Source organism: Tenrec ecaudatus, chromosome 2 (genome assembly GCF_050624435.1).
Source record: "Tenrec ecaudatus isolate mTenEca1 chromosome 2, mTenEca1.hap1, whole genome shotgun sequence".
Lineage (NCBI taxonomy): Eukaryota > Metazoa > Chordata > Mammalia > Afrosoricida > Tenrecidae > Tenrec > Tenrec ecaudatus.
Window position 1 is genome coordinate 194,236,415 of NC_134531.1, and position 139,714 is coordinate 194,376,128.

At 41.0% G+C, this 139,714-nt stretch overlaps 5 protein-coding genes across 5 annotated transcripts; 2 read left to right on the plus strand and 3 right to left on the minus strand.

The window, feature by feature from the left end:
* Positions 1–1,499: 1,499 nt before the first annotated feature.
* On the minus strand, positions 1,500–2,543 carry LOC142440260 (olfactory receptor 2G3-like). Its single transcript, XM_075542744.1, has one exon. The coding sequence runs from the start codon at positions 2,541–2,543 to the stop codon at positions 1,500–1,502; it is 1,044 nt and encodes a 347-aa protein (XP_075398859.1).
* A 16,694-nt stretch (positions 2,544–19,237) lies between these two features.
* On the minus strand, positions 19,238–28,420 carry LOC142440261 (olfactory receptor 2Y1B-like). The gene is made up of 2 exons (XM_075542745.1): positions 28,408–28,420; positions 19,238–20,205 (listed from the first exon to the last, which is right to left on the minus strand). The coding sequence occupies exons 1-2, from the start codon at positions 28,418–28,420 to the stop codon at positions 19,238–19,240; spliced, it is 981 nt and encodes a 326-aa protein (XP_075398860.1).
* A 4,216-nt stretch (positions 28,421–32,636) lies between these two features.
* LOC142440262 (olfactory receptor 2Y1B-like) lies at positions 32,637–60,712 on the plus strand. Its single transcript, XM_075542746.1, has 2 exons — positions 32,637–32,652; positions 59,700–60,712. Exons 1-2 carry the CDS (start codon positions 32,637–32,639, stop codon positions 60,710–60,712), a joined length of 1,029 nt encoding a protein of 342 aa, XP_075398861.1.
* Positions 60,713–86,603: 25,891 nt separating this feature from the next.
* LOC142440263 (olfactory receptor 2G3-like) lies at positions 86,604–87,557 on the plus strand. Its single transcript, XM_075542747.1, has one exon. It carries the CDS (start codon positions 86,604–86,606, stop codon positions 87,555–87,557), a length of 954 nt encoding a protein of 317 aa, XP_075398862.1.
* A 42,662-nt stretch (positions 87,558–130,219) lies between these two features.
* LOC142440264 (olfactory receptor 2G3-like) lies at positions 130,220–131,263 on the minus strand. The gene has a single exon (XM_075542748.1). It carries the CDS (start codon positions 131,261–131,263, stop codon positions 130,220–130,222), a length of 1,044 nt encoding a protein of 347 aa, XP_075398863.1.
* Between the last annotated feature and the right edge of the window lie 8,451 nt (positions 131,264–139,714).

The window sequence follows — 139,714 nt, forward strand, 5'->3', positions numbered from 1 at the left end:
CCTCCTCCCTGGGGGACATACAATATAAAATTTGGGGAAGGGAGATGTGGGACAGAGCAAGATATGACAAGATGATAATTTATAAATTATCAAGGGTTCATGAGGGAGGGGGTTGTGGAGAGGGGGGCGGAAAATGAGGACCTGATGCCAGGGGCTTGAGTAGAGAGCAAATGTTTTGAGAATGATGAGAGCAATTAATGTACAAATGTGCTTTACCCAACTGATGTATTTATGGATTGTGATAAGAATTTTATGAGCCCCTAATAAAATGATTTTTTTTTAAGAAAAGAAAATAGAGGAAGCAATTGGAAGCATTGACACATGTCAATGAACAACAGAACCAGCAGAAGCTGGAAGGGACAAGGGAGGGTCTTCCTCCAGGGATTTCGAGGGAGCATTGCCCTACTGATGACTTGGTTTAAGACTCAGGGAGCTACAACACTTTAAAAGAAGGAACAGCCGATGTTCTGAGCCATGAAGCCCAAACTCAAGGCAAGCAAGTAGAAATGTCCCCCTTGGAGTTCCATTGTTGCAATCTATGGATGCCAACTGTTAAATCATTCTCCTACAGATCCACTGGCTGGTTAACACCACCAATCTTTTGATTGACAGCTGAACTCTTAACCTGTTTGATACCAGGTCTCCTCCATAAGTCACCTAGTTTGTGGTAATTTGTTACCCAAGACCTTTGAGACTACCTCAGTGTTGTACTTAGAAACTAAACAAGGAAAAAAAAATTGAAAAAGTTTATAATTTACTGCCAGCATAAAGCAATAATTTTTAAAAGAAATCTGGAGCTACTGCAATTTGCCAAGTAGCCAAATTTTAATGAGCATTCAGAGTCATAGTAATTCACAAAATATATGTATTGATCAAGACCAGTTTACACTGAAAGGATGGAGATATGGAGACTGTGTTAATGGGGTGGGGTTGGAACAGAGAACCTGTATTTCCATTTGTAATTGAGAGGATAATGCTTAAAATGGAAAATTTAAGCAATAGGTTATATGAATTGCTGAGATTCCCTAATAAATACAAAGAGAGTTATTACAAATTAAAAAGGCTGAAAGTTATTATTTTTGATGGAAAGGAATTGGATGGGAGGACTATCCTGTTCATTTTAGTGTGGTTTTTAGAACTATTTATCTCTAAAAATTCTTAGTAAGTGTAATATTGATAACAAAAATAAAGATTTTTCAGGTAGTTGATTCATATAAGGCATGAGAAAGAAACACATGGAGGGTTGATTAATGGAATGAAAACAGAATAAAGAAAAAAATGATACCGAAGAAGAAAAAATTGGACTAGAAGCAGAAAATATAAGAAGACAAACCTTAAGAAATTCACAATGTTAGGGGCCTTGTCTTGTTTGAATTTTTTAGTCACAAAAAGAAATTCTACACATAGATACTTGTTCCTCCAAATCACACGCATAACTATCAAAGTCACCATTAAAAGGCAGACAGGTACTCACAGAGAGACTGTGACAGATTGCAAAGTCATTGACAAGCCCAATACTCAATCCCAAATCCATAGCATCCTCCCAAATTTCCTGTGGAAATGTCTTCCTTTTCTGTAATATAGGGAAATCTATGAAAAGTCTGTGTCCTCCTTTTTTCTATCCTCATCACCAGCTTCCTTATTGCTTCCTTGACATCTCTGTTTCTCAAGGTATAGATTACTGGATTCATTACAGGTGGAGTCAAGTTGTACAGGAGTGCCACAAACTGGGTCACATCTTGAGAAAGCTTTGGCTTTGGGGCCATGTACATATAGATGAGAGTACTGTAGAAGATAGACACCACCATAAGATGGGAGCCACAGGTCCCAAAGGCCTTCTGTCGCCCCCCAGGTGTCTTCATCTTCAACACACTATGGGCAATTCGACTATAAGAGACTAAGATTAGTGAGAGAGGAAATACAAGGAAGACACTACTCAGCACTGTAATCTCCTTCCTGTAACTTGCGGTGTCCACACAGGCCAGCTGCAGCACTGGGGGCGTCTCACAATAAAAATGGTTTATCCGATGGTGGCCACATCGGGGAAAGGTCATTGTGATAGGGGTGTGTATCAATGAGTTACTGAAACCAACAACCCAGGATATGCTGGCCAATGTCCAGCACAGCTGTGGTGGCATGAGGGTGACATAGTGCAAGGGCTGACAGACAGCAACATAGCGATCATATGCCATCATGGCCAGAAGGATGCACTCCGTGCCCCCCAGACCCAGGGTGATGAGAAGCTGGACCACACAGCCTACAAAACTGATGGACTTGTCTGACCCCGCAAGGTTGAACAGCATCTGAGGACTGATGCAGGTCACATGTGTGAGGTCAATAAAGGAAAGGTGAGTGAGGAAAAAATACATAGGTGTGTGGAGCTGGGAGTCCAGGTGGGATACCAGGATAATGGTCCCATTACCCATGACTGTAAGAAGGTAAAATATCAAGATGAACACAAACAAGATCTTTTCTAGCCATGGCTGCTCCGAAAAGCCTACCAAGATGAAGTCTCCTCCAGAAGTAGAATTATCTCTTCCCATCACCTCCTGAGTGGCCTGTGAAGAAGAGAAAGAGGACATAATTTCAGCATTGTGTTCTGCCTTTCCTGGATGAGAATGTTCCCTCTAACTATTTTAAATGAAAATTCATGATTATGTCTTTTCTTTTGCCTAGCAGGAGACAGGTGACTACTTTAGGAATCTCATAAACTATAGAAAATGACAAAAGCAGAGGAGAAAGTGAACACACATCTGCAGGAATCACTATGGTCTCATGCCACAACTCTTCCTCCCCCCTTTTCTCTGTGTTCCTGTCTACAAACTGCTCAGAACCTTGTCCTTCATAGAAGCACTTTCAACCCATGTCCCATGCACTTTTATCCAATTGTCAATTGATCATCAAACAAATCATCAGAGCCTCCAATGAGGTCAAAGATGTAACTTTATCTAAAATATACTGAATAAGGTGACTTTATCCAGGTCCCAAATTTGGAGAACTCTGTGCTGATGAAATATAGATGCGGCTCAAAGAGGTAGCTGGAGAGGGAAAAGAAAATGACTGGTTTTGACAATTTTTCATCAATTTGACAATGTTGATCCCAATAACCTGCTGTGGAAAGAATAGATGAACCCTTCCTGCCCTGTCTGCAGCATGCCTTCACAGCTGTACTGATACTCACTTTATTATATCTATATAAAATACGTCAGTGGAAGACTGATAGTTATATTTCTGCAGAACCAACTAAATGAGTTGAGCAATTTCCGTGACTTGCAACCTTTAGTAGAAATGTTTATTTAAATTCTTAAGTTAATTTTTGATTACCTATTAAGCTATTCTCTTTCAAATCGATTCCCCTTTTACAGTAGAAAACAATATCTAAAAATATATAGCACCCTTTATTTCAGAATCTTCACATAACAAGTTCATTCAATCCCTACTAGGGCTTAATTTTTATCAAAAAACAAAACAAAAAAAAGCCCAAGTGAAGAAATGTAATGGCAGTGGTTCCAGCATGGACGCAACGGACTCATCAGAAGACCCTGTTAAAGCACGAATCACTGCGCCCTCCCTCCAATATTGCTGATGCAGTAATTGTGGTCTGCGACAGAGAATTTGCATTTTTAAACAAATGCGCAGGAGTAGTCTATGCTGCTTGCTGGATAATACAGGAGAAACCCAGTATTTGACCGCATCATAATTGGATTTCAACGCAAACGTGGAGAAAATTTTTCATCAGAGCTTGAACAAAACATCAGAATCCAACGCAATACATGTGATTTCTGTGCACACAGGCAGTTGTGTTTCTTTCACTATGTGTTAGTTGATGTTGCTAGCATGCATTGTTTAAACATTTTACGGTTATGTTATAAGCGCTTTGCTTTAATTTTCTTAGTTTTTGTGACTTTTTGTACTGTTTTTAGATAAAAAGACATGGGTCCTAAGGAAGAGTTTTTAGAAAGAATCATCATGATATGGAAATGGTTAACTGTGTTATCGATATTGCTGATGATAATTTAGTAAACCCTTTTAGAAAACAGTTAAGGAAATGCCAACAGCAGACCACATTAGACAGATTTTTTTTAAAGGGAGAGCCAGCCAGGTCCTAGTGAAGGAAAGTCAAAGAAGGAAAAAAATTTTTTAAAACTTCTGATAAGCAGTTGATTTTATGGCATAGGATTCTCTTTCCAAACAATGACTCTCTCTATATATCTCCTCTCCACATAGTGTCCATAGATACAGATCCTCATAAATCTCAATAATGGACCATACTTTAATTGTTAAAAACTTTTTAAATATTGTGTTTCTTATTTAAATTATATTATTTAATGCTGGACATAATTACTTTGAAATTTCTGTGTAATGTTTTATATCAAAGGAAAGGTTAGGGTAAACAATTGGTGGTCAAGAACAGATTAATCTGTTTTCAGTTATTTCTTGTGGGAAAAACTGATACGGAACTCGACTGCATCACATCTGGATGCCCCTTCTAGAACAAATTAGCATCAAGGTCCAATGATCTACTTACTGTACAATCTAAAATCCACTCTCTGACCTGCTTACTCCCCAGGAGTCTAAACGAGGAGTCATAGAACATGAGTCTGAGGGAAAAAAGAACAGCCATTTGTGTGTGTGTGTGTATGTGTGTGTGCACACGTTTACATGTGCACAGTTCTCTTTTGATATTTTGATCAACCACCAGTGGAGAGACATAGGATGTAAGAGATAGGAAATAATCCTATCTCTTTGAATTTACTCTGGATTTTTAAAAATTTGTTCACAATGTTCGCTTTTTAAACAATTCTTTCTTCAGACCTTTTGACTGAGTCACCTGTCTCTACAGGACCCATTGATTCTGACACCTCCAACAGTTGTGTCACTGTGTCTCAGAGACATAGACAACTTTAATTCTCACAGAGAAGCGAGACAGACTGGCACAAATAATGACTAAAAGAGCTTCCTGGAGCATAAAAATCAGAGGAACTACCAGAAAAGGAATTCAGAAAATTTTTCAGGTACCTTCCAGAAATTGATAAAAAATAGAGAGAACTACAGGAAAAATAAATGGAAATTTAGAAACCATACCAAAAAGATAAAGAGAGAAATGTAGACAATTATTAATAAAATAATAGAATTAAACAACACTTTAAAAATAGAGTAGTAGCATTGAAGCAAAGGAAGACTGAAATGATGAGCTGGAAGACAAATCTCTTGACTCTAATCTAGAAGAATAACAATCTACAAAAAGAGCAAAAGAAATTCTAAGAACTGTGTGAGACTATAACAATAACTTATGCCTCATTGGTGCTCCAGAATAGGAACAAACAAACAAAAAACTCACAGAAAACAATCCAAAGATTTCTGAAAGAAAACTTTCCTAACATCATTGAGATAGTTGGGCTAGCCTGGCCAATAAACACATGTGGGGTTAATTGAAGGCTGGAGAGATAAATAACTCAGTGAGCCTGGCCTTTCTAGTTCTTGGGTCTCTGGCTTTGTGATTGTCAGACCAGGGTGCAGCTTCCTTAGCCAGTTCCGTGCTTCAGCTGGCAATGTTCACTTCTGCAAGATATCCCTGAGGAGAGGCCACATGGACCTCCCCCGATGCAGCCCTGGGTGCTGGAGCATCTGTGTGGAGACCCCTGTTAGTGCTGAAATACTTACTCATTCACTGAGTCAGCTTTCCTCCTGCAGTCAGCGTCGTTGTGTGTGTTTTGTGGATTGGTGTTGAACATATGGGCTAATGTTGGACTTGTGGGCTTGGGCAACACTGGGTTGGGATGTTTTCTTGATGTGAACTTACCCTTTACATATAAACTCTCTCTTATACATATGAGTTTCTGTGGATTTGTTTCTCTAATGTACCCAGACTAACACAATCATAAAGAAAGAGAATGTAACTGTTTAAGAAACTGAAAGTGTAACAAGCAGGAGAGATTCCAAAAGAAAATCATCATAACATATCATAGTCAAACTTTCCAATATCAAGGACAAAGAAAGGATTCTGAGAGCACCTTGGGAAAGAAGAAAAGTTACTACAAAGGGAAACCAATGAGAACCTTGCGCTTTCAACAAAAATCATGTAGAAAGGAAGCCATTAGAATGACACATATAAAAATCTGAAAGAAAAATATTGAAAACCAGAATTTTATATCCCCCACAAATTATCCTTCAAATATGGGGGAGAGAAAATAGAAGGAAAAATTAAAGGAATTTATAAAAGTAAGAACAATCTTATAAAAAATATTAAGAAGAAATATTTTCACAGAAATTCAATAACAGAAGATATAAACCTGAGCTATACATACAAGACACCACATCCCCCAAATCAACCCATTTAAAGCAGTAGTCAAAAAAATATCACAAGATTTAAAACAGGGAACCAGCAATATAAATTCACAATGAAGACAATTACAAAAAAGACAGAGGGAAAGTGTAGATACAAAACAATCCAAGGGAAAGGAAGATGTGGAGTTCTCAATAGAGAACCAGTGGTTTTAAACTTCAGGAGAAAATCATAGGAAACAAGGAATATCAAAGAAAATGACAAAACCTCATAAAACTAAAAAACAAAATTACAAAATCTGGTAGAAAATAAAATAACAGCAAACAAAAGGGGAAAAGAAAACCTACAAATGGAACACAACACAGAAATTTATGAAGAACAAATAAACCAATAACACACTACACAGACACATACATGCACATGCACACAAACACGAAGAGCAAAATGAGAGCAACAAACTCACATCAATAAAGATACTGAAAGTAAATGGATTAAATGCACCCATCAAGAAACAGAGGTTAGCAAGACTAGCTGCTTGGGTAAGAAAACAGGGCCAATCAATATGCTGGTTACAAGAAACACACCTTAGACACAAAGATTAAAAATAGACTAAAAATCAAAGTACGTAGGTGGCTAATGAAAAAAATTAAATGCAGGAGTAGCAATATTAATCTATTGTAAAATGGACAATGAGGCGAAACCCATCATGAAAGACAAAGAAAGACACTGGATAATAATGAAAGGGACATAGAACAAGAAGACCTAACCATAATAAATACATATGGACCCAAAGAAGACCTTCCGAATATGTTCATCAAACTTACAAAATTGAAGAGAGGAATAGAAATAATAATAGGATACTTCAATGCAAGGAAGAATAGATCAGAACCAAGAAGAAAGGGGAAAAAATCAGTAAAGACACAGAAATAAACAACACAATTAATAAACTTCTTAGATGTGTGCAGAGCACTCAAATAGCTCAATACACATTCTTTTCTAGTGTTTATGGAGAAATCTCCAGAATGGACCATATGTTAGGTCACAAAACAAACATTAGTACATTTAAAGCATTGAGACACTACAAACCATTTTCTCAAACCACACCCATATAAATTAGAAAAGAAGAGTAGGAAAACCAAGGGAAAAAAGAATCAAATGCATGGAAACTGAACAACAGTCTGCTTAAAAATTACTGGGTAATTGAAGAAATTAGAAATGAACTTTCATATTTTCTTGATACAAAAAAAGAGACAAAACTACAATGTACCAAAAACTTTGGGACAGTAGAAACAGTATACGGAGGACAAGGTATAACAGTAAATGCACACACCAAAAACGAAGAGGGAACTAAATTCAACACCTTAGGCCAGAATCTTCAACAATTAAAACAAGAATAACAAAATAAGCCTTCATTCACCAGCAGACATCATAAAGATCAGAGCAGAAATAAATTAAACAAAAACAGAGTAGCAATAGAAAAAAAATCAACAAGACAAGAAGTTGGTTCTTTGAATGAATTTAAAAAATTTACAACCTATGGTCAGAACTTAACAAAGGAAAGGGAAACAAAGAATCAAATACATAGTATAGGAATCAAAAGGGGCAACATCACAACATAACTGAATGAAATAGAAAAGATAATAATTCTATGAAAGACTATACTCCATCAAAATTGAAAACTTAGTGGACAAATTTCTAGAAACACAGTATTACCTACAATAGCAGAGGGGGTTGTTGGTGATGGTGGAGGGGGTACCATATTGGGCTGGTAATGATAAGGCCAGTTCAATACCACGAGCAGCTCCAAAGGAGAAAGATGAGACTTTTACTCCCATAAACTGTTACTGTCTCAGAAATCCAGAGACAGTGCTTCTCTATCCTGTAACAAAAGAAGTAGATTAGTCATTAAAAAAACTTTTAAAAAAATCCAGCACCAGATGACTTACCACAAGAAATTCTCCCCAGAGTTCAGAGAGGAGTAGACACTAATTCTGTAGGTGTTATTCCATACTGTGGAAAACTCCACAGCTTGCTACACATACACAGAGGAATACTACGCATTGTTAAAGTATAGTGATGAAACTGTGAAACACCTTATGGCAGAGATTGATTGGGAGAACACACGGAGTGAAGTCAGTCAATTATAAAAAAGACAATTATTATATGATCCAAAATTATACTGAATAAAATTAAGACAAAGTTTTTTATACCATAATAAAGACTTAGATGGTTACCAGGAGGGGGAGGTAAGTAAGAGGGTGCATAGACTAGAGGGCAAACAGGTGTCAACTTGGGTGAAATTGAGGATAGTGTTCTACCAGAGGGAGAAAGGAAAATGAGGATGGGGGCAAGTTTTGGGGGTTTTGATAGCTAGTTTGAGTTGTTGAATACAAAGATGATTATCTGAAACTAACCCCCCACTTAATTCTCAATTAAGCTTTTAAAATATATTCAATTAAGATATTTCTCTATGAAGAAGTTTTCTCATGTACTGTTTCCTTTTCCAGGTGCATAGACATGGTGCCAATGAAAACAACATTGAAACACACTACCAAACATAATGGAAAACATGCAAAACAGAGGATATACTAAATAACTGGGACTTCCAAAAATTAATAATTAGTCCCTTTTGTATAGCAAAAGACTTCACCAGAACAGTAAAAGAAAAAAGCGCACAGATTAGAGGGGAAACTGGCAATGGCATAGCAAAGAAGGACTAATCCCTAAAATTTATAGAAAATTTCAACAACTCAGTATAAAAGACAAATAATACAATTTTTTTAATTGGCAGAGGACATGAACAGACACTTTACCAAAGAAGACATTCAGGGTCACAAGCATTAAACATTAACGCACTCGCATTCTGGCAGGTCTGACTCACAGAGACCCTATACAGAGTTTCTAAAGCTATAAATCTTTAGGGGGCAGATAGCCTCAACCTTCTCCCTTGCATTGGCTAGTGGATTTGAACTGCTGACCTTGGGTTTTGCTGGCCAACACATCCAAGAGCACCATCCATACTGACACACAGACACACAAAATGAGATACCATCTCACCCAGCATGAATAGCAAAGAACACAACAGATGCTGCTAGAGTGTGAAGAGACTGGAACCCTCCTACACTGAGAGTGGAACTGGAAAATGGTGCAACCTCTGTAGATAATTGAATGGTCATTCTTTACAAAGGTGGAAATAGAACGGCTATGTGGGCCAGAAATCCCTCTATTTGATATATATCCTAGAGAAATAAGAGCTGCAGCCAGAATAGATTCTGTAATCCCATGATCACTGCAGCATGACTCACAGTAACAAAAAGATGGAGACCATCGAAATGCTCATCACTGGAAGGACAGATAAACAAAGTATGGTACATCTGAACAATGGACTATGCTAAAGACTAGCGATGAGTCTAAAACACCTAATATAATGGATTAACCTGACGGACATTGTGAAATAAGCCAATCACAGATGGGTGACTATTCTGTGAGAGCACTGTTGTGAGAAAGGGGTCCTGTGGCATGGTGGTCACGAGTTGGGCTATAGTCTGCAAGGCGGTGGTTGGAAACCAGCACCCGCTCCGCAGGAGAAAGACCGGGCTCTCTACTACTGTAAACAGTCTGTGGTAGTTAGATGACGTTATATGAACTTCAAGATGTATGAAAGTGTAGGGGTGAATCCACCCTGTCACTCAGGTCACAGTGTGATGGCACCTCCTTGGGGATGTGGCCTTATAGAAAAGAGGACCCTGGGAGCTTCCTTCTTCTCTGCCTTTCTGCTCGCTGGGACTCTGTTGGCCATCCTGGGAGTTCCTGCTGCCCTGCCATGTTTCTACTGACCTTGGATTCTCACAACTCTTGCGCCACCAGCCTGAGATCGTCCTGCATTCTGCGTCATTGCATAGGATGTGTGAGTCTGAAGAGGAACTTAGGGACCAGTGTCAGATGCATGGGCTAGTACTGGACTTGAGTTGGACAGGGTTAGGACCCTTTCTTGTTTTACAATTACTTCTTGACATAAAACTCTTTCTTACATGAATGTTACCTGATTTGTTTCCCTATTAAACCTGGACTAACACAGGGAATATACCCATGTTTGTATCTATCTATCTATCTATCTATCTATCTATCTATCTATCTATCTATCTAACTATCTATATCTGTAGCTATATCTTTGATATAGAATATTTATACACATATCTGTCTTTCTGAAAATGCAATGTGTGATAGAGCACTCATGGTGCAGAATTATGAAAACTTCTTAAATGTAACAAACACCTTGCAAGAATAGAAAAACAGTTTAAAGCACAACATTACAAAACATTTCTAAAATAAAAGGTGTCGATTTAATAATTTAATCACTAGGTGGACTTAAGTAGCATGTCATATCCTAACAAAAACTGGCGCAGAGCTATTAACACTGTGATACTGCTTGGTAAATTTAACTGACGGATCAAACAGTTTTGCTAACCAAAAAGTTGGTGACTCTCGATACCCAGAGGTGCCTCAGAAGAAAGATTAATGATCCATTTCAGGAAAAGTCTTGCATTGAAATTCTACAGAGCACAGTTTTACTGTTACACACATGGGGCCACCATGAGTCACAATCCACACCACAGCAACTGGCTGACTTTGGCTTTGAGGTCTTTGAAGATACGTTGAACAGTTAGGTAAGGGGGTTAAGTGACTCATGATCAAAGACAGGACAGAACCTAAGCATCTACAAACACAATTGGCTGCTAAATAATTATTGAATTTGTAGACAAAATATCATCAATATGAAAAAAATGAACTGGAATGCTCTTCAATATACTAATGTGACAAAATTGCAGTACACTAGTAAATTATGTGTTATTAGAGAGGAAAATGCAAAAAAAGAAAGAGAATGTTTGGCCGGCAAATGTAAAAATGTTTCACAAGCTCATGGAAAATGGAATGAAAAGATAATAGAATTTTTCCAGAAGATTTTTAAAGCACTCATGTATCCATTTCAATATGTAAAAATTTCTGGAAATTTATCCAAAAGGTAACATTGACTGCCTGGGATGGGACTGGGGGACGAGAAAGAACCAAGAGGCTGGAGATCAGACAAAGAAGGAAATTTCTCGCTGTATATTCTTTTATGTAGATGAGGATTATTACATTTTTTTTAAGTGAAAGGAAAGATAGGCAGGACTTATCTTTTATTATAGTACTTGAAACTCCCCTTTCCCCCCACTACTTTAATCTGTAGAGGCATTTCTTACACCCTCTCCTTGCCAAACTACCTCAGTCATGATTGAATCTGTTTTCTGAGATAAGTCAATGGTGTGGGTGTCCACTTGGGTATCAGGGACTGCAGTGTTGGCAGATCAAAATAACATCTACAACATTAAGGGACAGTTGCTATTCAGAAGTTAAAATTGGAGATGGCTATGCATGGACTCAAGAATGGAGGGTGTTTTTTAATGTAATATACATGTTAGAATTAAGCAGTTGTTATTGCTGTGGATTCAATTGCTACTTATTGCAACTCCATTTGTACACAGTAGAACTGCTGTGACCTATCAGAAACCATTCTCCACTCTGGTCTTCCAAACCACCAAAAGTTGGATAATAGTCAAGTGCTTATCAGTTTCATCTACCCACAAATTCCAAATTAAGCATATTTTTAAAATTAAAATCTGGTAAACTGAAAGAGAGAAAGGAGCCATGATGGGACAAACGGTCAGCACTCAGCTGCCACCCAAAAAGTTGGCACTTCAACCCACCCAGCCACGCTGGAAGAGGAAGATCTGTCAGCTGGCTTCTGTTGAGATTACAAACAAAAAAATCCCATGGAGCAGTTACACCCTCTGAAATGAACCGTGGTGATGATTGCCCAAATCTTCTTACTGTGGCTGAAGGATTGAATTGTATGATAGGTGAAGTGTATGCCAATAAAACAATTTTTAAAAAGAATAAGAAGAAAGTCACCAGCGAAACAAATGTGAGATCCCCTCATGAAAGAGCATAGACAGCCACACACCGCTGCTTACAGGGCCCTCTGCCCTCCTCTCTGCGCAGATCTTTCCCAATAAGTGGTGCCAGAGCCCCCTGAGTGCCAGCTAGAGTTTATCTTAAAGCAGTTCTTCGAGAACTGCCATGCCCTTTGCCCTCACCTCCTGGGACAGGCCAGCCAGCCTGGGCGTGACAGCTGCAAGGTAGCTCCTGGCGGCAGCCGGCACTCCCTTGGCCCTGGTACTGGCCACAGCCCTCCCCACACAGACGGTTTTTTTGTGAGATTATATCTAACTTTGTATTATGCAGCTGTTTTTTTCCCCTCTAAATAAAAATGACTTTGTCTTGTCTCCAAAAAAAAAAAAAAAAAAAAGAGTATAGACAGCAGAGGGACCAGGAGCTGTACACTGAGACGGAGACAGACTGATGGGATTCTGGCTCATGGAATGGGTACATTTTACTGCTTCTGAGCACGAGGCAGGCTTGCGGAATGGGGTGTCCTTTGGGGCATTTATCAGCACTAGAAGAGAGGGGCAGAGAACAAAAGGCTTAGTGGCTGAAAGACTGAAGACCAGAGAGAAAGACGCCTAATGGCATGGCTGGGAAGAATAGCTGTAGACAAAAGAACTCTATTCTTATTATTTTTCAATCCTGATAAACCCATGATTGTGAGCAAAAAGAAGAAGGAGAAGTAGTAATACTCTGTGATGGGGTCAAAATGAATTGAAAATCACTTGATGGCATCTTGCAAAACAGTGAAGTAAAACTTTGGTTCACTAATTTAAAAGAAATGAAAGGTAATGGGACCTAGCCACGCCCTCAGGTAAAGGGTGAGTAAAATGTTTTACTTTAAATCCTCCATGTCATTCAAAGAAGCAATTAAGTAGTGTCAAGAATGCATGATAATAACATTTTAGCTATGTGGACAAGGGAACTGGTGAAGTGAGAATCAGGGATTAAGAGATAGACTATAGCCCAAGATGGAATCCTGAAAGGTGTTATACATTTGTACACATGAGATATGACTTCAGATCTTGGGATTTCGAGAGCCCAATATGGAGGGACACAATATTAACTTCATAAAGTACAGTGTCTGTGAGTTTTTTAAATAAAGGGGGAAAAATCAAAGTAGCTCAAAAGGTGCATGAATATTCTTGATAATAATACCAGAGAGAAAGATGTGTGACGGCTGTTCCTAACAGAGTCTCGGAGTCCTTACAGCAAGCAGAACCATACGTTTGATAGTTGTGTTTCTTTTAATATATGTTGATGGGAAACTGTCAAAACACAATCCAATTTCATAAAAGGATCAGCAAGGATCAAATGAAGCTGGCTTGACAGAAAAAGTAGAAAGAAATATTCCTCAGGTAATCCTGCATAAATTTTTCTCATGGAAGTTGTATAGAGTGCCCTGAGCTCAAATTTATAAAGATACACCCATACGTATTCTTCTGATGTTTCCAAATATCTTCTGATGCTCCCAGAATCAAGTGGGGAAGAGTGTTACATCTTTTTCTAAAAGCTGAGAAACCAAGGGACAACATCCCATGCTGAACATGAGACCTCCACTACCAAAAGTCGGTGACCAGTCAGCGCAATGAGGACAAAAGTTCCCTTAGTGCTCAATCTATTTCTTCCCTCCCAACCGTTTTCTTTCTTTCTTCCTCCCAACCTTCTTTACTTCCTTCTATCTTTTTTCCAATCTATTTCTATAGTGGCCCCAACAGAAGAATATAACCCTATGGCTAAGGGCATTCAGCTATAAGAACAGTGTTTGAGGAGACGTTTAGCATTTCCCCCCCCCCCCCCACATCTGAAAGGGTGAAGATTGCAGTGGAGAGAAGTGTTCCCCTGGGCCATGAAATTCATCTCCGGGTGAGTGTTACCTCAGGTCCTGATGGTCCTGATGTTCAGTCCGCTGAACAATGGATTTCTGAGAGATCACGTTTACGTCTATCTCCTATATGTGCACACTTAATCATCCCTCCTCTCCTCTTCTCTCTCTCTCTCTCTGTCTCTCTCTCTCTCTCTCTCTCACACACACACACACACACACACACACACACACACACACACACACAAACATACACCACTCACCATTATAACCATCGCCACCTCCTGGATGATTGATGTGTTCTCTTTTGTTACTGGTTCTGAGAGGAATATATCTGACTTGCCCTTTCATTAAATAACCCTTCCTTTGCAATTCCTATGATTTTAATTACCAGAGATACTAGTAAAATACAATAAAAACATTTTAAGATATAATAAGTAATAAATTAAGGAAGATTTTATATATATACATATATTAACTACGTTCTCTGGTAATCACTGAGATATTCCTAAAATCTCATTATGTCATCCTTTAATTTTTCTCTTGAGAGCCAAACTCACTCAACTTCCAGTTCTTTCTCTTTTTTCAATTGAAAAGTCCCAATTTTAAATCCTACCTGCACCATTATTCCTAGCTCAGTATCCCATTTAAATTTTATAATCTGAAAAATAAAAAGCAATACATTAGAAATAGCTAGCTTTTTTTTATAACTAAACTAGGTTCTTTACTCCAGTCAGGCCAATAACCTTAGAATTTCTCTCTCACATAATATCTTAATTACCTAGTAATACTATAGCAGAAATATCCCAAATGGATGGCTTTACCAGCACATTCATTTTCTCACACTTTATGAGGCTGCAAGTCCACAGTCCAGGCACCAGGTGTAGGGAAAGGTCCTTATCTCTTCAGCTTCTCCTTCTTGGTTCCTTGAAGACCTCATGTGTCTTGACATCTATCTTACCTCATCTCTCCTCTGTTTGCTTGTTTAATCTCTTATATATCAAGACAAACAGCCCTATTAGCACGGTAGTTAAGTGCTTGGTTATTGACTGAAGTGTCAGCAATTCACAAAAGGTCTGCTTTGGGTCGCCTACTCTTGTAAAGATCGCAGCCTCAGAAATCCCATGCAATAGTCCTGCTCTGTCCTATAGAGCTACCACGAGTCAGAATCGACTCCATAGCAATGGAAGTATCCTAAAAAATGGACTCAAGATACACTCTGCACTAATTCTGTCTCATTAACGTAACAAAGCCAACCCATTCCCACATGGAATTATAGCCACAGACATAGAGGTTGCAGTACATTTTTTTAGGGTAACTATAATTCAATCTATTACAGATGGGCAACTGAGTGAACACGGGGATCACTACTGGGCTCTGGAATGGCTGCAGGGACCCATGATCTCTGAGGATCAATTAGTGTCCGCCACAGATAAGAAGTTCCAAGGAGACCCAAGGGGTACAGATTCCCATAGAGATGGCATTGACTTCCCACAGGACCTGGCTTGCAAAAATGTAATGACTGATGTCCAAATGTGCCAGTGGCCTCTGAAAAATGTTTGCGTAGGAGATGTGCTTCCTTTCATAAAACTAAGTGGGCATAATCTCTGCAAGTCAAATGAAAGAATAACTCCTTAACCACAAAATAATTTGTTCAATTCTGTTCTTCCAGTCAAATAATTCTACCTTTCCCATTAGGTAAAAAATACCGATGCTGAAATTCAGAATCCCAATTTGAAATCCTACATAAACCATCATTTATAGCTCAGAACCCATGTGGTAGTTAGTTTATTGTGCCAACCTGGCCAATAAACACTTGTGGGGTTAATTGAAGGGCAGAGGGATAAATGGTTCAGCGAGCTTTGCCTTTCTAGTTCTCGGCTCTCTTGCTTTTGATGGTCCAACTGGGGTGCAGCTACCTTATGCAGTTCCCTGCTTTAGCTGGAAAGGATGACTTCCTGTAAGACATCCCTGAGGAGAAGTCACATGGACCTATCCTGATGCAGCCCTGCGTGCTGGAGCAGCTGTGTGGAGACTCCTGCCAGTGCTGAAATGCTTACACGTTCACTGACTTGGCTTTCCTCCTTCAGTCGGCATCATTGTGTCTGTTTTGTGAGATGCAGGAGGACTTTGTGGATTGGTGTTGGACATATGGGTTAATGTTGGACTTGTGGACTTGGGAAGCACTGGGTTGGGATGTTTTCTTGATGGGCACTTAATCTTTATACAAAATTCTCTCTTATACATGAGTTTCTGTGGATTTGTTTCTCTAAAGTACCCAGACTAACACAACCCAATTAGCAGGTTTGATACGCTCAGAACAAAAAGGCAACAAATAACGTATAGGGATCATTGTGTTTTATCCTTGTAAGAATATATTCTTAACATCATTCAGGAGGGGGGAGGGGGAGCCGGCTTCTTCCATTAAGACTTTATGATCTACCAGTTCTGTTAGTGCCTTAAAGAAATACATATGATAGGGGCTGCCTGGGGATTTGGAATAACACCGGCCAGACCCAACTCCTAGCCATCCAATAAGAGGACAAATCTTGAAACAAGCAATTCACAGTAATGATCAAATCTTTAGTGTTTGGTCAATAAAAATATTGGGGAGGAGACTAATACTTTTTTATGTTGTAACAATTAAGTGTGACGATGGAATATATCATACAGCATGGTGATTTGACTATAATATATCCATTGCAATGAATCAATTCCGACTCATGGTGATCCCATACATTGCAGAGTGCAACTGTACCATAGGGCTTTTGTGGGGGTATAATCTTTCTTCTTTTTTAAAAGTCAATTATTGGGAGCTCTTACAGACACCATAATATTCCATAGTTCAATTACATCAAACAGCATTATATAATTGCTACCACAAAGTTTCAAAATACATTTTTTCTTATTGAACTCAATAATACCAGCTTCCTTTTATCCCCTCGCTCCCCCATCCTATTCCCCAGGAATGCTTATTTATTTGCCATATCTGACACCATTCAATATATACATTCACATACACTTTTATTGTTTACTGAGTTTGAGTGGCATTATGCGGTCATCAATACTATCAGATTCCCCCTGTCTCTTTTTTAAATCATTTTACTGGGGCTTGAACAACTCTTATCACAACCATATATCAATCCATTGTGTCAAGAACATTTGTACATTTGTTGCCCTCATCATTACATTATCAAAGCTTTTGCTTTCTACTTGAGCTGTTGGTACCCTCATTTTCCCCTCCCTCCTCTCCCACCCCCATGAACCCTTGATAAGTTAACAATCATTATTATTTTTTCATGTCATACACTGTCCAACATCCTCCATCTCCCAGGAAAGGGGTTTTATGTCGATTCCTGTAACCGGTCCCCTTTTATACGCCACCTTTCCTCTACCCTGCCGGTATCGGCACTTTCACCACTGGTCCTAAAAGATTCATCTGTCATGGTTTCCTGGTGTTTCCAGTTCCTGTCTTTACCAGTGTACATCCTCTGGTCCAGCCAGATTTTTAACATAGAATTGGGATCATGACAGTGGAGGGGAGGAAGCATTGAAGAACTAGAGGAAAGTTGTATTTTCATTGTTCTTACACCGCACCCCGACTGGCTCATCTCCTCCCTACCCGACCCTTCTGTAACGGGATGGGCTTTGGGTACCCACTCCAAACTGCCCCTCATTCACAATGATATGATTTTTTGTTCTTTGATGCCTGATATCTAATACCTTCCACACGTCGTGATCACACAGGCTGAAGTGCTTCTACCATGTCGGCTTTGTTGCTTCTGAGGTAGATGGCCATTTATTTACCATCAGGCCTTTAAGACTCAAGATGCTATGTCTTTTGATAGTTGGGTATGATTAGCTTTCCTCACTGCATTTGCTTATGCACCCGCTTTGTCTTCAGGGATCATGTCAGGACGGTGAGCATCATGAAATGAGAGGTTAATAAAACAAAGTGTTCTTGCATTGAGGGAGTATTTGTGGGGGCCCAATGTCCCAATCCCGCTATCTTCCCATACCCTCAGGGAACCATTACTTCTGTTACTGTTTCTGAAGAGTTACCTATCGTCACTTCATATATCAAACAATCTTAATTATACACATGCAAGTCTAACATGATTAATGAGGTCAAACAAATAAAAAACATAATTGTAAGGGGGAAATATTAAAGAACTAGAGGGTAGTTATGTGTTTCATCAATACTATTCTGTACCTTGGATTTATCATGCCTTCCATGTGCCCCTTCTGAGAGGGTCCAATTATCTTACAATTGGGTTTTTGGGTCTCTACTACATCCATGCTCCTTCACATCAATTTGGCTGCTTGTTTTTGTACTTTTTATACTTATTTCCATCAACATCTCTTGATCACCGAGGCTGGTGTGCTTCTTCCATATGGGCTTTGTTGCTTCCTTGATAGATGGTCACTTATTTAATGACAAGCCTTTAAGACCCCAGGTGCTGTATCTCTTAAAATCCAGGTACCATCAGAATTTTTCATCACATTTGCTTATGTATCCATTTTGTCTTCAGCAATCGTGTCAGGAAGGTGAATATCATACAATGTCACATTAATAAAATAAATGGTTTTTGTACTTACGTAAGATTAAAGTAGAGGCCCAAAGTTCATTTTGAATTAAGGTCCAATTTGAATTGAGTTTTCTCTCACTCTCAGACTTGCTTACAAACCAAACCCTTCCCCAAAGTGACTAGTCTTCCATTTACAATTTCAATTCTTTGAAAACTTGTAATCAATACTTAACCTCCTCCAGAAAAAATGATCATAGATATTGAACTAAAAAATAGTCCCAAAGGATTTCCACTTCCAAGTCAAAAACAAGGAAGGTAACCTACTGAAACCTTGAGTTCCCCAACCATAAAATTATTTTCGTTGCTACTTCATAACTATAATTTTGAACTGTTATGAATAGCAATTTAAATATTTTATATGCAAGATGTATTTTCTTTGTTAAAATTTAAACATAATTAAAGCATATTGATTAATAAAAATAAATTTTAAAAGCCTTGAGGTCTACCAAGGGCAATGTTGTACTGATTACCTGCCCTTGCAGGAACACAATACGCTTCATGATCTGAGTTATTAAAGATGATTATATTGATCTTGCTTCCCCACTACTACCCCTACTCTCTTCCTTTCCACAGAACCTTCCTCAGAGCCCCTTTCACATCTTTGTTCCTTAGGGTATAAATCATAGGATTGAGCATAGGGGTAATTATAGTGTAAAAAAGGGCAACAAACTTTCCTTCACTCTGAGAATAACTACTCGTGGGCTGAAGGTATGTGTACATAGCTGAGCCATAAAAAAGGGAAACCACTAGGAGGTGGGATCCACAAGTCCCAAAAGCCTTCCTGCGTCCAGCAATGGAGTTAACTTTCAGAACTGCCCTAGCAATGTGTATGTAGGAGGTTAGAATTAGTGTTGCAGGAACCACCAAGATGATGACTCTGGCCACAAACATCTTCAACTCTGTCCCTTGTGTGTCCTCGCAAGCCAGCTTCAGAAGCACAGGCATCTCACGGAAGAAGTGGTCCAGCTGATGGAGGCCACAGAGAGGCATGGCCATCATGAGGCCTGTCTGAACCAGAGAGTTCATGAAGCCTCCTACCCAAGAGATGGCAGCCAGTGCCTGGCAAAGACGGGGATGCATAATGGTCATGTAGTGAAGGGGTCGACAGACAGCAGCATAGCGGTCAAAGGCCATCACTACCAGAAGCACAGACTCAGTGGATCCCAATGCGAGGGAGATGAAGAGCTGGGCCACACAACCTCTATAGGTGATAGTTCGATCAGGCCCATGAAGATTTTTCAGAAGCTGTGGCACAGTACTGGTGGTGTAGCAGAGATCCAGGAAGGAGAGGTGACACAGGAAAAAGTACATGGGTGTGTGCAACCGAATGTCCAGGCGGGAGAGGGCGATGATAGCGGAATTGCCAAAGAGAGTGAGGGAGTAGAAAATGGAAGTACAGACGAAAAGGACAAGTTCCAGTTGAGGCCAATCTGAGAAACCCACCAAAATGAAGCCTTCTCCAAAACTAGTGTTGAGCCTTCCCGTGGATCCTGGTGATGATAGATGGGCTTCTGATGAGGCTTTAAAAGAAAACCATAAACATGTAAATGCACAATGGAGGGAGTCTGATTCTTCTTTTTTTAAATCAGTGGCAAAAACCTTGTCTGAAATGTGTTCAGATCTGTGGGGGAAGCTAGAATGTGTAAGTGATGAAATAGGATATCTGGCTAAGGAAATTCCCAAGAAGATCTGAAAGGGGCCCCAGGTTTATCTGTGCTATTTCAGTGATGTACTAGAGGTCAGAGAGGGACTTTAAAGGAATTGTGAAAAATGAAAACAAAACCTGAAGGTTTGGAAGTATTCTGTTGTACAAACCAAGGACATAGGTCCTAGAATTTTCACCAAGGATGTGCCATCTGTTCTTGAATAGATTAAGTCTACGGCTGATGGATCTAAGCCACTCCCACAGCAGAACCCATCAGCTTCGACTGAAAGACGCAGGGAAGGTAGGAAGGACAAGGACCTGACTGCATCTTGGAGTTCTATAGGTAGGAAATCCGCCCCAAGAACCCCCATCTGTGGTCCTCCAAGGAAAGAAGAGGCCCACTCCTGGAGCAGGGGAAGATCAGCAGAGCAGCTGGAAGAAGCATCGTGAGCAAGGCCTTCCCGATTTCAAAGGGTGGGCCACAGCTTCCTCCATTTAAAAAAGCAGGGTCATTAACAAAATGCATCTGAAATGTAGGACCTCCATTAAGGTGTGGCAAGGCAATAGGTCCCTGAGGATACAACACTGTGGGAACAAGAAATCCATGCTCAAGGGTCAGGGGAATGGGGCCTACTAGGGCCAAAGGGTGTGGCCAAGTTATCTTCTAGTCAGATCAACTAGGAGAATGGCGCCACCGGAGTCAAGGGAGCAGAGTTGCTATCCCAGTAGATCTGGACGTAGGAGCTGAACACCAGAACTGAGGTGCCTCCACCCAGCATCCAGAAGGTGTAACCAACACTCAGCGCCTGGAGAGGAGGGACATTACCTAGATGGTCTCAAGGAACAAAGGACTACTCTCAAGCTAAAGTCGATTGTTCTGCTGGGGGTTTGACGTGGTGGGTGCCCATTCCTTCTTTTCCTCTAAGTTCTCCCATTAGTAATGGAGATGTCTGCAGCATGCCGACCACTGCACTATGGAAGCAGAGAACTTGAATGCTACATGTCATCAGGTCACAGAAAAGAGGAATCTCAACCAAGCATGAAATATGCCTAGAAACTGGCCTATAGTTGATTTAGGTGATTCAGAAAATGAAATTGTGGGCTTGTAGTTGATTTGATGAAGGACTTTGGGAATGATGGGATGCAATGAGTGTGTTGTACCTATGGCAAGACATGAATTTGGTGGACCTAACAGTTAAATGTTGTGGATTTAAATGTGCAACCCCAAAATATGTGCTATAAATCCTAACCCCTCATAAGCATATTTGGGACTGGGTTGACTTGTTTTGTTAATCAGGCAGGATTGGTGTAGGGTAGGTTTTGACTCTAACTCTTTGGGGATAAAAGAGATTAGACAGGCAAGTGAAGGAGGCAGAGATGAGAGGAGAGAGATGCTGCATTAAGATCCACCAGGAACAGAAGATGTAGAAAAAAAGAGTCTTTCTACAGAGCCGAGAAAGATAAAAAATCTTCCCCTGGAGCTCAAACCCTAAATTTGGATTTTTAGTCCACTAAGATGTGAGAAAATAAATTTCTGTTTGTTAAAGCCATTCACTTGTGGTATTTCTGTACAGCAGCATTATATAGCTAAGACACCCCCCATAACTTTCACTTGTCCAAACAGCAGGAAAAAAGGTAATGCTTCTTCTGAAGGAAATAGGCTTGTGTGGTGCAAACAATGAAGCACTCCACTACTAACTGAGGGGTGGAAGGTTCTAATCCACACAAAGTCACCTAGGAAGAAAGACCTACAAATGTACTTCTGAAAGGTCACAACTTTTGAAAACTCTACTCTAAAACACACGGGAGCCTCATAATTTGGAACTGATTCTATAGCAGTTGGTTTGGTCCGGTTGATGAAGGACGGAGACTTCTACATTATTTTGTAGTATTCACTTGCTGTTCAGTGCCATGAAGTCAGTTCCAATCCATAGTAACCCTGTGACCACAGACTGAAACAGTGTCCGGTCCTGCAGCGTCCTCAAAATTGTTCCTGTGTGTGAGCCCATTGTGGCCACCACTATTGACATTTGGTGCCCCTGCTGGCATTTGAAACACCAGTGACATCGCTTTCAGCAGCACAGCAACACACAGCCACCACAGTTCGACACACTGACGGACTCGGGGACAGTGTGCCCTAAACACTCCTAAATCAGGAACTGTATGATCCACTTTGTCCTGCTGTATTAATTTCTAGGGAGATCGCTGAATCGGGATAACATCCACGTGAACTCAATCTCTGTTGCCTGCATGTTATGCAGACCCTTCATGTCTTGGACCCGGTATTTCCTTGTCCTAAAGTAGAGATCATGTATTTTGGCAAGGGTCAAATGTAAGGATATGAGAGCTGCTGGTAAAAATGTAAGGTGTCAAACTGTAGCATTTGGACGCTGCGTTGTTCTCTGTTGCTTGGTCTCGCAGGTAGCATGCTCCACAGATTGGGATTCATGAACAGTGAAGATGAACTCTCAACTGTGAGCTCTGGGAGCTCATAGCTCACCATTCCTGGAAACCCAGCTCAAGGCTAGCTGAGAATTGTCACAGGGATTGAGAAGAGTGGAGACTCATCCATTTTTATCACGGTGGAGGCTATTGTGGGAGGGATTATAAAAAATATCCTAAATATCATAATTCACCATGTAGCTAATACACTCCACTTCCTATAAACTCAGTAATCCACCTTAGTTGTTCCCTCCTCCCAGCCCAATCCTTTTGTATATTTCTCTCTGTCATATGTAACATTTCATTAAAATTCCCTTTGTGTGCTTTTGTCCCTCTCTCATCTGTGCTCTCTTCAGATGTAGAGAGTATATAAAAACTCACTGCCATGAGTCAATGCTGACTCAATCAACCCCTGTGAGTTCCTGAGATGGAAGCTGGTTATGGGAGTAGAGAGCCCAGTCTCTCTCCCGAGGACCTGCTGATGCCTGACCGTAGCCCACCTCGTAACCACTCTACCACCATGCGCTAGAGAATACACAGAATACCAAAGCAAATATTAACAGCTTACCTTAAGGACACAAAAGAGAACAATGTGGACTACAACTGCAACTTAGATTTTTACAAACAGCCCTCATATTGTTACATTTGGCCTTTCCCACAACGAATCCTAAAAGTGAGGCAATATGTCATCTCTACTTTAGGACAAGGAAACACCTGGCACAAATATTAAGGTTTCTGGGTAAACTGATGGAACAAGCTGGTAACAACCAACCATGCCCAACCAAACCCACTGACATTGTGTTGATTCTAACTCATAGAAACCCTATAGGAAAGTATAGAACTACCCCCATAAGATTTTCCAGTCTATACGTCTTCATGGATGATGCCACATCGTTCTCCTACAGAACTGGTGGTGGGCTTGAACCACCAACCTTTTGGTACAGCCAAGCTCTTCAACCACTGTGACTCCTTATGGTACATCAGAGGTACTAAATTAGTTTTACTGTAGTCACAACATATAGTAAATGTTAAATAGATTTGAATACACAGCTATCACTCTCTTTTCAAATTTTATGGAACTTTATTTACACTGAGAAATATACAGATGAATTTCTAATATACTTTCACACACTATAGAAATGGAATATGCATAAAAATTGCTCTCCTTTGGCATTGATATTTCTTGGAGTATAAAAATTGTAAAAGGAACTGTAGAGTGTGCCAGCAAGAAAAACAAATGAAAACAGTGATTATAACCCTATATATTCAATTAAGGTAGTTTTGTCATCCTGCTTATTGTCATAGGAAATTTTGCAACAGAAATTGGTGAAGGTTATGTAACATAATTAATTAAATTAATGTTGCTACACATGAAAAATATTGAATTGATAAATGTTGTATTATATTGTATCTATATTTGTATATCATATCTCAAAATGTATATTATATCATCTAAGGTCCATGATGGATTAACTGAATCCAGAAGAGTATTTGGAAGCCACTCTGCATACCCTTGTGAAAACTTTGGATAAAATGTAATTTAATAACAATGGTTACATCTAATCTAATCAATACACTGAAGCTATTTTTAAAAAAGCCACCTTAGTAAAATACAACATCTAAGGAGTCTCTACATCAGAAACCCACAGACCTGCTCAGCTAGTGACCAACTATGACCCTTGGTACATTGCACCTTGTGTCAGGAAAATTCACTCAGTGATCCTTAATTTATCTAGTTGTTTCATCACATTTCAACAGGAATTAAATGGCATGATGCCTTGTGAGCTCCATCAAGGATATATAATACATTTTGAATACTGATCTGTCTGCATACAAGTATATATAGTTTTGCATATCATTGTGTCTTCATCTTTCAGTACAGTGCTATGTGAATAAAAGTTTCTCAATAAATATCTGAGTTGGCTTTATGCCATATATGCTCTAGATATTTTTGCAATAAAACCCTTGCTCCATTTCTGCATCTTTTAATCATCATTGTTTATTACCCCTTCATTTTCCTCCAATTTATTTGTCTTGAATTGCATTTTCATAGATAAGTTTATTTAAAGAGCTGATTGTGCTAACTGTTTCAAAATCTTCACCTGTCATTCACCCTCCAGTCTGCTGATATATGGACATTGTCCTCACAGTTGTTTCTGGAAACATCCAGGAGACATTTTTCAGCTTCATCTTTGTCACTGCATTTTGCCTGTTGCCTCTTTCTACGTAAGCCTCCTTCTCCCCCTTCCTGGGTCTCTTCTACTTCACTGGCCATTCCCAGGGTCTCTTTAACAGGCTCCCCTCTCTCTGTGAAGCCCTTACATGTGTGCTTCCTCCTCTGGGTTTCATCCCAGATACCCCTTCTGTTCTCTGCTCTTCCTGGAAAGTGTCCTCCACCCAAGTGCTTGAATCACAGGTCGCCGTACTGAGAACCTCAAACGGAATCTCTGCACCCAATATCTGTCTTCTGAACTTCAAACGTTTTATAACCCATCTTCTTAGCCCAGGACACTTCAAACTCAGCATGTCTACACTCATCATGTCAGCCCAACAGAACTGCTTCTCCCCTTATGTTTCCTCTCCAAGGGAACTGTCATCACACTGCACAGTTCTCCACACCAGAAAATGGATCATCAGTCTCTGCCCCTAGTGTGGATTCAGGTCACAGCTTTCATGTCATTTACACTAAGGTAGTGATTTGAAACTGGGCAAATTTTTGTTTCTCAGAAGACGTGTTGTCATGTGTGGTGTTGTTTTCGGTTTATACAACTACAGAGTATGAGGGGGGGGGCACCCAGCATCGAGAGAGTTGAACACAAGAGTGAGGCTAAGCACAGTATGGTGCATGGGCTATTATAGACACACACGCACCAATTAACTGGCCCAAAAGAAGTATTCCTCGATTTCACCATACTACATCTTTCAGAGTGCAAAGCTGCGTCTATCTACTTCATGATTGTGCTCCAGTGCTCTGGCACTGTGGCACCGTGGCACATGAAAGTGATAAGTAAGGAAGCCCCCGGCACCTGCACTAGCCTGTACCAGCTCTTTACCAGTCATGAGGAAGGCATGAAATCTGAGACCAATTTTGTTCTTATTCAGAAGTGGGGTATGGAGGTTGCCCTGTTTGGGGTCTGATGACTTTCATGTGACTTCTGCTGTGTCAGGAAAAGTATCAGTATCCACAAACTTCTGAGCTGTTTTTCTATCCTGTCATCCTATTGACTTTCTTCTCTCTAACCAAGGCCTGCCCTCTTGTGATAGGCCTTGTTGGGAGATATGTCCTGCTTCTTAATCCCCAGCCATTGGCCAGGGTCCTGGTGACAATGGGCTAATCTCCCAGGATCACATCACATCAGACCTGTCACCAGATCGGTGCCAATGGCGCCCTGTATTCAGCACAGCTTGCCACACTCTCCATTAATTGGCCCTTTACTGTCACTCATGACCAGTTGCTGCAGTTAGGATGGTTTTCCAATCCCTCACAGAGCTTTACTTTCTTCAGTCTTCCTGTGATATCCATTGCTAGGGTCTTCCTCGTGTGATATATGATTACCATAAAAAGAAATACTCATCTTAAATCCCTCCTCAACAGGAAACTCAGAAATTCCCTCAGAGCCCCTTCCAGCTTCACACAGCGGTTGCAAGTTAGAGCTCACATGGACCCAAAGACGGGTCTCTTGTAAAGCCCACACAGTGACTAGTCCTCAACCCTAGTGAGTCTGACCGTGAGACAAGTCCATCCTCGGTCTCATCGTCTCAGAAGCTGAGCAGCCGGTATCAGCGTCTGAAGCGTCCCCCTGCGTGCAGCTGAAGAGCCTTGAGGGGAGGGGTCTCCTTAGAGGAGCACAGAAGAAATGCCATCCGACGCCCATTCTCCACTGTCTGAAGGGAGCCCTCGTGACACGAACCATGCTGAACTTCATATATCCCAGTAAACTCACATGTCTATAATGTTTCACATGTTCCTAATCTATCGATCCAGTCAAAAACGAAAATGAGATTAGGTCTGCCTAATTTTTTTTTCCAACCCCCTCCCCAGATACTGACAAAGGATCCTTCTACCCTTAAATAACAATACAGTGTATTTTTTTGAGTATTTTGCAATTTTTTAGCATTCTGCAAGTTCTTGGCAGTAGACTGGAATAAAACCTTGAAAAATCCAGCCTCTAGGAAACAAAACCTGTATGGCATATGGAAATAGCTCACATGAGAAAGAGCTGTTTTCAAGATTGGAAATGAGGATTTTTGAAACCAAACACGATAGCTTTGTTGCTTATTTCAAGATCTTCCACATGCGAAAGCTGGTAAACTTGCTTTGTGCTCCTCCTAAGGCCTTAATTAGGAGCAGTTAATGGAAATGAAAAGATAGATGGTGGCTTGATATAATGAAAACATTAAAATAAAAACAAAAGTAGTCTAAAGATGGACTGACTGGTAATGTGGTGATATTCTCATGACTTGAAGACTTTCTGCTCACTCAGAGGTTGAAAGTTTATCTTTCATTTATTTTAAAATGTTCATGTATTAACTGTCAGGTTGAATGAGAGAGTTTTGAATATGTGATCCAATTTTGAGATTTTGTAATTTTCTGATATTAAAAAACTTTTTTTTTGCTTTTTAAAGATTAAGATATAACCTCTATTCCCAATCACCTTGGCACACACAAATCATTTGATACTTGCACAATAAGGACTGATTATTTTCTGCACTGCAAAGAACATTGTCCGTGTCTATCTCTATGTCTGTTTGCTTCTGTGTGGATGCATATCTATTTGTCTGTCTATGACCTCTATTAATTATAACCTTCTTGAGATCATAAATCACATTAAAAAAATCTTTCAACTAACTCCATGCCATTCCACTTATTTAATAATTTTTTCTGACACCAATCGACCCCCAATCACGTCAGAGAATGTAATTTGCTTCTGTAAAGATTTGCAGTCTTGGAATGACACAGGGGCAGTTTTCCTCTGTCCTGTAGGGATAGGTCAGTTCTCCTGTCCACTGTCCTACCCTCTCAAAGGGAAGCGACTTGAGGGATGGCAGTGGGTGTGGTTTCAGAGTCTGAGCAAAGGAGGAGATTCCACAAACTCCTTTCTGACCACCTAATTGTGAGAGCATCGTCTTTACATTTGAATCTAATTTCACTTCCTCCGTACAATGTCCCCTTATACAGATACCATCCTGACCCCAAGACTCCTTTTTACTTGCCCAACAATAATCCATCAGTTTCTGTTCTAAGACCAGAAAGCCACAATTTGAGTTCAGTCCAAAAGCTAAATTAGCAGATTGTTCGATCTCTGATTCGATACCCAGAACATTTTCTCCAAATAGGATGGATTCTTCCTGTTGTATACTCCTCCAAGAAGTCTTCTTTGATTTATCTTCAACAACTCTGATTGTGCCTCTTTTTTGTTTACTTTGCATATTAAAGCCATTGGAATCCAGAATTTGAATTTTAGAATGGATCTTAGCATTTACTTTAGTTAACTCTTACTCTTTAAATAACCAGAAAGTCCTATAATTGGTCAATGATTTCCCATGTTTATGCAGTTGCCTGACTGTGAAATCAAGGGAGTCCACTCAGTCTCTACTAACCCAAAAGTTCTAGGAAAGGACCTTACACACTTACCTCTCTCAAGCATACTGGCTTCAAATGTAGTTGGAGATTGATTGCGTCTAGAGAATCCTCAAGAAGGCAGTTCTTGATCCTGACTTCATCCGTAGGGTGGAGGGCTATGGTCCGAACTTCTTTCTTGAAAACTCATGATTGCATATGGTTTCCTACCCCAGTAGGAGAGACTAATGAGACCCATAATCCACAAGGTGGGATCATCCTTCCCACTACACCCGCATGCACCTACCCTAGGCAACTCTGACCAGGAGAGATCTAATCTATTATTAAACTACCTAATGACCCAGGGGCATTTCCAATGCCCCCTTTAGAGCAGTAGGAGAACTGTTTACCAAGGGAGGCCTTGGGGATTTCTGGGCCTTAACGTGGCAATTATAATCACCAATTGATTCTCTTAATTTTCTCTACTCCATTTACTCAAAGCTGTAACCAAATTGATCTATACAGTATTATAAAAATACACTATTTCACTTGGTTCATGCCACTCCCCAACCTGGAATTCCCTCGTTTCTACCTTGATCAAAACCATGCTCATGCTTCTATCCCATCCAATGTCTCCTTTGAAGTCTACCATGTTCTCCACACATGGCTAATAGCTTCCATTTCCGATCTCCTCATATCATTTTATTTATTTGTATCATTGATTCAATTATATAATTAATGTCCTGGATGACAAGCTTGATATTTTATATTTCTGTCTGTATCACAATCTTTACTATATTAATATTTTAAATTTCTTTATACTTTATTTTAACCTACATAGAATGTTAAAACGTTGCTCCATTTATCAATTCAACACAAATTATTTATTGAGCACTGATTAATTATTTTTTAAATTCCCGTGAAAAATTCAATAATCAAACTTTTATTTTGGATGTATAGCCATCTTTCCCTGGCGCGGGCACTCATCTCTGCCTCACTGACTCTTTCTGTACACTTTTCTGACGTCACCTCACCAGCTTCCAGAGACTGGGAAGCTCTGGCGGCTGGGTCAAACTTCCTCAGTGTCGGCCTTCAGCTACAAGGCGCACCGTTTGAAAAACGCCTGCTTCTGTAAGGGAGAGGCAACCTCCTTCCTCCTCTCAGATGCCACTGTGGGTTTTACAGGATTCCATCTTGCCTTTTGCAGCTGTTGCCATCTGAATGTATGGCTGTTGGAGCCCCTTCCCGTCCCCCTGCATATCTGCCTCTCTGCTCTCCTCTGCAATCCTTGCCTCCAGGTTTCCAGAAGCCCCCCTTCCCGTGATGTGGTCAGAAGACTGCAGCCTACACTCTTGGGAATTCTGGCTCCCAAACCCTTTTCGCTTTCCCGTGGTTCACTCTGTGTTCCTGCCAGCAAACTGCTGCACGAGTGAATCCCTTACTCTGCAGGATGCGTGTTCCCCCTGCTCTCTCCTGCAGGGGAGCTGAACATGTGACTTACCGACCTCACCAAGGTGGCACCCCCAGTGTCTGCCTTCTGTTTCAGGGCAACTGAGCACATAGTCTTCTAAGGATCTCATCAACATGGTGTCCAGTGCTCCAACCAAGTGGAAGGCAGGGGACTGCATGGCTAGCACCCCGACCCCCAGTTGCCACAGTTTTTTTTTTTGCCCTGGGTTTTCCCATGATGCCCCACTACTGATTTCTCCTGTTCACAAACAAGTAGCTTGGGCCTACTTTGTTGCATGACCTTGGTTGTCTACTATTTTGTTGTTTGGTTCTCCTACTGGTTGGTTTTCCCTTTGTCCAAGTCTTGACAAGAGGAGCTGAAAGCAAGGCCACCGAGTAACTGCTAACCCTGCTGTTTCCTCAAAGGCTTTTAAGCCCACCTGCGCCCCTGCCTTGGGCCTCTGGCCTCCCGGCCGTTTACATTCCTGGTACCCTTGCACCATGACATCATGTATCCTTCCAAGGATCCAAATCCGTCTAGAGTAGCTGAATGTACACTGAGCCAATTGACAGGTCTCTTGTCCCCTCCGAAAGTTTTGGAAAGGCCACTCATAAGCCAGTGGTGGCCTTGAAGACAATTTTAAGGTCACTCCAAGCAGTGGTCCCACTTTCGGAGGTTCTGGTGAATTACTCATGCCAGTAATTCTTCCATCAGCCCTGCAAGGTCACCCACTGTCAGCCCTGCAAGGTCACCCACTCTCAGCGCTGTAAGGTCACCCACTGTCAGTCCTGTAAGGTCACCCACTGTCAGCCCTGTAAGGTCATCCAAGCTGATGGCCTACAATGTCTTGCTTGCTGTCTAGAAAACAGTTTGTGCCCAGTTCACCAGCAGAGATGGGTTGCCTAAACCCCTTTCCATCGAACACGGTACCTGTCCACAGCTGAAGTTTCCCAATGCCTTAGGGTGTGGCCCGAGCTGGGACGTTAACTGATGACCCTGGAGCACCAGGCTCTCTAACTTTTCTGTTGTTTGCTTTCTAGATGGGCATTCAAGAGTCCCTTCTCAGAGGGAATGCTTTTGTGTGCCATAGCCATCCTTTGGTCCAGATCTGAGCCGCAGATATTCCCTGAGTCATGTAAAGTCACCCAAGTCAGTGGCACACAAATCCCTTGCATGCTGTCTAAAAAGATGGTTGGGGCCAGTTTGCCAGCAGAAACTGGGTCCCCTGACACACTCCTCAAACAGAGGCATCTGTTCCAGCTCACGTTTCATGGTGCCTTAGGTGCAGCGAGTGCTGGGATTTCAGATTATGGCCCTGGGCACTGGGGTTTTCCTGCGGTCTTGTTTGCTACATGGTAAAGGAAGGATCTGTCCCCAAGGGAGCAAATTGCCATAGATTTGACCCACAGACACTAGAGAAACGGAAGCTAATATCTTTCTGCAGTACCATCTGGCCTCAGTACATTCTAGGTAAGGGGGAATACTTGCTGGATAATGGTTCACTTTCCCTGCTGACCCTGATTCAGCTAGAACGTTTCTGCAAAGGGATGGGGAAGTGGGCAGAGTTCCCTGCATTGAAGCATTTTTCCTTTGGAGACGCAGTAGAGACCTTTGTTTCCAGTGTAGCAAGGACCCCGGAAGGGGCCCAGAAGCTGAAGGCTACTCTATCCCCAGCCCGGCCACACCACCCTCAGTCCCTGAACCTGCAGAAGCTGGGGGAAAGGTGGTCCTGTCAAAGTCCTACCCTTGATAGAGGCAGCTGGGGAATTTGATCCCCAGGTAAGTCACAAGCCTTTCACTTTAATTGAATTTAGGCAAATTAAGAGTGACCTAAGCAGTTATTCAGACAGTCCAGAACAGTGCATAGAGGCCTTTCAGCACCTCACTCTAGCCCATGACTAGGCTTGGAAGGATGTAAGGATCATTTTGGGACAGAGTATGACAGACTTTGAGAAAAAATGAGTGCTGAAGGTAGCTTGGAATTTTGCATATAGTTTTCATGTAATAACTGATAAATATCCAATAGGAGAACCAGCTGTGCCTCCAACTAACCCTCCCCTGGGATAATAATGATCCCATTGACAGGTGGGAATGGGAACATTTTCTAGTGTGTATCAAAAATAGACTGAATTCAGGGCGGCAAAGGCCATCAAGTGCACTAAAGTGACAGCTATTAGCCAAGAGCCTAATGAAAGGCCTGGAAGTTTCTTCGAATGACCGAGAGAACCCAGGAGAATCACAGCACGGTAAACCTAGGAACATGAAGGGGACGTCCTCCTCAGGGACAAATTCTGCACAAGGCCAGACCAGATATTCCGACAAAGCTTCAGAAGTTAGTGCAAAAACCTGAAGGTGTTCCCCTAGAAGAGATGGTGATTAGTGCCACCGCAACCTTCTACAACAGAGACGAAGAGTGGGGAGCCCAGGAGAAGAAGAGAAAGAAGAATGTTAGGCATGTGTGGGTACTGGCCACCATTGCTAACTTACGCCCATCGACTGCCTCCCAGATTTCCCAGACCCCTGAACAAGGCACCAGGTGTCAATTGTGCCATTGCCTGGATCACTGGACAAGGTATTGGCCTAATCAGAGTAGGTTTTCACAAGGGCTATACTACCACTGAAAAAAAACTGGCCATGGGCAGTACTCTGTCCTATGGTAAACACCCGAGAGGGTAGGCGCACCCAGTCTACTGTGTAGCCCAGATGGCAAGCAGCAGATGATGGCTGTTACTACTCTGGAGTGTAGGGTGAACATAAACATGGCAAGTAGGTCAGTACGTTTCCTCCCAGGTACTGGGACTGCCTACTCCGTCCTTACCTCTTCCCCGGAACCCTGGCCCCACACACTTGCACCATGATGGGAGTGTCAGGTAAGCCTGTACTCAAACATTTCATGGCAACCTTAAGGTGCCTCTGGGACAACTTTACCTCTCCCATAGCTGTCTAGTAGTCCCTGAATGTCCAACAACCCTTCTAGCCTGAGATGTATTGTCTAAACTACACCCTACATGGTCATGGGCCTCATCCTCGTCCCACTATATTTTTCCAAATGTTCCTTTTCTCAGCCAGGTGGCCATCTTGCCTACGCACAATAGAAGCTGTGCCTTTCTTATTCACGAAGCAGTTTGGATCACCATAGGAGGCATCTTAGAGACCTGACTGACCACGGGATCCCCGAAGTGCTACAAGCTAAAACTATAACTGCCTTTCTCACAGTCGTCTATTAAAGTATCAAGTCCTTCTTACAGAGAACCCTGCGATTACCCCCCAGACTAGTAGAACCCTCAATCCAGGTGCATTACTCATTGACCCCGGGGAGGACGCTAAACCCCTCCATTCCTGCTTTGAGCTACTGTTTACTAATTACCTGCCTACGTCAGCCCTGAAAGAACAACCGTATGCTGTAGCTTACTGTGTCTGGTTTGCTGATGGTCACAGCGTTGTGACCATTGAAGTGTACAGACCTGGTAATGCCATTGTTTCTCTTGACCAAGTCATTGAAGCTCACTCCCTGTCCCCAGGGACTTCAGCCCAGCTGGCTGAACTGATAGTTTTGTCATAAGGCCTCGAGAAAGCAGAGGCAAAGAAATTAACTCTGGACACAGATTCAAAATATGGGCTTGTAGTTCACCAGGCATGTAGTGCGAGCCAAGAACCGGCATATTACCCACTCGAGAAACCTTACAGATGCAGATCTTATAGGCCAGGGTAAAACTGCTCTTGTGAGTTTCCAACACTTTGCGGAAGCCTTAAAAGTTAACATGTGAGTGGTAATGAACCTTCATTCACTCAATTTCAACCTACATCTGGCTCAGATTGCATCTCCACCAAACCAAACCCACTGCCATCGAGTCAGTTCTGAGGTGGCAACTCTTACTAGAGTACGGGAGTAGAATGCCTGATTTTTCTTCTAAGGAATTGGCTGGTGGTTTCCAATGGTTAATCTTGTGCTCAGCTCCTCAACTCAGAAAAATGACACCAGGGTTTCTTTTAAAAGGCCCTTGGCTAGTCTAAAAGCCCTGGTGGTCTATAGAGCTGGACCTTTCATTGCCTGACTTCCTGATGGGGCTTCTGCTATTGTCTCATTTCCCATAGTGAACCCCCTCTTTCCAGGTATGTGTGTCCCTGCACTCCAGACATCATGTTGTGCCCTTATCTCCAGACCCCAAACTCAAGAGTCTACCCACTCATTGTGGGGGCAATGTGAACATCCTTTCTCCACCCAGTCTTTTAGCTATCTCCTGTCTTATCCGCTGATAAGGAAATATGTTTTATCTGCTTTTAAGCGTCCATGGGCTGAAGAGATATCTGCAGAAACGTAGCTCCTCCTCTCTTTTGTGTTAAAATTCCTAACATCTTCATTTCTCCCCTTGCCCATCTCTTTCTAGGACCCTAGGTAGTGTGGTGGTGTCGTGGTGTCCTGATGAGCTACAATCTGCCTGGTCAGCAGTTCAAGAACACCAGTAGTTTAATGGGAGAAAGATTGGACTTTCAACCCCCCAAAGCAGTTACAGTCTCGGAAGCCCACAGGGGTTTCTATGAGCCACCATTGACTCAATGGCAGCAAGTTTGGAGTGTCTTTTCTCTGTCTAACTCACAGTACCATTTAGTAAAAAGAATGAGGGCTTCTTTCTCTTCATTACCCTGTCTCCTTTTACCTCCCTTCCGTGATGTAGGCTCTGACCCCTCCAGGGAAGAAGCGTTTGGAGGAAAGGGAAGGAAATTAGGAAAACACTTTCCTGAAAATAATTGATGTGTGAGTGATTAAACCTGACCTTTGTTCTCATTTTCTTTCAAGAGTGCTTTAGAGAGTGCTCCACCACCGATGATCTATACACACTGTTCTTTGATACAGAAAACTCCCTGCAATGTTCTTCCTCCTCAGTCCTTAGAAATCTGTTCGTTCCTGCTAGATTCTCCTCTACAGAGGCCTGTGTCACCCTTCTAGGAAAGACACTTAGAAAATACCTACTCACCCAATATGGTGATTATCTGGTGTCTAGGAAACACCCAGGGAGGTCTGGATGTGCAGTGGCATTCACGTGGAGTTGCTCACCATGAGACCTGCAGTGAGAACCCACTAGCAGCTCAATGTGGGAAAGATGAGGCTGTCTCCACCCATAACAATGTAAAGCCTTGGAAACTCCATGGGGCAGCTCTATCCTGTCTTAACAGGATCAGTATGAGTTGGAATTAACTCGACAGTAAGTCCAGTTTAGTTTTTATTGTTTTTGCCCACTTTACGTGGACAAATTCCCTGAGTTCAAACCCATCACAGTATAGCAACTCATATTTTCTCTTCCAAACCACTTTATCCTATAATGAAGTACAAACTCAGATTCTTAAAGTCACATTAAAAGTTGCATTAATGGTCTTCTCTGCCTTTGAGAAAATGAAACTCTCAGCAAAAATCTATTTTTGAAAAATTCAATGGACAGATCCTCTCTATTTTGTCATACTTTAAAAGTATGGGATGAGTGAGGAGATTCAAGGGTCACTTTGAAACACTTTCTCAAATGTCTTTCCAGCCCCTTTGTTACTGTAAGGTCCAGGCTTACACCTGAGAGGGACCTGAGGCGAAGTCATGCAATTGAGGGCAAATAGAAAGACAGACAGACCATACAGGGTGATCACCTTTCTATGAAGCAGAAATGAGAAAGAGTGAAAGTATTCTCTAACATTGTTATACAGTCTTGGAGCTAGCAAGCCCTGGTAAGCACACACATAACACGGTGTGGAGATACTAGAATTAAGATGGCAACTTAATCTTTGATGTCCCTGAGCTCTCTCCAGGGGGAGCAATTTAGAATCTCGCATTCAAGTACTAGCCAGGTCTGACCCTGCATAGGTTCCAAGATCAGACATCAGGTAATTTATGAGCAGTATCAGGAGGGAGTGGGCTTGCATTGGGGGCGGAGACAACTGAACCTGATTGCTCTAACAGAAGATAGCCTCAAAGCACATAGTAGTAGCTTTTGGCTGCTTGTAAGAATAATCTTAAAAGTAGTACTATAATGGGGAGGGGGGTTGTGAGGATGATTTTTAGTAAGGAAAATGTGACTGGGACTCACCTCCAACTCACAAATGTGAAGGCTTTCTCCCACCAGAGTCTTGGCCTTCCACACTCTTTATGATGAGCATAGAGAGTTTGTGTGCCTACACTCCCTCTGGTCCTGTTTCCCACATGCTACACCTTCCTAGAGTTGGTCAACCACTTATCACTAAATTCCTGAAGAAATGGAATTACAGATTATTCATGATTGATGCAAAGCTTTCCAAAAAGTGGGGGGGAAAGCTGGGCCTAAAATTGAAGTCTTCTAATCACCCAAATCGTTGTGCTTCCTTTCTAGAAAGAATAAAGTAAAGCCAAGCAATCAAGAACTCCAAGAAGTGAGAGGACCCTTGATATATTTTCTTCCCCTAAGATGTATCTTAGCCACACAGCCTGCATATCTAATACCACGTGTGAGATCAAAATCAACCAGTCAGAATCTGTCCACTGGAGTCTTCTTTTCCTAACAATAAGGGAACCTCTAGGCCTGAGACACCGTCATCTTTCTTTCCCTCTCTAACAAGTGCAAGGGAAGCTTAGCGACATTGAGAAGGTGGCCTTGGTTCCTTAATGCAACAACACACATGAGGGAGAACTCACTCTGAGTGTTACTGACACAGCCTCCTAACACACCAGTTATATTAGCTAAGACTGTAAATGTGATTTATAGCAATACCTAAATAGGAAATCCCAATGGAGCTGCCAGTGCAAAAAGGATGCTGTAATGTAGTGGTGAGGTGGGGGGTGAGAAAATTAGGAAAACTGGACAAGAGAATTCTATGTGAAAATAAAAGGTGTTGCTAAATGAAACAAACTGCATAAAAGAAACCCCACAAATCTCACAGTCTGAATCTCATAAAACTGGACCTCTCATTCTGAATTCATTTCAATATATGAGGCGGCAACCTCACACCCCCCAAAAAAGAACAAAAGCTGGAATTTTTTCAAAGCTATGTAGTTAAAAATTTTTATAAGTCAACCTTCTCATCTTCAAAGTACTCTCCATTACACTTAATACATTTCTTAAATCTGTGATTCCATTCTTGGAAACATTTTTCAAACTTGTCTGTTTGAATGGCTGACAACACCACCCTAGTTTTTTTCTTCACGTCTTCTACGTAGTCAAATCACTGTCCTTTCATTTCCACCATTTCATTCGAGGAAACAAAAAGAAGTCACACAGCAGGAGGCCAGGTGAGTAAGGTGTGTGAGGCAAGAGAGTCATGCATCTTTTTACCAAAAACGAATGCATTGAGGTGGCTGTGTGAGCAAGTGCATTGTCATAGTGGAAAAAGCAGTCCCCTGTCTGCCACAAATCAGGCCTTTTTTGTTGAACACTGTTAGGCAACACTGTTGCCCACTGTTACTCAGAGGTACTTTTCAGAACCTCTAACTCAACAACACTTGATTAACAGTCTGACCTGGTGGAATGAACTCCAAAGGCACTGAGACACTATCACCTTATTTTCCCTCCTTTGACAAGTGGTAGGTAAGGAAAGATAATAGATGAAAGATAAAAAACAAAAACAAATGAGCATCATCTCGATCTTTGATTTCTCTTGACAAGCTTTTGGGCGGCGAAGCAATGATGGCATCTTCAAATGGCTTCATTGATGTTAGCTCCTGTGGTTGTCAGAATAGCACCATAGCTCTTCACCGTGAGTGACCTTCGGGGAAAAGAGTCTGGGTGATTTTGGAGCTCTTCTTCAAAGCATGGCATGTTTCCACTCTACACTCTTTTCCCAGAAAAGTCAGAATCCCAAGGCACAGATTTCCAAGTGATACTCCTCATTCCCAAGTCACCTGTTAAAATTTGCTGAACCAAGCTTGAAGACAGTCCAGATAACTTCCCCATCTCTTCAATGGACCATTGTCAGTCTCCAAGAACAAGTGCACAAATTTTGTCAACATTTTCTTTCGTTCAAGAAGTTGACAGACATCAGAATAAGGGTTGTCATCAATTGACATTTCACCTTTTTTAAAAGGAGAAAACCATTTGCACACTTGAGTTTTCCCATAACGCTGTCCTATGTTCAACATCACAACAGTTTCTGCGGCGTTTTTCCAAAGCAGGAAACAAAATTTCACAACTGAATTACTCTTCTCTTAAATCAGCCATCACAAAAATTGAGGTTGGAACAAAACTGGTTTTATGAAAAATTCATTGTGACCAGAGAGAACCATCCCAGGTCATGCCACTAGGTACACTAACTCAGAGGTAGTTGCCCAGTACTTGCCTAGGAGGAAAGTTCATACTACAAAAGCTCAGCCCAACAGAGTTTTTGTTCAGGTTTTCCTTGGATACCCCTCATAGATCAGTGGAGCCTTTCTTCTATCCTTTCACTCATGACCCAGCATCTTTCCTTGTTGTGGCTCCACTCATTCATAGGTTCTCTTTAATCTATGGACAGGGGGCAAGGAAAGCAAGGACCACTCCTGTCAGAATTGATAAACCAGATCTGGAAGTAGCTCAAAACACTGCTGCCCACAGCTCTTCAGCCAAACTGAGACCTGTGGCCATGTGCAGTTGCTAAGGGCTGGGAAATGTAGTCTGTGTCCTAAGAGGGGAGCAGAGTTCTTGGTGCACACTCTTAATCTGTGACACTATACATAATAATAATAGGAAATAGTCAAACCTGATGCAAAGTTGGCACATGGGTAATTGCATTAAGGGTGCAATTATTTTGGTGCCGCATACATTCCGATCTGTCCATTGGCTCAGTGTGCATTCAGCCACTCTAGATGAATTTGGATCCTTGAAAGGACACATGGTGTCCTGGTGCAACTGTACCAGGAATGTGAATGGCCTGGAGACAAGAGGCCGTAGGCAGGGAGGCAGGTGGGCTTAAAAGCCTTCGATGAAACAGCAGGGTTAGCAGTTACTCAGTGGCCTTGCTTTCAGTGCCTCTTGTCAAGGCTTGGACAAAAGGAAAACTAATCAGAGAAGAACCAAACAATAAGACTAGCAGACAACCAAGGTCATGCAACAAAGCTGGACCAAGCTACTTGTTTGTGAACAGGAGAAAACAGTCATGGGGCATCAGTGGGAAAACCCGGGACAAAAACCATTGCAACTGGGGGAGTGGGGAGCAGGAGCCAGGCAGGTATAGCTACGAAGTCCCCCACCCTCCACTTGGTTGGAGCACTGGACACCATCTTGGTGAGGTCGTTAGGGTCACATGTTCGGCTCCCCTGCAGGTTCCTTCCCCCTTACAGAGCCAGGTGTTTTTCAAACGGCACCACTTGCAGTTTAAGTCTGACACTTAGAAAGTTCCATCCAGCTGCCAGAGCGTCTCCATCTCTCAAAGGTGGTGAGGTGAAGTCTGAAAGATGCACAAAAAAGGTCAGAGATGGGTGCCCGCGCCAGGGACAAAAGTGTGTCCCGAGATGGGCTTACCTTAAAGGTGTAGTCCAAAGATTTTCATCTGACTCACAGGGCACCAAATGTGAGGTTTCTCAAGTGGGTAATACCTTGGTTCTTGGCTACGCCCTATGAAAGAATTTGCGCGCAAGACTGTTTCATAATCCAAGTGGGTTTTGCTGAAGGACGGGACAAGTTTCAGGTTTTACAGTCTCAAAGGCGTTCACGACTGGGCATGAACAACCTCTTGGAAAGAGTACCCACATGTGTGGAACTGGGGTGGGGGGATTCCAGGGACTGAGGGGTTGAGGGAGCAAGGGGAAAGAGGGCACAGAGGCCAGAGAGTGAGGGGGCCAGAGTGGCTGTGGGTCCCCTGAGTAGGCCAGAGTGGGTGCATGTGGGCCCCAAGCAGGCCTGGAGTATGCCCTAAGGGGACACACCCAGGTGGTGCACGTGCACCCCCACCCTAAGAGCTGCCACTGACCAGGAGCAGGGAGAGAGATAAGAGTAGGCTCCAAGCAGTGACAAGTGCACTGCCATGGGAGAGGGAGCCGCTTCCCCTCCCCCCAGGAGACGCCTTCCCACAGCCAGCATCTTTCAAACCTCTGGCTGGGGAGGCGTGGTTCATGGTATTGGTTGGTCCCATTGGCTGGGTGGAGCTCACCTGGGTGATATCATCAGCCTGGACCTAGTTTGGCCTGCCCAGGTGTACCTCCCACCTGGCTCAGAGGCTTGAGTGTGAGCATGCTCAGTTTGGAGACTTCATAGGTGTCTAATGGTTGCCCAATTTCTTTCCAACCTCCTCTATGCGGCCTTTGCAGACATGGGTGGGACAATCACCTGTCCCTAAACTAGCTACCTCACACATGCACCTAATGGCAATGAGTTTGTTTGCTTGTTTGTTTTTAGTTCTTTGGGACTCCCACCCACCAAAATATCCCCTTCAATAAGCTCACTCTTTTTCAACAGGTTTTCTCTGACCCTGGTCTGAATTTTGCCCCTCACCTGAAACCTCTTTTAGGAAGGAGACAATAACAGAGGAGTGCAGAGGCGGCCTTCTTGCAAAAGGACCTTTCTGAAGATAAAGGGGAAAAGATTTACTTATGAGTGAAGTGGCAATCATTGATTATTACGTGAGACTGGAGAATTTAAATACTCACTCGAAAGAGTTTCAGGACCTTGGAATGACTACAGGTTTTTACCATCTAAAAGTGATAGGACAAAAGATGTGAAGCTGCCTAATCTCAGGCAAGGGGAAGGACCATTCCCCTTGACCAGGGTTAGAGCGATAGTGAAACACAAACATAAATTTGACTTAATAGTTATTATCTGAGTTCCATTCAATCAATGCTCTCATTACTAATGCATTTCAATGTAGACAAATAGGCAATCCATGTTTTCATATGAACTCTACTGATTTCTAAATTTCTGGAAAATAACTCCAATAAAAAAACATCCTTTCAGGTGGCTGCCAGTTTGTGACTTCTGAATACCAAGTTATAACTCGCTTTTGTCTTCTGTACTCTTTCTTCTTCTTCTTCTTCTTCTTCTTCTTCTTCTTCTTCTTCTTCTTCTTCTTCTTCTTCTTCACTCTATAGTAGAATTAAAATGGCATGTGGGGTGATGGTGATAGCCCCTGGAGAAATGTAGTTAAATTTAGGTTCTTATTTTTTTTATTAAAATGTGTATTTTTATGAATTTTTCATTGTGATTAACAAAGAACAAGGTATGTGCATAGAAACTAACAATAAAGTTTTTAGAGCAGTATCATTCACAATAGTCAAAAGATACAAATAGTCTAAATGTCCATTAACAGGCGGATGGATGAACAAAATGTGGCACATACTTTCAATGGAATATTTTCCAGCCATAACAAGAAATAAAGTTCTGATACATATTACAGCATGGATATACCCTGAAAACATTATACTACGGGAAAGGCTCCCTGCCATTGAGTCAATGCTGACTCATAGTGACTCTCTGGATATCTTTTTTAGCATTGTTTTCTTTTTAACAGTTTTATTGGCACATAATTTAAATAGCATACATTTCAGTAGGTCAACATTCTCTCATATCAAGGAAAAATGCACAATCATTATCGTATCAATTATAGAACATTCCCCCAACCCATGTTAAATCGCTTTTAAAAATCAGTTCTAGTACTCCCTCCCTCCCCATCTGCATTTCCCACTTCTGAAATGCCCCTACCCTCCCTATCACCCACTCCCACCCCTGCATCCCCTATCAACCCTGTATCAATTATTATCACTATGCATCCACTCCTCCTGTGGGTCACAACCTGGGAAACCCAACAGAAACAGCAAAAACCAAATTAGTAATAAGGTGGCAAGAATAATAGAATAATAATACAGAGACCAAAATGCAAGTACTGAGTAAGATAGAAAAGACCCTAATCAACATTCCAAAAACCAGGGAAGAAATTTCTGTCGTGAAACACGTGAGAAAGAGACACTTGCACACAGAACCAACTCAAGCCGGGTCTATAGGGAGGTCATCTGGCCAAGCATCTATGTGTTAGTCTGGGTAGACTATAGAAACAAATCCACAGACACACATATATGTATAAGAAAGAGATTTATATACAAGAGCAATTGAACATTGAGAAAACATCCCAGCCCAGTCCAGATCAAGTCCATAAGGTCGATATTAGCCCATATGTCCGATACCAATCTGTAAAGTCCTCTCCAGACACACGGAACACATGCAATGATGCCAAATGCAGAAGATCACAGGCCAGAGGGTAGAAAGTCTTTGGATCCAGTGTCATTGGAAACATCTCAGCGCTGGCAGAGGTCTCTCTGTGACGTCTCCAGCTTCCGAGATCGGGTTGCAACCATGTGGCTTGTCTTCTGCAATGTCTTCCTGGGAGTCACAGAGAGAAAAGGTGTCTTCCACCTCCAAGGAGGGAGTACCAGATTTCCCAGAATGCTCAGGGGAAGGCTATGCCCACAGAAGTCTCATTGGCTATCTCCAGATTGACAGCCTAGACTCCACCCAAGTGACTACCACAGTCTAGTTCAGCATATTCAAGATTACAATGCTCTCTGTCTGCCAGCAAGGCTGTTGGAGACTCTCGCCTGTGGCTAGAGCGGATGTGTCAGTGGCTCAGTCTGACCAGATGTTCGGCAGGTGGGTTTTGGGCTCCCATTGCCCTCCCCAACCTTCTACAACTTGGGTATTCATCATTTTAGCTCGAATACATTTCCCTTTGCCATATTTGGATTTTTAAATTGTCATCTTTGGATCGCACAAGCTGGTGCGCTTCTTCCACATGGGCTTGGTTGTCTCCTCACTTAGACTGTAACTGTTGATGGGCATAGAAAGGAGCCCTGTTGGGTTAATGGGTTACACATTTTTCTGCTAACTACAGGTCAATAGTTTGAAACCACCAGCAGGAGAAAGATGAAGCTTTCTACAACTTTAAAGATTTACAGTGTTAGTGAAATAGACAAGCTCCTGTCACCCCATTTCAGCACAACTGTCACAAAAGCACTTTGCTCTGAATGCATGCATCCCCCTCTGCTTGGCCAGAGTAAACTGTTTTTAGAGTCACAAGGGAATGCAGGTCTGTAAGTGCCCTGAGGGCAATTCTTATTTAAACTACTCCTCTCTCCTTATAAAGAGAAGCAGTAAGTCTTTCTCTCTGGGACAGTTGTGTTTATTTCTGCTCACCAAGAAGACAAGCTGCAGACAGGAGTAGGATCATAAAAATAAAGTGCCTGAAGGTTTACCTAAATATAATTTTGTTTTATTTCTGTCAATACCTCTTACTTAGTGATATATGGATTTTAACTTGTTTTTTTCTTCTGCTTTCTGTATTCTGCCCTCCCTGAGTAAAGAGACTTGGCCAGCGAAGAAGGGCACTGCAGTATGGTGGACAGTTCGTTTAAATGTCCCCCCTGCAGTCCAGGCTAGCCTGATTGAAAATAAAGACTTCCCATCATTTGAATCGAACATTGTAGTGGTCTTCATTTACTTGAACCCACATGAGAAACCCACAAAAGTAGTTCTTCTCTGGTGTATTGATAGAAGGGGTGAAAGAGTTAGTCTGCTATATGCAAACATACTAGAAATGTAACATAGTTTAAGATTCAGTTTGTTAAAAATACAAAATAAAATAACCTCTTCCCGTGCAGTAAAAATTCCCTATAGCTTACCCAGTGGGGATTTTCTGACTGAGGAAGGAGATTAGCAAGGCCATTAAAATAAGTGCCAGAACAGAGGTACAGATGTGCTTGACCCAAGGGATGTATGTGTGGCTTGTGAAAAGAGCTTTAAAAGCCCCCAATAAAACGATTAAAAATAATAGTAATAAGTAGCCAGACACAAAGCGTCCTCATTCAGAGGCCTCAGGGGTACCAGTCTAGTAAGGCCAGACACAGAAGGACCCCCCAATTGAGATAAACAAGGGCACATGCAGCGTCGGGGCAAACATCCCTGAGTGTCCCCTGCAGAAATGTGGGTATAGAAAACCTCCTAATGATGATTGCAAACCTGCCTTCTTAGAGTATCAGTTGCATCCATAATCATTGCGAAAGCCTGCTAATCTCCTCCTGTGACATTGTAAAACCCTGCTAACTCTTCCTGTTATCTGAAGATAAGGGTGCTATAGCAAAGTGTGGTGAAGAAGCAGATGGTGCCCCGCTGTCAACTGGAAGAGTGTCTGGGGTCTTAAAGGCTTGTACTCAAGCAAGCAGCCATCTAAGTGAGGAATCAACAAAATCCACATGGAGGAAGCACATCCTGTGTGATCCGAAGATGCCAATAACAAAATTAAAATGTGACGAAGGGAAAAGTTTAAATTGAGAACACCTGTGGGGGTCAGTGAGAGCCCCAAATCCATTTGTAGAGTATCCAGTTAGACTAAGCCTCTAACAGCTCCCTTCTAGCCACCGGCAGGGGACTCAGACAGCTTTACTATCGGATAGAGATGATTATAAACTTGATTATGGTGGATCAAACATAGTCAGTTTACCTCCATCTTAACCCAACTTGAATTTGATCTAGACTCAAGCATTTCCTGCTTGTTTCACAACAATAATTTCTTCTCTGGCTTTTAAAATATTGCTGGTGGTCTTTTCTTTCTTATTCTTTATTTGTGTTTGTATATTCTTATTTTATTCTTGCCATTTTTTAATTGTTCCTACTGGGTTTCCCAATTTGCGAAACACAAAGGGAGTAGATACATAGAGATATTACCTGATGCAATGCTTTGGGGGGATGTGGGTTGAGAGCTTTTGCAAGGTAGGAAGGGGTGGGGATTTGTGGAGCAAACAAGAAAAACAGGAGGGGAATAAGTACTGGAGCTGATTGTGATTATGTACATACGGCCCATTTTAAAAGCAATTTAACCACAAAAGTGTATGATTTGTGAATACTACATCAAGAAACCACTTTAAAAATATTGATATAATGTGGAAATCATAGCCAATGTCATGGAACAACATATATAGAAAATTTTTAATGGGATCCTAGTAGTCTATGTAAATTCTCACCAAAACACTATAAATTTTTTTAATCCTGCTCTGTCACAAAGTGTAAGTAAGGTATATAACATGCTTGATTTTTGAAACACTTTGCAGGTAGAAACCCCACTGTTTCTTTCTGTCAGTGTTTCCAGAATAAACTTAGAATTTCTCACATTAACGTAGTCTCTGTCTTTGGCTAAAAGAGTGAGAGGCATCTTGGACTCATTGTCTGCCGGCAACAGTATAGGGCTACCTGGTGAGAATGGACTCCATAGCAGCATACATGGAAAGAACATCCATTCGTGATTAGCTGGAGCAGACAGTGAGACTAGGGAATGATTGTGAATGGCCCACCTTTTCTTTCTGGAGAAGTAGAATCTTTGTATTACAGTAATACCAGCTCCTGCTGAATGAATGTCTACCACATACCAGACATTTGACATAGACTGTGTCATTAGTCCACAAAGCTGTGCTACATGGTAGGTTGTATTTTTCTCCCCTGATAAGGAAACTGAGGCTGACGCATGTCAAGAAAGCATTCCAGTCAAAAGCTAGTAAATGGCAGATATTCTAGCAAATTGTTGCTACATTGTATTGTCATACCTTAGATGAATAAAAATATTTTGATTATTGAATTTTTCCTGGGAAATAAAAATCAAAGATCAATGAATAATTTTTATTGAATTGATAATGAAGCAATATTTTAACATTCTTTGCGGGTTAAAACAAAGTATAAAGAAATTTAAAATATTAATACAGTAAAGATTGTGATAGAGACAGAATATAATACATCAAAATTGTCATCAAGGACATAAATTATATGATTGAATCAATGATACAAATGAATGAAAATGTATGAGGAGTTCAGAGATGGAAGATATTGGAAATATGTGGAGAATATGGTAGACTTCAAATGAGACAGGGGGTTAGGAGAGAAGGGTGAGTGTGATTTGGATCGAGTCAGAAGGGCGGACATTCCAGGTGGGGAGTGGCATGAGCCAGTGCAATGGCGTACTTTAATTGGGTGCTGCGTAGCTCAGTTTGTTCCGGGTTGTGAGGAAGTGGAGGAGCGAGAATTGAGGGAATCAATGGGTGCCCGTCAGTTCATTATAATTGCCATGCTGAGCCCAGAAGTCTCCAAGGCCTCATTTGGTAAACAATTCTCCTTCTACTGCTCTAAAGCGGGCATTGGGAATGCCCCTGGGGCAGAACCTATCTTGGGTCAAGAGGTGGTTTGATGATAGACTAGCTCTGTCCTGGTGAGAGTTGCCTAGGGTAGGTGCATGCGGGTGTAGTGGGAAGGATGGTCCCACCTTGTGGATTATGGGTCTCATTAGTCTCTCCTACTGGGGTAGGAAACCATATGCAATCATGAGTTTTCAAGAAAGAAGTTCAGACCATACCCCTGCACCCTACGGATGAAGTCAGGATCAAGAACATGCCTTCTTGGGGATTCTCTAGACGTAATCAATCTCCAACTACCTTTGAAGCCAGTATGCTTGAGAGAGGTAAGTGTGTAAGTTCCTTTTCTGGAACTTTTAGTAGAGACTGAGTGGACTCCCTTGATTTCACAGACAGACAAACTGCATAAACATGGGAAATTATTGACCAATTATAGGACTTTCTGATTATTTAAAGTGTAAGAATTGACTTAAAGTAAATTTTAAAATCCATTCTAACACTCAAATTCTGGACACTAAAGGCTTTAATATGCAAAATAAGCAACTAAAAAGCATGATTAGAGTTGCTGAAGATCAATCAAAGAAGACTTCTTGGAGGAGTATACAACAGGAAGAGTCCATCCTATTTGGAGAAAATGTTCTGGGTATAGAATCAGAGATCAAACAATCTGTTAATTTAGCTCTTGGACGGAATTCAAACTGTGACTTTCAGGTCTCAGAACAGAAACTGATGGATTATTGTTGGGCAATTAAAAAGGAGTCTTGGGGTCAGGATGGTATCTGTATAAAGGGGCATTGTGTGGAGGAAGTGAAATTAGATTCAAATGTAAAGACGATGCTCTTGCAATAAAGGTGGTCAGAAAGGAGTTTGTGGAATCTCCTCTTTTGCTCAGACTCTGAAACCATCCATCAAGTCTCTTCCCATTGAGAGAGTAGAAGATAGTAGACAGGAGAACTGACCTATTTCTACAGGATAGAAGGGCGCTGCCCCTGTGTGTTTCCAAGAGTATAAATCTTTAAAGAAGCAGAAGATTCAATTCTCTGATTTGAATGTGAGTCCTTGAAGTCACACAATTTTATTAAATTAGTGGACTGGTATGAAAGTAGAAGTACTATACATGTTGAAAGATTTTTTTAATGAAATTTATAATCTCAGGAAGTTTATTATTAATAGAGATCATACATAGACAAATGGATATACCTTAAAACAGAAGCAAACAGACATAGACATAAGCACAGACATTGATCTTTGTGATGCAGAAAATCATCAGTCCTAAATGTTCAAGTATCAAAATGATTTCTGAGTGCCAAGGGGATTGGGAATAGAGGTTATGCCTAAAGTTAAAAAAAATTTAAGTTCAGAAAAATAAAAATGTTCAAAATTGAATCAGATATTTTAAACTATCTCATTCAACATGCCAGTTACTACTGGAATATTTTTAAATAAATGAAAGCTCAACTTTCAGCCTTTGAGTGGGGAAGAAGTCTTCAAGTCATGAGAATATCACTACATTTCCAGGCAGTCCATTTTTAGACTGCTTTTTATTTTTATTTTAAAGTTTACATTATATTGAGCTACCATCTATTCTATAAGTTACATTAACTGCTCCTAATTAAGGCCTTTGGAGGAGCACAAAGCAAGTTTACCAGCTTTCGCATATGGAAGATCTTGAAATAAGCAACAAAGCTATCGTGTTTGGTTTCAAAAATCCTCATTTTCAATCTCGAAAACAGCTCTTTCTCATGTGAGCTATTTCCATATGCCATACAGGTTTTGTTTCCTGGAGGCTGGATTTTTCAAGGGTTTATTCCAGTCTACTGCCAACAACTTGCAGAATACTCTGAAAATTATATGTGAGTAATGCAGAGTAAGACACTGTATTGTTATTTAAGGGTAGAGGGATCATTTGTGAGTATTTGGAGAGGGGATTGAGAAAAAACAATTAGGCAGACATAATATCATTTTTTTCCCTGGATTGATGGATTTGGAACATGTGAAACATTATGGACAGGTGAGTCTACTGGGATATATGAAGTTCAGCAATGGTTCATGTCCTGAGGGCTCCCTTCAGACAGTGGAGAATGGGCGTTGGGTGGAGTTTCTTCTGTGCTCCTCTAAGGAGACCCCTCCCCTCATGGCTATTCAGCTGCACGCAGGGGGACGCTTCAGACGCTGACACCCGCTGCTCAGCTTCTGAGACGATGAGACCGAGGACGGACTTGTCTCACGGTCAAACTCACTAGGTTGAGGACTAGTAACTGTGTGGGCTTTACAAGAGACCCGTCTTTGGGTCCATGTGAGCTCTAACTTGCAACAACCGTGGGAAACTGGAAGGGGCTCTGAGGGAATTTCTGAGTTTCCTGTTGAGGAGGGATTTAAGATGAGTATTTCTTTTTATAGTAATCATGTATCACACGAGGAAGACCCTAGCAATGGATATCTCAGGAAGACTGAAGAAAGTAAAGCTCTGTGAGGGATTGGAAAACCATCCTAACGGCAGCAACAGGTCATGAGTGACAGTAAAGGGCCAATTAATGGAGAGTGTGGCAAGCTGTGCTGAATACAGGGCGCCATTGGCACCGATCTGGTGACAGGTCTGATGTGATGTGATCCTGGGAGATTAGCTCATTCTCACCAGGACCCTGGCCAATGGCTGGAGATTAAGAAGCAGGACATATCTCCCAAGCAAGTCCTATCACAAGAGGGCAGGCCTTAGTTAGAGAGAAGAAAGTCAATAGGATGACAGGATAGAAAAACAGCTCAGAAGTTTGTGGATACTGACGCTTTTCCTGACACAGCAGATTTCATGTGAAAGTCATCAGACCCCAAACAGGACGACCTCCATACCCCACTTCTGAATAAGAACAAAATTGGTCTCAGATTTCATGCCTTCCTCATGACTGGGTAAAGAGCTGGTACAGGCGAGTGCAGGCACCGGGGGCTTCCTTACGTATCACTTTCATGTGCCACGGTGCCAAGGTGCCAGAGCACTGGAGCACAATCATGAAGTAGATAGAGGCAGCTTTGCGCTCTGAAAGATGTAGTATGGTGAAATCGAGGAATACTTATTTTGGGCCAGTTAATTGGTACGTGTGTGTCTATAATAGCCCACGCACCATACTATGCTTAGCCCCACTCTTGGGTTCAGCTCTCTAGATGCTGGGTGCACCCCCTCATACTCTGAAGTTGTATAAACCAAAAATAACTCCACACATGACAAAATGTCTTCTGAGAAACAAAATTTGCCCAGTTTCAAATCACTATCTTAGTGGAAATGACATGAAAACTGTGACCTGAAAGCACACAAGGGGCAGAGGCTGATGATTCATTTTCTGGTGTGGAGAACTGTACAGTGTGATGACACTTTCCTTGGAGAGGAAACATAAGGGGAGAAGCAGTTCTGTTGGGCTGACATGATGAGTGTAGACGTGCTGAGTTTGAAGTGTCCTGGGCTAAGAAGATGGGTTATAAAACGTTTGAAGTTCAGAAGACAGATGTTGGGTGCAGAGATTCCGTTTGAGGTTCTCAGTACAGTGACCTGTGATTCAAGCACTTGGGTGGAGGACACTTTCCTGAAGAGCAGAGAACAGAAGGGGTATCTGGGATGAAACCCAGAGGAGGAAGCACACATGTGAGGGCTTCACACAGAGAGGGAGCCTGCTAAAGAGACCCTGGGAATGGCCAGTGAAGTAGAGACCCAGGAAGGGGGAGAAGGAGGCTTACGTAGAAAGAGGCAACAAGCAAAATGCAGTGACAAAGATGAAGCTGAAAAATGTCTCCTGGATGTTTCCAGAAACAACTGTGAGGACAATGTCCATATATCAGCAGACTGGAGGTGAATGACACGTGAAGATTTTGAAACATTTAGCACAATCAGCTCTTTAAATAAACTTATCTATGAAAATGCAATTCAAGACAAATAATTATGGAGGAAAACGAAGGGTAATTAACTATGGTGATTAAAAGATGTAGAAATGTAACAAGGGTTTCCTTACAAAAACATCTAGAACATTTATGTGTATCAGGCATAAAGCCAGCTCAGATATTTATTGAGAATCTTTTATTCTCATGGCACTGCGCTGAAAGATGTAGACACAATGATATATAAAGTATGTATACTTGCGTGCAGACAGATCAGTATTCAAAATGTGCATTATATATCCTTGATGGAGCTCACAGAAGGCATCATGCCATTTAATTCCTGTTGAAATGTGATGAAACAACTAGATAAATTAAGGATCACTGAGTGTATTTTCCTGACACCAGGTCCAAGGTGTGCTGGGGCATAGTTGGTCAGTAGCTGAGCAGATCTGTGGGGCTCTGATGTAGTGATTCCACGGCTGTTGCAGTTTACTATGGTGGCCTTTTAGAAAATATCTTCAGTGAAATTATTTAGACTACATGTAACCAAAATAATTAATTTATATTTTTATCCACATTTTTCACAAGGGTATCAAGAATGGCTTCCAAATACTCTGCTGGAATTATTGATCCAACATGGAGTCTTTGATGATGATAGTCTGTAATATATATTTTGAGATATGAGACGCAGACATAGATATAATGTAATACAATATTAACCAATTCAAGATTATTCGGGTGTAGTAATAGTAATTAAATTACTCATGATATATAACCTTTACCAATATCTGTTGCAAAATTTCCCATGACAATAAACAGGACAAAAACTACTTTAATTGAACATACTCCAGTTATAGATAATCATTTCTTTCATTTGTTTTTCTTGCTGACACACTGTTGGCCCCAAGAAATTTTAATCACAAAGGAGAGTAATGTTTTATTCACGTTCGTATGTGCATACAGGAATCATTTGTCAAAGTATATTAGTAATTTGTATAGTTTGTGAAACTATATTACTAATTCAACTGTATTTTTCTCAGTGTAAATACATTTCTATAAAATTTCAAGGCAGAGTGATAGCTTCATTTCAAATTTATTTAAGGTTCACTGTATGTTGTGAAGAAAGTATCACTGATTTAGTACCTCGGATGTACCATAAGGAGGCAGAGTAATAGAAGAGCTTGGGTGTACCACAATGTTGGTGGTACAAGCCCACCACCAGTTCTGTGGGAGAAAGCTCTGGCATCTTCCATGAAGACGTATAGACTGGAAAACCTTATGGGGTAGTTCTATACTTTCCTATAGGGTTTCTATAAGTTGGAATCAACCTAATGTCAGTGGGTTTGGTTGGGTATGGTTGGTTGTTACCAGCTTGTTCCATCAGTTTACCCAGAAACCTTAATATTTGTGCCAGGTGTTTCCTTGTCCTAAAGTAGAGATGACATATCGCCTCACTTTTAGGATTGCATTGTGGGAAAGGCCAAATGTAACAATATGAGGGCTGTTTGTAAAAATCTAAGTTGCAGTTGTAGTCCACATTGTTCTCTTTTGTGTCCTTAAGGTAAGCTGTTAATATTTGCTTTGGTATTCTGTGTATTCTCTAGCCCATGGTGGTAGAGTGGTTACGAGTTGGGCTGCGGTCAGGCACCAGCAGGTCCTCGGGAGAGAGACTGGGCTCTCTACTCCCATAACCAGCTTCCATCTAAGGAACTCACAGGGGTTGATTGAGTCAGCATTGACTCATGGCAGTGATTTTTTATATACTCTCTACATCTGAAGAGAGCACAGATGAGAGAGGGACAAAAGCAGGTAAAAGGAATTTTAATGAAATGTTACATATGACAGAGAGAAATATACAAAAGGATTGGGCTGGGGGGGGAACAACTAAGGTGGATTACTGAGTTTATAGGAAGTGGAGTGTATTAGCTACATGGTGAATTATGATATTTAGGATATTTTTTATAATCCCTCCCACAATAGCCTCCACCGTGATAAAAATGGATGAGTCTCCACTCTTCTCAATCCCTGTGACAATTCTCAGCTAGCCTTGAGCTGGGTTTCCAGGAATGGTGAGCTATGAGCTCCCAGAGCTCACAGTTGAGAGTTCATCTTCACTATTCATGAATCCCAATCTGCGGAGCATGCTACCTACAAGACCAAGCAACAGAGAACAGCACAGCGTCCAAATGCTACAGTTTGACACCTTACATTTTTACCAGCAGCTCTCATATCCTTACATTTGACCCTTGCCAAAATACATGATCTCTACTTTAGGACAAGGAAATACCGGGTCCAAGACATGAAGGGTCTGCATAACATGCAGGCAACAGAGATTGAGTTCATGTGGATGTTATCCAGATTCAGCGATCTCCCTAGAAATAGTTCAGTAGGACAAAGTGGATCATACAGTTCCTGATTTAGGAGTGTTTAGTGCACACTGTCCACTAGTCGGTCAGTGTGTCGTACTGTGGTGGTTGCGTGCTGCTGTGATGCTGAAAGCGATGTCACTGGTGTTTCAAATGCCAGCAGGGGCACCAAATGTCAATAGTGGTGTCCACAATGGGCTCACACACAGGAACAATTTTGAGGACGCTACAGGACCGGGCATTGTTTCAGTCTGTGGTCATAGGGTTGCTATGCATTGGAACTGACTTGATGACACCGAACAGCAAGTGAATACTACAAAATAATGTAGAAGTCTCCGTCCTTCATGAACCGGACCAAACCTACTGCTGTAGAATCAGTTCCAAATTATGAGCCTCCCATGTGTTTTAGGGCAGTTTTCAAAACTTGTGACCTTTCAGAGGTAGGTTTGTAGGTCTTTCTTCCCGGATGACTCTGGTATGATTAGAACCTTCGACCCCTAAGTTAGTAGTGGAGTGCTTCATTGTTTGCACCACGCAAGCCTATTTCCTTCACAAGAAGCATTACCATTTTCTGTTGTTGGACAAGTGAAAGTTATGGGGAGTGTCTTAGCTATATAATGCTGCTGTATCAGAAATACCACAGTGAATGGCTTTAACAAACAGAAATTTATTTTCTCACAACTCAGTGGGCATATTTAGGGTTTGGGCTCCAGGGGAAGATTTTTTATCCTTCTTGGCTCAGGAGGGAGACCCTTTGTTTCTACATCTTCTGTTCCTTGTGGATCTTCACGCGACATCTCTCTCCCCTCCACTCTGCCTCCTTCACTTGCCTGTCTAATCTCTTTTATTCTCAAAGAGTTAGACTCAAAACACACCGTGCACTAATCCTGCCTGATTAACAAAACAAGGCAACCCAGTCCCAAATATGCTTATGAGAGGTTAGGATTTACAGCACATATTTTGGGGTTACACATTTAAATCCACAACATTTCACTGTTAGGTCCCCCAAATTCATGTCTTGCCACATGTACAACACACTCATTGCATGCCATCATTCCCAAAGTCCTTCATCAAATCAACTTCAAGCCCACGATTTCATCTTCTGAATCACCTAAATCAACTATAGCCGAGTTTCTAGGCATATTTCATGCTGGGGTGAAACTCCTCTTTATCTGTGACCTGATGAAATGTAGCATTCAAGTTCTCTGCTTCCATAGTGCAGTAGTCGGCATGCTGCAGACATCTCCATTACAAATGGGAGAACTTAGAGGAAAAGAAGGAATGGGCACCCACCACGTCAACCCCCTAGCAGAACAATCGGCTTTAGCTTGAGAGTAGTCCTTTGTTCCTTGAGACCATCTAGGTAATGTCCCTCCTCTCCAGGCGCTGAGTGTTGGTTACACCTTCTGGATGCTGGGTGGAGCCACCTGAGGTCTGGTGTTCAGCTCCTACGTCCAGATCTACTGGGATAGCAACTCTGCTCCCTTGACTCCGGTGGCGCCATTCTCCTAGTTGTTCTGACTAGAAGATAACTTGGCCACACCCCTTGGCCCTAGTAGGCCCCATTCCCCTGTCCCTTGAGCATGGATTTCTTGTTCCCACAGTGTTGTATCCTCATGGACCTATTGCCTTGCCACACCTTAATGGAGGTCCTACATTTCAGATGCATGTATTTAATGACCCCGCTTTTTTAAATGGAGGAAGCTGTGGCCCACCCTTTGAAATCGGGAAGGCCTTGCTCACGATGCTTCTTCCAGCTGCTCTGCTGATCTTCCCCTGCTCCAGGAGTGGGCCTCTTCTTTCCTTGGAGGACCACAGATGGGGGTTCTTGGGGCGGATTTCCTACCTATAGAACTCCAAGATGCAGTCAGGTCCTTGTCCTTCCTACCTTCCCTGCGTCTTTCAGTCGAAGCTGATGGGTTCTGCTGTGGGAGTGGCTTAGATCCATCAGCCCTAGACTTAATCTATTCAAGAACAGATGGCACATCCTTGGTGAAAATTCTAGGATCTATGTCCTTGGTCTGTGCAGCAGACTGTTTCCAAACCTTCAAATTTTGTTTCCATTTTTCGCAATTCCTTTAAAGTCCCTCTGTGTCCTCTAGAACTTAACTGAAATAGCAAAGATAAACCTGTGGCCCCTTTCAGATCTTTCTTATGATTCTCCTGTCAAAGTAAACCAGCCTGTAACAACCGCAGGGTCTGTAGGCACATCTGTATGGCAATCATATATAAAGATTATAATACAGTCAATGGAGAATAGGAGGGAAAGTAGGAGAGAAGATAAAATAAAGGAGGCAGATACATTTCATAACAGTATGCTGACCTCAACCCCTCTTGGTGCTCCACGTGGAGGTGGGAGAAGAGAGAGCGAGTCTTTAGAGTCTTGAGGCATTGATAAGTAGCCATAAGCTACACATATTCAGGAGTTACATTTATCACAAGGTGGGTGGTGTTCAGAGTAAAGTCCCTGAGCTCACAGATGAGGAGACCTAATGCCTGCATTGGGGGAAGGCAGGAGCGGGGATGGGTGCCTTGATGGGAGGAGATAATCAGGGAATGTCTGCTTCTACAGGAAGACAGAATCAACCATGTGCTCACTTTAAGGTAGCAGAGCTAATAGGAGAGAATCTGTGGGAATGATATTGAAAGCAAGATAATGTGCTTGGATTTTATCACTAACTTACCAAAGTGGTGGCTTTCCTACCATAGGATACTAGCTTTCCAGATTCCCTCTGTTATAAGTTAGGGAATATTGTCCTAGTCATATTTCTCATGTTGTCAATTTCCCATATTTCCCCCTTCTGTATTATGTTTAAAATTTAATAGAGGCAACATGGTCCCTATTCATATCTCTTAACTTCCTATAAAAGCAGCACGAGACTGTGAGCATCAAGATTATGATGATGAGCAGCACAGCTAGACTAGAACTTAAGCTATATGAAATATTTTGAACCCAAGCGCATGGGACCCAGCCTCTCTATACCATCCACCAATTGTCTAATCACCTCAGAGCTAGCGATGTCTTAACTCCATCCTCGAATGTATAGAAAATATCCCTTTTTAGTTGAATCACATATAATGAAATGTTTCCCTTAAGCCCTTGCAAATGTTTTCTAATTAAATCCCAATTGTGTAAGGTTACATTATATATATATATCACAAAATCTGCAACATTCTAATGAAATTTAACATCCAATGATATTAAAAGTTTATAATCTGATCCTCTAGTAAATGAACAGTCAGTTGTATTAGTCTAGTCACTTTTCCATAAAGTGTTCAGTTATGAGAGAATCTCAGAGTGTCTGTTAGACAGCATCAGCAATGTTAGAAATGTCTAAGCAGGAAGCAATTGCCATTCTCAGGGATCTGCGATGTCTTCTTGGCGTTTTGGATGACTTCAGCTACAGGATAGAGGTCTCTGAGCTGGTCTTTCAACTCTCAGGTCACAGCATCACTACCTTTCTTCTGGGCTTTGCTGGCTGAATGAAATCCCTTTGCCTGTGAAAGCATAAACAAATAGCCTCTCCCTTTGGACTGTTAGCAACCTGTAATCAGAAACATGGTTAAGATTGGGTGATTTTTCATCTTTTCCTTGCCTTTCACCTTTCTCAACACATGGTTGCATCCTTCTAAAGTGAGTCCATCAGCTTTCTCCTCCAAAAACACAAATGCATAGCCCTTCCTACAGGTGATTAGCAGACTGGGATCTCAAACGTAATTTCCATCTTCCTGGAACTTCTTAGGATCAGCTTTTTCTGTAGAAGTGAAAATGTTTTTATTTGCCCTAATTTTGTTAAAAGCTTTTAGTAAGGAGAAAACTGGGGGGTAAAAATGACTAAATGAAGTTTGTTAGACATAACATTTTTCTTCTTCTCCCCCTTCTGTTTTAACAACGAAGACTTTAAAGACAGTATAACAAACCTCAGGGAACTTGCCTGGTTCCAAACCAGTGAAACTTGTTAGACTTCATTGATATTGAAGTTTTGTCCCCTAGCACTCCGAGAATCAAGTGAGCTCACTAACTGTACTGAGAAGTTCTTAACACTCTCAGGATAATTTCAAAGACTGAAAAATATCTTAATAAATTTGTTCAGCTGTGTTTGAACTAACTTACCAAACAGACATTTTTCCCCCTCTAAGATTACCAGTAAGGTTACAGGCTCAATTAAGCCTTATTGCCGGTCAGGCTTTTTACACCTTAGGATTTTACAATCTTCAATAGTCTGTCTCGGTTAACTTCCCTTATTCCCTCCATGCTGGACTTAGGGGAAGTTAGTGGGCGGATCTTAGGCTCTTGTGGATGTCCTAAGAAAGTGACTCCATATCCAGTTTAAAAACCTTTTCTCTTCAATTTCAAATTTAATGTGGGCACTGTTATTTCTGCACACCAGCATTCCAAAACACCCCTTGAATTATAGGGTGGTCAGACTTCTCAAGTACGTTTTCCTGATACATATACATTTTAACTGTAGAAATGCAAGAAAGTAAATATTGGCTTAAGTAATCTTCCTTCTTTATAAACCATGGTATATCAGATTTTATCACCGCCCTAATTTCTTCTTCACAATCCTGACCAATAACTCCAGCAACAATCTGAACACCTTGTAAATTTAGGTTGGACCTTCCTAATAAACAGTCTATAGTTCTTTTAGGTAGTGGACCCCACATACCATTCTTAATAATTTCTGGTTTCATTGAAGATTTTGGTTTTTCTTCACACCTCTGAATAACTCTAGAATCAATTTGAGTGCCTTGAGTACTTAGATTAAATTTCCTTCATAAAAATTGTATTACTCTCTGAAGCAGAGGCTCCTGCTTTTTGGTATCAACAGACTGCTGCAAGCACTTCTGAGCCTTTTCTTGGTTAGTCACACTTACTGCTGGAAGAACAGAGGCTGGACTTTTGCAAGTTTGGCCAAGTCTGGTCTCCTGCTGTGAGGCTGAGTGACACCTGTGATTGTGGTTTGCTCAGCCAGGCAGAAGCCTGGCTTACTGCGCTCTGCTGTATGGAGCGCGTTCTCTTTCCTATTTCCCGGCTGGAAAGCATTTGCTAAGGGAAATCTCTTACTGCTTAATCTTGAGTGACATTGGTTCACCCCATGAGTCTCTTCCTGCAGCCGGGCAAAGTCGGGGTTCTTTTAAACATGATCTAGGTGGTCCTGGTCCATGCTATGGTGCAGGCTGAAGCTTGATTTTCTGAGCCACGGTGATTAGCCTATCCTGCCAGCACTCTCTTTGAAAATGACCTATCTTCCTGTATCGAAAGCATTTCCCTTTATGCCTGGTGTAGTTGGCCAAAACAGCGGCTAGTAGGTCTGCCTTGTATTCATCTGTCTCCACATTCAAACATATTCTAAGATAATCTAAAAGTGTGCCTTGTTCTCGATAGGCACATAAGGCATTTTTACAGTCCTCATGAACGAACTCAAAAGATAGTTTGTAAACTAGATCTTCCACTGCCTGCACATTTCTGACACTTTTGCACAGAGCATCCTCTAATTGGGGCACAAAGTCTACATAGGATTATCATCCCGCTGCTTTATAGCAGTGTAACTGGGCCATTCTCTCTCCTGATGGTATTATTTTTTCCCAGGCCCTTAGGCAAACCTTGTGTACCTGTGTAAATGCCAGTTCAGTAAACTATGATTGTGACTCAACTGTGATATAACTCTCATCCCCTAGCAACTAATGAATTCCTATATCTATTCCATCCTCAATATGTCTCTGAGCTTGTGAATACACTTATTCATTCCACCAGATCCTATATTAGAAAAATACTGAAGGAGAAAGGAATGTTCCTGTCAAAGTTCAGCAGTCAGCTGGGATCCAGCGTTCAGACTCTACCAAAGATCTTATCATGCTAACTGCAAAAGGAGAGGCTGGGCCATAGTCAGTGACCTTCTGGGTGGTGCGAGTCAGGCTGTCTGTTAATAACACTAACAGGAAAAGCCGTCATAATTTCTGAATCTCCTTCTTCTGAAATCCCTCTTTCTACCTTTGAAAGTAAAGGTGCTTGTCTACACGCTGCCTCTTCTGTTTTCTATGCTGGTTTTCTCAATTGGTATCTTTAAACTTGATTTCCCAAACTTCCTCTTCCATGTTAGCTCTCTTAGGTTGCATTTTCTTGGAGCTAATCTCATCTTTACCTCTAGCACTGGCTTGCTTTGTTGTTTTACCATCCCTAGACTTTCCTGAACTACATTCCAGCAGGGGAGCAGATGCTTTTACTATCATGTACCCCTCTGATTCAGGCTTATTTTTCTCAATTCTGTCTAAAATCTTTTCATCTGCCTGATACTCAATTTGAATCACTTTTGCCTGCTTCTATACTGTTGGATAGTTTATTTCAGGCCTTTCCTTACAATGATGCTCCTCATTCCTCTCCTGCTCTGTCTGTGGAGGTTCTAAAATCATCTTAACTTGATCCCACAGACACCAGGTCTCCAGGGGGATACTCTGCCCCTCTTTGTGTGCTTTCTTTAAATTTGTGCCTACATGTTCCCAAGTTCCTAGATCTAATGTTCCTTCCTCTGGGAACCATGGATTATACTCTTTTACTGCTTGTAGAAAACCTTGCATCTTTTTATTTGTTTCTGCTACCTTCTGTTTTCCCATTAAATGTGCCCGAGTAATAGCATAAGTCTTAGGTTTAATTCTGTCTCACCCTATTGCCCTCTTTAAAATATTATACTGCTATTCTTATTCCTACTTATCTGCTAATCCCTCAACAGGATCCTCACTTCACACAAGTTCCCCAATTCATTCTACTGTCTGGTAGGGCCATACAATTGTACATGGGGTATAACTCAAAAGACTTCTTTTCTTATAACCACACAATGGGAGCCATTTCTTAGAGTAAAACAGCTTCTAACAACCTCGGGGTCCATAGGCACAAATGTATGGCAATCACAGATAAGGATTATAATAAATTCACAGAGAATAGGAGGGATAGGTAGGAGAGAAGATAAAATAAAGGAGTCAGACACATTTCATGGTACCATGCTCACCTCAGCCCTCGTGGTGGTCCACATGGAGGTGGGAGAAGAGAGAGGGAGTCTTTAATTTGTTGGGCATTTATAGGTAGCCATAAGTCATGTATAATCAGGAGTTACATACATCACAAGGTGGGTGGTAATCACAGGTGAGGAAACTCAATACCTGCATTGGGGGAGGGCATGAGGGGTAATGGGTGCTGCAGTAGGAGGAGATAATCAGGGAATGTCTGCTCCTATAGGGAGACAGACTCAACCATGTGCTCACTTTAAGACAGCATAGCTGTTAGGGGAGAATCTGTGGGAATGATATTTAAAGCAGGATAATGTGCTTGGACTTTATCACTAACTTACCAAAGTGGTGGCTTTCCTACCATGGAATACTAGCTTTCCAGATGTCCTTTGTTAGAACTTAGGGAATATAGTCCTAGTCATATTCCCACGTTGTCAGTTTCTCACAATCTCCTTAATCAGATATGCTATTTCATCACTTACAAATCCTGACTTCTCCCACAGATCTGAACACAATTCAGACAAGGTTTTGCTACTGCATTAAAAAAAAACACCAGACTCCCTCCATTGTGCATTTACATGTTTATGGTTTTCTTTTAAAGCCTCATCAGAAGCACATCTATCATCACCAGGATCCACGGGAAGGCTCAACTCTAGTTTTGGAGAAGGCTTCATTTTGGCGGGTTTCTCAGATTGGCCTCAACTGGAACTTGTCCTTTTGGTCTTCATTTCCATATTCTACTCCCTCACTCTCTTTGGCAATTCCGCTATCATCGCCCTCTCCCGCCTGGACCTGCGGTTGCACACACCCATGTACTTTTTCCTGTGTCACCTCTCCTTCCTGGATCTCTGCTACACCACCAGTACTGTGCCACAGCTTCTGAAAAATCTTCATGGACATGATCGGACTATCACCTATGGAGGATGTGTGGCTCAGCTCTTCATCTCCCTCGCATTGGGATCCACTGAGTGTGTGCTCCTGGTAGTTATGGCCTTTGACCGCTACGCTGCTGTCTGTCGACCCCTTCACTACATGACCATTATGCACCCCTGTCTTTGCCAGGCACTGGCTGCCATCTCTTGGGTAGGAGGCTTCATGAACTCTCTGGTTCAGACAGGCCTCATGATGGCCATGCCTCTCTGTGGCCTCCATCAGCTGAACCACTTCTTCTGTGAGATGCCTGTGCTTCTGAAGCTGGCTTGTGAGGACACACAAGGGACAGAGGTGAAGATGTTTGTGGCCCGAGTCATCATCTTGGTGGTTCCTGCAACACTAATTCTAACCTCCTACGTACACATTGCTAGGGCAGTTCTGAAAGTTAACTCAACTGCTGGACGCAGGAAGGCTTTTGGGACATGTGGATCCCACCTCCTAGTGGTTTCCCTTTTTTATGGCTCAGCCATATACACATACCTTCAGCCCACGAGTAGTTATTCTCAGAGTGAAGGAAAGTTTGTTGCCCTTTTTTACACTATAATTACCCCTATGCTCAATCCTATGATTTATACCCTAAGGAACAAAGATGTGAAAGGGGCTCTGAGGAAGGTTTGTGGAAAGGAAGAGACAAAGGGTTGTAGTGGGCTAAGGAGGATCAATGTAATTGTCTGCAAATAGCTCAGATCACGAAGCGCATCCAGTTCCTGGGAGGGCAAGTAATCAGTAGAACTTCGCCCTTGCAAGACCTCAAGGTTTTAGTACATTACCTTCCTTGTTTTGGACTTGGAAGTGGGAATCCCATGGGATTCCTTTTTAGTTCAATGTCTTTGATCATTTTGCAAGAGCAAGTTAAGTATTGATTACAACTTTCTAAAGAAATGAAGTTGGAAATCGAAGACTGTAGTCACCTTAGGGAAGGAGTTGGTTTGTAAGCAAGTCTGAGAGTGAGAGAAGACTTAATTCCAAATGATAGCTCCTGTTCGAAAGTCAGCGATTCTTAGAATGGTGCCAAGTAAATGTACCCAAAAGCTGAAGAGAGGAGTTGACTTCCATTTTGCAAATTATGAACCTGACCATGTGTATTCATCTCAGGCCTATTTCAAAGCCTCTAAATACAACTTTATTGGACCAAAATAAAGAGATTATACATAAAAGTACTTATATAAAGCATTGTAGGTTATCAAGGATACAACAACATTATGAGATTATTGTGATATATTTCTTACTTGTTCATGATGAAATCGAATTTTATAGGATTTATCTAATTGATCCAATTTTATACAGCAAACATGAGGTGAAGCTGAGGTCTGAGTTCCCATAACCCTAAATCTGACCTCTATGGAAACCCCTTGTTAATTCCCTCTCTCTTTTTTTTTTTTTGAGGCCACCCTAAAAAATTTAATAGGAAATATATATATTTTTTAACAATTTATAGGGGCTGATACAATTCTTTTCACAGTTCATACATATACATACATCAGTTGTATAAAGCACATCTGTACAGTCTTTGCCCTAATCATTTTTTTCTCTTTTCTTCTTTTACATTTTATTAGGGACTCCAACAACTCTTACCACAATCCATACATATACATACATCAATTGCATAAAGCACATCCATACATACCCTGCCCCAATCATTCTCAAGGCATTTGCTCTCCACTTAAGCCCCTTGCATCAGGTCCTCTTTTTTTCCCCCCCTCCCTCCCCTTTTCCTCCCTCCCTCATAAGCCCTTGGTAATTTATACCTCGTTATTTTGTCATATCTTGCCCTATTCGGGGTCTCCCTTCCCCCCTTCTCTGCTGTCCCTCTCCCAGGGAAGAGGTCACATGTGGCTCCTTGTAATCAGTTCCCCCTTTCCAACCCACTCACCCTCCACTCTCCCAGCATCGTCCCTCACGCCCTTGGTCCTGACGGTATCATCCACCCTGGATTCCCTGTACCTCCAACCCTCATATGTACCAGTGTACAGCCTCTGTCCTATCCAGCCCTGCAAGGTAGAATTCGGATCATGGTAGTTGGGGGGAGGGAGCATCCAGGATCTGGGGGAAAGCTGTGTTCTTCATCGATACTACCTCACACCCTAATTAACCCATCTCCTCTCCTAAGCCCCTCTATGAGGGGATCTCCATTGGCCGACATTTGGGCCTTGGGTCTCCACTCTGCACTTCCCCCTTCATTTAATATAATATATATATACACATACATATATACATATACACATATATACACATACATACACACACTTATATCTTTTTTTTTTTTGCATGATGCCTTATATCTGGTCCCTTGGGCACCTCGTGATCGCACTGGCCGGTGTGCTTCTTCCATGTGGGCTTATTTGTTTCTGAGCGAGATGGCCGCTTGTTCACCTTCAAGCCTTTAAGACCCCAGACACTATCTCTTTTGATAGCCGGGCACCATCAGCTTTCTTCACCACATTTGCTTGTGCACCCATTTGTCTTCAGCGATCCTATCATGGAGGTGTGCAGTCAATGATATGATTTTTTGTTCTTTGATGCCTGGTAACTGATCCCTTTGGGACCACTCGATCACACAGGCTGGTGTGTTCTTCCATGTGGACTTTGTTGCTTCTGAGCTAGATGGCCGCTTGTTTATCTTCAAGCCTTTAAGACCCCAGTCACTATCTCTTTTGATAGCCGGGCACCATCAGCTTTCTTCACCACATTTACTTGTTCACCCACTTTGGCTCCAGCCGTTGTGTCGGGAGAGTGAGCATCATAGAGTTCCAATTTAATAAAAGAAGGTATTCATGCATAGAGGAAGTGTTTGAGTAGAGGCCCAAGGTCCTTCCGCCACCTAAATACTTGACCTATAAATATCGACACAAAGATCTATTTCCCCAACCTCCTATATATATTTGCATGTACATGTCTTTGTCTAGACCTCCATGAATGCCCTTTGACTCCTAGCTCTTTCCTCCATCTCCCTTGACCTTCCTCCTGCCCTACTACCATGCTTCATCGCCACCTGGGCTAGAGTATACCTCTTCTCTAAGCAACCTTACCCTTGATCATTTCCCATCAGGCCTGCCACTCCCCCTTCTCTACCCTTTGGGGTCCCATGGTTTTCCCTTGTCCCTGGGTTTGTTAACACCACTTCCTTACCCCCCCTACCCCCCACCCCAAGTCCCCCCGGAACTGTCGGTCCCGTTGTTTTTCATCCAGATAGTTCATCCAGCCTGTCCTATTCAGACAGACCTGTGGAGTCACTAACATGCACGAAAACTAGACAGAGGAACACAAAGCAACAGTATACAACCAGACAACAAAACAACCAAAACAAACCACTGAAAAAGAACAAAACAAAACAGTTCACAAGAGAAAAGCTTGTAGTTAGTTCAGGGATCTTTGCTGGCCCTTAGGAGCGTTTTCCAGTCCAGTCTGTTGGGGCACCACGCCCTGGCCCCAAAGTCCACTTTCAGCATTCCCTGGGGACCTTGCCACTCCATTCCCTTGCTGTTCTGCTGCACTCCCCCAGTGATTTGCCTCGGTGTGGTGGGATCAGGTCAGGTGCAATTCCCACACTGTGTCTCCGGTGCTGTCCCCTGTATTGCCCTTAGTCACTGAGGGGCATCATGTTTCATAGTAGGGCCAGCCATGTTGTTCTCTCTGTGGACTGGCTGCTCTACTCAGGAACATCATCATCACGGCCTGGTGGGCCAGGCTGTGCTCCACTCTCTCCTCCTGCCCCTTCATCTGCTCCCGTGTGCTCTGATCAAATATGTCCATCTCCCATAGCTGCAGGGTCAATGTCGTCCTTTGGAACAAGATCTTTTCAGGGGAGGGGCAGGAATCCACTTAATTTATGGTGCTGGGGCCAGCCTCCCAGACCTCTCCACCGGTTTCGTCCTCCACGCCGGGATATTGCATTCACACCTTGCGACACTGGGTTGAAGTCTGGTCCCACTTTCCCTGTGGAGATATAAACCATACCCTCCCCTTGGGTGGATTAATGCCCCATTTCTGTCATGTTGTTTGTACTTACCTCAGGGGACTCATGTTGTACCTGTCCCTTTGGGTCTGGCTTACCTCGCTTAACATAATTCCTTCCAGCTCTTCCCATGAAATAACGTGTTTCACGTGCTCATCGGTGCTTTTTAGTGCTGCATAATACTCCATTGTGTGTATGTGCCAAAGTTTGCTAATCCACTCGTCTACCGATGGAAACTTAGGCTGTTTCCAAGTCTTTGCTATTGTGAATTGTGCCGCAATAAACATTGGAGCGCATATGACTGGTCGTGTTGTATTTGCTGCTTCAACCGGGTATATGCCCAGTAGAGGGATGGCTGGGTCGTAAGGTAGATCAATTTCCATTTTCTTTAGGTATCGCCAGATTGCTTTCCACAGTGTCTGTACAAATCTGCATGACCACCAGCAGTGGAGGAGGGTTCCTATTTCACCACAGCCCCTCCAACACTTGTTGCTCTCTGATTTACTGATCTGAGCTAGCCTGAGGGGTGTTAGGTGGTATCTCATGGTTGTTTTGATTTGCATTTCTCTTATGGCAAGGGACTTCGAGCACTTTCTCATATATTTATTGGCCATATTGATCTCCTCTCTAGTGAAAGTTCGTCTCATTTCTTTTGCCCACTTCCTTAGGGGGTTAACTGTTTTCCTCTTTTTGCAGGTCATGATGGTGTTGTAGATTTTAGTAATGAGCCCTTTGTCTGACGTGTCATTACTAAAAATCTTCTCCCAGTCTGTGGGTTGCCTTGTCACCCTCTTGGCAAAGTCTTTCGAGGTGCACAGGTGTTTTATTCTTATTAGATCCCATTTGTCGATTTCCAGATCACCTGTGTGTGTCCCCTTCCCTGTTGCAGTGAGCCTATGTGCTCCCTGGGCCAGTGCTCTGAGATTAGTCCCGATTCCCTCCTTAATGGTCCTGATGGTTTGGGGTTTGACTTCTAGATCTGTGATCCACCTTGAGTGTATTCTTGTGCATGGGGTGAGGTAGACGTCTTGTTTCAACTTTCTACATGTGGATATCCATTGTTTCCAGCACCACTTATTAAAGAGGGCATCTGCTTCCCACTTGACGTTTTTGGGACCCTTGTCGAAGATCAGTTGTCTATATGCTGATGATTTTACTCCTGGGCTTTCTATTCTTTTCCACTGGTCTGAGTGTCTATCATTGTGCCAGTACCATGCTGTTTTGACCACTGTAGCTGTGTAGTAGGCATTAAAATCAGGTAGGGCGAGTCCTCCAATTGTGTCCTTCTTCTTGAGGAGTTCTCTGCTAATTCTGGGTTTCTTCCCTCTCCATATGAAGTTGATGGTCAGTTTTTCCAATTCTTTGAAGAAGGTTGATGGTAATTGGATTGGTATAGCATTGAACTTGTAGAGTGCTTTAGGAAGAACTGTCATCTTTACTATGTTCAGCCTACCTAACCATGAGCAGGGGAGCTTCATCCATTTGTGAAGGTCACTTTTGGTTTCCTGTAATAGGGTTTTATAATTATGCTTATATAGGTCTTTAGTATTTTTTGTTAAGTATATTCCTAGGTATTTCAGTTTGTTCTTGGCTACTGTGAAGGGTACTTCCCTCTTAATCGCCTCTTCCATGGCCCTGTCCGATGTGTATAGAAACCCTACCGACTTCTGTTTATTGATCTTGTATCCTGCTACTCTTCCGTATTCCTCTATTGCTGTAAGTATTCCAACTGTGGAGTTTTGGGGGTCTTCAATGTATAGGATCATGTCATCTGCAAATAACGATAGTTTCACCTCCTCCTCTCCCAACTGGATCCCTTTGATGTCCTTCCGCTGTCTTATGTTGTTAGCCAGAACCTCCAAAACGATATTGAATAGAAGAGGGGACAGGGGGCATCCTTGTCTTGTACCCTTTTTCAGTGGTATTGTTCTTGTCTTTTCTCCATTGACTATGATGTTGGCTGTTGGTCTTTCATAGATAGCTTGTATGAGCTTAAGGAACTTACCTTCCAATCCTATCTTCATGAGTGTTTTGATTAGGAATGGATGCTGGATGTTGTCAAATGCTTTTTCTGCATCTATGGATATTATCATATGGTTTTTATCCTTTTTCTTCTCGATGTGGTGTATGATATTGATGGATTTTCGGATGTTAAACCATCCCTGCATCGCTGGGATGAATCCTACTTGGTCGTGGTGAATGATATGTTTGATGTTCCTTTGTATTCTATTGGCCAATATTTTGTTAAGGATTTTTGCATCTATGTTCATTAGAGATATTGGTCTATAATTCTCTACACTTGTGGGGTCTTTTCCCTGTTTGGGTATCAAAGTAATGCTGGCTTCGTAAAATGAGTTTGGGAGCTTGCCGTTCTTTTCGATGTTATGGAATACTTTGTGGAGGATCGGTGTCAGCTCTTCCCTGAATGTTTGGTAAAATTCTGCTGTGTAGCCATCTGGCCCTGGGGCCTTTTTCCTTGGTAGGTTTTTGATGACACTCTCTATTTCTTCCTTCGCTATGGGTTTGTTGAGGTTCTTGATCTCTGTCTCAGATAATCTAGGGATAGATTGTTTTTCTAAATATTTATCCATGTCTTCCAGGTTTCTGAATTCATTAGAATACAAACCTTCATAGTACTTTGTGATTATCCTTTTTATCTCATTGGGGTCTGTTGTTATTGCCCCCGATTCATCCCTCATCCTGGCTATTGATGATTGTTCCTTTCTATCTTTGGTAAGCTTTGCCAGGGGAGTGTCAATTTTATTAAATCGTTCATAAAACCAGCTTCTAGTTGCGTTAATCCTTTGCATTGTTCTTTTGTCTTCCCACTGGTTTAACTCCGCCCTGGTTTTTATTATTTCTTTTCTCTTGCTATTGGAGGGGTAGTTCTGTTGACTCTGTTCTAGTTGTTGGAGGTTTTGTGTTAACATATCTGTCATACGCCTTTCTTCTTTTTTCATGTATGCATTCAGTGATATCAAGCTACCTCTGATAACTGCCTTTGCAGTGTCCCATAAGTTTTGATATGTTGTATGCTCGTTCTCATTAGTTTCTAGAAATTTCCTGATATCCTCTCTGATCTGGACCTTAACCCATTCATGTCGCAGGAGATCGTTGTTTATTCTCCAATTGGTGGCTCTTGCTTTTCTGGGTGCCCTTCTATTAATCTCCAGCTTTATGGCATGGTGGTCTGAGAAAGACGTCTGGATAATATCTATGTGTTTGAATTTACTCAGGCTGGCCTTGTGCCCCAGCATGTGATCTATTCTTGAGAAAGATCCGTGTGGATTGGAGAAGAATGTGAAACCTTTTGCTTTTGGATGAAAGGCTCTATAGATGTCTATCAGGCCCTGTTGCCTAATTACATTGTTTAGCTCTCTGGCCTCTTTGCTGAGCTTCTTTCCCTGTGACCTGTCTTTCTCTGATAGTGGAGTGTTGAAGTCCCCCACTATTATTGTTGTTTCCGTGATTTCTTCTGTCATTTTTTTAATAGTTTGTTTGACGAAATTTGCCGCACCATTATTAGGTGCGTAAATATTCAGTATGCTTATTGCTTCCTGGTTTATTGAGCCTTTGAGCATTATGTAATGTCCCTCTTTGTCTCTTTTTATGTTTTGGATCTTGAGATCCATTTTGTCGGAGATTAAGATAGCCACTCCTGCCTTCTTGGAGTTACCATTTGCTTGGTAAACTTTCTGCCAGCCCTTTATTCTCAGCATATGCTTGTCTGTTTGCTTAAGGTGTGTCTCTTGCAGGCAGCAGATTGATGGGTTATGTTTTCTAATCCAATCCTCCAGCCTCTTTCTTTTAACATATGAATTGAGCCCATTTGTATTCAAAGTGATTATTACAATCTCTGGCTTCATGGTTGCCATATTCTGTTTTGTGTTTTGGGTCTTTGCCTATCTTCCTTCATATCAGTGTACTGCGTTTGAGTGGAGGGTTTCTATCCTGTCCTCTTTTCCATCTGAGACCGTGTTGTCCTGGTACGTGTTGCTGGCATGTTGGCTTCTAGATGGAGATGGGCTATATGGTGGTCTCCTGGTGGTTCTAGTTGGAGCTTGATCTTCTGGCCATAGTGAGTCAGCCAGTATGTTCTGCAGGGTCAGGTGACTTGCAGTATATATTTTGAGTTCTTCCTTGTCCTGGAAGACCCTTATCTTACCCTCTATCTTAATGGATAACTTGGCAGGGTATAGGATTCTGGGGGAGGCATTTTCATCTTTCAGTTTTTGGAAGATGTTGCTCCATTCTCTCCTCCTCTTCATGGTTTCTGCTGATAAATCTGAGCATATCCTTACCTGCGCTCCTTTGTATGTGACTGTCTTCCTTTCTCTTGATGCTCATAGAATTTTCTCTTTTTCCTCTAAGTTGGATAATTTTACAATTATATGCCTTGGCGTGTTCTTCTTGGTGTTTAGCTTAGCCGGCGTCCTCTCTGCTTCCTGTATGAGAGTCGGATTCTCCTTTGTTAGGTTGGGGAAATTTTCTTCCAGGAATTCCTTTGCTATCTTGGCGGTCGATTTGTGTGTTATGTTGTGTTCCGGTAGACCGATTATTCGAATATTATTCCTCTTCATAGCATCTGTCATTGATCTCAGGCTGTCTTCTGTTTCTTTAATTTTCCTATCTGATTGTTTTTCTCGCTTGCTTCGTTTGGTTTGAGCGTCCTCGAGTTCACTCAAACGGTTCTCAGCCTCCTCAAGCCTAGATATAGCTTCTGTGACCTTTTGTGTGGCCTCTGCTACCTCCTCTGTTAGTTTCTGCAGTTCCTTTTGGTGGATAGTATTCATCCCCTCTATTGTGGACTTCATCCCCTCTATTGTGCATTTCATCCCTTCTATCGTTGCATCCTTATTTTGGTTTGCTTCTCTTAGCTCCTGTATTACTGCAAGCAGAGTTCTGAAGATTTCCTTTTGTGGCTGATCTATATCTGTTTCTTCTATGAGTGACCTTAGGTCTGTTAAAGTGCCTCGTTTCTCTGATTTTTTTTGTTGGGAGTGATGTGGTCTGTTGATTTTTCCTTGATCCTTTAATAGGCCCCATGCTTCTGGGAGACAGGAGTAACCTTATTGTGTGGAGGCTCAGGCCACTGTGCCGTCTCCTGGGGTGGCTGGGGCGGGCTGCGGCAGGCTTAGGGCTGGCACTGGGGACCCAACAGGGCCCCAGGTGGTGAGAGCTGGCTGGAGCTCACTGACGGCTCCTCAGGGACTGCAAAGCCGAGACCCAGGCTCCACTGCAGGTGGAGTGTTTGATCTGCCCGGGCTGTGAGCGGGCGCGGGGAGGCCCCTTGGATAGCTGCACAGGCAACTGCGGGACACTGCAGGGAACAATGGTGTTCGCTCTCCGCCCTTTTCGCGCGAAACCGCAGGGGGTAATGGCTCCGGCAAAGGAGGCTTGGCGCGAAACCGCAGGGGGCTATGGCACCCTTCCTCTGCTCAGGCTCAGAGTCGCGGCCGCCGGGGTCCCCGCAGCACCCTGGGGAGGGCACCTACTCTTGTGCCTTGCGCAGGGGGGGGGGGGCCCTTAGTGGGCAGATTCAGCAGCGCGGGGCGCGGCGCTCCGCGGAAGCTCAGGGTCCGGGACAGGCGCGGGTTGGGCTATGGCTCCTGTTGGCGGGAAGTGCTCAGCGCAGGGTCCCCGCCAGGAGTGGAGCTGGCGCTAGGCTGCCAGGGGCTGGCGGGGGCGGGCGGGGGTGGGAGGCCAGCGCACGGGGGGCAGGTGGAGAGGTCCGCGGCAGCGGTGCGGGTGGATGGTCCCCCGTGGGGGTCGCCAGACAACCCGCGGGTCCGCTCCCCTGAGCTTGGATGAATGGAGGGAGGGACGTGGGCCCGAGGGCAGATCGCTGCCCTGTGGGGAGAGGGGAACTGCAGGAGAGGAAAGCTTCTCTCCCAGTGGGGATCTGCGATAGGGAGTGGGGAGTGGGCCGCTGGAGTAGGCAGGGCAGGCAAGCGGCTCTGGGCTGGCGTCGGGTTTGGGGATGGAGCCTAAGCCGGTCGCCAGTGAGCTCACGGCAGCTTAGTGGCCAGAGATGTCCCACTAGTCCGGTCCTCTTTCACCTAGACCCCTGCTCCGGACAAATACGTTGGGTAGGACTGGGGTGCTGTCCCAGGGGGATATTTCACTCACCAGACTCTTACTATTCAGCTACCTGGTCGCCAATCCCGCTTTGTTTGGAGGAGCTCTCAGAGTATGCGGGTGTCCCTGTCGGCCATCTTCCCCCTCTCTCCCAGGAAATATATTTAATAGAAAAAAAATTTTATAGGAAAGATTGAGATTATAAAGAAAGGTAATTGGAAAGGGAATCAAATTTAAGCTTAATTTACTTCACAATTGTACTTCAGTCAAACCTGACTAGGGTTCCTGACATTTCTGACTTACTCAAATGTTCTTTTATCACAAGGCATATTATTCTACTGCATTACCCAATGTGATCTGTAAGAATAGTTTCCATAAAAAAAAAATAGCTTCCATTTATTGAACCCTTTTTATGGACCAAAGGTCCCCAGGTGGCACTAGTGGTTTGTGTTTGAGTTTTTAAAAGTTAGTGGTTTGAAACCAACGAGTGGTCCTGAAGAAGAAAAGCCTGGAGACCTTAAAGATCGCAACCAACCTAGGAGACAGTGATGGAGTCACAGTTCCTGAGGGAATGGGAGGCGAGGAGGTGGCGAGGTGAGTGGTGAGTCAATAAAGACGGAGACCTGGAAATTGTAAGGGTTCTAAAATTGATGGTGAGGAGGGTTTGGCTTTTCTGGCTATGTTTGATCAATTCAATTGTATTTGAGAGGATTTACTGGGATGCGAATGATGAGTAAACATGATAGTGGGGCAGGAGGAAACAAAAGAAAAAGAGGAAAGAAGAAGAAAGGAAAATATATGTATCTATGTAAATATAGGTGTATTTGTTTATATATGCATACATTTGTAAATACAATAAATAAGCAAATGAACTTTGGACCTCTACTTTAATCTGACCTAAGTACATGAACCATTTGTTTAAATTATGTGGCATTGTATGATACTCACCTTTCTGACATAATTGCTGAAGACCAGATTGGTGCATAAGCAAATGTGGTGAACAATGCTAATGGTACCCGGCTTTTAAGAGATATAGATAGCATCTGGGTCTTAAAGGCTTGTTGTTAAACAAGTGGCCATCTAACAAGGAAGCAACAAGGCCCACATGGAAGAAGCACACCATCCTGTGTGGTCAGGAGGTGTCAATGGGAAAAGTCTCAGAAGTACAAACACAAGCAACCAAATCAATGTGAAGGAGCATGGATGTAGTGGAGACCCAAAACCCACCCATAAGATAATAGGACAGTCCCTCTCAGAAGGGTCACACAGAAGGGATGATAAATCCAAGGTATGGTATAGCACTGATTAAACACATAACTATCCTCTAGTTCTTTAATTTTTACTACCACTACTGTGAGTTTTTTATTTCATTAATCATATTAGACTTGTGTATGTTCATTTGTATAATTAAGATAGTTTGATATATGAAAGCCAAGTTAGATAACTCTTCAGAAACAGTAACAAGAGTAATGGTTCCCTGAGAGTATGGGAAGAGAGGGCGGTGATTGGGATCTGATAGTATTGATGACTGTATAGCCCCACTCGAGGGGAGTGAACAACAGAATTGTATGTGAATGGCTATATTGCATGGTGTAAGACTGGTTCTCAAACTTCCTAATGCCATGACCCTTTAATAGAGTTCCTCATGTTGTGGTAACCCCGAACCATAAAATCATTTTCGTTGCTACTTCATAACTGCAATTTTGCTACTGTAATGAATCAGGTGACCCCTGTGAAAGGGTTGTTCTACCCCCAAAGTGGTCATGATCCACAGTTTGAGAATTGCTGGTTTAAGATATGGCTAAATAAACAAATATATTTTCCTGTGAATTAGGGAGGGGGAGAGAAGGGACAAAGGGAAGCTGATATCAAGGAGCTCAATAAGAAAGAAAATGTTTTGAAACAGATTGTGGTAGCAATTGTACAGTACTGCCTGATGTGATTGAACTATGGAATGTTATGGTATCTGTAGGAGCTCCCAATAAAATTACTTTAATAAAAAAGATTACAGCTGTATTAGACAGGGTTTTCTAAAGAAACAAAACCAGGATACTTATGATTTTATAGATAGATAGATAGATAGATAGATAGATAGATAGATAGATATACAACACAAAGAAATAAACAGCTAATTAGTCCCCAGAGCAGTACAGAGGGCTCAGTTCAACTCACTTCCATGAGACAGTTAATATACTTTCAGTCCTTCAACTCAAGAGGGCTACTGGGTGCAAGTCAAGGAAGCAGACAGCTGAGTCTTTTGGAGAGCAATATAGGCAGTCCAGCCACAGGCAGCAAACAGCAGAGCAGGTCAACAATCAGGCAGATGGATGACAGGATCCAACAGTCTCAGCTCAAGTGATGCATACACCAGCAATGTGGTGAAGCAGGACTTGAAGAAACCTCAAACCATAGCAAAATAGACCACGGGTTGGGTGTCCCACAGGCAGTGTAGCTCACAAGTCGAGGCAGAGAATTAGCTAAGGCAGTCAAACACTGGTCCCATATTCAGAGCGCAAGAGACAGAAAGCCATTTATCTCTTTGCCCTGTGACCTTATTAATCCCACATGGGTTTATTGGCCAGTTTGGCACAATAAACCTACTTATCACAATAATCAAGAAAGTCACTCTGTGATGCATGGGGTTACCATGAGTAAGAATTGATTCATTACCATCACACTATGTGATATATTGCATTGTCACACTTAATTGTTACAGCATGAAAAAAGTATTATTCTCCTTCTCCACAACACTTTTATTGACAAAGAAACTAAAGATTTTATAATTATTTTGAATTAGTTGTTTCAAGATTTGTCGTCTTGTGTGGACGACTAGGATTTGAATCTGGCCTGTGTTATTCCAAATCCCCAGCCACCACTGCCATACTTAATTTGCTTAAGGCACTAACAGAACTGATAACTGATACAGTCGTGATGGAATAAGCAATTTTGAATACCCCCCCCACACCTGAATGTTTGGATAATATTCTTAGAAGAATAAAACACACGATCATCCCTACGTATTATGTGTTACCTTTTTGCTGAGTGTGCCAAATTTGCTAAATGAGGTTATGAGTTAGAAACAATGGTTTCTTTAGGATTTATAATTGGGGTTCCCAATTTAAGCATATGTATTTTTTACCTAATGGAATGGGAGGAATTATTTGACTAGAAGAATGGAACTGAATAAAGTAATTTTGTAGTTAAGGACCTATTCTTTTATTTGACCTGCAGAGGACATGGCCACTAAGTCTTTTGAAAATAAACACATCTCATAAACAAGCATTTTTCAGAGGCCACTGACATAGTTGGACGTACAGCTATTAATTTTTCAAGTCAGGTCCTGTGGGAAGCAAATGCCATCTCTGTGGGAATCTGTACCCCTTGGGTCTCCTTGGACCTTCTTATCTATGGCAGACACTAATTGATCCTCGGAGATCATGGGTCCCTGTAGCCATTCCAGAGCCAATTAGTGATTCCCAGGTTCCCTCAGTTGTTCATTGGTTATGGATTGAATTATAGTCATCCTAAAAAAATGTACCGTAATCTCTATGTTTGTATCCATAATTCCATGTGGGAATGGGTTGTTGTTGTTACGTTAATGAGACAGAATTAGTGTAGAGTGTATCTTGATTCAATTTATAGAGTCAATTCTGACTCATGGTAGCTCTATAGGACAGAGCAGGACTATCACATGGGATTTCTGAGGCTGCGATCTTTACAAGAGTAGGCGACCCAAAGCAGATCTGTTTTCCTGGGAGGGCCTGGGGGGTTGAATATCTGGCACTTCAGTCAGTAACTGGGCACTTAACCACTGTGCTAATAGGGCTGTTTCTTTTGAGCTATAAGAGAGATTAAACAAGCAAACAGAGGAGAGATGGGGTAAGGTAGATGTCAAGACACATAGAGGTCTTCAAGGAACCAAGAAGGAGAAGCTGAAGAGATAAGGACCTCTCTTCGGGACCATTCCTACACCTGGTGCTGGAATGTGGACTTCCAGTCTCATAAACTGTGAGAAAATGAATGTGTTGTTAAAGCCATCCATATGTGATATTTCCTCTATAGCATTACTAGGTAATTAAGATATTATGTGAGAGAGAAATTCTAAGGTTATTTTCCTGGCAGGAGTAAAGAGCCTAGTTTGGTAAACAAACAAACAAACAAACCTATTTCTAATGTGTGTGTGTGTTTTTTTTAGTATATAGAACTCTAAATGGGGTTCTGAACTAGAAATAAAGGTGCAGGTAAGATTTTAAATTGGGACTTTTATATTGAAAGAGGAGGGAGATCTGGAAGTTAAGAAGTTGAGTGAGTTTGGCTCTCAACAGAAAAATTAAAGGATGACTTAATGAGATTTTAGGAATATTTCAGTGATTACCAGAGAAAGTAACTATAAATTTTAAAAGAACATTCCTGAATTTATTACTTATTATATCTTTAAAAGTTTTATTGTTTCTTGCTAGTATCTCTGGTAATTAAAATCATAGGAACTGCAGAGGAAAGGTTAATTGACAAAGGGACGGGTCATATAAATTCCTCTCAGAACCAGTATCAAAAGAGAAAACTTCTATCTTCCAGGAGGTGGCAGTGGTGGTAATGGTGCATGTGTTTGCATGTGTGTGTGAGAGGGGGCAGGGATGAGCAAGTGTGCACACACAGGAGACAGAGGTAAACGTGATCTCAAAGAAACCCAGTGTTCAGAGGACTGAACATCAGGAAGAGACTGAGGTAACACTCACCCGGAGATGAGTTTCATGGCCCAGGGAAGCACTTCCGTCCACTGCTATTTCCGTCCTTTTGTACGTGGAATGGAAAGGCTAAGCCTCTCCCCAAACACTGGTCTTATAACTTATTGCCCTTTGCCATAGGGGTATATTCTCCTGTGGGGACCACTATAGAAATAGGTTGAAAGAAAGAAGGAAGGAAAGGAAAGAAGGAACAGAATAAGAAAGAAAGAAATGGGAATTTTTTTTTTTTAAAGAAAGAAAGAAATAGATTGAGCACTAAGGGAACTTTTGTCCTCATTGCGCTGACTGGTCACTGTCTTTGGGTAGTGGAGGTCTCATGTTCAGCATGGGATGTTATCCTGTGGTTTCTAAGTTTTCAGAAACAGATGTCAAGCTCTTTCCCCCTTGATCCCGAGGCCATCAGAAGATAATTAGAAATATCAGAAGAAAATGCATGGTTGTATCTTTTTAACTTTGAGTTCAGGAGCACTCTATAAGACTTCAATGAGAAAAATTTATGCAGGACCACCTGAACAATATTACCTGAAGAATATGTCTTTCTACTGTTCCTGTCAAGCCAGCGTCATTTGATCCTTGCTGAATTGCTCTAAGATATTTAACTGTTTTGACAGTTTACTATTAATATATATTAAAAGAAATAATATTATAAAATGTGGTTGGAAGGAGTGCCAGGCCCCCACCACTATTCACGGGTCCAATAAGCACAATTGTATGATATATATATATATATATATATATACACACATATATATTACAATAAAGTCATCACATATATTACAATAAAGTCATCACATATATTACAATAAAGTCATCATATATTACAATAAAGTCATCAAGGGCATGAGAGATAGAGGAGAGAGAGAAATAATGGAGTCAGACACATTTCATGGTAGCAATGCTCACCTCAACCCCGCTTGGTGGTCCATGTGGAGAAAGGGGGGAAGGAAGAGGACAAGGGGAAAGGGCACAGGAGAGTGAAGATGGGAGAGGAGACAGGGAGCTCAAGAGGTCAAGGGGGAAGCAGAGAGAAAGCACTCTATTGCTAACCCAGGCCTATATATCTTTAAGGTGAGTGCAAGCCCACTAATTACAGGTAAAGACATACATCACAGGAAAGAGTTGCACTATAGGTTATACAGCCATGAGAGGGCGACAATCTAGGGATATACACGCAATAGGAAGAGCAGGGATTGGGGGTATAAATGTGACAAGATGGGCAGATCCTAGATTCAGGATGACAGCTTAACTTTGGATGTCAAGGAGCCTGTTTGATCTGTTTTCCATAGAAACCATGATCAGTAGGGTGTAAACCCAACCTAACGGAACCAAGCTAATGGTGCAAGCGTCTTGGGAGAAGTAGCCTATTGTCCCCAGCAGCCTCAAGGGAAATACCTTTTACCATTAGCTGCAAGCAGTGTCCCATGTCTAACATATTTGGGGGAGACGACGTGGGAGAAAACTTTCTGTTTCCCACAATAAAACTCATGGACATTGAGACTCTGTTAGGAACACCCATGAAAAATATTTCTCTCTGGTGTTATTATCAAAAATATTCATGCACCTTTTGAACTACTTTGAATTGTTCCTCTTATTTTAAAAACTCACAGGCACAGTGTTTATGAAGTTAATAATGCCTCCTTCCGTATTGGGCTCTTGAAGTCCCAAGAGCTAAAGTCATATCTCATGTGTACAAATGTATAACACCTTTCAGGAGTCCTTCTTGGGCTATATTCTCATTCCTGGTTTTCTATCTCTCAATCCATGATTCTCGCTTCACCAGTTCCCTTCTCCACTTAGCTAACATTTTATTATCAGGCATTCTTGACACCACTTACTTGCTTCTTTGAATGAGATGGAGGATATAAAGAGATACAAATGGTTTACTTACCCTTTACCTGAAAGTGAGGTGAGGTCCCATTACCTTTCATTTCTTTCAAATTAGTGAACAAATTTTTTACTTTACTGATTTGCTAGATGCCATCAAGTAATTTTCAATTCATTTTGACCCCATCACAGAGTATAACTACTTCTCCTTATTATTCTTTTTTCTCCCAACCAGGAAGTTTATTAGGGAAGTTAACAAGTTACAAGTCAGGATTAAAAAACATTAGGAATAGAGGGTTTTTTTGTCCACAGCTACTCTTCCCAGCCATGCCATTAGGCATCTTTCTCTCTCTGGTCTTCAGTCTTTCAGCCACTAAGCCTTTTGGCCTCTGTCCTTTTCTGCTAGTGCTGACAAATGCCCAAAGGACACCCAAATCTGCAAGCCAGCCTCTTGCTCAAAAGCACTTAAATGTACCCATTCCATGAGCCAGAATCCCACCAGTCTATCTAACGATATCAGTGTTACAGCTTGTGGTGCCTCTGCTGTCCATGCTTTTTCATGCAGGGATTACAGATATATATTGCTGGTGGCTCTTCCTTCTTTTTTTTAAAAATAGTTTTATTGGCATATACTTCACCTATCATCCAATTCACTCATTCAGCTATATTAAGAAGATTTGTGCAATCATTACCACAATTCATTTCAGAGACCATAACTTGACTGTAATCTCTAGAAGCCAGCTGACAGATCTTCCTCTTGCAGCGTGGCTGGGTGGGTCGAAGTGCCAACTTTTAGGGTGGCAGCTGGGTGCTGACCGCTTGTCCCACCATGGCTCCTTTCTCTCTGTCTTTCAGTTGACTGGCTTTTAATTTCAAAAGTATGCTTAATTTGGAATTTGTGGGTAGATGAAACTACCCACAAATTCCAAATTTAAGCACTTGACTATTATCCAACTTTTGGTGGTTTGGAAGACCAGAGTGGAGAATGGCTTCTGATAGGTCACAGCAGTTCTGTCTACAAATGGAGTTGCAATAAGTACCAATTGACACTACAGCAATCAACAATAACAACTGCTTAATTCTAACATGTAAGAAAGATTTGTGAGCACAAATACTGCATTAAAAAAACCTCCTTTCATGAGTCTATGCATAGCTACCTCCAATTTTAACTTCTGAATAGCATCTGTCCCTTAGACTTAATGTTGTAGATGTTATTGTGCTCTGCCAACACTGCAGTCCCTGGCACCCATGTGGAAACCCACATCACTGACTTAGCTCAGAAACAGATTCAATCATGACTGAGGTAGTTGGCAAGGAGAGGATGTAAGAAATGCCCCCACAGATTAAAGCAGGGTGAGGAAAGGGCAGTTTCAAGCACTATCTCAAAAGATAAGTCTTGCCTATCTTCTTTCTTTCCCCTTTTTAAAAATTTACATCTACATAGAAGAGTACACAGAGAAGAATTTCCTTTCCTGTCTGATCTCTAGCCTCTTGCTCCTTCGTTTCCCCATACAGGCAGCCAATGTTAGCTTCTGGGGTAGATTTCCAGAAATGTTTACCTCTTGAAATGGATACATGAGTGCTTCAAAAATCTTATGGAAACATTTTATTATTTTTTCATTCGATTTTCCATGGACTATTTGAAGCATTCTTATATTTTCCAACCAAATATTCTTTTGTTTTTGCATTTTCCCCTCTAATAGCACATAATTTACTGGCCTACTGCAACTTTTTAATGGTAGTATATTGAAGATCATTCCAGTTCATTTTTTTCATGTTTTGTTGATTTTTTTATCTAGAAATACCATAATTATTTAGCAAACATTTGGTATTGTAGATGCTTAGATTCTGTCCTGTCTTTGTTCATGAGTCACTTAACCCCTTTGCCAAATTGTTCAATGTATATTCAAAGACCTCAAAGCCAAAGTCAACCAGTTACTGTGGTGTGGATTGTGACTCATGGTGGCCCCATGTGTGTCACAGTAAAACTGTGCTCTGTAGAATTTCAATGCAAGACTTTTCCTGAAATGAATCATTCATCTTTCTTCTGAGGTGCCTCTGGGTATCGAGAGTCACCAACTTTTTGGTTAGCAGCCAAACACTTAACTGTTTGATCCATCAGTTAAATTTACCAAGTAGTATCACAGTGTTAATAGCTCTGCGCCAGTTTTTGTTAGGATATGACATGCTACTTAAGTCCACCTAGTGATTAAATCGACACCTTTTATTTTAGAAATGCTTTGTAATGTTGTGCTTTAAACTGTTTTTCTATTCTTGCAAGGCGTTTGTTACATTTAAGAAGTTTTCATAATTCTGCACCATGAATGCTCCATCACACATTGCATTTTCAGAAAGACAGATATACATGTATAAATATTCTATATCAAAGATATAGCTACAGCTATAGATACATACATACATACAAATATGGGTATATTCCCTGTGTTAGTCCAGGTTGAATAGGGAAACCAATCGGGTAACATTCTTGTAAGAAAGAGTTTTATATCAAGAAGTAATTATAAAACAAGAAAGGGTCCTAACCCTGTCCAACTTAAGTCCAGTACTAGCCCATGCATCTGACACTGGTCCTTAAGTTCCTGTTAGGCTCACACACCCACATGCAGTGACGCAGAATGCAGGATGATCACAGGCTGGTGGGCGCAAGAGTCATGAGAATCCAAGGTCAGTGGAAACATGGCAGGACAGCAGCAAATCCCAGGATGGTCAACAGAGTCCCAGCGAGCAGAAAGGCAGAGAAGAAGGAAGCTCCCAGGGTCCTCTTTTCTATAAAGCCACATCCCCAAGGAGGTGCCATCACACTGTGACCTGAGTGACAGGGTAGATTCACCCCTACACTTTCATACATCTTGAAGTTCATATAGCGTCATCTAACTACCAGATTGTTTACAGTAGTAGAGAGCCTGGTCTTTCTCCTGCGGAGCGGGTGTTGGTGTCCAACCACGGCCTTGCAGACTACAGCCCAACTCGTGACCACCATGCCACAGGACCCCTTTCTCACAACAGTGCTCTCACAGAATAGTCACCCATCTGTGATTGGCTTATTTCACAATGTCCGTCAGGTTAATCCATTATATTAGGTGTTTTAGACTCATTGCTAGTCTTTAGCATAGTCCATTGTTCAGATGTACCATACTTTTTTATCTGTCCTTCCAGTGATGAGTATTTCGATGGTCTCCATCTTTTTGTTACTGTGAATCATGCTGCAGTGATCATGGGATTACAGAATCTATTCTGGCTGCAGCTCTTATTTCTCTAGGATATATATCAAGTAGAGGGATTTCTGGCCCACATAGCCGTTCTATTTCCACCTTTGTAAAGAATGACCATTCAATTATCTACAGAGGTTGCACCATTTTCCAGTTCCCTTCTCAGTGTAGGAGGGTTCCAGTCTCTTCACACGCTAGCAACATCTGTTGCTTTCTTTGCTATTCATGCTGGGGTGAGGTGGTATCTCATTGTTTTGCTTTGCATCAGTATGGATGGTGCTCTTGACCAATGAAACACAAGGTCAGCAGTTCAAATCCACTAGCCAATCCAAGGGAGAAGGATGAGGCTATCTGCCCCCTAAAGATTTATAGCTTTAGAAACTCTGTATTAGGGTCTCTGTGAGTCAGACCTGCCAGGATGCGAGTGTATCATTAATGTTTAATGCTTGTGATCCTGAATGTCTTCTTTGGTCAAATGTCCCTTCATGTTCTCTGTCAATTTTAAAAATTGCATATCTGTCTTTTTCTTGTTGAGGTGTTGAAATTTTCTGTAAATTTTGGAGATTAGTCTTTCTTTGTTATGCCATTGCCAATCACCCCTCTTATCCGTGCATTCTTTTTTTTCCCCTTGTTTCTTTTACTGTTCTGGTCAAGTCTTTTGCTATGCATAAGGGACAAATTATTAATTTTTAGGAAGTCCCAGTTATTTAGTTTATCTTCGGCTATTTGCATGATTTTCATTGTGTTTGGTATTGTGTTTCTATTTTGTTTTTATTGGCACCATCTCTAATTACCTGGAAAAGGAAACAATAACGACAAAACATCTTCATATAGAAATACCTTAATTGAGTATATTTTAAAGTCTTAGTTGTGAATTACGTGGGGGGTTAGATTCAGAAAATCATCTTTGTATTCAACAGCTCAAACTACCTATCAACACTAAAAAACCTTGCCTTACCCACTCCCATCCTCATTTTCCTTTCTCCCTCTGGTAGAACACTATCCTCCCCTTCACCCAAGTTGACAGCTGTCTGCCCTCTGGCCCATCCATCCTCTTACTAACTGCCCCCTCACCCCCAGTAACCACCTAAGTCTTTATTTTGGTTTGAAGAACTTTGTCTTAATTGCATCCAGTATAATTTTGGATCATATAATAATTGTCCTTTTATAATTGACTAACTTTATTCGGTGTGTTCTCCCAATCAATCTCTGCCATGAGGTGTTTCACAGTTTCATCACTATACTTTAACAATGCATAGTATTCCTCTGTGTATGTGCAGCAAGCTGTGGAGTTTTCCACAGTATGGAATAACACCTACAGAATTAGTGTCTACTCCTCTCTGAACCATGGGGAGAATTTCTTGGGGAAGTCATCTGGTGCTGGATTTTTTAAAAGTTTGTAATGACTAATCTACTTCTTTTGTTAAAGGATAGAGTAGCACTGCCTCTGGATTTCTGAGACAGTAACTGTTTATGGGAGTAAAAGTCTCATCTTTCTCCTTTGGAGCTGCTGATGGTATTGAACTGGCCTTGTCATTACCAGCCCAATATGGTTTCCACTACACCACCAACAACCCCCTCTGCTATTTTAGGTGATACTGTGTTTCTAGAAATTTGTCGACTTCACCTAAGTTTTCAACTTTGTTGGAGTGCAGTCTTTCATAGAATTATTATCTTTTCAATTTCATTTGGTTCTGCTATGATGTTGCCCCTTTTGATTTTTATGCTTGATATTTGTTTCTTCCATTACTTTTCCTGTGTTAACTTTTGCCAGTAGGTTGTCAATTTTTGTAATTCATTCAAACCACCAATTTCTTTTCCTGTTGATATTTTTATTGCTCCTACATTTTTTTGGTTCATTTATTTCTGCTTAGATCTTTTTGAAGTCTTCCGGTGAATGTAGGCTTATTTTGCTATTCTTATTTTAATTTTTGAAGATTTTGAATTTAGTTCCCGCTCATTTTTTGGTGTGTGCATTTACTGTTATACCTTGTCCTCTGTACACTGCTTCTGCTGTGTCCCAAAGTTTTTGGTATGTTGTAGTTTTGTCTTTTTTTGTATCAGGGAATTATAAAACTTCATTCCCTATTTCTTCACTTACTCAGTAATTTTAAAGCAGACTGTTGTTCAGTTTCCATGCATTTGATTGTTTTCCCCTTGATTTTCTAACTATATGACAAATACTGTTGTCATCTGAAAATTGGTTCATAATACATCAATGTTTTTAAATGTATTGATGTTTGTTTTGTGCCCTAACATGAGGTCCATTCTAGAGAATTCTCCATAAACACTAGAAAAGAATGTGTACTGTGCTGTTGGAGCATCCTACACATATCTGAGAGTTCATTCATTTGTTGTTTAGTTCTGTGTCTTTACTGATTTTCTTTTCTGCTTCCTGGTTCTGATCTGTCCTTCCTTGAGAACAGTGCATTGAAGTGCCCTATTATTGTTGATTGTTGTTGTAGTTTCTATTTCTCTCTCCAATTCTGTAAAAGTTTCATTAACATATTTTGAGGGTCTTTAGTTGGGTCCATATGTATTTATTATGGTTAGGTCTTCTTGTTCTATATCCCTTTCATTATAATTTAAAGGCTTGTTTGTCTTTCATGGTAGGTTTTGTCTTGTAGTCTACTTAAGCATAGATTAATATTGTTACTCCTGCATTTAATTTTTTTTCATTAGTCCCTGCCCCGCCACTTCCTTTTGATTTTTAGTCTATTTTTAATTTTTGTGTCTAAGGTGTGTTTCTTGTAAGCAGCATATTGATTGGTCCTGGTTTCTTACCCAATCTGCTATTCTTGCTAACCTCTGTTTCTTGAGTGGTGCATTTAAGCCATTTACATTTAGTGTCTTTATTGAAATAAGTGAGTTTGTTGCTCTCGTTTTGCTCTTTGTTGGCGTGTGTGTGTGTGTGTGTGTGGTGTTGTTGGGTTGTTCTTCTTAAATATCTTTGCTGTGTTCCATTTGTTTGTATGTTTACTTTTCCTTTTTGTGTTTGTTGTTATTTTATTTTTTACCAGATTTTGTAATTTCCTTTTTTATTTTGATAAGGCTTTCCCATTTTTCCTTGATATTTCCTTATTTCTTATTATTTTCTTCTGAAGTTTAATGCAGTTTGTTCTCTCTTGAAAACTCCACATCTTCCTTTCCCTTGTAATGTTTTGTATCTACCCTTTCCCTCTGTCTTCTTTGTATTTGTCTTCATTGTGAATTGATATTGCTGGAACCAGGAATTGATATTGCTGATACTGCTTTAAATGGGTTGATTTGGGGGTTGTGGTGTCTTGTATGTTGAACTCAGGTTTATATCTTCTGTCATTAAATCTCGGCCAAAATATCTCTTCTTAGTAATATTGGTAAGATTGTTCTCACTTTTATGAACACCACTGATTTTTTTCTAATCTAGAAATCCTATTTCCCCTCCCCCATATTTGAAGGATAATTTGGGGGGGATATAAAATTCTGTTTTGCAATATTTTTCTTTCAGAATTTTATATATGTCATTCTATTGACTTCTTGTCTACATGATTTTTGTTGCTATTCCAAGGTTCTTCTCATTGGTTCCCCTTTGTAGTAACTTTTCTTCTTTCCAAGGTGCTCTCAGAATCCTCTCTTTGTCCTTGACTTTGGAAAGTTTGACTATGATATGTTATGATGATTTTCTTTTGGAATCTATCCTGTTTGTGATTCTTTCAGTTTCTTGAACAGTTACACTGTCTTTTTTTATGATGTTAGGAAAGTTTTCTTACAGAAAGTTTTCTTACAAGGTTGTTTTCCTCAAGTATTCTGATTTGTTCATTTTTCTCCCTGTTCTGGAGCACCAAGGAGGTATAAGTTATTGTCTTGAAGTTGTTTCACATAATTCTTAGAATTTCTATGGGTTTCTTTTGCTCTTTTTGTAGATTGTTATTCTTCTAGATTAGTGTCAAGAGATTTATCTTTAAGCATATTGTTTCAGCCTTCCATTGCTTCATCTCTACTGTTCTCTTTTTAAAGTGTTATTTAATTTAATTATCTTATTAATAATCATCTAAATTTTTCTCTCTCCTTTTGGTATGGCTTCTCATTTTCCATTGATTTTCCTTTAGCTCTATCTACCTTTATTCCATTTGTTCAAAGTACCAGAGTATTCTTCTGAATTCCTTTTCTGGTAGCTCCTATGTTTTTTACTCCATAGGAAGCTCTTGTCATCACTGTTTGTGCCAGCCTGTGTCGCTTCCCTGTGAGAATCAAAGTTGCCTATGTCTCTGAGACATGGTGATGCAACTGTTGGAGGTGAGAGAATGAATGGATCATGTAGGGACGGTTGACTCGGTCAAATGGTGTGAAGAAAGAAGAAAGTAAACATCAGCATGTTTATACAACAAACAGCATACACTAAAAAACAGCCACCTAAATGCAACAACCCCCCCCCCCACACACACACCCAGGACCAGTAGCTGTATTATTTTTCAGTCACAAGTGTGTGAATATCAAAGTCCCATCCAGTGTTGGTGCAGCTAGAGTGTAATCACCGATGTGTGAGGATGAAATGTGGCATCATTTTTGACCAAAAGTGTACTGAGGGGTGTTAGGGATTATTTCCTATCTCTTGGGTCCTATGTCTCTCCACTGGTGGTTTATCAAAATACCAAAAGAAGAGAAACACACACACACACACACACACACACACACACAGATGGCTGCTGTTTTCCCCCAGGCTCTTGTCCTATGACTTCTTTTGTAGAACCCCTGGGGAGTAAACAGGTCAGAGAGCGGTTTTCAGGGTGTACAGTAGAATGCCGGACCTCGACACTAATCTTTTCTAGAAGGAGTCGTTGTGATGCAATGCAAATGAGTTCCCAATCAACTTTTTCCCTAGTGGCTGAAAACAGCCTAATCCGTTCTCAATGATCAAGTTTTTACCCTCACCTTCCCCTTTTATACAAAACATTACACAGAAACTTCAAATGAAATTAGTTCAGAGTTAAATACTACAATTTAAATAAGAAATGCAAAATTTTAAAAGTTTTTAATAGAAACAGTATGGCCCATACCTTGAGATGGATGAGAATCTGGGTCTGTGGACAGGATGTGGAGAGGAGCTGAGGAGGGAGAGTCATTATCCCCTTCCATAAAGTCAACTGGGAGCTGCTCTTCAGGAGTTGTTTCCCCTTTTTACCTTTTTTCACTAGGACCTGACTGACTTTCTCTAAACTATATCTGTCTAATGTGTCTGCCTTTGGCGTTTCCTTAACTGTTTTCTAAAAAGGTTTACTAAATTATCATCAACAATTTCTATAACATGGTTAACCAGTTCCTTATCATGGCCATTCTTTTCAGAAAGCTCTTTCTTTGGACTCATGTTTTTTTCCCTCAAAATACTAAAAAAAGCTACAAAAATGAAGAAAATTATAGCAAAATGCTGGAACACAGCCGCAAAAGATTTAAACAATGCAACTAATAATGCCAACTAACGCTTCGTGACCGAAACACAAACTGCTTCTGTTTATAAAAATCATGTGCCGTCAGTTCGGTTCTGATGCTTTGTTTGAGTTCCGACGCAAAATTTTCTCGACATCTCTCATTGAAATCTGATTATGTCGAGTACTGATGTAGCCAAATACTGGGGTTCTCTTGTGTTATCCACCTATCAGCATAGACATCTCCTGTAAATTTGTTTTAAAATGCAAATTCTCTGTCACAGACCACAATTACTGCATCAGAAATATTGAAGCTAGGGCATAATAATTTGTGTTTTAACAGGGTCTTCTGATGAGTCTATTGCATCCATGTTGGAACCACTGCTGTTACATTTCTTCCCGCTGTTTTTTTCTTATAAATAAAAATGAAGCCCCAGCAGGGATTGAATGAACTTGTTATGTGACAATTGTAAAATAGAAAGAGTCCTGTACATTTTTAGTTACTTTTTTCTACTGTAAAAATGGGAATCTATTTTTAAAGATAATAGCTTGGGTAGGGAATCACAACATTACTTCACTTAACATTAAAAACGACATTTCTACTGAAGGTTACAGGTCATGGAAATTGTTAGTACTTGCTTCGTTGGTTCTGCATAAATATAACTATCAGTCTTCCACTGAGTTATGCTCAAATAGATGCAGTAAAGTGGGTATCAGTGCCGCTGTGAAGGCATGCTGCAGACAGGGCAGGAAGGGTTCATCTATTCTTTTCATAGCAGGTTATTGGGATCAACAGGATGAAAATTTTCAAAACCGGACATCATTTTCTTTTCCCTTTCCAGCTACCGCTTTGAGCCACATCTACTTTTCATCAGCAGAGAGTTCTCCAAGTTTGGGCCCGTATAACGTCACCTTATTCACTATATCTTAGATAATTTCTGTCTTTGACCTCATTGAAGGCTCTCATTATTTGTTTGATGATTAATTGGCAATTGGATATGAGTGCATGGGACATGGATTGAAGTTGGTTCTATGAAGGACAAGGTTCTAAGCAGTTTGGAGATGGGAACATGGAGAAAAGGGGGGAGGAAGAGTTGTGGTATGAGACCATAGTGATTCCTGCAGATGTGTGTTCACTTTCTCCTCTGCTTTTGTCATTTTCTATAGTTCATGAGATTCCTAAAGTAGTCATCTGTCTCCTTCTAGGCAAAAGAAAGGAAAAGACATAATCAGGAATTTTCCACTTAAGATAGTGAGAGGCAACCTTCTCACCCAGGAAAGGCAGAACACAATGCTGAAATTATGTCCTCTTTCTCTTCTTCACAGGCCACTCAGGAGGTGATGGGAAGGGATAATTCTACTTCTGGAGGAGACTTCATCTTGGTAGGCTTTTCGGAGCAGCCATGGCTAGAAAAGATCTTGTTTGTGTTCATCTTGATATTTTACCTTCTTACAATTGTGGGTAATGGGACCATTATCCTGGTATCCCACCTGGACTCCCAGCTCCACACACCTATGTATTTTTTCCTCACTCACCTTTCCTTTATTGACCTCACACATGTGACCTGCATCAGTCCTCAGATGCTGTTCAACCTTGCGGGGTCAGACAAGTCCATCAGTTTTGTAGGCTGTGTGGTCCAGCTTCTCATCACCCTGGGTCTGGGGGGCACGGAGTGCATCCTTCTGGCCATGATGGCATATGATCGCTATGTTGCTGTCTGTCAGCCCTTGCACTATGTCACCCTCATGCCACCACAGCTGTGCTGGACATTGGCCAGCATATCCTGGGTTGTTGGTTTCAGTAACTCATTGATACACACCCCTATCACAATGACCTTTCCCCGATGTGGCCACCGTCGGATAAACCATTTTTATTGTGAGACACCCCCAGTGCTGCAGCTGGCCTGTGTGGACACCGCAAGTTACAGGAAGGAGATTACAGTGCTGAGTAGTGTCTTCCTTGTATTTCCTCTCTCACTAATCTTAGTCTCTTATGGTCGAATTGCCCATAGTGTGTTAATGATGAAGACACCTGGGGGGCGACAGAAGGCCTTTGGGACCTGTGGCTCCCATCTTACGGTGGTGTTCATCATCTACAGTACTCTCATCTATGTGTACATGGTCCCAAAGCCAAAGCTTTCTCAAGATGTGACCCAGTTTGTGGCACTCTTGTACAACTTGGTTCCATCTGTAATCAACCCAATAATCTATACCTTGAGAAACAGAGATTTCAAGGAAGCAATAAGGAAGCTGGTGATGGGGAAAGTAAAAAAGGAGGACGCAGACTTTTCATAGATTTCCCTATATTACAGAAAAGGAAGACATTTGCAAAGGAGATTTTGTGAGATCCTGTATATTTGGCATTGAATATTGGGCTAGGCAATGACTTTCCCACCTGTCACGTCTCTCTGTGAGTCGCTGTCTGCCTTTTAATGGTGACTTTGATAGTTATGCATGTGATTTGGAGGAGCAAGTGTCTATGTGTAGAATTTCTTTTTGTGAGTTAAAAATTCAAACAAGACAGGTCCCCTATCATTGTGAATTTCTTAAGGTTTGTCTTCTTATATTTTCTGGTTCTAGTCCAGTTTTTCTTCTTTTGTATCATCTTTTTTTCTCTATATTCTGTTTTCATTCCATTAATCAACCCTCCATGCGCTCCTTTCTCATACTTCATATGAATCAACTAATTGAAAAGTCCTTATTTTTTATTCAACCTTACACTTACTAAAAATGTTTAGTGATAATTGATTCTACAAAGCAAGATAAAATGGACAGAATATTCTTCCCACCAATTCCTTTTCATCAAAAGTAGAAGTGGTATATATGAGATCAGGCCAAAGCAGGACCTGAAGGGACAAGTAAGGTGGAGTGGCACCACTCACTATTACACCTAGTGATCCACTTGCAGCATTTTTGCTTAAAAATGTCTGATTTCTCTATTCACTACATTCAAAAAAATTCATATATACTAACTGTGTTAGGGAATACCCAGTTCATGATCGTAGTTCAGGCCTCATGGTGAGTTGGTGGCCCATGGTAATGCGTTCAGTCTCCACAAAGACCCAGTAACAGGCCAACAACTGTTTTTCAAAGGGTGAGTAGCTGTCTGCAAAGGATGGCAGGACTTTAATAATGAAGTGGATAAGATGACACTCACTGTGGAGACTGGTCCTCCTCTTTCCTCTGCCACTCCTGTTATCGCCCAATGGGCACATGAACAAAGTGGCATGACGGCAGGGATGGAGGTTATGCATGGGCACAGCAACATGGACTTCCACTCACCAAGGCTGACTTGGCCACTGCCACTGCTGAGTGCCCCATTTTCCAGCAGCAGAAACCAACATTAAGTCCAAAATATGGGACCATTCCTCAGGGAGATCAGCCAGCAACTTGGTGGCAAGTTGATTACATTGGATCACTTCCATAATGGAGGAGACAGTGCTTTGTTCTTACTGGAATAGACACCTACTCTGGATATGGATTTGCCTTCTCTGCATGCAATGCTTCTGCCAAAACTACTATTCATGGACTTACAGAATGCCTCATCCACTGGCATGGCATCCCACATAGCATTGCTTCAGATCAAGGACCTCTCTTCACAGCAAATGCAGTGTGGCATTAGGTCCATGCCCATGGAATCCATTGGTCGTATCATATTCCTCATCATCCTGAAGCTGCTGGCTTGATAGAATGATGGAATGGCTCCTAAAGACACAATTACGATGCCTACTAGGTGGCAAGAACTTGCGGGGCTGGGGCAATGTTCTCCAGGAAACTGTATGCGTTCTAAACCAGCAGCCAATAAATGGTGCTGTGTCTCCAATAGCCAGAATTCATGGATCCAGGAACCAAGGGGTGGAAGCTGGAGTGGCACCACTCACTATTACTCCTAGTGATCCCCTTGCAGCATTTTTGCTTTCTGTCCCAGCAACCCTGTGTTCCTCAGGCCTGGAGGTCCTGGTCCTGAAGGAAGGAACTCTCCCACCTGGAAACACAGCATGGATTCCACTGAACTGGCAGCTGAGAATGCCCCCTGGCAACTTTGGGCTTCTCATGTCTTTGGATCAACAGGTCAGGAATGGTGTCACCGTACTAAGTGGTATGATTGATCCTGATTACCAAGGAGAAATTGAACTGGTGTTACATAATGGAGGTAAAGAGGAATCTGTCTGGAATCCAGGAGCTCCCATATGCCGACTCTTAGTGCTACCATGCCCTGTTATTAAAGTAAATGGTAAGTTACAGCAACCCAATACTGACAGGATTTATAATGACCCAGACCCCTCAGGAATGAAGGTCTGGGTCACCCCACCAGGCAGAAAACCACAGCCAGCTGAGGTGCTTGCTGAGGGCAAAGGCAATACATGATGGGTAGTAGTAGAAGATAGTTCTACCTATCATTTACGACCACATGATCAGTTGCAAAAGCGAGGTTCGTAATTGCCAATGTATTTTCTTTTTATGTGCCTACTGCATCTCTTTCCTTTGTTCAGGTATGATATATCAGATACAATTGGACTCAGTGTGTTTTCATTTATATGTATGATAGATGATAAGTATAAGTGAGATTTCATTAATGTCCAGAAATTATATAATTATATATGGCTAAAGAATTGTGTACAGGTGCCAAGTTAGCAAGGGGTGGATTGAGGTAGTTAGTTTATTGTGCCAACCTGGCCGATAAACACATGTGGGATTAATTGAAGGGTGGAGAGATGAATGGCTCGGCAAGCCTCACCTTTCTTGTCTCTCATTCTTTGATCATCCGATCAGTGTGCGGCTGCCTTGCTTTTTCTGTGCCTCAATTTGCAAGCTATACTACCTGTAGGATAAATAACCCATGGACTGTGTCGCTGTAATTTGAGGTTTCTTCAAGACCCACTTTGCCACACCATGGAATTTACATCTCTTGATCTGGGGTCTGTCACACCCTGTCATCTGGCTGACTGTTGGTGACCTGGTTTGCTGTTTGCTTCCTATGCCGGGAAAGCCTGAATTGCTCTACAATCTGGCGGCCCTCAAGACTTGAAGGACTGCCAGTGTCTCACAACTGTCTCATGGGAGTGAGTTGCACTGAACCATTTGTACTGCTTTACAATTTAACTGTTTATTTCTTGATATATATATAATTATTAGCAATGTGGTTTTGTCTCTAGAGAACCCTGTCTAACACAAAAAGCAATAAGTTTTAGCTTTTTAAATTTGTGATAACTCTCTTTGTACTTACCAATGAATCCAAGCAATTCTATTCCTTAAATTTTCAGTTATAAGTGTTATCTTCTCATTGGCAAATGGGAATACAGGTTCTCTTTTTCTCACCCCACGTAATCTCCATATCTCCATCTTTCCAGTGTAAACTGGTCTTGATCAAGACATATATTATGCATATTATTATGACACTGAATTCTCATTAGGCTTTGGCTACTTTGTAAATTATAATTATTCTAGATTTCTTTAAAATTATTGCTTTTTCCTGACATTAATTTATACTTTTTTTTCAATTTGTTTTTATTGTTTAGTTTATTTTTTAATCATTTTATTGTGGCTCATACAACTCATCACAATCCATACATACATCAATTGTGTAAAGCACCCTTATACATTCGTTGTCCTCATCATTCTCAAAATTTGCCTTCCCTTAGGTTCCTGGAATCAGCTCATTTTCCTTTGTCCCTCCCTGCTCCCCTCTCCCTCACGAACCCTTAATAATTTATAAATTATTATTTTATCTTACACTGCCTGGCGTCTCCCTTCACCCACTTTCCTGTTGCCCATCCCCCAGTGAGAAGGTTATATGTAGATCCCTGAGATCAGTTCCCCTTTTCTACTCCTCCTTCCCTCCTGGTATCACCACTCTCACCATTGGTCCTGAGGGGTTCATCTGTCCTAGATTCCCTGTGTTTCCAGATCCCAACTATACCGCTGTGCATCCTCTGGTCTAACCAGGTTTGCAAGGTAGAATAGGGATCATGAGAGCTGGGGGGGTTGGGGAGAAAGTGTTTAAGAACTAGAGGAAGGTTGTGAGTTACATTATTGCTACACTGAACCCTGAGTGACTCATCTCCTCTCCACTACCCCTCTGCAAGGGATGTCTAAAGATGGGCATTAGGTCCCCATCATGCACTCACCTCATTCACGATGATATGATTTTTCCCCCTGACTTTGTTGCTTGAAACCTGGTCCCCTCGGTCCTTCATAATCACACATGTTAGTATGCTGCTTCCATGTGGGCTTTGTTGCTTCTGGGCTAGATGGCTGCTTGTTTACTTTCAAGCCTTTAAGTCCCCAGATGCTATATCTCTCGATAGCTGGGCACCATCAGCCTTCTTCACCACACTTACTTATGCACGCATTCCTCTTGAGCGTTTATGTGGGGAAGGTGATCACACAATGATGGTTTTTGTTCTTTGGTGTCTGCTACCTGATCCCTTCAGCACCTCGTGTTCACTTAGGCTTGTGTGCTTCTTCTCTGTGGACTTTGGTGCTTCCAAGCTAGATGGCCGCTTGTTTGCCTTCAAGCCTTTAAGACCCCAGACACTATATCTTTTTGATAGCGGGTCACCATCAGCTTTCTTCACCACGTCTGCTGATGCACATGTCTGTCTTCAGCAATCATGTCGGGAAGGTGGGTGTCATGGAATGACCGTTTAGCTGAGCAAGGTGCTTTTGTATTGAGGGAATGCATGCGAGGAGGCCCAATGTCCACCTGCTACCCTACTACTGAAACTATAAATATATGCATATAGGTCTATTTCACCCATAAGCATAAATATATTTACATATGTACATGTCTGTATTTAGGCTTCTATGTATGCCCTTTGCCTCCTACTCCTTTCCTCTATTTCCTTACGATTTTCTCCTGTCCCACTACCATGTTCAGCCTTCTTTCTTGTTTCAGCAATTCCTCTCAGTTACCTTGCCCTTGGTCACTCCATACCAGTCATCCCATTCCCTCCCTCCACTTGTTTTGAACCACTCGTTGTTCCCTTGTCCCTGGGTTGGCCAACAACTCCTCTCTTCCCGTACCTCCCACATCCTCACATCCCTATGGGACCGTTGGTTCCATTATTTTCTTCTCACATTGTTTGTCCAGCCTATATTATCTAGGTGGACCTGCAGATATACTAATATGTGCATAAAAATGCAGATGCCTTTGACAGCACCAACGTGGCACATAAGAACATGGCTTCGATGGCAGGAACACCGACAAGCTAACAAAGAAAGAAGCCACTGACATACAAAATTTAAAAGAATAGGGGGAAAAAAAACAGCAAAAAAAAAAAAAAGAGAGTCTGTTAATAGTTCCAGGTCTGTTTGCTGACCTTTAGGAGTGTTTTCCAGATGAATCTGATGGGGTGCCATGTCCTGGCCCAAAAGTCCATCCTTTATAGTCCCTTGGGACCTCCTTGCTCTGCTTCCACCGCCTCACCATTGCACGCCCCCAGTGTTTTGCCTCAGTGTGGTGGGGTCAGCTCAGTCGCACATCCCCCATTGTGTCTCAGGTGCTGTCCATGTAGGGCCATGGGACAGGGCAGGATGTCGCATCTTGCCGTGGGGCCGGTTGTATGGTTCTCACTGTACAATGGGCCCTTTGAGCCGGGCTATCGTCCTCTGAGCTTGGTGGGCCCAGGTGTACTCCACTCCATTCTTCCTCCTTCCTTTGCTTCAGCTTCCTTCTGGGTGTGGTGTGGCAGGTCAGTTCCTTTCCCACACCATATTGTTTAGTTTTGAAGTACAACACTATAGTAGTCTTGAAGGCCTTTGGTAACAAATTATCACAAACTTTTGGCAGAGACCTGGTGGCAAAGAGGTCAAGTGTTAACTGCCAATCAAAAGGTAGGTGCTATGAACCAAATAGTGGCTTTGTAGGAGAATGATGTGACAGTTTGCTTCCAATGAAATCCAATGGGGACATTTCTACTTGGTTGCTTTAAGTTGGGACTGATTCAATTGAAATGGGATTGGTTTTGACTTAGTGACTCAAAACATAGGCAATTTGTTCTCTTAAAATTTTGGAGCTCCCTAAGTCTTACACCAAGGTATCAGTAGGGCTGATACGTAGAGGAAGACCTTCCATTGCCCCTTCCAGTTTCTGGTGGTTCTGTTGTTCATTGACATGTGTCAGCACCACTCCAATTGCTTCCTCTATTTGCACATCACCTTCTTTTCTCTGTGTCTCTGTGTCTCCTCCTCGTCCTTTAAAGGCATTGGTTATTAGATTTAGGGCCCACTGGTAATCCAGTTCTCTCTATTGCAGTGAGTTTATTAGGCAGTGGTAATCCAAGATGATATCTTAATGTATTACAAGGTGCTTAATTTATTACATCTGCAAAGACCAAATTTTCAGATAAGGAAGATTTCAATAATCTGGGGTGGACATGACTTTTTGAAAGACATAATTCAATTTGCTATAGAACTCTAGAACAGTAAAACAACCAATAAATAACTATTGAATGAATTTTCTCAAAATACAGTAATTTATATTCATTATTCTGAAAATTATACAATTTGGAGAAACTTTTCTGGAGCCTTCTGACTTATTTCAGTCTTGATTTGTTGCCTTCTGTAACAAGTTTTCAACTCTGATACTAATATTTATGGTCACCATCCTCAGAATTTCCATTATTTCTCTCCTTCCTTTTAATTCTTCATCTTTTTATTTCCTTGGTTTGGTGGAGCTTCCTCCCTAAATTCCTGAACAGAAAACGAAGAAAATTAATTTATTTAAAACTTTGAATAAACCATGGTGGTTGACAACATTGCCAAAGAAACAAACTCTTCATTACTAGATTACCAATGAAAAACTCATGGAACATATTACCAAAATCTATTGTTGTAGTTACAAATGTTGGTTTTGAAAATTTTAGAGAGCCTTACAGTTATACTATATTAAATTTTTAGTGCATAAACACATACATATAAAATAGAATTTAATATTATTTAATATCAATGTATAATTTTAAAACAAATAATAAAATTATGTATAAAATATCTTTTCTGAGATTAATAAATGAACTTCTATTAGTATCTTGGAGGGCTTCTGTGCTTTCTTTTCCAAATGCATCATTTTGCCTCCTAAATTTCATGCTAATAGTTCCTTACCATTCTTTGTAGTATGTGTGCATATTTATGCATACATAACATGACTAAACCACAAATATATGCAAATATTATGTTAAAGAGCAAAGAATTGCTAAATGTCAGAGACTTTCATTGTATAAAATATCAAAATACAAAGTTCTTATCTCTTTAAAAAAACAATTTTATTGAAAATTTTATTCTACATGCAACATGTTCCAACATAAAAGTGATATACAAAAAGAGTTGGTATATATTGGATCTCAGAAAACAAAACAGATTGCTGAAAAATGGTGGTGGAAAGGTAGAAAGGAAAAAATAATCCGTGTGATTTTGTGCATTCTACTTTAATGCAAGCAGAGTTAGACACCAGGTTGGGCTGGCACCCCACCCCCACCTCAGGGACCTAGGTAGGACAATAAGGAAGAAATCTTGGAGAACTCTCCACCTGATGGGAACCAGAAAGCTATTGTTGCTTACCATATCTTCATCTAGGCATACATTTGAAGGTGATATTTCTATCTCTCTAACGCTTTCCCAAAGAATTTGGCATTTTAGCGTGCTCAAGGGCACAATTTGTGTTAGTTTTAAAAGTTCTTTGAGTTTTGCAAATCAAAAGAAATCTGAGTGGTCAAGATCCAGGCTCTAGGGTGGATGGGTAATGCTTCCCCATGAAATTCTCTCAGGACTGCAGCCCAGGATCAGTTCTTACTACTCTCAAAAAATTAACAGATGCAGGATTGTGAGGGAAAAGATCCTTTGCCACACTCTCTTGGTCTCTTCCTCATCAACTCAATTTTCTGTAAACTTCTTCATAGTCCTTGGATATAGAAGGATAAGTAAAGAAAAGCATTGGGTTCCATTCTACATGTTCAAGTTTATTCCAAACAAAATTTGTTTAAACATGTGTCTGAGATCAGTAGGTTCTCTCATTAAAATGCCAGACTACATGCCGTAGTCTGCTTAAAGTGAATTTTAAAAAGCGATACTTTCTGTGCCATGCAAAATGGGAGGAAGTAATTTTAAGGACAAAACTAATATCAAATTTTGAGCAAAACTCAAGTGGAATTTCCCACAAATCATTGTAGTCTTGAAACGAGTTTATGCGAAAACTACCTCACATCCAACAACTGTTAGATGGATCAAATTTTTTTTAACATTTTATTAGGGGCTCATACAACTCTTATCACAATCCATATATATACATACATCAATTGTATAAAGCACATCTGTACATTCTTTGCCGTAATCATTTTCTCTTTTTTTCTCCTCTTTTCTTTTTTTTTACATTTTATTAGGGGCTCATACAGCTCTTATCACAATCCATACATATACATACATCAATTATATAAAGCACACCTGCACATTCCCTGCCCCAATCATTTTCAAAGCATTTGCTCTCCACTTAAGCCCTTTGCATCAGGTCCTCTTTTTTTTCCCACTCCCTCCCCGCTCCCCACTCCCTCATGTCCCCTTGGTAATTTATACATTGTTATTTTGTCATATCTTGCCCTATCCTGAGTCTCCCTTCCCCCCCTTCTCTGCCATCCATCTCCCAGGGAGGAGGTCACATGTGGATCCTTGTAATCAGTTCCCCCTTTCCAACCCACTCACCCTCCACTCTCCCAGCATCGCCCCTCAGACCCTTGGTCCTGAAGGTATCATCCACCCTGGATTCCCTGTGTCTCCAGCCCCCATATGTACCAGTGTACAACCTCTGCCCTATCCAGGGATCAAATGTTTTAAGGAAGGTTGGGAAGATCAAAGATATCAATATGAACAAATTAAGAAACTGTGACTGAAGTTCAGAAATGGATGGAAGAATATTATAAAATTACTACTGGTGCGATAGTTAGTGTGATCTCATATCGTTCAGTATCTTCTATACTAAGGGAACATCTTAGGCTCGATGGGTGTCATCAAAAGCATTGCTCAACGCCCCCCAAATGAAAAGCATTTCCCAAAGAGCTGACATTTCATCCTATCACTCTTTAAAGTAAGATCAAAGCTAATGAAGATTATTTTATGAAACTTACTCTAATTTGAGATAAGCAGTGAATTTACCAATATAATCCAGAGAACAAGGTTCAATTGAAACAGTGGCTTCTGAGGGTCAGTTAAAGTCAGCCAGAGAAAGCAGGTCAGAAAGTTAAAGGAACTGGCTTTAGTCACCCCAAAGTCACAACATACTGGTAGGTTGGGTTTTTTTTGTTTGTTTGTTTGTTTCTAAGACAGGGGATATCTCAGGCTTACTATGGAGAAGTTTTAAGAAAACCTAAAACTGCATTGGTGAGAGGAAAAAGGCCAGGAAAGTTTCATCTAGGAATTCTTTTTTGTTTTGTTTTGTTTCTGACAGTGCAATGTATCTGCTCATTCTTGGAGGGTAATGAGGGCTGTCCTATGAGAATTTCATTGGGAAACCTTTTTCAATCCACACTATGGCTATCATCTTGCCCATTCTGACCTTGTTTTGTTCCCTCAACACAAAGAACATTGAAAATAGCATGGTGTATGTACCTTGAGGTGACCAAACTGCCATTTTGACATTTTGTGAACTGAAAGGAACAAAATCTTAGAGCAGGGTTTCACTCACAGCCATTAAGTTGATTGGAACTCAAGGAAACCCTATAGACCTGGAAAGAACTTCCCCTGCAGGTTTCAGGGACTGTAACTGGAGACACATCCTCATCTATGCCATGAAATTTAGAAGACAGATACTTGGCCTACTGACTAGAAGAAATCCATATTTGTGCCCATCCCAAAGGAAGGTGACCAAACAGAATGCTCAAACTATAGAACAATATCACTGATATCACATGCCAGTAAAGTTTTGCTGAAGATCATCCAACAAAGATTGAAGCAGTTGATAGGGAGTTGCCAGAGGTTCCGGCCCTAGTCAGAAGAGGTTGTAGAACAACGGATATTATTGCTGATGCCACATGCATCTTGGCTCAAAGCAGAGAATACCAGAAAGATGTTTACTTATGTTTTATTGACTATGCTAAGACATCAACTGTGTGGATCATAACAAACTATAGATAACGTTGAGAAGAATGGGAATTCCAGAGTACTTCAATGCGCTTGTGTGGCACTTGCACATGGATCAAAATGCAGTTGTGCAAACAGAACAAGGGAATCGTACAGGTTTAAAATCAGGAAATATGTGCATCAGGGTTGTATGCTCTCATCATATTTATTCAATCTGTATGTTGAGCAAATCACCAGAGAAGCTTGATTATATGAAGAAGAATATGACATAATGATTGGAGGAAGGCTTATTAACAGCCTCTGATATACAAAGAACCTAACCTTGCTTGTTGAAAGCGAGGACTTGAAGTGCTTGCTGATAAACATCAAGGATTGCATCCTTCATTATTTGTTACAACTCAATATAAAGAAAGTAAAAATTAACATAAAAAAGAAAATCAAAATGTTCACAACTGAACCAATAGGTAACAATGTGATAAATGAAGAAAAGATTGAAATTGTCAAGGATTTTCATCTAGTTTGAATCCACAATCAATGCTCATGAGATCATGAGCAGTCAAGAGATCAAAAGATGAATTGCATTAGGCAAATCTGCTAAGACGTCTTTAGAATATTGAAAAGAAGGGGTATTATTTTGAGGACTGAGGTGCACCTGGTCCAAACCATGGCAGTTTCTTTCTCTCTTTCTTCCTTCCTTCCTTCCTTCCTTCCTTCTTTCCTTCCTTTCTTTCTTTCATGTTTGAAAATGAATTTGTCATTAAAGATGCCAAGTCCAGTTCAGTTTTATTTTTCCTCCTTTTTCAGCCACACAGACCATTATTTAGATCTGAGTGGTAAGGAATCTGGAGGGTCTTATTTTTATATCATTTTATTGGGAGCTTGTACAACTCTTATCACAAGCCATACATACAACCATAGTGTGAAGCACATTTGTGCATTTGTTGCCTTCATCATTCTCAAAACATTTGCTTTCTATAATTTTTCTCTTTGTGCGTGTGCGTGTTAAACTCTCTATTTTGTTGTTGTTGTTTCCACCACCATGGAATTGTCTCATGTGCATAGCGAAATTGTACATTGAGTAAGGAAGAGTGGAAAAGAATCAATGCTTTTGAGTTAGGATGCTGGTGAAGATTATTGAAAACACCATAGACTGTGGAAAAGACAAAGCAATTTGTCTTAGCAGTATGGCCAGAGTGCTCCTTAGAGGGAAGAGTTGTTCCTGAGAGGAAAGAATGGAAAAATTTTATCTTACATACTTCGGACATATTGTCAGTAGAAACCAGTCCCTGGAGAAGGATATCATGCTAGGTAAAGTGGAGGGCCAGCAAAAAGACAAAGGCCCTCGACAACATGGATTGGCACCATGACAGCAAAATGGTCACCGGCATAGGAAAATTCTGAGGATGCAGGAACTGGCAGTGTTTCATTCTGTTGTGCAGAGGGACGCTGTGGGTCAGAACCAACTCACCAGTGCCTAACAACAACAATAAACCTTTACAGGAGTAGAAAGGCTAGTCTTCTCCCGAGGAAATATTAATAGTTTTGAACTGCTGACCTTGCAGTTGGTAGTGCAACACATACTCTCTACACCACCAGGGCTCCTTTGTGAAGGTTAGAGAGATGGAAACATTGTTTCCACAATTGTATGAAGATGTTCACTTAAAATTGTACATGGGAAACCATGTGAGATAACAACTACATTAGCTATCATATCAATAATATTTTTCCAGGGACTTTATGAAGAATGTGCAAGTATTCCTCAAATGCACACACTTCCATCTTTAAGTTCAATGCTGTATATGATAGGGTAATATCTAAACACATACGAAAAATCCAGGTAATACATCTGGTAATATTCCCAGTCCTGCACCATCCTCACAATTGCTCTTATGTTTAATTCCATTGTTGCGGCCTCTGTGTCGATCCATATTGGTGAGCGTCTTCCTCTTTTTTGCTGCCGCTCTACTTTTCCAAGAATAATGCTCTCCAGGTACTTATCCCCCCTGACAACCTGTCCAAACAACGTGAGACGGAATCTCACCATCCTTGCCTCTAAGGAGCATTTTGACTGTACTTCTTTTAGAGAGAATCATTTGTTCTTCCGGAAGTCCATGGTACTGTCAACATTCTTTGCCAGCACCATAATTCAAATGTCCTGATTCTTTTTTGATCTTCCGTACTCAATGCCAAACTTTAACAAGCAGGTGAAGAAATTAAAATATCATGACTTGGGTCAGGTGCACTTTAATCCTCAGGTAATATCTTATATTTCAATACTTTAAAGAGGTCTTGTGCAGGAGACTTACCCAGTGCAATGTGTCCTTTGATATCTTGACTGCTCTTTCCATGAGCATTGGTTGTGGATCCAAGCAGGACAAAATCCTTGACAATTTCAATTTTCCTGTGTTCATCATGATGTTAACTACTGGACCAGTTGTGAGGATTTTGGTTTTCTTCACATTGACTTGTAAGCCATACTGAAGTCTGTAATCCTTAATCTTCATCAGCAAGTACATCAACACCTCCTCAGTTTCAGCAAGCAAGATTGTGTCATCCGCATATTGTAGGTTGTTAATAAGCCCTCCTCCAATCCCGAAGTGGCGTTCTTCTTCACATAAGCCAGCTTCTGTAATAATTTGCTCAGTATATGAATTAAATAAGTATGGTGAAATGGTACAATCCTAATGCACTCCTTTCCTAGCTTTGAACCATCTAACTTTTTTGTTCTGTTCACACAAGTGCCTCTTAATTCATGGACAAGCTAGTCATTAGCACAACAAAATATTCTGTAATGCCCATTCTGCTCAAGGTTATCCATAATTTGTTATGATTTACACAATCTAATGTGTTGGCATAGTTAATAAAACATAAATAATATCTTTCTGGTATTCTCTGCTTTCAGCCAAGATCCATCTGACATCAATAATGATATCCCTCATTCTCTTCTGAATACATCCTGAATCTCTGGCACCTCCCTGCCAATGTACTTCTACAATCTTTGTTGGGCGATATTCAGCAAAAATTTCACTTGCATGTGCTATTAATGATATTCCAGAATTTGAACACCTGTTGGGTCAGCTATGTTTGGAAAGGGTACAGATAGGGACTTCTTCCAGTCTCCTGGCCAAGTAGATGACTCCTGGCAAATTTCCTGGCATAGATGAGGTAGTGCTTTCAGTTACAGTCTCTGAAACCCTCAGGGGCAGTGAGTGCTTCCAGTGCTTCATCACCTTCTTGAAACGTTTCAATTAGCCTTCCATCAATTCCTGGAGTCTTGTTCTTGGCCAATGCTTTCACTGCAGCTTCAAGTTCTTTTTTCAGTACAATTGGTTCTTGATCATATGCTACCTCTTGAAATGGGTAAGTGCTAACTAATTCTTTTAGGTGCAATGACCCAATATCCTTTTAATCTTATTTTGACACATCCTGCAGCATTCAATATTTTCACCATAGAATCTTTTTCTGCTGTTGTTGTTTTTAATCATTAGGGGCTCATACAACTCTTATCACAATCCATACATACATCAATTGTGTAAAGCACATTCTCTCTACTTAAGCCCCTGGCATCAGCTCCTCATTTTGCCCTCCTTCCTGGCTCCCCCCCCTCATAAACCCTTCATAATTTATAAATTATTATTGTCATATCTTTCCCTGTCCAACATTACCCACTTTTCTGTTGTTCATCCTCCCCAGGGAGGAGGTCACATGTAGATCCTTGTAATCAGTTCCCCGTTTCCAAACCACCCTTCCTCTACCCTCCCATTATCGCCACTCACACCACTGGTCCTGAAGGGATCATCTGCTCTGGATTCCCTGTGTTTCCAATTCCTATCTCTACTAGTGTACATCCTCTGGTCTAGCCAGACTTGCAAGGTAGAATTGGGATCATGATAGTTGGGGAGGGGCGGAAGCATTTAGGAACTAGAGGAAAGTTGTATTTTTCATCGTTGCTACCTCACACCCTGACTGGCTCATCTCCTCCCAGAGATCCTTCTGTATAGGATGTCCAGTTGCCTACAAATGGGCTTTGGGTCTCCACTCCGCACTCCCCACCTCATTCACTATAATAAGATTTTTTGTTCTGATGCTACCTGATATCTGATCCCTTTGGCACCTCATGATTTCACAGGCTGGTGTGCTTCTTCCATGTGCACTTTGTTGTTTCTGAGCTAGATGGCCGCTTGTTTACCTTCAAGCCTTTAATACTCCAGACGCTACATCTTTGGAGAGCTGGGTACCATCAGCTTTCTTCACCACATTTGCTTATGAATGCATTTGTCTTTAGCGATCGTATCATGGAGGTGAACACACAATGATATGATTTTTTGTTCTTTGATGCCTGATAACTGATCCCTTTGGCACCTCATGATCACAAAGGTTGGTGTGCTTCGTCCATGTGGGCTTTGTTGCTTCTGAGCTAGATGGCCACTTGCTTACCTTCAAGCCTTTAAGACCCCAGACGCTATACCTTTTGATATCCAGGCACCATCAACTTTCTTCACCACATTAACTTATGCACCCACTTTGTCTTCAGCGGTTGTGTTGGGAAGGTGAGGATCATAGAATGCCAATTTAATAGCAGAAAGTATTCTTGCATTGCGGGTGTACTTGAGTAGAGCCCCAATGCCCTTCTGTTATCTTAATACAAAACCTATAAATATATGCACATAGATCTATTTCCCCATGCTCATATATAAATATATTTGCATATGTGCATGCCTTTATCTAGACCTCTATAAATTCGCTTTGCTTCCCAGTTCTTTCCTCTATTTTCTTTCCTCCTGTTTCTCTATCAGATCAGTCCCCACCTAGGTTTCAGCAATTCCTCTTGGTTGCATTACCCTTGATTATGCCCCACCATCCTTCCCACACCCTCCTCACCCCTGATTTCAGGCACTTGTTGTTTCTTTGTCCCTGGGTTTGTTAACATCACTACCTTTCCCCCCACCTACCACTCTCCTATGTCACCCTGGAACTTTTTGTCCATTGTTTTCTCCTCCAGATTATTCATCCAGCCTATCTTATTTAGACAGAGCTGTGGAGATAAAAACAAGACAGAGTAAAACCAGACAACAATATACAACAACAAATCAATGACAAATTAACTAAACAAAACACAACAAGAAAGATAAGCTTGTAGTTAGTTCAAGGATTGTTTGTTGGCCTTTAGGAGTGTTTTCCAGTCCAGTTTGTTGGGGCACCATATCCAGGCCCCAAAATCCACCTTCAGCATTCCCTGGGGACCTTGCCACTCTGTTCCCTTGCTGTTCTGATGCACTCCCTTAATGTTTACCTCGGTGTGGCAGGATCAGATTGGGTGCAATTCCCACACTGTGTTTCCGGTGTTGTCCCCTGTAGGGCTATGGGTCAGTGAGGGGCATCACGTGTCATAGTGAGGCCAGCCATGTGGTCCTCTCTGTGGTCTGGTTGCTCTAATTGGGAACATCGTCCTCATGGCCTGGTGGGCCAGGATGTGCTCCACTCTGTCCTCCTCCCTCTGTATCTGCTCCCGTTTGCTCTGATCAGATATGTGCCCATAGAATCTTTTAATCTGGTTACTCAACGCTTGAATTTTTCTTACATTCTTTGAGTTTATGATATGCTAAGCATATTCTTCCCTTTTGGTTTTGTAATGCTAGGTCTTTGTACATTCCATTATAATAGTTATTTTTGCCTTCATAAGCTGCCTTTTGAAAATTTCTGCGCAGGTCTTTGATGTCATCATTTCTTCCATTTTCTTTAGCTACTCTATAATTTAGAGTAAGTGTCAGAGACTCTTGTGACATACACTTTTATCTTTTCTTTTTTTGTCTTTAATAACTTTCTGCTGTCTTCTTGTATGATGTTATCACCCAGCTCATCAGGTCTTATGTCATTAATGTTCAATGAGTCAAATCTGTTCTTGGGATGTTCTCAAAATTCAGGTGGGGTAGACTCTAGGTTGTATTTCGGATCACATGGACTTGCTTTCAATTTTCCTCAGGTTAAATCTACACTTACATATGAGCAATGAATGGTCTGTTTAACAATGGTCCCCTGGCCTGGTTTTAGCTGCTGAGAACAGCTTCTCCATTGTCTGCCCCACCCCACTCTGATTTAGTCAATTTGATTTCTTTGTATTCCATCTGTAGTTACTTTTTTATTGGAGAAAAGAACAATTTGTGATGTAGAAATCACTGGCCATGCAATTATCATGTGATCTCCAGGTTCATTTCTATTATCAAGACCATATTTCCCACCTACTATTCTTTCCTTTTTGTGTCCTATTTTTGCATTCCAATTGCTAACAATTGCCAATGCATTTTGATTGTATATTTGGTCAATTTCAGACTAGAGAAATTGGTAGAGGTGCATAACATTAAATAATAATTTTATTGATTGGATTTCTTTGTGTGCAGAAACATATAATACTACCACAGAAAGCATTGTACTTCAAGATAGAGCTTTTGTACAATTTGTATCACAATCATTTTTTAAACATGTTTTTCTATATGGACTCCTTGACATAGTCAAAAGTCTCCCTTTACCCCCACCCCTTTACCCCCGCCCCCCTCCCTGTCAAAAACTTTATTCTACTTGCTGTCCCTATAGGTTCATCAATCCTGGTTTTTGTTTGGGCTGTGTCTGGACTGTGCAGCCACTTTCCCCAGCACTCCCAAAAGATAGCCTGCAGGACTGTTCAGCCCCTTCCCCCATATCTCAAGGCCAGAGCTGGACTGTGTAGTCCCTGCCTCCAGCATTCTAAAGAGCTTATCTCTCTGGGACAGGTCTGTACAGCCTGTTCCCTCGGCATTATTCAAAGACCATATCCTGACTCAGACCCTGCAACTACAGTATCAGAAAGCTTCCTTCCCCTTATCAATATATACATCCTTGACTCAAGCCCTGTATATGTCCCACTGCCTAACTGCCAGGCGTGATTTCCCTGACCTAACTCATTGGGTCACAGAACTCCCTGGGAGCTCAAGATGCTCCTGTCCCTTTCTCTGCTCTCCCCTCCCTCCGGGGAGTTCTTTCCCTCAATAAAATCTTGTGTTTGAAACTCTTGTGGATCCAGTGGTGGTGGAAGCATCTCAGAGTTGGCATTGGTCTCCATATGTCTCCTCCAACTCCAGGGCCCTGCCTCCAAGTGGCTTGTCAACAGAAATGTCTTTCAGGGAGAGTGGGTGTCCTGCCTCCAGGCACACTCAGGAGAAGGCCATGCCCACACCAAAACCTCGTTCACTATGACCTGATTGACAGGTTAGACTCCACCCCTTTTCTCAAGTCGACAGTAGATTATGTAACTGCCACAGACATCATGCTTGGTAAGTGGAGGGGGTCGCAAACAAGGGAAAGGCTCACAATGAGAGGGATAGACATAGGCTTTGCAATGAAGGTTCAAGTGTGGTATTGATGCAGAATCTTTGCTGTCTATAGGGTCACTATGAGTAGGAAACAACCTGACAGCACCTAACAACACAAAACACACATAGACATACATTCCTAAAATTATTTGTTTGCTTTTCTTTGGTCTTTGGGATTTCTTGTGATACTTGAACATTACATTTTTAATTGAACATTAATTACTTTGTTAGGATTTATTGATACTGCTATATGGAATTCTAGAAGCTTTTTAAAATTTTAACTTTTATTTCATGGTATAGATGAATATACCACACTTTATGTATGTATTCTGGTGTTGATGAGAATTTATATAAACAATGTAATCATGAATTGGTTGGACACATTCCTTGGGCACATGACTTTACAATGGGGATTTTTAAATGGCTGTAACAATTTTTACATCTACATAATAAGTATATTTTATATATAAGATTATTCTTTTAAAACCCTATAGATTGACACCAGAGACATTGTGAAAAAAAATTGTAATCAGTGATTGCAAAATTATATATAAATGTGTATTCACTTACAAGTTGGGCTGCGATCCTCAAAATGTGCAGTTTGAAACCACCAGCCACCTCACTGGGAGAAAGAAGGAGCCTCCTGCTCGCATAGAGAGTTACAGTCTCGGAATCTGCAGGGGCAATTTCTATTCTGTCCTATATGGTCGTCTTAAGTCAGAACTGACCAGAAGTCAGTGATTTTGGTGGGGCAGGGATGGGTGTTGGTGTTATTTACTATCATTTTACCAATACCTAATAGAGTAGAACATAATTTAAAATATTTATTAGCATCACATTTTCTTTTCTGAAAGCCTGTCAAAGTATTTTTGTCCACTTTTCGGTTGCATTATTTCTCTATGTAAGATTCATGTTTTAGAACTGATTTTATTTTATGGTCACCTGGTTTTGTGAGTACTAGGAGTGGTACATGTTTTTTCCTGGCATAAGGCAGGTCTCCAGAGGAGACAAATTAATTTTCTCCCATCAGGAGTACACACATGGGATTACTATTTAAAATTTTGACCTAGCTGGTGGGATAAAATGCTATTACAATTCAGTTTTAGTTTATATTTCTCTTATTGCAAATTATGCTGGGGATTATTTCATATGTAAAGTAGTTTCTCTCCTAGGAAATGCTTCATCATGTCTTGCATCCACTTTCCTATTGAACTCATTCTCTTCACTATAAACTTCTAGTTGTTACTATTTAGTCTGCCTTAACTTATTTTTTATTTATTGTATTGATAAATATGGGTTACAAATACTTGGTTCACAAACAGACTCAAACGTGTAATGGCTCCACCTTTATAAAACTTTACACCTAACTCTTCAACATATTGGACAAGTATTAACATCAGAGTCATTTGGGAGTTTAGGTCAATGGAGGATGTCTTATCTTCAATAAGTACCTTTCACATCCATCTTGATATCAATACTAATTCTGCTGGCTGGAAAAAAAAAAACCCCAGCAAGGTGGGATTCCTATGCAAGGTTTCCTCTGGCTATGCTACATATTGCTGTTGCTCACATTTCACAGCCCCTTCAACTGCAAGGACACTGGGAAATAGGTTAGAGGCATACTAGGGGATACCTGCTCCCCAAAATGGAAAGTCTTTTTCCCCAAAGCTATGCATTTAAATTTTTTTCACAAACAACCTTATCACATTCAAAGTACTCTCCATTACACTTAATACATTTGTCGAATCTGTGATTCCATTCTTGGAAACATTTTCAAATTTCATCTGTTTGGATGGCTGACAGCACCTCCCTCATTTTTTTAATTCAGTTCTTCTATGTGGTCAAATCACTGTCCTTTTATGTCACTCTTTATTCATGGAAACAAAAAGAAGTGTCACAGAGCGAGGTCAGGTGAGTCAGGTGTGTAGGGTATGAGAGGCATGTTATTTTTGCCCCAAACTGGGGCACTGAGATGGGTGCATGAGCAGGTGCATTGTCGTGGTGGCAAAACCAGTGCCCCATCTTCTACAAATCAGGCCTTTTTTTTAAATCTCACACTGTTATGCAATCTTTTCAGAATCACTAAGTAGAAAGCTTGATTAACAGTATGACCTGGTGTAACAAAAACCAAATGAGCATCATTTTTAGGGGGTACCCCCTCATATATCCAGAAAGACAAGAAGCTAAGGGCCATGGTCAGAGAAAATTTTCTGTACATTAAACATCCATGCAAACGCTTCTCACCCACACAACACATGCTCCCTTTTAAGAGACAAACTAAAGTCACTGCATCCAATTAAGAATCCAGACTCTATTGGTCCCATATGTTATGAACTAAAAAGCAGAAACAAAAACCCAAGCAGCCATTTGCCCTTTGTAATCCAATATATAATGCGATAGCAGAAACATAAACATGGAAATAGAAACTGCTATTCAGATAAAGGAAAAATGCAAGGTTTCTTTTAATCATGGCACTGTTGGGAAAGTACAGTAACGATAGGTACAGATCAAGAGAGAACGGCTGTGGGGATGTTAAAGGTCTTATGATACTAACAGTTCTCTGCAGGGTCACTCGGGAGGTTTCATGTGAAGATAGGGTAACAGCAATGCAGGATTGTAGACAAGGGTTTGTGTATGGCAAGCAGGGGAGGGCTAGCTAGGTTTCTTGTGTTTCCTGGGGATTTGTTATTTTGAGTAATTCTCTAAATTTCAAGGCATAGAATCATAGGCATAATTGTGCACCCGAGGTAATTAGGGCACATGTAGATCGAGGACTGCAGCCTTCAGTATGGATTAAAACTCAATGTAAAGAAGACCAAAATCCGCACAACTGGACCAGGAGGTAGTATCATAATAAATGTAGAAAAACATTAACGTTTTCAAGGATTTCATCTTGCTTGGATCCACAATCAATGCTCATGGAAGCAGCAGTCAAGAGATCAAAAGATGTGTTACATCAGGTAAAGCTGCCTAAGATCTCAAGAATATTGAAAGCAAGGATGTTTCTTTGAGGACTAAGGTATGCGTGACCTAAGCAATGATATTTTCAATCATCTGATATGCATATGAAAGTTGGACATTTAATAAGGAAGATAAAAAAAAGATTGAATTTTAACTGGTGAATATTGAAAAGTACCACGCACTGCCAAGAGAACAAGCAAATATGTCTCAAAGGAAGTACAGCAAGAATGTTCCTTAAAGTCAAGGATGGTGAGATTTTGTCTCCAGTTCTTTGAACATGTAGTTAGGAGAGACTAGTCCCTGGAGAAGAACATCATCTTGATAAAAAGGAGTGGTAGCAAAAAAAGAGGAAGAACCTCGATAAGATGGATTGGCACAGTGGTTTCAACAATGTATTCAAATTTAAGGACAATTGTGAGGCTGATGCAGGATGTATCTGCTTAAGACAGGGTTGCTATGAGTTGGAACCTGCTCCATGGTATCTGACAGCAATGACAGCAATGAAGCTGCACACTTTTCCAAAACCCACTTAAAATTGGTAAAGGTTAGGAGACTGAGGGTTGTTTAATTTTTGAGTATTTTAATTTATGTTGTTGGGTAAGCAAAGAAGCTGAAGAAAACTTAAGAGCTATGTCTGATGCTATGAAGAGGAACTATATTAGAATAATTGGCTTACCAGAAGAAGGGACAACAAAGAAGTCATCTGCAACAATAGTAAGATAATTCTTGGAGGAAATCTTCCCCAGCACAGTGAATGAAAACCAGTCAACCATTCAGGAGGCTGAAAGAACACCAGCTAGACTAAAAACCAAGAAGTCGCCAAAGCACATAATAGTTAAACTATCCAACTTGGGATGAAAAAGAAAAAAAATCATGGGAGCAGCTAGGGAAAAACAAGCAATTACATATAAAGATTCACAAATAACAATATGCTGAGACCTATCAGCAGAAACTATGAAGAAGAGAGAGAGTGCAGAAACATATTCCACAAATTGAAGGAAAACAACACAAATTCAAGAATACTCTACCCAGTCAAATTATCGATCAAGATAGATGGAGTAGTAAGAGTCTTTCCAGACAAGGAAAATCTCAAAGAATACGTTAGAAAAGAGCCAGCCCTACAAAATATCCTTGCCACCGTATGGGTAGAAGAAAAACACTTCAAGCATAAATAAGAGACCACCATGTAGAACAATTTCACCCAGAGGGCAACAAAGAGAAAACAGACCCCAAAATACCATTGGCTTATGGATGGAAAGATGTCAAGAATGATACACACAAACACAGATGCACAACACACTAGTAAGAAAGGAAGGTAGGAAAACACCAAACACAAAAGGTATAAGATGACATTACAGAGTCCGCAGATGGAGATAATAACCCTGAATATCAATGGCCTGAACTCAGGTACTAAAAGGCTGAGGCTAGCAGAATGGGTTAAAAAAACACAATCCATCAATCTGCTGCCTACAGGAGACACATCTCAACGCTACAGACAAAAATAGGCTGAGAATCAAAGCCCACAGAAAGGCATACCAAGCAAACAGAAATTCAAGAAAAGCAGGGGTTTCAATAGTAATCTCGGGTAAAATTGACCTCAAAGTGCAAACCATAAAAAGAGATAAGAAGGGACACTATATAATGCTCAAGGAAACGGTAGACAAAGAACCACTAAGTGTTTTAAACATATATTCCCGAAGGAGAGACCCACTGAATAAGTCAACCAAACACTCCAAAAGATGAAAAATGAAATCACAGCCTCAACAATTATAGTGGGTAACTTTAATACACTGCTCTCTGAGAAAGATAGATCACAGGGGAAAAAAACTCAACAAGGAGGCTATAGATCTAAATACTACAGTCAGACAATTTAAACTGATAGCTATTGACAGAGTTTTTCATCAAAATACAAAAAAGTTCACATTTTTTTCAAGCCCGCATGGTACATATTCAGAGATAGACCACATGCTGGGGCATGAGGCGAATCTACATAAATTTAAGAACATTGTTATATGACAGATCTCTCTCTGTCTCTGACTACGGTGTAATAAGGTTGGAAATTAAAAGGAAGATGAAGAAAACAAGTGCAAACAATTGGAGGATGAATAACTATTTCAAAAGGAGTATGTACTGGCACAGATCAGAAATGAAATTAGGAAATTTCTAGAAAACAATGAGAATGAGAACATGACATAGCAAAATGTATGGGACACAGCAAAGGCAGTTATCAGAGGAAGTTTCATAGCAATACATGCACACATGAAAAAGGAAAAGAGACTCATAATTGATATCCTGGCATAAAATTTACAACTAGAGCAGAGTCAGCAGGACAATCCCACTAATAGCAAAATAAATGAAATAATAAAACTCAGGTCTGAGATGCAGGATAGGGAAAATAAGAAAACTATGGGAAAACATTAATGCTGTTAAAAGTTGGTTCTTTGAAAGGGTAAACAGAATTGACAGGCTGCTGGCAAACCTAACGAAAGATAGGAAGGAACAAATTTCAATAGCAAGAATGAGGGATGAAAGAGCTGACATTACAACAGACCCTAATGAAATCAAAAGGATAATTATACAGCACTATGAAGGATTGTACTCCAATGAATTCAACAACTTGGAAGACATAGAAAAATTCTTGGAAATACAATCCCTCCCTAGACTATCCCAAAGGACATCAAGAGTCTCCACAGACCCATAGCAATAGAAGAAATAAGCAAGGTAATCAAGGGATTACCAACAAAAAAATTTCCCTGGACCAGATGGCTTCACAGGAGAATTCTACCAAGCATTTATGGAAGAACGAACACCAATCCTACACAAACTCTTCCAGAACATAGAAAAAGATGGCAAACTCCCGAACTCCTTCTATGAACCTAGTATAACTGATACTAAAACCGGGAAAGACTCCTACAAGAATTGAGAACTACAGACCAATATCCCTAACGAACATTGATGCAAATATCCTTAACAAAACACTGGCCAATCGAATACAAAAGTATATTAAACAAATAATTCACCATGACCAAGTGGGATTCATACCAGGGATGCAGGGATGGTTCAACATACGAAAGAGCAAGTATCATTCACCACATTGACATGAAAAAGTATAAGAACCACATGATAATACCGTTTGATGTAGAAAAAGCATTTGACAACATCCAACAGCAATTCCTGTTTAATACACTTGAGAAGATAGGAAAGGAAGTAAAATTCCTCAAGATAGTACAAGATATATGAAAAACCAACAGCTAACATGGTAGTCAATGGAGAAAAGACTAACACAATCCCATTGAAAAAGTGGTACAGACAAGGATGCCCCAGGCCCCACTCTTATTTAACATCGTACTGGAGGTTTTAGCTGTAAGCATAAAGGCAAAGAGAAGACATCAAAAGTATTCATCTGGGGAAGGAAGAGATGAAACTATCATTATATGCAGATGATATGGTATTTTATATATATATGAAAATCCCAAAAGCTCCACAAGGGGAGTACTGGAAGCAATAGAGGTGTTTGCAGAGTGGCATGATACAAGAATCAACAAACAGAAGTCCATTGGACTACTATACACATCGGATAAGACCACAGAAGAGGAGATCAAAAAGGTGATATCCTTCACAATAGCCAAATACAAATAGAAATATCTAGGGATATACCTGACTAAAATAAGAAAAGATTTATTTGAGGAAAACTAGAGAATACTATGACAAGAAACCAAGAGAGACCTCAACAAATGGAAGAATATCCTATACTCAATATAGTAAAGATGCCAGTTCTGCCGAAGGCACTATATAACTTTAATGCAATCCTCATACAATTACCTTCATCTTTCTTCAAAGAAATGGAATAACTGATTACCAACTTCAAATGGAGAGGGGAGATGCCAAGAATTAGCAGAGAACTCCTCAAGAAGAAGGACACAGTGGGAGGGCTTGCTTTACCTGACTTTAGCACATATTATACAGCCACAGTAGTCAAAACTGCATGGTATTGGTACAATGACAGATACTCAGACCAATGAAAAAGAACTGAAAACCCAGAAATAAAATCATCAGCATACAGACAACTGATCTTTGAGAAGGTCCAAAATATATCCAAGGGAAAGCAGATGCCCTCTTTAACAAGTGGTGCTGGAAAAAAATGGATATTTACCTGCAGAAAAATGAAGCAAGACCCTTATCTCACTCCATGCAGAAGAATAAACTCAAGGTGGATCACACACCTTGAAGTTAACCCCCAAACTATTAAGGCCATCAGTGAGGGAATTGGGACCAACTTGAGAACTTTGGCACAGGGAATACAGAGGCTATCAGAAATAGTGAAGGACACACACACAGAAGAGGCACAAATTGAGAAATGATATATACTGAAGATAAAACACCGTGTACATCGAAAGGATGCACCAAGAGAGTAATAAGAGAGTCTACAGACAGGGAAAACATCTTTAGCAATGACACATCAGACAAAGGCCTTATTACTAAAATCTACAATACTCTGTTAGCTTCCAAAAAGGAAAAAAAAAACTAATTGCCGAATGAGGAGGTGGGCAAAGGACCTGAACAGAAGTTTCACAGGGGCAGAAATCCAAATGGCCAATAAACATATGAGGAAATGCTCCTGATCTTTAGTCATAAGAGAAATGCTAACTAAAACAACGAGGTACCATCGAACACACTCAAACGTAGCTCAATTCAAAAAATCAGAAAGCAACCAATGTTGGAGGGGGTGTGAGGAGACAAGAACTCTCAGCCACTGCTGGTGGACCTGTAAGTATGTACAGTCACCATGGAAATAGAGTTACCGTACAACCCAGCAATTCTCCTACTGGGCCTATACCCAGAAGAGGCAATAAACCATGCCCAGACATCTGTGCTCCAATGTTCATTGTGGCATAGCTCCCAATTGCAAGGAGTTGGAAACAACCCAAATTTCCATAAACTTATGAGTGCATTAAAAAACTGTGGTACATACATACAATGGAATACTGCGCATCACTAAAAAGCAGTGATGAATGTATGAAGCACATTGCTGCATGGGAAGAACTGGAGGAATTCATGCTAAGCAAAGTAAGCCAAGCACAAAAGGACAAGTACAATATGAGTCTGCTGAGGTACGTTTTAAGAAAAAATGCAAAAGGGGCATGGGCAAAAAGCTACAGTATACAAACATTCCTGGGGTGAAGACCAGGTAGTATGGCAGGGACCAGACCAAATCCAGGGGCACATATGGTAGCCAAATAAAAAGGAGGGGGTAAAGGATAAAAAGAATAAAGAAATGGGTAGCAGGGAAACAGGGCAATAACCTGCCCAAGGGGAGGGAAATTTTTGTATCTCCACAGGGAAAGAGGAACCAGACTTCAACGCGGTGCTCCAAGATGTGAATGCAACATGCCGCATGGAGTAGGGAACCAATGGAGCGCTCTGAGGGCTGGGCCCAATCCCAACTATGTGGACACCTGCCCTTCACCCCAGAAGAATTTATTTCAGAGGACAGCACTGAATCGGCAGCTCCAGGAGAGGGACGTGTCTGATCAGAGCACATGGGAGCAAATGAAGGGGGAGGAATAGAGATTGGAGCACATCCTGGCCCACCAAGCCTTGAGGATGATATTCCCACTCAGAGCAGCAAATCCACAGGGAAGACCACATGGCTGGTCCAACTATGAAACACAATATCCCTCACTGACCCATAGCCTTACAGGGGACAACACTGGAGACACAGTGAGGGAATTCCACCCGATCTGGTCCCACCACACTGAAGCAAAACACTAAGGGTGTGGAATAGAGCAGCAAGGGGAACAGAGCAACTAAGTCTCCAGGGAATACAAAAAATGAACTTTGGGGTCAGGGCTTGGCGTCCCAACAGACTGGACTGCAAAACACCCTTAAAGGCCAACAAACAGTCCTTGAACTTTTCTTTCTTGTGTTTTGTTTTGGTTTTTTTGGCCATTGTCTTGTTTTATTTTGTTGCTTGGTTTTGCTCTATCTTTTTTTGTTGTTGCATGTTATTATCTCCACAGGTCTGTCTAATAAAATAGGCTGGATGAACAATGTGGAGGAGAAAACAACAGGACCCGGGGTGTGGGATTATAAAGAGAATTTCCCTAGATTTGTCTCCCCCAAAGACATGCCAAATATTAGGGACTTCTGTTAGTTTATTGGGGGAGGTCAGATACTTAGAGACCTCCTCCCTGAAGGCAGTCAGTCACCAGACAACAGTAGGCCCTGCTCCTTGCTGCTAAGGACAATGGGCTACTACCTAAAGGCTTGCAGTCATTCATTTGGTTCCTGTAGGTGGAGTTCACACCCTACTGATAATGGTCTCTATAGTTGAGCCAGGGAATAGATCAAACCAGCTAATTGAAATCCAAAGCTAGGTTGCTATTCTGAATCTAGGATCCACCCTTCTTGTCACATGTATACCCCAATCCCTGCTCTTCCTAGTGAGTGTACATCCCTAAATTGTCCCTCTCATTGCTGTATAACCTATAGTGCAACCACTTCCTGTGACATCTGTAACTAGTGAGTTTTCACGCCCCCCCCCCTAGATATATAGGCCTGGGTTAGCAATAAAGAGCTCTCTCTCAGGCTCCCCTCTTGGCCTTTCCTCTCCCATCCTCTTTCCCTTGTTCCCTTCCCCCTCTCTCCACGTGGACCATCAAGCGGGGTTGAGGTGAGCATGCTACCATGAAATGTGTCTGACTCCATTATTTCTATCTTTCTTCTATCTCTCATGCTCTCAATGACCTTAACATAATATTTATATATCTCAACCATACAATTTTGCCTATCAAACCTGTGATTAGTGGTAGGTGGGGTTGGCCCCAATTCCAGTCACACTGGGGGGACAAGGGAGAGAGGGAGGTGGGGGTAAAGGTATGGTGTTAATAAACCCAGGGACAAGGGAACAAGTGATCCAAATCGGTGGTGAGGAGGGTGTAGGAGGCATGGTAGGGCATGACCAAGGGTATTGTAACCGAGAGGAATTACTGAAACCGTAGTGAAGGCTGAACATGATAGTGGGACAAGAGGGAAGTAAAAGGAAATAGAGGAAAGAGCTAGGAGGCAAAGGGCATTTATAGAGGTCTAAATAAAGGCTTGTACATATGTAAATATATTTACATAGAAATAGATCTATGTGCATATATTGATAGGTTTAGTATTAAGGTAGCAGATGGACATTGGGCCTCGACTCAAGTACTACCTCAATGCAAGAATACTTTGTTCTATTAAACTGACATTCCGTGATGGCATCTTCTCGATACAATCGCTGAAGACAAAGTGGGTGAATAGGTAAATGTGGCGAAGAAAGCTGATAGTACCCAGCTTTCAAAAGATATAGGGCTGGGATCTTAAAGGCTTGAATGAAAACAAGCACCCATCTAATTCAGAAGCAACAAAGCCAACATGGAAGAAGCACACCAGCCTGCGTGATCACGAGGTGTTGAATGGATCAGGTATCAGGCAGCATCAGAAAAAAAATTCATGTCATTGTGAATGAGGGGGAGTGCGAAGTGGAGACATAAAACCCATCAGTAGGCAATTGCACAGCCCCTTTCTGAAGAGTAGCGGGGAGATGAGCCAGTCAGGGTGCAGTGTAGCAATGATGAAACATACAACTTTCCTCTAGTTCCTAAATGCTTCTCCCCTCTCCCCTACTATCATGATCCCAATTCTATCTTGCAAGTCTGGATAGAGCAGAGGATATACACTGGTACAGATAGGAACTGGAAACACAGGGAATCCAGAACAGATGATCCCTTCAGGCCCAGTAGTGACAGTGGCAATACCGGGAGGGTAAAAGGAGGGTGGTGTGGAAAGGGGGAACCGATTACAAGAATCTATATATAACCTCCTCCCTGGGGGACAGACAACAGAAAAGTGGGCGAAGGGAGACTTCGGGCAGTGTAAGATATGACAAATAATAATTTACAAATTATCAAGGGTTCATGTGATGGGGGGATTGGGGAGGGAGGGAAAAAATGAGGAGCTGATGCCAGGGGTTTAAGTGGAGAGCAAATGTTTTGAGAATGATGAGGGCAATGAATGCAGAAATGTGCTTAACACAATTGATATATGTATGGATTGTGATAAGAGTTGTATGAGCCCCTAATAAAATTATTTTTAAAAAGGAAATTGGACAGAAGACATGATGAAGTATTTCAAAGGAGAGAAACTACTTTTCTTTTTTTTTTTGAGAAACTACTTTTCATATGAAAGAATGTCCAGCATAATTAGCAATAAGAGAAATATAAACTAAAACTGAATTGTAATAGCACTTTATTCCCATCAGGTGGTCAAAATTTTAAATAGCAATACTTTCATATGTGGCCATTATTTTGAAAAACACGACTGCTTGTGCACTCCTGGTAGGAGAACATTAATTTGTCTAATCTGGAAACACGTCCTAAGCCAGGAGAAAACATGTACCACTCCTACTACTCACAAAACCAGGTGGCCATGAAATAAAATTAGCTCTAAAACATGAAACTTACAAAGAGAAAGAATGCATCCAAAAAGTGGACAAAAATACTTCACCAGGCATTTCAGAAGAGGCAATATGATGTCAATAAATATTTTAAATTATTAGTTTTTGGTAAAATGATAGTAAATAATTCCAACACCTGTCCCTACACCCCCCAAATCACTTCTGACTTAAGACGATCTTGTAGGACAGCATAGAAACTGCCCCTGTGGGTTCTGAGACTGTAACTCTCTATGGGAGCAGGGGTGCCTGGTGGTTTCAAACTGCACATCTTGAGGGTTACAACCCAACTTGTAAGTGAATAACACATTTATATACAACTTTGCAATCACTGATTAGAATTCTTTTTCACAATGCCTCTGTTTATAGATGTCTAGGGTATAAAAAATAATCTTATATATAAATTATACTTATTTTGTAGAAGTGAAAAATGATACAGCCACTTTAGAGATCACCATTGTAAGTCAAAAGTATGCACAACCTGAGATTAGGATGACAGTTCATAAGTGCTCAGGGTCAACAAATGTAAAGTGGGACAGGCCTGGGAAAGATCAGAGTGTATGGCCACCTCCTTATGACCACTATTTTCACTTGAGAATCATTATCTGGGGAAACTTTTACATGTGCCCAAGGAATGGGTCCAACCAATTCATGATTACTTTGTTTATACAAATTCTCATCAACATCAGAATACACACATAAAGTGTGGTATATTCCTCTATACAGTGAAACAAAAGTTAAAATAAAAAATAAAACTTCTAGAATTCCATATATCGGTATTGATAAATCCTAACAATGTAATGTTCAATTAAAAAAACTGTAATGTTTAGTCTCACAAGCAATTCAGAAGACCAAAGAAAAGCAAACACATACTTTTAGGAATGTATATGCATGTGTTATTTGTGTTGTTAGGTGCTGTCAGGTTGGTTATTACTCATCGTGACCCTATATACCACAACAGCTTCTGCACCAATCTCACACTGAGGCCATTGTTGCAACCACTATGTCAACCCCTCTCATTGTGAGCCTTTCTCTTGTTTGTGACCCCCTCCACTTTACCAAGCATGATGTCTGTGGCAGTTACATAATCTACTGTCAACTTGAGGGAAAGAGTGGAGTCTAATCTGTAAATCAGGTCATAGTCAATGAGGTCTTGTGTGGGCATGGCGTTTGCCTGAGTATTTCTGGATATGGGACACCCACTCTCCCTGGGAGACATTCCTGTTGACAAGCCACATGGAGCTACTCTGATGAAAACAGCACCCTGGAGTTGAAGGAATCAATGCTAGCTCTGAGATGCTTCCACCACCACTGGATCCACAAGACTTTCCACCCACTGCCTTGTGATCCTCCAGCATTCGACATCATTGCATGTGCTGTGTGAGTCTGAAGAGGAATTTATACACTGATATCGGACATATGGGTTAATATCGGGCTTATGGACTTGATCTTGTCCGGGCAGAGATGTTTTCTATGAATTTGCTTCTGTAGTCAACCCAGACTAACACAATGTCCTTCTCCAAGGACCAGTCTCTCCCAATAGCATGTCTATCCTGATAAATGCATGCCTAGAATAGGAAAATATCTTTCCCTCCCTCCCCCACAAAATATGGATCGCTTCGAGTTGGTTGGTCAGGTAGCTGTGTTACAAATTTCTAGTCATAGAAGAATGAGCACTGCAGTGCTTAAGCAGCTGCTGAAACATTTTAATTGGTATTCCCTCAATTTCTGGAGCCTTATGTTTTTGCTAATGCCTTCAGTGCTGCTTAGACTCCTTCCTTAGTACAATCAGTTCTTGATATTTCTGAAATAGTTGAACATTGACCACTTCTTCGTAGTTGAATGACTTTGTCTTTCCCTCATCTTCTTTTGAAACTTCCTGCACCATTCAATATTTTCCCCATAGACACCTTCAACATTTTGATTTGAGGATCCAATATTTTTTTCAATTATTTCATCTTGTTATATGCTGAACATTTTCTTCCTGGTTTGGTCTTTTATCTCCATGTATTTGTGCATTTCATTATATTTTATGTTGTCTTCTGGGGTTGCCTTTTGACATTTTCCATTCACCTCTTTTATTTAATGATTTCTTGCATGCACTTTAGCTACTCCACATTTAAGAGTGAGTTTCAGAGTCTCTTCTGACAACATTTTGATATACTCATCATTTCCTATCTTTTTAAAGACCTTGTACTTTATTCATGGATGATGTTACTCATGTCACCACACAGTTCATCAGGTGTTCAAGAAGTCAAATATCCTGGAGATAGATGTGCTTGGCACTCAGATGGGATATTCTCAAGGTCATATATATTTTTAAAATAAATAATTTTATTTGGGCCTTTACATATATTTTAACAAACTATATATCCATTATCACAAGTGGACATGTACTATGATTGGCACCAACAATTTCTAAACAGTATATTTCTTCTTGAGCCTTTTGATATCAGCTCCTATTTTTCCCCTCCCTCCCCCACCCTGCTACCCCCATGCACACTTAGTATATTATGTATTGGTATTACTATTTATACATTTCTTACACTGCTCATTCTATCTCTTCACCTACTATTCTGGTATTCTTCCCCTGAGGGGGAGTTATTCTGCTGTCATTGTTATCCATTTCTCCTTCCTCCCCCTCATATTATGTTTTTTTTTGTTTTTCATATTATGGTTTTGGGGAACTTTTTTCATTTTCTGAAAGATACACAAGAGCAATTGATGGTTACTCCCTAGACTCCTTTTGGATGCTCATAGTGAGCTTTTCTGATGCCATTTTCCAAATATATACTCAATTTAATTCCTATGTATTCCATCTGGCAAAGTCCAAGTATATAGCCACCATTTATGTTTAGAAGAAGTCTTTGATTTTGCAAAATGCTATCATGTGATCTCCAGCTTTGCTTTTATCTCCAAGGCCATATTTCAAACTACTGTTCCTGCGCCCATGATTTGTTTGTCAATTTGTCATACATTCCTTGCTTGTGTTTGGCTGTGATGGTAGAGCCAAGACACCCATATTTTAAATACTAGCAGGGTCAAGACAAAGTAGCAAGCTTCAGCAGACTTTCCTGATTAAGAAGAAACTACAAGAATGAAAACGCTGTCCACTTCACGGGAATTAGCCACTGAAAACCTCATGGACAATATCAAAACACTGACAGGTACCGAAAACCTCATGAACAGAAGCAGATCATTGTCGGATATAGTGCCAGAAGATGGGCCCTTCCTGCCAAAATGTACTCAAAATACGACTGAGGAAGAGCTGCCTTCTCAATGTAGGGGCAACCATAATGCTTCAGATGGAGTAAAGTCTGTGAGAATAAAGGCTTTGCCCCCAAGAAGAACTTATTTCAGAGGACAGGACTGGTTCTGCAGCTCTGGGAGAGGGACATGTCTGATCAGAGCACACGGGAGCCATGAAGAGGGAGGAAGAGAGATTGGAGCCCATCTTGACTCACCAAATCTTGAGGATGATATTCCTGCTCAGAGCAGTAAATCCACAGAGAAAACCACATTGTCACCCCCACTAAGAGACAGGACATCACCCACTGACCCATAGCTCTACAGGGGACAACACTGGAGACACAGTGAGGGAATTCCGCTGATCTGATCCCACCACACCGAGGCAAAGCACTAAGGGTGTGGAACAGAACAACAAGGGGGACAGAGCAACGAAGTCCCCAGGGAATACCAAAAATAGACTTTGGGGCCAGGGCTTGGCACCCCACAGACTCGACTGGAAAACACTCTTAAAGGCCAACAAACAGTCCTTGAACTAAATACACACACAAAATAAATAAAGGCTTTGGGACTTTCATTTGCTGATGAGGCATGAATCAAAATGAGAAGAAACAGCTGCAAGTATCAGTTAATAATCAGAACTTGGAAAGTATGAAGTATAAATCCAGGAAGTTAAAAAACTGTCAAAAATGAAATAGAATTAATAAAGAACAATAGTCTAAATGTTAGTGAACTGAAATGGACTGGAATTGGCCATTTTGAATCAGAAAACCATATGGCTAACACTGCTTTGAATGACAGATTCAAGAGGAACGACACTGCATTTGTATTCAAAAGGGCATATCAAGATCTATCCTAAGAGGGGAAATGCCAATGCGGATCACCCTCTTGAAGGTGTGCTGTTGTTTTTTTGGGGTTTTTTTTCAGTATATGAAATACAGAATTGATGACTTATGGGGATATCCAATAGAACAAGGATTTGGGGTTGGGGTGGAGATGGGTATGAGGGTAGGGGGCAGATAAAAGGGAGATGATGTCAAGGAGTTCAGGAAGAAAAGGCATGTTTGGAGACAGATTTTTGAAAACAGTCATACAATTCTGCTTGACATGGTTGAACTATGGAATGATATGACATATATATTAGCTCCCAAGTAATCACAATATTTTTTAAAAAGCACAAATTGAGAAATTGGTTTTGGGTTGACACTAAATACTTCGTCCAACTTAAGAACAATTAGTTTCTACATCATGGTCCTGTTCCATACTCACCCTCAGGAAGGGAAAAGAGAGGACACAGGTGCTATAGCAAAATGTAGCAAAGAATTTAGATGGTGCCATCTATCAGACAAAATAGCATCTGGTTAAAAGGTGTGTTTCCAAATAAACAGCTCTCTAAGTGAGATGTCAACTAAGTCCACGTGGAAGAAGCATACCATCATCTGTCACTGAAGAATTTGAATCCATATAATCCAGAGTCAAAGGAGGGATTACTATCAGAGGGTAAATTATGAGAATCCGGGGTGCAGAAGGTGAAGGATGTCAGTGAGAGCCCAAGAGTCATTTGAGGAGCTACATAAGAAATGCTGGGTAATAACATTATACATGAAGACAGCAGAAATTCATTAAAGACAGAAAAAAAGAAAAGACCAAAAGTGGGTGTCAACAATGGAGTACTATGCAGCACTGAAAAGCACAGACGAGCACATGAAACACGTTACTTCGTGGGAAAAGCTGGGAGGAATTATGTTAAGCAAGGTAAACCAGACTCAAAAGGACAAGTATAACATGAGTTCCCTGAGGTAAGTACAGTCAGCATGCCAGGAATACAAGAATAAACATCTATCTCACAATAAATGGGTGGAAGCATAGATAGTTGGAGGGAGGGCAGGCCACATCTAGGGAGGTACATGAGAGCCCAGTATAAAGAAGGGGAAGTGGGGCAGTGGGAGGGAGAAGTGGGGTGGGGAGAAACCGAGTGGATGGTATGGGGGTGAACAGGGCACTAACCCACATGGGGGAGAGTATTGGTTGTGTCCCCACAGAACTGGAACATGCATACAGACCCCACCATGACACACCAAACAAGGAGGGCAACGTAAAGCACGGAGGAATACACAAAGAGACTGGACCATACGCTGACCCCATCCAGAATTAGCCCGACCCCACAATCAAAGGGAGTACCACAGAAAATGAAAATAGATCGTCTGGTGTGGGAAAGGAACTGACCTACTACACCACACCCAGAAGGAAGCTGAAGCAGAGGAAGGAGGAAGAACGGAGCGGAGCACACCTGGGCCCACCAAGCTCAGAGGACGATAGCCAGGCTCGAAGGGCCCATTATACAGAGAGGACCATACAGCTGGCCCCACGGCGAGATGTGACATCCTGCACCAACCCATGGCCCTACACGGGACAGCACTTGAGACATAGTGGGGGATGTGCGACTGAGCTGACCCTACCACACTGAGGCAAACACTGGGGGCATGCAATGGAGCAAAGGGGGAAGCAGAGCAAAGAGATCCCGAGGGAGTATAAAGGATGGACTCTGGGGTCAGGACGTGGCAGCCCATCAGACGCATCCAGAAAACACTCCTAAAGACCAAGAAACAGACCTCGAACTAGTAACAGAATTTTTTTTCTCTTTTAAATTTCGTATGTCAGTGGCTTTTTTGTCTGACAGCGTGTCAGTGTTGGTGCTGTCGATGCCATGTTCTTATGTGCCACTTGGGTGCTGTCAAAGCCATCGGCATTTGTATACACATATTACTATATCTGCAGGTCCACCTAGATAAGATAGGCTGGACAAACAATGTGAGAAGAAAATAACAGGACCAACGTTCCGGAGGGACATGAGAGTGTGAGAGGTAGGGGAAGGGAGGAGGTCTTGGCCAACCCAGGGACAAGGGAACAACGAGTGGTTCAAAACCAGTGGAGGGAGGGGATGGGAGAACTAGTAGGGAGTGACCAAGGGCTAGGTAACTGAGAGGAATTACTGAAACCATAATGAAGGCTGAACATGGTAGTGGGACAAAAGGAAAGCGTAAGGAAATAGAGGAAAGGAGTAGGAAGCAAAAGGCATACACAGAAGCCTAAAAACAAACATGTACATATGTAAATATATTTATGATTATGGGGGAAATAGACCTATGTGCATATATTTATAGATTCAGTAGTATGGTAGCAGGTGGACATTGGGCCTCCTCGCACACACTCCCTCAATACAACAGCACCTTTCTCAGCAAAACGGTCATTCCATGACACCCACCTTCCTGACATGATCACTGAAGACAGACGTGGGCATAAGCAAACATGGTGAAGAAAGCTGATGGTGCCCAGCTATCAAAAAGGTATAGCGTCTGGGGTCTTAAAGGCTTGAAGGCAAACAAGCGGCCATCTAGCTCAGAAGCAACAAAGCCCTCAGAGAAGAAGCACACAGCCTAAAGGAATACAAGGTGTTGAATGGACCAGGTAGCAGACACCAAAGAACAAAAAAAAAATCATTGTGTGATCACCTTCCTCACATAAACACTGAAGATGAATGTGTGCATAAGTAAGTGTGGTGAAGCAGGCTGATGGTGCCCGGCTACTGAAAGTAAACAAGCGGCCATCTAGCCCAGATTCAACAAAGCCCACATGGAAGCAGCACACCGGCATGTGTGATCATGAAGGGCCGAGGGGACCAGGTTTCAAACAACAAAGGCAGGGGGGGGAAATCATATCACCGTGAATGAGGGGATTGCGTGATGGGGACCCAATGCCCATCTGTAGACAGCTGGACATCCCTTGTAGAGGGGTAGTGGGGAGGAAATAAGTCATTCAGGATTCAGTGTAGCAACAATGAAACTCAAAGCCTTCCTCTAGTTCTTGAACGCTTCCTCCCCCCAATTATCATGATCCCAATTCTACCTTGCAGACCTGGTTAGACCAGAGGATGCACAGCGGTGCAGTAGGGATCTGGAAACACTGGGAATCTAGGACGGATGAACCCCTCAGGACCAGCGGTGAGAGTGGTGACACCAGGAGGGAAGGGGGTGTAGAAAGGGGGAACCGATCTTGGGGATCTACATGTAACCTCTTCTCTGGGGGATGGGCAACAGGAAAGTGGGTGAGGGGAGACACCGGGCAGTGTAAGATAAGAAAATAATAATTTATAAATTATTAAGGGTTCATGAGGGAGGGGGAAGCGGGGAAGGAGGGGAAGGGAAAATAGGAAAATGACCTGATCCTAGGAACACAAGTGGAAGGCGAATTTTGAGAATGATGAGGGCAAGGAATGTATAAGGGTGTTTTACTCAATTGATGTATGTATGGATTGTGATAAGAGTTGTATGAGCCCACATAAAATGATTTATTAAAAAAGTGGGTGTCAAAAGAGACTCTGAAACTTATTGTAATACACAGAGTAGCAAAAGAAAATGGAAGAAATGATGACACCAAAGACCTGAACAGAAATTTTCAAAAGGCAGCTTGTGAAGGCAAAGATAATTATTATAATGAAATGTACAAAGACCTAGCATTACAAAACCAAAAAGGAAGACTATGCTTAGCATATCATAAACTGAAAGAATGCAAGAAAAATTCAAGCATTGAGTAACAAGATTAAAAGATTCTATGGCAAAATATTGAATGATACAGGTTGTGTCAGAAGAAGATGAAAACGATATAGAGTCATTGTACCGCAAAATACTAGTTAACAGTCACCCATTTCAAGAGGTAGCATATGATCAAGAACCAATTGTACTGAAAAAAGAACTTGAAGCTGCAGTGAAAGCATGGCCAAAAACAAGACTCCAGGAGTTGATGGAAGGCTAACTGAAGGGTTTCAAGAAGGTGATGAAGCACTGGAAGCACTCACTGCCCCTAGGGGTCTCAGAAACTGTAACTGAAACTACTGCCTCATCTATGCGAGGAAATTTGCCAGGTGACATCTACATGGCCAACAGACCGAAAGAAGTCTCTATCTGTACCCATTCCAAACAAAGGTGACCCAACAGATTCTGGTTCAAATTCTGGTATATCAGTAATATGACATGCAAGTAAAATTTTTGCCGAATATCACCCAACAAAGATTTTAGCAGTACATTGACAGGGAGGTGCCAGAGATTCAGGCTGTATTCAGGAGAGAACAAGGGATATAATTGTTGATGTAAGATAGATCTTGCCTGGAAGCAGAGAATATCAGAAAGATATTATTTATATTTTATGAGTTATGCTAAGACATTCGATTGTGTGCATCATAACAAATTATGGATAACCTTGAGAAGAATGGGAATTTCAGAATACTTCATTGTGCTGTTGAATAGCTTGCCCATGAATTAAGAGGCAATTGTGTGAACAGAACAAGGAAATACTACATGGTTCAAAGTCAGGAAATGTGTGCATTAGGGTTTTATCGTTTCATCATATTTATATAATTCACATACAGAACAAATAATTACAGAAGCTGGCTTATGTGAAGAAGAACGCCACTTCAGGATTGGAGGAGGGTTTATTAACAACCTACAATATGCAGCTGATACAATCTTGCTTGCTGAAACTGAGGAGGTGTTGAAACACTTGCTCGTGAAGATTAGGGATTGCAGCCTTCAGTGTGGATTACCACTCAATGTGAAGAAAACTCGATGTGAAGAAAACCAAATCAAAATTTCCAAAACTCAAAGAACATTTAAAACAGCCCAAGTTGTGTCCCTTGAGGATACCCTAATACCAAATTCTTTTGGAAATGGTTAGAGAGATGAAAATATCACCTTCAAATATAACCTAGATGAAATATATGATAAGAAACAATAGCTTCTGGCTCCCATCAAGTGGAGTGTTCCCCATGGGGCCTTTCCTTACTGTCCTGTGTAGGTCCCTAGGGTGGGGCAAAGGGCCAGCCCAACCTGTTGCCTAATTTTAGGTGCATTAAAGTAGACTGCACAAAATCACACTGATTTGTTTTATTTTCTTTCGTCCCTCCACCCTTTCCCAGTAATTCATTTTGTTTTCTGTAGATGCAATATACAACACATCTTTCTGTATATTGCTTATATGTTGGAACATGTTTCATGTAGAAAAAAATTTTCTATAAAATTGTTTTTAAAGAAATAAGATCTTTGCAATTTGATATTTTATATAATAAAAGTCTATGAATTTTTGCAACACTTTACCCTTTATCATAATATTTTTATATATTTACAGTTTAGTCATGTTATACACACACATACTACAGAGAATGTCAAGGGATTATTAGCACCAAATTTAGTAGACAACATGACGTATTTGGAAAAAGAAGCATAGTAGCTGTTTTAGGCCAGGTAGACTAGAGAAAAAAATTCATAAACACTCATATGTGTATAAGAAAGAGGTTTGAATCCAAAATCAATCGAACATCAAGAAAATGCCCCAACCCAGTTCAGATCAAATCCATAAGTCAAATATCAGCCCATATGTCCAACACCAATTCATAAAGTCCTCTTCAGACTCACTAAATACATGAAATGATGAAATGCAGAATGATCAAAGACCAGTGGGTTGGAAGTCTTGTGGATCCAATGGCTTCTTCAGCTACCAGGGCACGGGATCTATCAGCATGGTGCCATGTGCCCTGTCAGTAGAGTTTCACCAAGGGAGTGAGCTGAGAGAGAGAGGTGTCTCCCGCCTCCAAGGAGGAAACTACAAGAGTTCCCAGAATTCTCAGAAGGCCATGTCCATTGGTTATATCGTGATTGACAGGCAAAACTCCACCCCTTCCCTCGTAATCCTTTCAAAACAACAACAGATTATGCAACTACAACAGAGCTCTCCAAGATACTGATAATTATAGTAGATACTGATAGTTATTAAGCTCAGAAAATGCTTATAGATAATTTTATTATTTGTTTTACAATTATACATTGATGTTAAATAATATTAAATTCTATTTTACATGTATGTGTTTTCACACCAAAATTTTAAAATAGTATAAATGTAAGGCCCTCTAAAGTTTTTTAAAACATGATTTGTAACTAGAACAATTGATATTGATAATATGTCTCATCAGTTTTTCTTTGGTAATCCAGTAAAGAAGAGTTTATTTTCTTTGACAGTCTTGTCAATCACCTTAGTTTTCATTCAAAATTTAAATAAATTGTTTCTCTTGGTTTTATTTACAGCAAATTACTGGAGTTAGTGCCACAAAAATGAGAAAATAAAAAAAGAAAATTGAAACAAAATAGAGAAATAATGGAAATTCTGAGGATGATAAAGATCATAACTCTTAGTATCAGAATTGCACACTGGACACAGATGGCAACAAATCTAGACTGAAATAAGCCAGAAAGCTCCAAACAGTTTCTCCAAATTGTATAATTTCCAGAATAATAAATATAAGTTACTATATTTTGAGAAAATTCAGCCATTCAATAGTTATTTTGTGGTTTATTTAATGTTCAAGAGTTCTACAGAAAATTGAATGATGTCTTCCAAAAACTCGTGTCCACCCCAGATTATTGAAATCTTCCTTATCTGAAAATATGGTCTTTGCAGATACAATAAATTAAGATATCATATTGGATTACCACTGCTCAACAAACTCACTGCAATCTAGTGAATTGTATTACCACTGCGCCCTAATCTAATAACCAATGCCTTTAAAGGAAGAGAAGAGACAGAGAAACCTAGAAAAGAAGGTGATGTGAAAATAGAGGAAGCTGATGTCCCTCACTGACCCATAGTCCTACAGGGGACAACCCCAGAGACACAGTAAGGGAATTGCACCCAATCGAACCCCGCCACATCAAGGCAAAACATTAAGGGGGTGCAACAGACAGTAAGGGAATGGAGAGGCAAGGTCCCCAATGAATGCTGAAAGTGGACTTTGGGGCCAGGGCATGGTACCCCAACAGACTGAACTGGAAAACAATCCTAAAGGCCAACAAAAAAATCCTTGCACTAACTACATGCTTTTCTTTCTTGTTGTGTTTGGTTTTGCTTTGTTTGGGTTTTATCATTGTTTTGTTGTATATTGTTGCTTGGTTGTGCTCTGTCTTGTTTTTGTGCATGTTACTATCTCCGCAGGTCTGTCTAAATAAGATAGGCTGTATGAACAATTGGAGGAGAAAACAACGGGACCGATAGTTCCATGGGGACATGGGAGAAGGGGAGGTGGTGGTGGTGGGGGGGGGGTAGTGGTGTTAATAAACCCAGGGACAAGGAAACAACAAGTGATCCAAATCGGTGGTCAGGAGGTGTGGGAGGCCTGGTTGGGCATGATCAAGGGTAATGTAATTAAGAGGAATTGCTGAAACCCTGGTGGGCACTGAGCATTATTGTAGAACAGGAGGGAAGTCAAAGGAAATAGAGGAAAGAGCTGGGTGGCAGAGGGCATTTATAGAGGTCTAGATAAAGACATGTACATATGCAAATATATTTATACTTGAGGATGGGGAAATAGATCTATGTGCATATATTTACAGGGTAGTATTAAGGTAGCAGAGGGACATTGGACCTCCACTCAAGTACTTCCTCAATGCAAGAATACTTTCTTCTATTAAATTGGCATTCTATGATGCTCACTTTCTGGACACAACCACTGAAGACAAAGTGGGTGAACAACTAAATGTGGTGAAGAAAGCTGATGGTGCACGGCTATAAAAAGATATAGCGTCTGGGGTCTTAAAAGCTTGAAGGTAAACAAGCAGCATCTGGCTCAGAAGCAATAAAGCTCACATGGAAGAAGCACACCAGCCTGTGTAACCACAGGTGCTGAAGGGATCAGTTATCAGTCATTTAAGATAAAAAAAAATCATATCATTGTTTGCTCACCCCCCTGAAACGATTGCTGAAGACAACTGGGTACATAAGCAAATGTGCCAAAGAAAGCTGATGGTTCCTGGCTAACAAGCAGCCATCTAGCTCTGAAGCAACAAAGCCCACATGGAAGAAGTATACCAGCCTGTGTGATCACAAGGTGTCAAGGGATCAGGTATCAGGCATGATCAGAAAAAAAAAATCTTACCATAGTGAATGAGCGGGGGAGTGTGGAGTGGAGACCCAAAGCCCATTTGTAGGTCACTGGACATCCCCTTACAGAAGGGTCTTGGGGAGGAAACGAGACAGTCAGGGTGCGATGTAGCATTGATGAAAAATACAAATTTCCTCTAGTTCCTAAATGCTTCCTTCCCCCCCCCCCACCCCCGGCCACTGTTATGGTCTGGATCTTACCTTGCAAGTCTGACTAGACCAGAGGAAATACACTGGTACAGATGGGAACTGGAAACACAGGGAATCCAGGGCGGATGATCCCCTCAGGACCAGTGGTGTGAGTGGCGATACTGGGAGGGCATAAAGAGGGTGGGTTGGAAAGGGGGAACTGATTTCAAGGATCTATATGTGACCTCCTCCCTGGGGGACATACAATATAAAATTTGGGGAAGGGAGATGTGGGACAGAGCAAGATATGACAAGATGATAATTTATAAATTATCAAGGGTTCATGAGGGAGGGGGTTGTGGAGAGGGGGGCGGAAAATGAGGACCTGATGCCAGGGGCTTGAGTAGAGAGCAAATGTTTTGAGAATGATGAGAGCAATTAATGTACAAATGTGCTTTACCCAACTGATGTATTTATGGATTGTGATAAGAATTTTATGAGCCCCTAATAAAATGATTTTTTTTAAGAAAAGAAAATAGAGGAAGCAATTGGAAGCATTGACACATGTCAATGAACAACAGAACCAGCAGAAGCTGGAAGGGACAAGGGAGGGTCTTCCTCCAGGGATTTCGAGGGAGCATTGCCCTACTGATGACTTGGTTTAAGACTCAGGGAGCTACAACACTTTAAAAGAAGGAACAGCCGATGTTCTGAGCCATGAAGCCCAAACTCAAGGCAAGCAAGTAGAAATGTCCCCCTTGGAGTTCCATTGTTGCAATCTATGGATGCCAACTGTTAAATCATTCTCCTACAGATCCACTGGCTGGTTAACACCACCAATCTTTTGATTGACAGCTGAACTCTTAACCTGTTTGATACCAGGTCTCCTCCATAAGTCACCTAGTTTGTGGTAATTTGTTACCCAAGACCTTTGAGACTACCTCAGTGTTGTACTTAGAAACTAAACAAGGAAAAAAAAATTGAAAAAGTTTATAATTTACTGCCAGCATAAAGCAATAATTTTTAAAAGAAATCTGGAGCTACTGCAATTTGCCAAGTAGCCAAATTTTAATGAGCATTCAGAGTCATAGTAATTCACAAAATATATGTATTGATCAAGACCAGTTTACACTGAAAGGATGGAGATATGGAGACTGTGTTAATGGGGTGGGGTTGGAACAGAGAACCTGTATTTCCATTTGTAATTGAGAGGATAATGCTTAAAATGGAAAATTTAAGCAATAGGTTATATGAATTGCTGAGATTCCCTAATAAATACAAAGAGAGTTATTACAAATTAAAAAGGCTGAAAGTTATTATTTTTGATGGAAAGGAATTGGATGGGAGGACTATCCTGTTCATTTTAGTGTGGTTTTTAGAACTATTTATCTCTAAAAATTCTTAGTAAGTGTAATATTGATAACAAAAATAAAGATTTTTCAGGTAGTTGATTCATATAAGGCATGAGAAAGAAACACATGGAGGGTTGATTAATGGAATGAAAACAGAATAAAGAAAAAAATGATACCGAAGAAGAAAAAATTGGACTAGAAGCAGAAAATATAAGAAGACAAACCTTAAGAAATTCACAATGTTAGGGGCCTTGTCTTGTTTGAATTTTTTAGTCACAAAAAGAAATTCTACACATAGATACTTGTTCCTCCAAATCACACGCATAACTATCAAAGTCACCATTAAAAGGCAGACAGGTACTCACAGAGAGACTGTGACAGATTGCAAAGTCATTGACAAGCCCAATACTCAATCCCAAATCCATAGCATCCTCCCAAATTTCCTGTGGAAATGTCTTCCTTTTCTGTAATATAGGGAAATCTATGAAAAGTCTGTGTCCTCCTTTTTTCTATCCTCATCACCAGCTTCCTTATTGCTTCCTTGACATCTCTGTTTCTCAAGGTATAGATTACTGGATTCATTACAGGTGGAGTCAAGTTGTACAGGAGTGCCACAAACTGGGTCACATCTTGAGAAAGCTTTGGCTTTGGGGCCATGTACATATAGATGAGAGTACTGTAGAAGATAGACACCACCATAAGATGGGAGCCACAGGTCCCAAAGGCCTTCTGTCGCCCCCCAGGTGTCTTCATCTTCAACACACTATGGGCAATTCGACTATAAGAGACTAAGATTAGTGAGAGAGGAAATACAAGGAAGACACTACTCAGCACTGTAATCTCCTTCCTGTAACTTGCGGTGTCCACACAGGCCAGCTGCAGCACTGGGGGCGTCTCACAATAAAAATGGTTTATCCGATGGTGGCCACATCGGGGAAAGGTCATTGTGATAGGGGTGTGTATCAATGAGTTACTGAAACCAACAACCCAGGATATGCTGGCCAATGTCCAGCACAGCTGTGGTGGCATGAGGGTGACATAGTGCAAGGGCTGACAGACAGCAACATAGCGATCATATGCCATCATGGCCAGAAGGATGCACTCCGTGCCCCCCAGACCCAGGGTGATGAGAAGCTGGACCACACAGCCTACAAAACTGATGGACTTGTCTGACCCCGCAAGGTTGAACAGCATCTGAGGACTGATGCAGGTCACATGTGTGAGGTCAATAAAGGAAAGGTGAGTGAGGAAAAAATACATAGGTGTGTGGAGCTGGGAGTCCAGGTGGGATACCAGGATAATGGTCCCATTACCCATGACTGTAAGAAGGTAAAATATCAAGATGAACACAAACAAGATCTTTTCTAGCCATGGCTGCTCCGAAAAGCCTACCAAGATGAAGTCTCCTCCAGAAGTAGAATTATCTCTTCCCATCACCTCCTGAGTGGCCTGTGAAGAAGAGAAAGAGGACATAATTTCAGCATTGTGTTCTGCCTTTCCTGGATGAGAATGTTCCCTCTAACTATTTTAAATGAAAATTCATGATTATGTCTTTTCTTTTGCCTAGCAGGAGACAGGTGACTACTTTAGGAATCTCATAAACTATAGAAAATGACAAAAGCAGAGGAGAAAGTGAACACACATCTGCAGGAATCACTATGGTCTCATGCCACAACTCTTCCTCCCCCCTTTTCTCTGTGTTCCTGTCTACAAACTGCTCAGAACCTTGTCCTTCATAGAAGCACTTTCAACCCATGTCCCATGCACTTTTATCCAATTGTCAATTGATCATCAAACAAATCATCAGAGCCTCCAATGAGGTCAAAGATGTAACTTTATCTAAAATATACTGAATAAGGTGACTTTATCCAGGTCCCAAATTTGGAGAACTCTGTGCTGATGAAATATAGATGCGGCTCAAAGAGGTAGCTGGAGAGGGAAAAGAAAATGACTGGTTTTGACAATTTTTCATCAATTTGACAATGTTGATCCCAATAACCTGCTGTGGAAAGAATAGATGAACCCTTCCTGCCCTGTCTGCAGCATGCCTTCACAGCTGTACTGATACTCACTTTATTATATCTATATAAAATACGTCAGTGGAAGACTGATAGTTATATTTCTGCAGAACCAACTAAATGAGTTGAGCAATTTCCGTGACTTGCAACCTTTAGTAGAAATGTTTATTTAAATTCTTAAGTTAATTTTTGATTACCTATTAAGCTATTCTCTTTCAAATCGATTCCCCTTTTACAGTAGAAAACAATATCTAAAAATATATAGCACCCTTTATTTCAGAATCTTCACATAACAAGTTCATTCAATCCCTACTAGGGCTTAATTTTTATCAAAAAACAAAACAAAAAAAAGCCCAAGTGAAGAAATGTAATGGCAGTGGTTCCAGCATGGACGCAACGGACTCATCAGAAGACCCTGTTAAAGCACGAATCACTGCGCCCTCCCTCCAATATTGCTGATGCAGTAATTGTGGTCTGCGACAGAGAATTTGCATTTTTAAACAAATGCGCAGGAGTAGTCTATGCTGCTTGCTGGATAATACAGGAGAAACCCAGTATTTGACCGCATCATAATTGGATTTCAACGCAAACGTGGAGAAAATTTTTCATCAGAGCTTGAACAAAACATCAGAATCCAACGCAATACATGTGATTTCTGTGCACACAGGCAGTTGTGTTTCTTTCACTATGTGTTAGTTGATGTTGCTAGCATGCATTGTTTAAACATTTTACGGTTATGTTATAAGCGCTTTGCTTTAATTTTCTTAGTTTTTGTGACTTTTTGTACTGTTTTTAGATAAAAAGACATGGGTCCTAAGGAAGAGTTTTTAGAAAGAATCATCATGATATGGAAATGGTTAACTGTGTTATCGATATTGCTGATGATAATTTAGTAAACCCTTTTAGAAAACAGTTAAGGAAATGCCAACAGCAGACCACATTAGACAGATTTTTTTTAAAGGGAGAGCCAGCCAGGTCCTAGTGAAGGAAAGTCAAAGAAGGAAAAAAATTTTTAAAACTTCTGATAAGCAGTTGATTTTATGGCATAGGATTCTCTTTCCAAACAATGACTCTCTCTATATATCTCCTCTCCACATAGTGTCCATAGATACAGATCCTCATAAATCTCAATAATGGACCATACTTTAATTGTTAAAAACTTTTTAAATATTGTGTTTCTTATTTAAATTATATTATTTAATGCTGGACATAATTACTTTGAAATTTCTGTGTAATGTTTTATATCAAAGGAAAGGTTAGGGTAAACAATTGGTGGTCAAGAACAGATTAATCTGTTTTCAGTTATTTCTTGTGGGAAAAACTGATACGGAACTCGACTGCATCACATCTGGATGCCCCTTCTAGAACAAATTAGCATCAAGGTCCAATGATCTACTTACTGTACAATCTAAAATCCACTCTCTGACCTGCTTACTCCCCAGGAGTCTAAACGAGGAGTCATAGAACATGAGTCTGAGGGAAAAAAGAACAGCCATTTGTGTGTGTGTGTGTATGTGTGTGTGCACACGTTTACATGTGCACAGTTCTCTTTTGATATTTTGATCAACCACCAGTGGAGAGACATAGGATGTAAGAGATAGGAAATAATCCTATCTCTTTGAATTTACTCTGGATTTTTAAAAATTTGTTCACAATGTTCGCTTTTTAAACAATTCTTTCTTCAGACCTTTTGACTGAGTCACCTGTCTCTACAGGACCCATTGATTCTGACACCTCCAACAGTTGTGTCACTGTGTCTCAGAGACATAGACAACTTTAATTCTCACAGAGAAGCGAGACAGACTGGCACAAATAATGACTAAAAGAGCTTCCTGGAGCATAAAAATCAGAGGAACTACCAGAAAAGGAATTCAGAAAATTTTTCAGGTACCTTCCAGAAATTGATAAAAAATAGAGAGAACTACAGGAAAAATAAATGGAAATTTAGAAACCATACCAAAAAGATAAAGAGAGAAATGTAGACAATTATTAATAAAATAATAGAATTAAACAACACTTTAAAAATAGAGTAGTAGCATTGAAGCAAAGGAAGACTGAAATGATGAGCTGGAAGACAAATCTCTTGACTCTAATCTAGAAGAATAACAATCTACAAAAAGAGCAAAAGAAATTCTAAGAACTGTGTGAGACTATAACAATAACTTATGCCTCATTGGTGCTCCAGAATAGGAACAAACAAACAAAAAACTCACAGAAAACAATCCAAAGATTTCTGAAAGAAAACTTTCCTAACATCATTGAGATAGTTGGGCTAGCCTGGCCAATAAACACATGTGGGGTTAATTGAAGGCTGGAGAGATAAATAACTCAGTGAGCCTGGCCTTTCTAGTTCTTGGGTCTCTGGCTTTGTGATTGTCAGACCAGGGTGCAGCTTCCTTAGCCAGTTCCGTGCTTCAGCTGGCAATGTTCACTTCTGCAAGATATCCCTGAGGAGAGGCCACATGGACCTCCCCCGATGCAGCCCTGGGTGCTGGAGCATCTGTGTGGAGACCCCTGTTAGTGCTGAAATACTTACTCATTCACTGAGTCAGCTTTCCTCCTGCAGTCAGCGTCGTTGTGTGTGTTTTGTGGATTGGTGTTGAACATATGGGCTAATGTTGGACTTGTGGGCTTGGGCAACACTGGGTTGGGATGTTTTCTTGATGTGAACTTACCCTTTACATATAAACTCTCTCTTATACATATGAGTTTCTGTGGATTTGTTTCTCTAATGTACCCAGACTAACACAATCATAAAGAAAGAGAATGTAACTGTTTAAGAAACTGAAAGTGTAACAAGCAGGAGAGATTCCAAAAGAAAATCATCATAACATATCATAGTCAAACTTTCCAATATCAAGGACAAAGAGAGGACTCTGAGAGCACCTTGGGAAAGAAGAAAAGTTACTACAAAGGGAAACCAATGAGAACCTTGCGCTTTCAACAAAAATCATGTAGAAAGGAAGCCATTAGAATGACACATATAAAAATCTGAAAGAAAAATATTGAAAACCAGAATTTTATATCCCCCACAAATTATCCTTCAAATATGGGGGAGAGAAAATAGAAGGAAAAATTAAAGGAATTTATAAAAGTAAGAACAATCTTATAAAAAATATTAAGAAGAAATATTTTCACAGAAATTCAATAACAGAAGATATAAACCTGAGCTATACATACAAGACACCACATCCCCCAAATCAACCCATTTAAAGCAGTAGTCAAAAAAATATCACAAGATTTAAAACAGGGAACCAGCAATATAAATTCACAATGAAGACAATTACAAAAAAGACAGAGGGAAAGTGTAGATACAAAACAATCCAAGGGAAAGGAAGATGTGGAGTTCTCAATAGAGAACCAGTGGTTTTAAACTTCAGGAGAAAATCATAGGAAACAAGGAATATCAAAGAAAATGACAAAACCTCATAAAACTAAAAAACAAAATTACAAAATCTGGTAGAAAATAAAATAACAGCAAACAAAAGGGGAAAAGAAAACCTACAAATGGAACACAACAGAGAAATTTATGAAGAACAAATAAACCAATAACACACTACACAGACACATACATGCACATGCACACAAACACGAAGAGCAAAATGAGAGCAACAAACTCACATCAATAAAGATACTGAAAGTAAATGGATTAAATGCACCCATCAAGAAACAGAGGTTAGCAAGACTAGCTGCTTGGGTAAGAAAACAGGGCCAATCAATATGCTGGTTACAAGAAACACACCTTAGACACAAAGATTAAAAATAGACTAAAAATCAAAGTACGTAGGTGGCTAATGAAAAAAATTAAATGCAGGAGTAGCAATATTAATCTATTGTAAAATGGACAATGAGGCGAAACCCATCATGAAAGACAAAGAAAGACACTGGATAATAATGAAAGGGACATAGAACAAGAAGACCTAACCATAATAAATACATATGGACCCAAAGAAGACCTTCCGAATATGTTCATCAAACTTACAAAATTGAAGAGAGGAATAGAAATAATAATAGGATACTTCAATGCAAGGAAGGATAGATCAGAACCAAGAAGAAAGGGGAAAAAATCAGTAAAGACACAGAAATAAACAACACAATTAATAAACTTCTTAGATGTATGCAGAGCACTCAAATAGCTCAATACACATTCTTTTCTAGTGTTTATGGAGAAATCTCCAGAATGGACCATATATTAGGTCACAAAACAAACATTAGTACATTTAAAGCATTGAGACACTACAAACCATTTTCTCAAACCACACCCATATAAATTAGAAAAGAAGAGTAGGAAAACCAAGGGAAAAAAGAATCAAATGCATGGAAACTGAACAACAGTCTGCTTAAAAATTACTGGGTAATTGAAGAAATTAGAAATGAACTTTCATATTTTCTTGATACAAAAAAAGAGACAAAACTACAATGTACCAAAAACTTTGGGACACAGTAGAAACAGTATACGGAGGACAAGGTATAACAGTAAATGCACACACCAAAAACGAAGAGGGAACTAAATTCAACACCTTACGCCAGAATCTTCAACAATTAAAACAAGAATAACAAAATAAACCTTCATTCACCAGCAGACATCATAAAGATCAGAGCAGAAATAAATTAAACAAAAACAGAGTAGCAATAGAAAAAAAAATCAACAAGACAAGAAGTTGATTCTTTGAACGAATTAAAAAAATTTACAACCTATGGTCAGAACTTAACAAAGGAAAGGGAAACAAAGAATCAAATACATAGTATAGGAATCAAAAGGGGCAACATCACAACATAACTGAATGAAATAGAAAAGATAATAATTCTACGAAAGACTGTACTCCATCAAAATTGAAAACTTAGTGGACAAATTTCTAGAAACACAGTAGTACCTAAAATAGCAGAGGGGGTTGTTGTTGGTGGTGGAGGGGGTACCATATTGGGCTGGTAATGATAAGGCCAGTTCAATACCACGAGCAGCTCCAAAGGAGAAAGATGAGACTTTTACCCCCATAAACTGTTACTGTCTCAGAAATCCAGAGGCAGTGCTTCTCTATCCTGTAACAAAAGAAGTAGATTAGTCATTAAAAAAACTTTAAAAAAAATCCAGCACCAGATGACTTACCCCAAGAAATTCTCCCCAGAGTTCAGAGAGGAGTAGACACTAATTCTGTAGGTGTTATTCCATACTGTGGAAAACTCCACAGATTGCTACACATACACAGAGGAATACTACGCATTGTTAAAGTATAGTGATGAAACTGTGAAACACCTCATGGCAGAGATTGATTGGGAGAACACACGGAGTGAAGTCAGTCAATTATAAAAAAGACAATTATTATATGATCCAAAATTATACTGAATAAAATTAAGACAAAGTTTTTTATACCATAATAAAGACTTAGATGGTTACCATTAGGGGGAGGTAAGTAAGAGGGTGCATAGACTAGAGGGCAAACAGGTGTCAACATGGGTGAAATTGAGGATAGTGTTCTACCAGAGGGAGAAAGGAAAATGAGGATGGGGGCAAGTTTTGGGGGTTTTGATAGCTAGTTTGAGTTGTTGAATACAAAGATGATTATCTGAAACTAACCCCCCACTTAATTCACAATTAAGCTTTTAAAATATATTCAATTAAGATATTTCTCTATGAAGAAGTTTTCTCATGTACTGTTTCCTTTTCCAGGTGCATAGACATGGTGCCAATGAAAACAAAATTGAAACACACTACCAAACATAATGGAAAACATGCAAAACAGAGGATAAACTAAATAACTGGGACTTCCAAAAATTAATAATTAGTCCCTTTTGTATAGCAAAAGACTTCACCAGAACAGTAAAAGAAAAAAGCGCACAGATTAGAGGGGAAACTGGCAATGGCATAGCAAAGAAGGACTAATCCCTAAAATTTATAGAAAATTTCAACAACTCAGTATAAAAGACAAATAATACAATTTTTAAAATTGGCAGAGGACATGAACAGACACTTTACCAAAGAAGACATTCAGGGTCACAAGCATTAAACATTAACGCACTTGCATTCTGGCAGGTCTGACTCACAGAGACCCTATACAGAGTTTCTAAAGCTATAAATCTTTAGGGGGCAGATAGCCTCATCCTTCTCCCTTGCATTGGCTAGTGGATTTGAACTGCTGACCTTGGGTTTTGCTGGCCAACACATCCAAGAGCACCATCCATACTGACACACAGACACACAAAATGAGATACCATCTCACCCAGCATGAATAGCAAAGAACACAACAGATGCTGCTAGAGTGTGAAGAGACTGGAACCCTCCTACACTGAGAAGGGAACTGGAAAATGGTGCAACCTCTGTAGATAATTGAATGGTCATTCTCTAAAAAGGTGGAAATAGAACGGCTATGTGGGCCAGAAATCCCTCTATTTGATATATATCCTAGAGAAATAAGAGCTGCAGCCAGAATAGATTCTGTAATCCCATGATCACTGCAGCATGACTCACAGTAACAAAAAGATGGAGACCATCGAAATGCTCATCACTGGAAGGACAGATAAACAAAGTATGGTACATCTGAACAATGGACTATGCTAAAGACTAGCGATGAGTCTAAAACACCTAATATAATGGATTAACCTGACGGACATTGTGAAATAAGCCAATCACAGATGGGTGACTATTCTGTGAGAGCACTGTTGTGAGAAAGGGGTCCTGTGGCATGGTGGTCACGAGTTGGGCTATAGTCTGCAAGGCGGTGGTTGGAAACCAGCACCCGCTCCGCAGGAGAAAGACCGGGCTCTCTACTACTGTAAACAGTCTGTGGTAGTTAGATGACGTTATATGAACTTCAAGATGTATGAAAGTGTAGGGGTGAATCCACCCTGTCACTCAGGTCACAGTGTGATGGCACCTCCTTGGGGATGTGGCCTTATAGAAAAGAGGACCCTGGGAGCTTCCTTCTTCTCTGCCTTTCTGCTCGCTGGGACTCTGTTGGCCATCCTGGGAGTTCCTGCTGCCCTGCCATGTTTCTACTGACCTTGGATTCTCACAACTCTTGCGCCCACCAGCCTGAGATCGTCCTGCATTCTGCGTCATTGCATAGGATGTGTGAGTCTGAAGAGGAACTTAGGGACCAGTGTCAGATGCATGGGCTAGTACTGGACTTGAGTTGGACAGGGTTAGGACCCTTTCTTGTTTTATAATTACTTCTTGACATAAAACTCTTTCTTACATGAATGTTACCTGATTTGTTTCCCTATTAAACCTGGACTAACACAGGGAATATACCCATGTTTGTATCTATCTATCTATCTATCTATCTATCTATCTATCTATCTAACTATCTATATCTGTAGCTATATCTTTGATATAGAATATTTATACACATATATCTGTCTTTCTGAAAATGCAATGTGTGATGGAGCACTCATGGTGCAGAATTATGAAAACTTCTTAAATGTAACAAACACCTTGCAAGAATAGAAAAACAGTTTAAAGCACAACATTACAAAACATTTCTAAAATAAAAGGTGTCGATTTAATAATTTAATCACTAGGTGGACTTAAGTAGCATGTCATATCCTAACAAAAACTGGCGCAGAGCTATTAACACTGTGATACTGCTTGGTAAATTTAACTGACGGATCAAACAGTTTTGCTAACCAAAAAGTTGGTGACTCTCGATACCCAGAGGTGCCTCAGAAGAAAGATTAATGATCCATTTCAGGAAAAGTCTTGCATTGAAATTCTACAGAGCACAGTTTTACTGTTACACACATGGGGCCACCATGAGTCACAATCCACACCACAGCAACTGGCTGACTTTGGCTTTGAGGTCTTTGAAGATACGTTGAACAGTTAGGTAAGGGGGTTAAGTGACTCATGATCAAAGACAGGACAGAACCT

Excerpts from the sequence above, each read along its gene's own strand:
- LOC142440260 (XM_075542744.1), bottom strand. The coding sequence starts at position 2,543 with ATGGGAAGAGATAATTCTACTTCTGGAGGAGACTTCATCTTGGTAGGC.
- LOC142440263 (XM_075542747.1), top strand. The coding sequence starts at position 86,604 with ATGGGAAGGGATAATTCTACTTCTGGAGGAGACTTCATCTTGGTAGGC.
- LOC142440264 (XM_075542748.1), bottom strand. The coding sequence starts at position 131,263 with ATGGGAAGAGATAATTCTACTTCTGGAGGAGACTTCATCTTGGTAGGC.